Raw genomic sequence first — 144,179 nt, 5'->3', positions numbered from 1 at the left:
GGCACATGGTCAGAGATGGCAATGGAATCATAATTACAGTCAGTAACAGAGGGAATTAGACAAGAGTCAATAAAAACAGTAGTCAATTCTGGAATAACTATGATAAACATGAGAAAAGAATGAAAACTCTTTTTCCTTTGGATGTAGAAACCTCCAGATTTCTGAAATTCCAAACTCAAGCATAAAGGAATTAATAAAGGTAGTGAATTTATTCGGAAGTGTCTGATTAGACTTAGATCTATCCATTGAAGCATTTAAACAGCAATTAAAATCTCCTCCCATTATCAACATATAGTCATTTAAATTGGGAAAGGATGTGAATAAGTGTTTAAAAAATTCAGGATAATCAATATTCGGAGCATAAACATTAACCATAACTACATTTTTATTACAGAGTAGGCCAGTGATTACCAAAAATCTACCATTCGAATCCAAAATTGTTTCATAATGAACAAATGAAATAGACGAGTCTATAAAAATAGAAACACTTTAGCCTAGGAATTTTACTTTAGTCTTTCACTTTAGCCTGGGAATTTGAATGGTATTTCTGGCCTTTTCAAAACCTGAAAAATCACTGATTATCCTCTTTCCTCACATGATTTTCTTGCACAAAAATAATATGGGCATTCATTCTTCGGAATACCTTGAAAATTTTTTTTCCGTTTAATCGGATTATTTAAACTGTTTGTATTCCATGCAACAAAATTAATAATCTTATCCAAAATTAATAATCTTATCCATCATAATAAGATCAGTAAGGTATTTAAAGGATTAACCAGAATACAAACTCATGAACTCGTAAGAGGAAAAATGGTTCAAAGAGGAACCGGAAATTACAACATACCAGACATTTTAGTAGTTTCAAAATAGCCCAGGTGAAAAAAAATCTAATCTAAAAGGAAAGAAACCCCCTCCCCCCACCCAAAAAGACCTGGAAAAAAGCCAGAGATTGGTCACGAGATAAGCTGACTAAATCTACCCTCATTTCTCCTGATGGCAGCCCAACAGATAAAAGTTTGTAAAGAAAAGCTACCCATAGTTCAAAAAATATATGACAAAAATCATCCAAAAAAATTGCAAGAAAAAAAACTACCGCTATTTTTTAGAAAAGGTTTAGATCATGGAACAGAGTACTAAGATACTGGTATTTCAGAAAAAAGAGAAAGCAAGCACCAGGTCATGGTGTTATTTATTACTTTCACGCATGAACAATTTAAAATGACACAGCAGTATAATAAGGTCTTATGGGAAGAACAAAGCAGGACGACATCTTAAAATGTAAAAAAGGAGAGCAAGTGTAACTCCATTCAAGAAAAAAAAAACTCGAACACCAAAACATCTACTAAATAATTTCAAAAAATAAAAAAAGCAGAATCCCAAAGGTGAACAGCAAAGTTAATCCAGAAATACTAAAAATACCTACAGTACAAACCAAAAAAGAGAACCTACACATAAACAATTGAAAATGATGCAGCAAGAAGGCAAGGTCTTATGGGAAGAAGAAAGCAAAATGACATCTTGAAATGTAAAAAAAAGGGAGCGAATGTATCTCTGTTCCAAAAAAAAAGAAATCAATCACGAAAACATCTACCAAATAGTTCCAAAAAAAAAGAATCCCAAAAGGGAACAGAAAAGTTAATCTAAAAATACTAAAAAATACCTACAGTACAAACCAGAAAAGAGAACCCTCACATTCTAACTGGTAAATAAATAAGCTGGTAAATAGCTTAGAAATTTAAGTAAAAACCAAAAAAAAAATGGAACCCAAGTCAGGCCGTAGTAGAGGAAGTTTGCTGGTCAAAAAAATTTTGAGCTTCATTTAATGTCTTGAAGAGACAACGGGAATAATCAGAGAGAATGATCCTCAATTGAGCAGGAAAAAGCAGTGCTGATTTGAGACCCATATGAAAATATTACAACATTTGAGTTTTAAATGCCATTCGTTCCTTCAGAAACTCAGCGCTGAAATCTTCAACGAAGCGGAATTTGAAATTTTAAAATTCAAACATGCCTTTCCGCTGAGCAAAGCGAATTAGACTTTACTTGATATGAACATCATGGAGATGAATAATTACTGGCCGTGGATAATTAGATTTTGGATGTAATGAGCAATGGACGCGGTTGATTAATGGAGGGTCATCCAGGACTTCTGTGCCAAACACATCGAATAAAAATTGAGAACTTAATAGGATCACCCTCCTCAACATCTTCAGGGAGCCTAATTATCCGTAGATTCTGTCTTCGAGATCGATTTTCAAGGTCGGTAACTTTAGATTTATAATGATCCAGTTGTTGAGACATTGAAGCTAAATTTTGTTCCAAAGTTGCGATTTTTCGGTCTCTTTGCCGAGCGCCTTCGTCAAGTTCTGAAATTGTTGCTTGCTGCAGTTCAACTTCACGTCTGAACGATCTAAAATTATTCTTGATCGTCTTTAAAACTCCTTCAAACACGGCAAATTTTTGAGTAAGTTTATCATCTAGAAGTTTCCACATTGCTTCAATAGTTAACGGAGCCTGCTTAGATTGTTTAGAATCACCTTCTCTTTTTCCATTAGGATCCGAATCTTTCCCATTTTTTGCTTCTCGTGATCTGGTATTCACTTCCAGCAAATTAAAGTCAAAGTCCAAAAGTATATCTGTAACATAAATCTTTTGGTGTAGGTATAAAAGAGAGTAAATAAGGGTGGCTACAGGTAATAAAAGTAAAGGGAATGGAGCGAAGCCAGATTAAACCTCACTCCATGAGCACCACCAGGAGAAATCAGCAGGAGTGCTTAGAACCAAAGCTATTGTTGATTGCAAAATGCTTTAAGTTTCATAAGCAGAATCAAAAAGAAGGGGAATCCATTTCAGTGTACATTGCTGAATTGAAGAGATTGTCTAAGCATTGTCAGTTTGATAATGGTGAACAATACACTAAGAAATTGTTCAGTTGGTGGAATGTTACAAGGAAGTATTCAAAAAATGACTCCTAACTGAAGCAGAATTTTCATTTAAGAGCTGTTGAAATTGCTGTTTCAATGGAAACAGCAGAGAAAGACACAATTGAGTTGCAGTCAGAAATGAAAGTGAGAATGAACAAAATTACAGCATCTAGACAGAGGCCTAGCTGAACAAATTGTGTTACCATTGTGGCAAGGAATCACATACATCAGACTATTGCAGATTTAAAGGCAAAATTTACAGAAAATAAAACAAAGTAAGGCACATATAAGGAGCACATCGGTCAGACAAGATTTTTTATCTTTTCCTCTTCCCTGTGCAAGCCATTTATTTTTGTCTGACCGATGTTCCCCAAGCCGGGTAACCTGACAGGGTGAACGGACCCAGGCTCCCCAGGCTGGGGGACCTAAGACACTGTAGTCATGGGAGGACGGGGAACATGGCTGAGGCCACTGATACCAGTGGAGCAAGAGGAAAACCAATGACCCTCAGCAATTAGTGCCAGCAGGTCCACCCTGAAGCTGCCCAGATACAATGGTACCAGCTCCCCGGAGCCTTACCTGGCACAAGTCAAACTTCTCACATGACACAACGGAAGGAGCCCCACCGAGATGGCAGTGAACCTTGCCCTGACGCTGGAGGGGAATGCCCCGTGGGCCCTCCATGACCTAGGACTGGCTGAGCAGTGTGACTGCAGGGCCCCGCTAGCATCACTGGAGCAGTGTTTTGAGCAGAGGTCTGTGGAAGAAATAATGAGGAAAGATCTGTGGAGCAGACAGCACCATGTGGGAGAAATTCTAGTGGTGTTCATAGCAGATCTCTGCCACTGTGCTCGACATGGCTACCCCCAGTTCCCTCCTTTGGCTCGGGAAGAGCATGACCTCCATGCCTATGTAAGGGTGCTGACGCCAGAGTGCCTTCGGCAGTCTGTTCGCCTGACATCTCCATCATCACTGTGGGGAAAAACACAGTGGAGCACGAGGTGCGGCTTGTCAATGTCCGGGAGTCCTGCTTCATTGGCCTGGACCAACTGTCCTGCTGGGAAGCCCGCGTGGATGTGCTAGGGGCAAGACTCTACTTCGGGGCTGAAGCCCTGGCTCTCTGGCAGGGCAGCTCCAGGAAGAGGACCAGGCAGGTGCAGTCCCTCGCATTGTGGGCATACCAGGGTGGTTCAGGTGTACACTGGCTGTGCTCATGTTCAGGCCGGAGATGCGCAAGCCAGTGGATCTGGTGCTTGGCCCCCACCTCTTGAGCCACAAGTTCCTTGGAGGACTGGTTGGACTACCTGCAGCACTCAGGGGGCACCTACGGGTTGTTCAGAATGTGGCTCTGCTGAACTAAAGCATCGCCAGCGGCCGCTGGAAACAGGCCCACAGCGCGGGACAGGACTTCACTGGGGGGGTGGGTACACCGAGTATGGGTCTAACGCCCCTTCCAGAAGGACTATCTCCCAAGCTGGGAAACCAGGAGGAAGGGGCCAGGAGAGGTCATCAACAGCATCTCTGATGTGGTATACTGGGGGCAGCTCCATGAGTGTGGGAGGCAGTTGTGCTGCACCAGGATCACTGGCACCATATCAGCCCTTGGCCACCACCGACCCAGTGAGGCTGATGGAAGGAAGTGATGCCCTCTCTTTTGCCTCACCAAGTAGTGCCTTCCCTGAGGGGGCTCCAGAAACACCCCCATTGCCCCTGGCGGCAGTGTCGACCACCGCAGGGAATTTTGGACTCTGGGGTTGCTGGGAGCAGCTGACCCCCTCAGGTGGGGGTAATGTGGCATTCTGGGGAGGGGCATTGTTTACAGCCCACCCCAACATTCCTAATGACCAGCACTATTTATTATTCTAGTGTTAAAATTATTTTGTAAGATTATAGTGGGATGTGCAAATTCATTTATTGTTACTTTTTAGCTTGGCTTATACAGTTGTTTGCTTGTGTGATTGTTGGTCAGTATGGGCTACTGGATGATGGTCATTGAGGTAGGTTACCAATTTCTTCTTGGGCACCAGTATAAATAAAGCCTGTTTGAAGCAGAATGCTGAAGTGAGAGGTTAAAGATGTCAGCAAACACTCCAGTTTGCACAATAACCTGCTCATCGGGGGCTGTGGGAGTTTGTGAAGATGCCTCCATGTTTGATTGGTCAAAGTGAGCATTAAAGTCACTGAGCTCATCTGCAGGCCAAGCCCTGTTGTACCAGTATCGGTTGGTTTCACTTTCTAAGAGGTGACAGCTTTCAAACCCTTCCACAGCCGTCGAGCAACCTTCATTGATTCAAGTTTAGCCCGGAATTGACACTTCGCCCATGGGATGGCTTTCTGGAGATCGTACCTGGTTCACCCTCCTGAACGATGCTCTCACGTCAGCCTCAACGACTGAAATCACAGGGTCATTGAGGGCTGTGAGAGTTTGTGAAGTTGCCCCCATGTTTTATTGTTCAAAGTGAACATAAAAGGCATTGAACTCATCTGGGAGTGAAACCTTATTGTCATTTATGTCGCTTCATTCCAACAATGCTGAAACTTCCAATTCCTGTCATTGTATATAGGCTGAACACCATCTTCCCCACAACTACTCCAGAGCTCTGGCACTTGGATTTTGAGCCCCCCCCCCCCCCACCATCCTGCAACTAATGATAAATGTCAGCATATCATCTTCTACCAAGGCCAGGCTACTGATCAATTTCTTTCTTTGTTCTTCAATAGTGGGGTTACATTTGCTACTCTCATCTCTGTGGAAGACATCGTAGAATCTATGGCATTTTGGAGATTACAACTAGTGTAACCACTTCCTCTGCTGACAGCACCTTCAAAAACCTATGATGACAACCAACATATCATTAGATTTAATTCAATTAATTTCTTCAATACTGATTTATTACTGATGTAAGTTGATTTCAGCTCATCATTCCTCTAGAATTATAGCCCACCATCATTTTAGTGAGGATTTCAATGCTTCCCTCCTTGAAAGCAGGCATAAAATTATTTCTCAATTTATCTCTGATTTCCCTGTTCCTCAATGTAATTTATTTCCCAATTTATATATCTAATGAAGCCTATTTTTATGTTTCTCAATAGCCCCTCCTGAATTTTGACCTGCCCCTGTCAATTCTTTGTCCTTGTTCTCTGTTGCTAAATTCTGAAGATTTTACAGACTCTGGAATTTGGAAGTTTAATTAGCAATTTAGTTGATGTTTCTGAAATATTAAACTGATGGAGATAGATAGGGAGACCCATTTCTGTTAGATGTGGATTTGGGGGCAAGGTCTAAAAATTAAAAGTGAACATTTCAGCAGTGGGTTTAGATAAAAATTCTAATTGATGAAGTTGATAGACAGCAATTAATGCTAGGTTAATTTTTAATCTGAGATTGATATAGTGCTCCTAATCAGTCGTAAGATACAGAAACTGACAGGCAAATAAAGATGGGTCACAAATCGCTGATGTGTTAGGATGTATTCTATATAGCAAATATTAATTTCAACAGCAGACTGAATGTGGATTGTAGATTGAGTTTAAAATTGGAGCTGTAGACTGGGTTCTACTGCAAACCCGGAAACACTCACTGGCCTGAGATTAAAAAGCAAACACAATGAAATCTGCAGATGCTGGAAATTTGAGCAACACACACAAAATGCTGGTGGAACACAGCAGGCCAGGCAGAATCTATAAGAGAAGTGCTGTCGACGTTTTGGACTGAGACCCTTCGTTAGGACTAACTGAAAGAAAGATAGTAAGAGGTTTGAAAGTAGGATGAGGAGGGGGAAATTTGAAATGATAGGAAAAGACTGGAGGGGGTGGGGTCTCACCAGTCCTTCCAGGTGAGGCAACACTTCACCTGTGAGTCGGTTGGTGTGGTATACTGCGTCCGGTGCTCCTGGTGCGGCCTTTTATATATTGGTGAGACCTGACGCAGACTGGGAGACCGTTTCGCTGAACACTTACGCTCTGTCCGCCAGAGAAAGCAGGATCTCCCAATGGCCACACATTTTAATTCCATGTCCCATTCCCATTCTGATATGTCTATCCATGGCCTCTTCTACTGTCAAGATGAAGCCACACTCAGGTTGGAGGAACAACACCTTATATACCGTCTGGGTAGCCTCCAACCTGATGGCATGAAAATTGACTTCTCTAACTTCCTTTAATGCCCCTCCTCCCCTCCTTACCCCATCTCTGATTTATTTATGTTCCCCCCTTCCCCTTTTTGTTCTCTCTCTGCCCATCACTCTGCCTGTTCTCCATCTCTCTCTGGTGCTCCCCTCCCCCTTTCTTTCTCCTTAGGCCTCCCATCCCAAGATCCATTCCCCTCTCCAGCTCTGTATCACTTTTGCCAATTATCTTTCCAGCTATCAGCTTCACCTCACCCCCTCCAGTCTTCTCCTATCATTTCCTATTTCCCCCTCCTACTTTCAAATCTCTTACTACCTTTCCATTCAGTTAATCCTGACGAAGGGTCTCAGCCCAAAACGTCGACAGTGCTTCTCCCTATAGATGTTGCCTGGCCTGCTATGTTCCACCAGCATCTTGTGTTTGTTGGCCTGAGATGTCTGCATATGCATGAATGCAACTTAGAGACAATGGTGATTAGCATCCATTTTTGGAGTGTTGGTGTGAAGATCTGGGTGTTCGAAACTTGTAGGTAATTCAAAGGAAGCAAATCAAATCAAATTCAAAAGTTTAATTATCCATCTATAGAGAAAATTGAGAAAGCATACTTGCTTTATCAATTGTATCAACTGTTAAATTGCATGAACTTGTACCATGCTGTGAGTGAAGGGGAACTGTTGGGCACCTGGTTACTAATTTATGCATCCCCAATAATTCCTGTTTGGTTGGTAAGATCCAGTTTGATTGCCAAGTTTCAGATGCACTGTGACGAGTGCTCGCTCACTGCCTGCAGAGCTATGGTTCTTCCTGTGATTCATCCTTTTATTTTGGAAGTACTTGCTATATGAATGATCGGTCAGGTTTTGTACCTCAAGTTAGGGTGCCACTTGCTGCCCCTCCCCAAAGAATCTTGAACTCCTGCCAATAACTTCCATTTTCCCTAGTACCCCCTTGTATCACCCCACTGGGAATCACTGAGGTAAAGAAACCTCAGTGATCATAATATGATAGAATTCACCCTGCAGTTTTAGAAGGAAAGGTTAAAGCCAGATGTGTCAGTATTACAGTATTAAAGGGAATTAGAGACATTTGAGAGAAGCTGGCCGGAGTTGATTGGAAGCGGACTGTAGCAGGGATGACAGCAGAGCAGTAATGGCTGGAGTTCCTGGGCAGAATATGGAAGGTGCAGGATAGCTACATCCCTCCGAAGAAGTAATATGCTAAAGGCAGGATGACACAACTGTGGGTGACAAGCCAAACCTACATAAAAACAAAAGAGAGGGCATATAATAGAGCAAAATTAGTGGGAAATTATTGATTGAGAAACTTTTAAAAAACCAACAGAAGGCAACTCAAAAAGTCATTAAAAGGAAAAGATAGAATATGAAAGTAGGCTAGCCAATTATATTAAAGAGGATACCAAAACATTTTTCAGATGTGTTCAGAGCAAAAGAGAGATGAGAGTAGATATTGGACCACTGGAAAACGAAACTGGTGAAGTAGTAATGTGGGATAAGGAAATGGCAGACAAAGTAAATAAATATTTTGTCTTCACCATGGAAGAAACTTGCAGCATGCCGGATGTTCAGAAGTGTTAAGGGGCAGGAGTGAGTTAAATTGCTACTACTAGGGAGAAAGTGCCTGGGAAGCTGAAAGGTCTGAAGGAAGATAAGTCACCTGGATTAGATGGACTATACCCCAGGGTTCTGCAAGGCATTAGCAATGATCTTTCAAGAAACACTAAATTATGGCATGGTTCCAGAGAACTGGAAAATTGCAAATGTCACTCCACTCTCTAAGAAGGGAGGGAGACAAAAGAAAGGAAATTATGAGCCACAAACAAGAGGCCCAGAAGGGTATGCTAACACTGGAGTAGGTTCAAAGGAAGTTCACGTACTTGTTTCCAGGATTGAACAGTTTGTCATATGGAGAACATTTGATGGCACTGGGCCTGTATTCTCAAGAATTCAGAAGAATGAGGAGTGACCTCATTGAAACCTATCGAATGGTGAAAGGCAGAATGGATGTGCAGAGGATGTTTCCTCTGGCAGGAGAGTCTAGGACCAGAGGACACACCTCAGAATAGAGAGGCATCCTTTTAGAATGGAGCCAAGTAGGAATTTCTTTAGCCAGAGAGTGATCAATCTGTGGAATTTGTCGCCACAATCAGCTATGGAGGCCAAATTCTTATGTATACTTAAGGCAGAGATTGATAGATACTTGATTAGTAAGGGTATCAAGGATTACAGGGAGAAGGTGGGAGAATGGGGCTGAGAGGAAAAATGGATCAGCCATGATGAAATGGCAGAGCAGACTTGATGGGTCAAATGGCCTAATCCTGCTCCTATATCCTATGGTCTTATGGTCCTTGTGCAGGATTCCCCAAAGGTTAACTTAACTTGCAGGTTGAGTCGGTGGTGAGGAAGGCACGTACAACGTTAGCATTCATTTTGAGGACCAGAATATAAAAATAAGGATGTAAAGTTGAGGCTTTATAAGGCATTGGTGAGGCCTTAGAGTAAAATGAGCAGTTTTAGGCCCCTTAGTAAGAAATTATGTGCTGACACTGGAGAGGGTTCAAATAAGGTTCACGGAAATGATTCCAGGAATGGAAGGCTTATTATATTAGGAGCGTTTGATGGTTCTGGGCCTGTACTGGAATTTAGAAGAATGGGGGGGGGGGCACTGAGATCCCATTGAAACCTATTAAATGCAGAAAAGCCTAGATAGTGTGGATATGGAGAGGATGTTTCCAATAGTGGGGGGGGGGGGGAGGGGGGGTCAAGGGTAGGACCAGAGGGCACAACCGCAGAATGGAGATGAGGAGGAATTTCTTTAGTTAGAGGGTAGTGAATTTGTGGAATTTATTGCCACAGCTGGCACCAGAGGCCAAGTAACTGGGTGTATTTAAGACCATAAAATATAGGAGCAGAATTAGGTTGCTTGGCCCTTCAAGTCTGCTCTGCTATTTCATCATGACTCAACCCTAATCATTTTCCCTCTCAGCCCTAATCTCCTGCCTTCTCCCCGTTTCCTTTCACACCATGACTAATCAAGAATCTATCAGCCTCTGCCTTAAATATACATAATGACTTGGCCTCCACAGCCACTTGTGGCAACAAATTCCAGATTCACTACTCTCTGGCCAAAGAAATTTTTCGCCTCTCTATTCTGAGGCTGTGCACTCAGGTCCAATCCTCCCCCACAATAACAGGGTAATGAACAATGCAGCATCCACAGAAACAGAGAGTTTTGGGGTGGGCTTGCACCTAAATCTCTCACATTTGGTGGGACTGCAGATAGTGTTTCCTATAGCCAATGGAACCAGAGTGTTTCATTGTAGGGGTAGCGTCCGGGATCGATGCCATTGGATGCTGTGTGATTGCCCTGAGCACTGATCCAATGGGTTGTGTGTTTAAGTCTGTGCTAAACTATTGTCCGGTAAAGTGATTACAGTACATGGTTATGGATGCTGCTGGGTGTTGAGCGGTGGTGCGAATCCACAGGGTTACTAGTGACTGATGCGTGTGTGTTGAGTGGGGTAGACATTTGTATCCCTGATGAATTGTTAATTCAAATTTTAAGTACTTTTAAAGCTGTAGGAAAAGTTATGATTGTGGGTGGAGGTGTAATAAAATGGCAAGCAAAGACTTTGTTTTAGTACAGACTAGCATTGACGTAATGGCAGTGGAACTGCCTGGAACTACTGGGGCCATGGCTGTCCATCCTTTCCGGGAGGAGGAGAGTGTAGGGGAGCGGGCTGAATTGGAAGTCGAGGCTCCCATACTGGGGGGTGGAGACTTCAAAGACAGGGTGCTCTCGTTTCTGCAGAGCAAGGGGAAGGAGTGGTCTGATTTAGAATTTCTAATGAGTCCAACACCGAGGAGTGAGAATTCTGAGTTGATAGCAGCCCTTACCTCTCTGGCGAATAAATGGAAAAGTGCCCAGGTTCAAAGTCCCAGCTATCGTAGGCTCCACCTGTTCTCAGGAATGGAGCCCATCCCTAAAGGGGAAGAGGAGTATGAGAGTTGGGCGTAGCAGACCTCTCTGTTAGATGAGTGGCAGTGCTCTGACGTAAAACAGCAGCGATTGGTTGAAAGTTTGAGAGAGCAGGCTGCGACGCAGTGAGAGCCATAAAGGCACAGGACCCCCTTGCCAATTCTGTGGCTTACGTGCAAGCACTAGAAAAGGTGTTTGGCGCAACGGGAAGCTCAATGGAGCTCATGACGGGGTGTCAGAACATGCGTCAGGAGGAGGGGGAGAAGCTTCCTGCCTACATCTTTCGGCTGGAGAGGCAGCTAAATTGCTTGTGGTGTAGAGGGGCCATTCAGATGGCTGAGGTGGATCAGTTAAGAATGGACCAAATAGGGAAAGGCACCCAGTCCCAGAACCTGATTGCTTGGGGTCTCTGACTATCTTGTAAGATGCACCCTCTCCCTGATCAGAGAAGTACAAGAGGAGGAGAAGGCATCGGAGGCATGGGAGGCCTCTGCCAGTAGGGTACAGTCCTTGGTGGCGATCCCCTGCATTACATTGATCACAGGTAGCCTGACCCGGGGAGTGGTAGAGGAGATCATGGCAGAGTTGAGAACTGAGATGTCCCGCTTGTTAACAGGGGGTGTGCCCCCCCCCCCCGTATGATGGAGCTGATAGGGGATGGACTCTGCAGAGGGCTGCTAGCAGTCGGGGTCCCCTGAGAAGGGGAGCACCGGTATTGTCTGTTCCAACTGTGGTGAAGTGAGACACGTCAGGCAGGTGTGTGAATGACAGGAAACCCCTCAGAGAGTGAGCCCCCGGGTACCTATGCAGAGACAGACATTGGGAAAATTTAAAAGAGACCCAGTGAGGGGACGGCCTGGCGTCTCAAGGGGAACACATTCCCAGCAATGTATCAAGGAACACCCTAAAGCAAAAAAATCATATTCCTGAAGGCTTAGTGGGGCCAAGCTCCAGTGCATCGCTACAGATGGAGGATATTTATGCTAGAGCCATACTTCACAGGTCACTTTGCTGTACCGTTCATTTTACAACCGATGTTTCACACATTTACCATTGATGCCACTTAGTGCACCAGAGATCTGGGGTCTTAGTGCAGGTGATTATCTGTATGATGGTTATTTGTTAGTGAAGCTGGAGTTTTCGGAGGGAGATGTAGGAGTGGCTGAGGTCCTTGATACATTAGCACTGGTTTGTCCAGAACCTGTTGAGAACATAGAACAATACAGCATAGTACAGGCCATTTGGCCCACAATGTTGGGCCGACCCTTAAACTCTGCCCCCCATATAACCCTCCACCTTAAATTCCTCCATATGTCTGTCTAGTAGTCTCTTAAATTTCACTAGTGTATCTGCCTCCACCACTGACTCAGGCACTGCGTTCCACACACCAACCACTCTCTGAGTGAAAAACCTTCCTCTAATATGCCCCTTGAACTTTCCTCCCCTTACCTTAAAGCCATATCCTCTTATATTGAGCAGTGGTGCCCTGGGGAAGAGGCGCTGGCTGTCCACTCTATCTATTCCTCTCAATATCTTGTATACCTCTATCATGTCTCCTCTCATCCTCCTTCTCTCCAGAGAGTAAAGCCCTAGTTCCCTTAATCTCTGATCATAATGCATACTCTCTAAACCAGGCAGCATCCTGGTAAATCTCCTCTGTACCCTTTCCAGTGCTTCCACAACCTTCCTATAGTGAGGTGACCAGAGCTGGACACAGCACTCCAAGTGTGGCCTAACCAGAGTTTTATACAGCTGCATCATTGCCCTGCAACTCTTAAACTCTATCCCTTGATTTACGAAAGCTAACACCCCATAAGCTTTCTTAACTACCCTATCTACCCGTGAGGTAACTTTCAGGGATTTGTGGACATGTACCCCAAGATCCCTCTGCTCCTCCACACTCCCAAGTATCCTGCCATTTACTTTGTACTCTGCCTTGGAGTTTGTCCTTCCAAAGTGTACCACCTCACACTTCTCCAGGTTGAACTCCATCTGCCACTTCTCAGCCCACTTCTGCATCCTATCAATGTCTCTCTGCAATCTTTGACAATCCTCAACACTATCTACAACACCACCAACCTTTGTGTCATCTGCAAACTTGCCAACCCACCTTTCTACCCCCACATCCAGGTCGTTAATAAAAATCACGAAAAGTAGAAGTCCCAGAACAGATCCTTGTGGGACACCACTAGTCACAACCCTCCAATCTGAATGTACTCCCTCCACCATGGCCCTCTGCTTTCTGCAGGCAAGCCAATTCTGAATCCACCTGGCCAAACTTCCCTGGATCCCATGCCTTTGGCCTTCTGAGAGGGACGGAGTTTTGATTTTTGTAGGGATAATTACTCCTATTATTAACTATTGGGAGCCTGCAAGAAGAGAGCTGGAGAGAGCTTTCTGAAGACATTGTCCGTTAACCTGGTGTTTCGAGCTGTTTTCGGGGAAGTGCTTGGCTACATTGGGCTAGATAATGAGCTTAGACAAAGGACTGTGTGGTTCACCCAGTCAAAGCCAGTCATGTTACGGCTGGGAGAAGTAACAAGAGTGATGGAAAACCCCAAATTTCCCCAGAATGCCCAAGGCCAAGGCCCTCTTGGTGGATGTTCCAAAGAGGAGCCGGGTGTGCCTGCTGGGGTACCGGTGAGGCCCAAAATGCAGAAGACCTCGGTCGTTCAGATGAACAGGATGGCAGCAATTGTCAGGAACACTACAAAGAGGGAGGTCACCTTCAAGTGGGTGATACTCCTATTGCATCTCTTCCTGGTGACGGTAATGCCTAGTGAACCTGTGAGACAAGCCAGGGAGAAACTATCTGCGAAAGGGAGAAAATTAACCACTGAGTCATTCAACTTTGGGCACTCCCCAGTACCTGCAGGTTGGGAGGGGAGGTTGATAGAGAAGCTATTGAAACTGGAAGGTGTCTTTCCTACTGATGAATTTGATGTAGGTTGTTCCAAGAGCAATCACCACACTATACAGATGACGGAGGACACCCCATTCAGAGAAAAGTTGTGGCGACTGGACCCTGCAGAGCTGGAAGACATTCAGCAGCATTTATGTAAGTTGAAGGAAGCTGGGATCATCACCGAGTCCAGAAGCCCCTATGTGTCCCCAATTGTAGTGGCCTGAAAGAAGAATGGGAAGATATGGGTGTGTGTGGACTATAGGACTCTGAACAGGCGTACCGTCCCTGACCAGTATACGGCCCCGAGGACTGAAGGTGTGCTGGGCTGTCTGAGTGGTGCAAAGTGATTCAGTGTGCTGGACTTGAGGAGTGGATATTACCAGATCCCCACGAATGAGGCTGACAAAGAGGAAACAGAATTTATATGTCCACTGGGATTATTCCAGTTCGAAAGGATGCCCCAGAGCATATTGGGAGCTCCTGCCACCTTCCTGCATGCCAGGGAGAAAATGGTGGGGAATATGAATTTACTTAAGATATTGGTGTATCTGGATGACCTCAGGTTTTGGGTCCACCTTGGAGGAACATGAAGCAAGGCTACTGAAAGTGCTGGATCACCTGAAAGCTGAAGGGTTAAAACTTTCCCTGGATAAGTGCCAGTTCTACAATAAGTTTGTCAGTTATGTTGAGCACATAGTCTCACAGGATGGGGTTGCTATGGATCCGTCTAAGAGACGATGACCATATGGCCAAGGCCCCGGACAGTGAGCGCTTTGCGCTCGTTACATGGGTGCTGTGGAGGTTCATGAAGGGTACATAAAAGTGAGTCACACATTGAATCAGCTTCTGTCTGGTTACCCTCCCTTGGGGAAGAAATGGAGGAGGAGAAAAGGACAAGAGGGTGGAGAGTATCTTAGCCTTTTGGAGCAAGGTGGGGCATGAAATGTGAAGAGGCCTTTCAGTCGCTGAAAGAGCAGCTGACCTAGGTGCCGGTGCTGGCTTTTAAAGACTCCCGATTGCCGCATGTACTGCACACGGATGCCAGCTGAGAGGGCTTAGGGGGTGTCCTGTATCAGGATCAGGGCACTGGGTTGAGACCTGTTGCATTTGTCAGCCAGAGTCAGTTGCCCTCTGAGAAAAACTATCCTATGCACAAGTTGGCATTGAAACGGGCTGTGATAGATAAGCTATGGTGCCAAGTTTGATGTTAGGATGGACAAATATCCCCTAGCTTATATCCTGACCTCAGCAAAACTGGATGCCGCAGGCCACTGGTGGTTGGCAGCATTGCCTGTCTATGATTTCAGCCTGAAGTACCGGCCAGGAAGCAGGAACATTGATGCTGAAGGTTTGTCCTGACGTGCATGAGAGGCTGGACAGGGAAAATGAGTTGGAGAGCATTCCTGTCCCGGGGGTGAAGGCCATGTGTCAGTTTGCCATCAAAGGGAAGGCAGACAGAAAGCAGGGGCAGAATCAAGTGGGAGCTTCTGATGACACCATTCCACCAGTTTACTGTAACTTGACTGCTCCAAAGACAAATCTACTGCCGGAATTGTGTTCTGAGGAAATGGCAGCTGTTCAGCGAGATGACCCAGGCATCGGTACCATTTGGTCAGCAGTCAAAAAGAGGGACATGGCCCAAGTGCAGAAAACTAAACACATTGAAATGCCTCCAGTACTAAGAGAATAGCCCAGATTGGAGTTGAGGAGCCAGATTCTATACTGGATCATGTCACCTATAGACCAGCCTTGGCGTTCCCGGCTGGTTCTGCCTGATAACTATCAGAGCATTGTGTTGAAGTCACTTCAAGATGATTCTGGACACTTGGGGGCTGAAAAGACTATGGATTGCTTGGAGATCAACTCTACTGGCCCCGAATGAAGCTGGAGGTTGAAGAATACTACAGGTCATGCATTCAATGTATACGGAGGAAGACACTGCCTACAAGGACAGCTCCATTGTTCCGCTTGCAGAGTGCGGGGTCCTTTGACCTGGTGTGTATGGATTTCCTATCAATAGAGCCAGATGCCAGCAACATGGCAAATGTCTTAGTCAACATGGATCACTACACCAGATATGCTCAAGCTTTCCCTACCAAGGATCGAGTGTGTCCACAGTGGCCAAAGTGTTATGGGAGAAGTATTTCATATATTATGGTCTTCCCAGATGGATACATAGTCATCAGGGAGGGGATTTCAAGAGTAGGCTCATACATGAGTTAATGAGAATGCTTGGAGTCGAGAAGTCAAAGACCATGCCTTACCACCTGCAGGGTGATCCCCAGCCTGAGAGGTATAATCGCACCTTGCAAGACATGCTCAGAACCTTGGAAATCAGCAAGAAGAACAAGTGGAGTTGACATATTGGACATCTCGTCCACTGCTACAACTGTACACAAAATGAAGCTACCGGGTACTCGCCATATTATCTGATGTTTGGGCACTAGGCAAGATTGTCCATCGACCTTTGTTTTGGGACTGGCAAGGAAGACCTACCACTGAAGAATTATCTAAGTATGGGTCTGATATAAGAAGGGAGCTGAAAAAGGCTTATGAATTAGTTGAGGTCATGGCTGCCAAGCAGAAACAAGGAAGTAACAAGAGGTATGATCAAAAGGTTAGGTTCTCCCAACTCATGCCAGAAGACCGGGTCCTCGTAAGGAATTTGGAGCTACCCGAGAAGCACAAGTTAGCTGACCGCAGGGTGGCTACGCCCTATGTAGTGTAGAGTCAGATACCAAACATACCAGTTTTCTAGGTGAAATCAGAGTATGGGAATGAGCCTGTCAAGATCCTCCATCGGAACCACCTTCTGCCTCTGGGGCAAGAGGTGCGGGTTGACCCAGAGCCCGACCTGGAGCCTACACCTAGAAAGAGGACTCTGGTGATGAACAGCGACTGAAGGACCAACAGCAGGTGAGATTTGATTGGACCTTGCCCCTGAATGGGACACAGAATTGGATGATGAGAAAATAGGTGTGCAGTATATGCTGCCTTTTACTAACTCCCCACTGATTGAGGAAGAGAGTCCCAACCTTTCTCATGCTGTCAGGTGAAATTTGGGGGGGGGGGGGGGGAGTGTGGCTATTTGTGGATAGACTGGATTTCAGCAGGACCATGAAGGGGATGAAGTGGGGTTTAGCCAACTGGCAGAGGGATTCAAGTTACAGGACAGCATGAGTGATAGACCGGGGGAGGCCTCGCCATGTAGACCAGCAATATCCCAAGGAGTGTTTGAACCTGAAGAAGTAGATGACAGGGTAAGGTCTCAAAGAATCAGGAGAGTCCCAAATAGGCTGGCCTATGTAGCATGAGGTGGGGGAACAGAGTGTGGCACCTATTGCCTTGGTGAGATATGTCACTGCCATTTATACCTGTGTTGGACTTTGCTTTGTATGAAGGGGTGGCAAATTATCTCAATGTCATGAGGACATGACTAACTTTGATGGTGGGGGGGGGGGGGGGGGGAAGAGTAATATCCTGGGAAAGGTTTCACTGATAATGTAATGGTCTTTCTGTAGAAGCAGTGGTTGTGTTATGGTTAGAGATAACGGGTGCTTTGGAATGTGAGCCGTCCAATTAAGGGAGTGTGTTTTCACATTGTGTGCTGGACACCAGTGTGAGCTGGGGCTTTTGTTCTGTGGAGGAGGAAGGGAAAAGACACTGGAGAGAAGAGGTCATAGGACTTGATCCAGAGCGGGGCCATGATTTGATGAAGACCGGGGTGAAGGGGAAACAGTGAGCTCCAACTTGTGCAACATTAGACCGTTTCATTAAAATTGGCCTTTTTCTTTTTTTTCCCGCTTTTTCTTTACTAACCCTTTAGATGAATTAAGAATTATAAAGCTAAATCATTTAATTGTATGTGGTGTTCTGTCTATTACTTTGTGGTACTTATTTGTAACGGGGTAACAAATCATGTAGCATCCACACCAACGGGGGTTTCAGGGTGGGCTTGCACCTAAACCTCACACGTTTGACAGGGCTGGAGATGGTCTTCCCTAGACTTACGCATTAAATATATATCAAAATAAACTTTATTCATAATAAAAATATTTATAAGAATAAACCATGCAATATTCTTGCATCCCTATATTTATAGTCAAGCTTTAAGTACTGCTCTATTGCATTCCTTAAAACCAATAAAACTACTGCCACTCATGAGGCCCCCCCAAGGTAATACACTTCTACCATAATTGAGGGACTTCCTTGCCTAACCCACAACTCAAAAAGCTGTGTGATCTTACAGTGAGTACCATGACCATCACCACTGGAGACAAGAACAGGAAGGTATGGATGAAGCACCATGTCCAAGTTCCACACTAATCGGAAAATACATTATTGCTCCTTTACTGTTACAGTATTGCATTTAATAATGGAATGCTTTATTAAGCAAAGTATGGTTAATTTATCATCTGAATAACCCACAATCCCATCATTACTGTTGCAACATTTAAGGTAAACATTAATTTGTAATGGTGTTAGGGAAGTTACTGGAATATACTGTTAAACATAAAACAATTGGATGTATCTAACAGGTTCACTCATTCCCTTCAGGATGTGTTTTCTTGGTGCAGTCAATATGCAACTCCATATTCAATGAGGTGGTAGTGCTAACTGCTCTCTGCAATGGCCACTCAGTTCCAGGGTAATCAGGAATGCAGAAGAAACTAGATTAAAAATAAGAGTGCACAGTACCTTCATCACGTAGATATCTGCTTCCACAAGCAATTAAGGATCGGCAATCACAGGCAATAAAAAAATGATTGCTGCACAAGATTATGAGTTTGACCATAATCCAGATGTTGTTAAGATGGAAGGCTCTATAAACTTGCAAGATGAATGTTGGCAGGGATCTTAACTGGCTAGCAAATCACATAAACGTGATGGTTCTCTGTTCTTGCCTGAGCACAAGAGACATGATCCAAAAATCAGGCACTGTATGTAGAAGGGAGGCAAGAGAGGGTAGAACTGTCTGGTATCTGAGCACAGCTGACACGTCCACACCAGATTTGTCTTTCCAAGGCAGAGAAAATCCTTCTGAAATCCCGACAATCTGAAGACAGTCGTGCTTCTGTTGGAATCAGATAATCTAGAGAAGGCTGGTGAACATCTTCTGTGTTGAAAGCCAAGTTCTGGAAAATTACTCACCCCCTTCTAGAGACTGAAGGCTTCTCATCAGTGGAAACTATATAAAGGAAATTACAAACCCCATTTCCAGAAAAGTTGGGATATTTTCCAAAATGCAATAAAAATCTGTGATATGTTAATTCACGTCAAACTTTATTTAACTGACAAAAGTACAAAGAAAAGATTTTCAATAGTTTTACTGACCAACTTAATTGTATTTTGTAAATATACACAAATTTAGAATTTGATGGCTGCAACACACTCAACAAAAGTTGGGACAGAGTTAAGTTTTGAAAAGTGCACAGAATATTCAAGTAACACCGGTTTGGAAGACTCCACATTAAGCAGACTAATTGGTAGCAGGTGAGGCATCATGACTGGGTATAAAAGTAGCGTCCATCAAAGGCTCAGTCTTTGCAAGTAAGGATGGGTCGTGGCTCACCCCTTTGTGCCAAAATTCATGAGAGAATTGTTAGTCAGTTCAAAGGGAACATTTCCCAACGCAAGATTGCAGAGAATTTGGGTCTTTCAACATCTACAGTACATAATATTGTGAAAAGATTCAGAGAATTCAGAGACATCTCAGTGTGTAAAGGGCAAGGTCGGAAACCACTGTTGAATGCTTGTGATCTTTGAGCCCTCAGGCGGCACTGCCTGAGAAACAGTCATGCTACTGTGACAATTATAGCCACCTGGGCTCGGGAGTACTTCGGAAAACCATTTGTCACTTAACAGTCCATCGCTGCATCCAGAAATGCCACTTGAAACTGTATTATGCAAGGAGGAAGCCATACATCAAATCTATGCAGAAACACCGGCGAGTTCTCTGGGCCCAAGCTCATCTCAGATGGACCGAAAGACTGTGGAACCATGTGCTGTGGTCAGATGAGTCCACATTTCAGCTAGTTTTTGGAAAAATGGGCATCTAGTTCTCCATGCCAAGGATGAAAACGACCATCCTGATTGTTATCAGCGAAAGGTGCAAAAGCCAGCATCTGTGATGGTATGGGGATGCATCAGTGCCCACAGCATGGGTGAGTTGCATGTATGTGAAGGTATCATTGCTCTGAGGCGTATATTAGGATTTTAGAGAGATATGTTGCAATCAAGATGACGTCTCTTCTTATTTCATGCTTATTTCAGCAGGACAATGCCAGACCACATTCTGCACGAGCTACAACAGCGTGGCTTTGTGGCTTTGAGTGCGTGTGCTTGACTGGCCTGCTGTCAGTCCAGATCTATCCTATTGAAAATGTATGGCGCATCATGAAGAGGAGAATCAGACAACAGCGACCACGGACTGTTGAGCAGCTGAAGTCTTATATTAAGCAAGAATGGACAAAATTTCCAATTACAAATCTACTACATTTAGTATCCTCAGTTCCAAAACGATTAAAAAGTGTTATTAAAAGGAAAGGTGATGTAACACAATGCCTCTGTCCCAACTTTTGTTGAGTTTGTTGCAGCCATCAAATTCTAAATTTGTGTATATTTACAAAATAAAATTAAGTTGGTCAGTAAAACTATTGAAAATCTTTTCTTTGTTACTTTTGTCAGTTAAATAAAGGTTCACATGAATTAGCATATCACAGATTTTTATTTTTATTGCATTTTTGAAAATAACCCAACTTTTCTGGAAATGGGGTTTGTAGATCAGAATATCCAGGGAAACAGTGGAAACTATTTCCATTATACTGTGCTTCTTGCAATAGGATGACCAAGAAGATGCTTTGGTCCTCAGTCTTGTCCACTAACCGGATTCTAAGACCAGGCTGAGAAGTGGTAGAAATCTGCCAGTCTTCAACACATCGCCACCCCCTACACACCTCCCTTCCTAAGAGTCAATTATGTTTGTCTGCTTTCCAAACCTAGGGGCTTTAGGCTCATCTCTGTTCCATCAGGTTTCTTTTTCTGACCTCCTTGCCTCCATATGATGTCAACTAATGTCATAGATTAAAAAGACATGACTAGTTTACTATGAATATGCAAAACACTTAAAAGTATAAAGATGTTCAATTAATACCTGGAACTCTTATTTGATTTTGCTATTATATGACAAAACTCACTGTGGACTTTCATACAATGCAAGATGAAATGCAGCCCCCACCCTAGTGGCTTGTTGAACTCATAGACATTGGGGACTCTTGGGTTGTTGCCATCCATCTGCTTGCTGTGCCTTCTTTTATGTTTTCTCTTGAAAGTTTGGGACATTTGTCATTTGTATCTCAATTAAGGTAACTGAAAGGACTATGTTGCAGTGACTTCATGTAGGGAGTTGTTCTGTCAAATTGCCAACTGTTTTCTAATTGTCCTCTCCCCTCAGGCTGACTTGCAGAGTGATTCGCTCATCAGTTTCCCTTTGTCTAAAGTCCCAATGTAGGGTCTAAACCCAAAATGTCAAATACTATTTATTTTGGTAGAAAATCTGTTACTTGCTGAACTCCTCCAACATTCTGTGATGCATCTGCAGTCTCTTGTATCTCTCACTTCGTCTGAAGTTGTGATGTAGTCTTCAAGTTTTACATATGGTAACCCTATTTCCCCCACACCAGTCAAGTCTTCAGGACTGATATCAGACACAAGGTCACATTTGCTCCATTTTCTTATCTGCTTTCATTTAGTCCCTTTCTGACCACAAAGGACCCTGATGACCAGGTGGCTGCTTATTCAGCTGCCTGGATTCACTTTTTGCACTACTTATTTAAAATATTTCTTGTAGCATGTTTCCATCTCTGTCCCCCTCCCCTTATTACACCCCCCAAAAGGTTTTCACCTCATTTTTAGCTGAATTAAACATGAGAGATGATAGGAGAGAGCGACTGAATGCTGCAAAGACATAATACATGCTAGATGTCAATGCTGAATGAACCAACACACACTGTACACAGCAGCAGAGCAGAAAGCATAAGAAATTTCACTAGGAAGCTGTAGAGAAATACAGACCAGAAATGGAAAGGAAATAATGACAGAGTGATGATGCTGGCAAGAGATGGGCAATGGAAAAGGCTTATTTCAAGGAGAGACTGGCGAAATATACATCAAAACAGTGTCACTTACATTAACAGCTAACACATCCAAGGATCTTCTGGGGATTGCCCACAACAGTCTCTGCACATTCTGGCGCCAACACAGCATGCCCACATTCATTCACAAAATCAGCAACAAATATGGAACAGACACAAGTGGTATGGACCTGGTGACAGAAGGAATCAAGAGATTGGAAGAAATATTGAAGAGACCAAATAGTAAAGAGCTTAGGGTCAAGGTAGATTAAGGGTTTGACTGTAAACACTCACACTTCAATTTACAGACCGACACTTACGTGCAATTAAGTGATCCCAAGCATTGAGCAGTACAAGGTACAGAGAGGAACACCTTAGCCCTGCATGGCTATGAAAGAAATAAATGGCCATCCAGGTTTTGCAGATTCTCCAGTCCTCAGGCATTTGATTACAGGAGTGGTAAGAGTACCAAGAGAGATGTTAGAAGCTTGTTTATCAGAAGCAAAGCGAAAGATGGTAGTGCATGGAAACATGTCCTGAACCAAATCCTTGCTAACACAGAGCCAGGGGCAGTGAGATAAAGACGCTTCAAATTTGTAATAGAATATTGCAGGAACATGCCTGAAATATGGAACCACACACAAAAAAAAGCTGGAGGAATTCTGGTAGTGAGGTCCAGATGAAGAGCTGAAGGCCCAGATGAAAGGTCTCAACTGAAACTGTTGACTGTCCATTTCCCTTCACAGATGCTGTGACTCAATGAATTTCTCCAGATTTTGATTTCATTTGCAGTCTCGTGTCTCCAAATATTAACTCACAAAATCAATAGACAATTGGAGAGAACACAGTAAAATAAGTTATTTATTTCAAACATTTCAAAGCAAACTACATTCATTTGAAGATTGCAATATTTACATTGCTAATCAAAGATAATGTACACAGTAAATTATTCTTAATAAATAGAAGGCTGGGGGTGGAAGTAATAGGAAAAAAAAGGGAAAGAGGCAGTGTGGGAGATTCAAGTATTTCATTCTCAAATATTGAAAATATATTGCTACATTTGTAGCAACTCTGAGCTGGTCTGTGCATACACTATGTATACCCCAATAGCTGTGCACACACAAACTTGAAGATTCCCAAGATCACACAAATGAAAAACCCAGAAATAGGTCCTATGATCCATAGCTGTAAAGCCATCAGAGACAAACTAATTCTTCCCACATTTCCATCAACTCCCCTACCACTTAATATTACATCAGGTGAATTAACAAGTTCATATAGGCTTGTACTGTAGAAATACTTATGAATATCTATTAAAAATTTACACCAAACTGATTAAATCTTCATGCTATTTTGTATACTTCACAAAAATGTTTATAAGCATTAGACAGCTTTGCCAGTTTTGGCCATTTCAGAAGTGTCACAATGTCATTTAACCTGTTACAACACAGAACAGTCCATTCAACCCACTGTCTCTATGTCAACAGTAAATAGTGTCATCCCATTCTCCCTCTTACCTTCTTGTATTTAAAATATCCTTTAATCTCTCCTTTCTAGGCACTCTTGCAATTTGTCAACACTAGTGACTGATTAACCTATCAGAAATGCAAGAGGAAGCAGTTTTGATGTGCAAGGAAATCAGAACACCCAGGGGACCCTTCATGGGCAGAGTATGTCAAAACTCAGACAGCACCAGAAATCAATCAAAACCAGGTCCCTGCAGCTGGGAGACAGCACCAACTACAACCTCACAGTGCTGCTACCAACCCTACCCTGATGTAGTGCTTGTGTGCAAAGCTTCTTTAAATTGGCCTGTGCAATTCTATTATGACATAGGAGGTTCTCATGCTACGTACAGCCCAACTCTGCCTTGGATGCAGTAGCTGTTTGCGGACTTCAGCCAAGACCTCTCCCAGGTCCTAACACCACTATGTGGCTTAAGGGGAGCATAAATACCAGCTTCGATTGTCTGGGCCCAATGGCCTCTGTCTTTGTCATGTATTCTATTAGTGGAAGGTATACAGATATGCCAGATACTGAAGTAAAGGTGCCTGTGGAACCTCTGCCAACATAGACATCCCTTGCTCCATCTCCCAAAGACCAAATGGATCCAAAGGTTGAGGTATCTGTTTGAGGAAATCTCCAGCTGGACAGCTATGGTGAGGAAGTGAGATGATGTCCTCTATGTTAAACCAAGAGGACTGGATTTCCACAATTCTAAGTGCCTAATTACCTTAGCCTATTGTGATAAAAATGACTGAAGTGGGGGAGAAAGGTGAAGGGAAATAGAGGACTTTCACCTACAAATTTAAATACTATTTAGATTAAGGCTCAAGTGTCACAAAAGGTGAAAAAGAGTGGGATTAGTAATTTACATTTGATGGCTGACATGGACAGGATTTACCAATGGATCTGCTTCACTGCTGTAGGACTCTGTTTATCAAACTACACTATTTATCTCCCACCCTTCACCTCCTCTCTACCCCTCCTTCACCCCATACCTCTTTTCCTGCCACTTTGAGGATCACGGCTCTAAATTGTTCATTTCAAAATACGTTAACATTGGGCGTGATCACGCTTTCTGTTGCTTTGCTCCTGCTTACATTCTTCATTCCGTCATTTCTCCATCAGCAGTGCCACATGGTCAAGAAATTCCTCCATGTCACTAATTTTACCACTGTTGTTGCAGATGTAGTCTGCCACTTGCTGAACTTGGGACGGTGCATCACCAGAAGCACATCCAACGCAAGCTTTCTTCAGGAACTCAACATCAGAGTCATTGTTTCCTGTTGTGGGAGAATAAAGGTTTGCTGGTATTAGTTTCTACTATGCATGTTGTCCTATGAATGACTGCTGGCACATGAAATGAATGTTGTAATCATAGTCTTTGTTCCAGAGAAAATTATCCTAGCCTGCATCATCTCACTTTCTCACCATAGCTGTCAAGCTGGAGATTTCCTCGAACAGACACCTCAATCTTTGGATCCATTTGGTCTTTGGGAGATGGAGCAAGGGATGTCTATGTTGGCAGAGGTTCCACAGGCACAAGCTTTACTTCAGTATCTGGCATATTTGTATACCTTCCACTAACAGAATACATGTCAAAGACACAGGCCATTGGGCCCAGACAATCGAAGCTGGTAATTATGCTCCCCTTAAGCCACTCCCAACTATATTCATCAGCATGACTCTTGATTATTCCTCATTTATCCAACCAGCCCTCTAATATATCTTCACTCTTCACTTCAATCAGTGGCTTCAGAGTCCTTCAAACATGAAGGTTATTCATTCACCACCCAATAGTTATAATTGAGCACATTTCTAGTGAGGAAACATTTAAGTCTATAGACTCACTTCCTGTGTGTATTGTGACAGAGGCTGAAGCCCCAGCAACAATCTAGCACACCGCACAACTTACAATTTTACTGCTTGATTGTTTTGGACACATTGAGTTCAGCCATAGAGAATAAAGTCATAGTGTACGGTAAATAAATTGTCCTAAACTACATAGGCTACAATAGCAGGAAAATGTTAACATCTATAAAACAGTATGTGGTTTTCGAGCAAACAATATTGATGGGATTCAACAAAGCCAGAAGAGACTTATGAAAGGGACAAAGTTCTTGACAAACCTGTTGTTTAATTTAACTGATACAACTGGTAGAACAGATAAGGGAGAAGCAATTAAGGTATATTTGGAAGGACGAACAGAAGTGGTATATTGCTTACCATTGAGAGACTGGGAAATGCTAATGAAAAAAGGGGCCAAGGCTGCCCTTATAGACACCGTCCACTGAAAGCACACAGTCAGGTGTGCCAAGGAGTTAAGAGAGCAAATGGTATGTTGGCTTTAATTGCAAATGATTTTCAAAGATTCAAGGACATTTTGCTTCAATTACACAGGGTCTTGGTGAGAACACACCTGCAGTACTGGGTCTAGTTTTCATCTCCTTACCCAAAGGGGATTTACCTGTCAGGGAAGGGGTTCAGTAAACAATCACAAGACTGATACCAGGAATGGCAGAAATTTATCCTTAAGAGTGGTCTGGTCTTCACGAATTTTATTCACTGGAGTTCTGAAGAATTAAGAAAATCTTAAGCACAACATTCTGACAGGGCAAGATGAACTAGCTGTAGCAAGGATGATTTTACTGGGTGAAGGGTACAGGACAGTGGTTGGAAAGAAGGGACCATGGTCTCAACAACAAGGCATTTCTTCACTCAGGATGCTCAACCCGTGTAATTCACTGCTATAGAAGATGCTGAAAGCAAGATGGTGAATATTTCTAGTGAAAGATTTCTAGACACAAGGCGTCAAGGAATTACAGGGAGAGGAAATAAATCATGATTGAGACAGAATCAGCTATGATTCCACTGAACGGTCAAGTAGACTGAAAGTGCCAATTGTCATTGTCCTTCAAGGCCATTTAACCCACTTGCATAGGATGTAAACACAAACACTCACCAAAATAAGCCACATTTTCCCAACCGATGCCCATTTCTTTCATCCATGCTTCCGTGGTCTTTTTCTTCCATTGTTCAAAGTCAGGAATAAATTCTACCTGTAGCCCACAAAACAAACCACCACAGATTTACTTCATTAAACAAGATAAATTGCCTAGTGCGTGGTGGAATCTGAGTGTGAATCTGAGAATAAAATGGAATTGACATAGGTGGTTGTTTGATGGTTAAAGATCCTGTTCTCAAACTTCATGACTAATCATTAACAGCTCAATCAGCACAGCAATACGTAGCCAAGTATTTCTTGTTAGTGCACAAAATCCCTCAAGTTCCAGCAGCATCTTGGTAAATATGGGGCAGCATAGTAGTGTAGTGCTTAGCACACCATTCACAGTACCAGTGACCTGGGTTCAATTCCTACCGCTGTCTGTAAGGAGCTGGTGCGTTCTCATGACTGCACAAGTTTCCTCCAGGGCTCCAGTCTCCTACCACAGTCCAAAGACACAACAATTGATAGGTTGACTGATCATTGTAAATTGTCCCATGGTTAAACTAGAATTGAATAGGTGGGTTGCTGGGTGGCATGGCTCGAAAGACCAGTAGGGCCTATTCTGTGCTACATCTCAGATAATAGTAAATTAATTTTCTCTGAACTCTTTCAATCTTATTGATGCATTTCCTGTAGGCAGGTGACCAGAACTGCATTCAATACTTCAAATAAGGCTTCACCATCTTATACAACTTTAACATAACATCCTAACTTCAGTACTTAGTACTTCGATTTATGAAGACCAATGTGCCAAAAGCCCCCTTTACAGCTCTATCTACCTGCGATGCCACTTTCAAGGAATTATGAAGCTGTACTCCCAGATTCCATGTTGGGACACAGCTCGCGTACTGTGTGCACCTGGTCAGCAGACCACAAGGAGTGTATGATGACAATAAAGGAGGTTTTCAACATTAAGCGGAACAGAAGAATTACCAAGAGTGAGTGCCCTGGCTGGGCTCATTTCAGCCAAAACTAAGAAGATTTAATTGGGATTTATAATGTCTACTACAGGATGTATTGAAACAGTGAGTGAAATGCCTGCTTTCTCTACTGGCACCAAAATGATTCAGTTTCTGCCTTGCCACTTGACAAGGCCATGGCTGACAAAGATTTTGTCGAGTGCTTGTAAGAGACCTTGGAGATGATGCCCACTGCAGCAGTGGAAGGAATGAATGTTCCCAGGCATTGGGGCTATTTCAAAGGATGAACGCAACAGCTGTATAGCAAATCCTGTCAAAGCCTGATTTTACTGTTATCCTTCAGACAAAAATATGCATTAACTTCAAACACAAGAGATTCTGCAGATTCTGGAAATCCAGAGCAATGCACAAAAATGCTGAACACAACAGGTCAAGAGGCATCTCGGAAGATGAATAAACAATCAACTTTACGGGCCAAGATCCTGCAGCATTGGAAATGATGGGGAAGAAACCAGAATAAGGTGGTGGAAGTTGGAGGGGAGAGAGGTGGAGAGGGGGTGGGAAGGAGAAGAAACCAGATGAGGGGAAAGGTGGGTGGGTGGGTGGAGGGATGGAGTGCGAATCTGAGAGGGGATAAGTTGTGCCTGACCTGCTGAGCTCCTCCAGCAGTTTCTGTACAGTCTGTAAGGAGTCTCAATTTCAAAGCTATAGCTAGAAAAACACAATAAAATTAAAACATACCCGAAAGCTGCTATTCTTCATTTTTTTAATTTCAGACATAATTGACAATCTGTACTCTTCATTTTTGCTTTCCTGTTCAAACTGTGATCTCAGGGAACAAACCACAAGGTTTACTTCTTTCTTTTTGGTTGTCCGATGTTTGTTAGTGTTTGTGGTTTCAGGCGTAGTGCTCTCTCCCATGTTCTCAGCTTTGCATTTTGCCATTAGCCCAGCCACATGGTTAACAAATTCCTTCACATCATTGGCTCTATCTTTGCTACTGCAAATGTAGTCTGCCACCTCCTGAACTTGGGGTGTGGCACCACCAGAGACACCTCCAAAGTAAGCTTTCTGCAGGCACTCGAGATCAGAGAAATTGTTTCCTTTTGGGGAAGAACAAAGATTTGTCAAGTGTCAGTATCTACTCTACATGTTGTCCAAGTATGAGTGTTGATGCATGAACATGGTAATCATAGAGCAGTCTCCTTTGTTCCAAAGGAAATAATACCAACCTGGATCATCTCTCACTCTCCCTCACCATGGTTATCCAGCTGGAAAATTGCAGCCACAAGTACCACAACCTCTGGTTCCATTACTCCTCTGGGAGCAGGAGGGAGAAATGTCTGTTGTTATCTAGCAGTTAAGAAAGCAATGGCATGTTGCCTTTCATTGAAATTATTCATGGTGTTGCAGAGACCACACCAGAAGAATTTGTGCAATCTTGAATTCCTTACTCAAGAGGATTTAGTGGTCATGAAGGTAGCAGTAAAGGTACTCTACTTCGATTCTTGGAATGGCCACACTACTTTGAGAGATTATGTCCAATCGACCCTATATCACCTGAGTTTTATTTAATTTAGAGATCATGCATAGAATGTCCCTTCCAACTCAATGAACCGCACCACACCTATTGAACCTTAGCCTAATCACGGGACTATTTCCAATGATCAATTAACCTACTGACTGGTAAATGGCTGTGGGTTAGGGGAGAGCTGTCTAGTAGGAGTTATAGTCTCAAATTACAGAGGACTATTAAAATCAAAATGCAGCAGAACTTTCTCCTCATTTTCCCCCCACCCCTTCCCCAGGATACTGAGACTTTCAAAATTTACTACCATAAAAGATGGAGACCAAGATGCTGAATATATTTATGAGGCAGAAACATTTCTTTTTTTAATTGACTTTTTTTAAAAATGCATTTTCTACAACACTACAAACAAAAAAAAAACCCCAAAACAGTAGAAAATTAGTACAGTGCAAGATAAACATACAATAGTAATATAATACAAAATAAGATAATTGAGAAAGCACGCAAGTTGGTCATGTAAAATTAGTGTCCTCCCCAAGCCCCACAACAAAAAGAACTCCAGATCAACCAAAACAAAATATAGAAAATATAAATCAGAACATTCAAACCCCCAAAACTGTAAATACACTTGAAAACAGAAGATAATAATGCCTACTACCAAAAAAAAAGAGCTGAAAGCAAGGGACTGAGAAAAAAACTTAATTGAGAAGAAAATTGTGAAAATACTCAATAAAAGGTCCCCCGACCTTATGAAACTTTATATCCGAATTAAGAATTGAATAATGGATTTTTTCAAGGTCTAAACAGGACATGATATCATTAAGCCATTGAGCATGCGTGGGTGGGGCAACATCTCTCCATCTAAGGAGGATTAGACATCTAGCCAGGAGAGAAGCAAAAGATAATATTCGACATTTAGTCGAACTCAAGCGTATATCTGTCTCACCCAAGAAACCAAACAGAGCAATTAAAGGGTTAGGTTCTAAGTGGCGATTCAGAATACAGGATAAGGTTATAAAAACATCTTCCCAAAATTTCTCTAAGCTAGGACAGGTCCAGTACATATGAATAAGAGAGGCCTCGCCACTTTTGCATTTATCACAAAGAGGTCTAATATTAGGGTAAAATCGAGATAATTTAGATTTGGACATATGGGCTCTATGAACAATCTTAAACTGTAAAAGACAGTGGTGAACACAGAGAGAAGTTGAATTAACCGATTTGAGAATCCAATTCAAAACCTCATCAGATAAAGGGATATTTAAGTCATGCTCCCAAGCCATTCTGATTTTATCCACAGGGGCATGCCGTAAGGATATTAATTTATCACGGATAAAGGATATTAAGCCTTTACCCAGTGGATTAATAGAAATAAATAAATCCATAGCATTTTTCTCGGGCATTTCGGGGAAGTTGGGAGTTAAAGGATTGATAAAGACTCTGATTTGGAGATATCTAAAGAAATGGGCATTAGGCAGATTGAACTTAGCAGAGAGCTGTTGAAAGGATGCGAAGCGATTATCGATACAAAGATCTTCAAAGCGCCTAATGCCCTTTCTATACCAATCATAGAATGTTGAATCATACACAGTAGGTAGAAAAAGATGATTATGTAAGATAGGACTAGAAAGGGAAAAACCATAAAATTTCCTAAACTGGGCCCATATTCGCAAAGTATGTCTAACAAGAGGATTAACAATTAGTCTAGACAAACTACTAGGGAGTGCAGAACCAAGAAGTGCAGAAATAGATAGATCTTTAGTGGAATTCATCTCCATTGCTACCCAATTAGGGCACTCAGATTGGCTATGAAAAAAAGACCAGAAGATAGTGCAACGAATGTTAGCTGCCCAGTAGTATAAACAAAAATTAGGTAAGGCCATGTCACCCTCTTTTTTAGATTTTTGAAGATAAACTTTATTAATTCTAGAATGCTTATTCTTCCACAGAAAGGACAAAATAATAGAGTCTAAGGAATCAAAAAAGGTTTTAGAAATAAAAATTGGAATAGATTGAAATAAATATAAAAATTTAGGGAGAACATACATTTTAATAACATTAATACGACCTACCAAGGACATAGACAGAGGTGATCATTGTGACAGACTCTGTCTTGTAGTGTATAAAAGATTGGCAAAATTTTCACGAAAAAGATCTTTGAACTTCCTTGTAACTGTAATACCAAGGTAAGTAAATTGATTATGAACTACTTTAAAAGGGAGGTCATGAAATGCTAATACTTGTGCTTCTTTATTAATTGGGAAAAGTTCACTCTTATGTAAATTAAGTTTATAGCCAGAAAACTGGCTAAATTGATCAAGAAGTGAAAACATTGGAGGTAAGGATGTGGATGGATTCGAAAGAAAAAGTAATAGATCATCAGCATAAAGAGAAACTTTATGCTCAACACTCCCCCTCCAAATCCCAGTCAATTCAGGACAGCTTCCGAGTACTATCACCAGAGGTTCTATAGCCAAATCAAAAAGAAAGGGACTCAAAGGACATCCTTGACGAGTGCCACGTTTAAAGTTAAATAACTGGGATTTCTGAGAATTAGTCAAAAAAGAGGTGGTAGGACATAGATATAGCAATTTGATCCAAGAGATAAAACTTTGACCAAGGTCAAATTTTTCTAAAACTGCAAAGAGGTAGTTCCACACTATATGATCAAAATGCTTTCTCTGCATTGAGAGAAATAACGCATTCAGGAATCCCAGTTGAAGGCGAATATAAAATATTAAACAAATGCCGTATGTTTAAAAAAAGGAAGACGGTTTTTAATAAAACCAGTTTGATCATCAGAAATAGAGGGTATAACAATTTCTTATCTATGAGCCAAAACTTTGGCCAAGATTTTAACATCAACATTAAGCAAAGAGATCGGCCTGTACGAGGAACACTCTGTTGGGTCTTTACCCTTTTTTAAAAAAAGAATAATACATGCCTCATTAAATGAGGGTGGTAATTTACCATAGTTAAGCGAGTCAGATAGTACCGAGAGTAACCGAGGTGAAAGAAGTGAAGAGAATGATTTATAAAATTCTATGGGGAACCCATCAGGTCCGGGAGATTTGCCTGAAGATGGTGCAGAAATTGCAAAAGATATTTCTTCTAATGATATAGGCTCATTAGGTTTTGCTTTAAAATCAGATGAAAGTGAAGGGATATTCAGAGTATTTAAAAAAAGATCAACAGAAATATTCTCATTCAGAGGAATAAAGCCGAGTGTAAAAATTTTTAAATACGTCATTGATTTCTGAGCGATTCAATGTAATATCCCCGTTCTCCTTCCGGATCTTTGTGATATATTGTTTAGCTTTAGAAGAAACATTTCTTGACACAAAAAATGTCAAGGAGCTACAGGGTGAACAGGAATATGGACACTGAAAAATCAGCTGCAATTACATTGAATGATTGAGGATCAAGGTGCCAAACTGCTTTTCTTGCTCCTAGTTTCTAATGTCTGATCATGACAAACCTACCCATTTTCCATTGTACTGGTTGTACAATGCCCTATGATAGAAACACTCACCAAAGTAAGCCACATTCTCCCAACCGATGCCCATTTCCTTCAGCCATATTTCCACAGTATTTTTCTTCCATTGTTTAGAGTCAGGAATCAATTCTACCTGCAGTCCACAGAACAAACTACAATCAAATTTATTTTATTAACCTAGGTAGATTACACCGAATGTAAGTGAGTGGTGGCATCCATGGGCATGCGAATGGAAGGCGGAGAGAATAAAATGGGATAGTGTGGAAGACTGCTTGAGCCATGATAATCAATAACAGTCCAATTTGCACAGATGTGTAACAATGCATCCATTTCTTTGTTAGTACTACTGCACACTTTAACACAACCATTTTCTTAGCAATTCCCCGGGGAACGTGCGTGGGACACTGCCCTGATTAACAGCAGTGGTCAACTCCTGGGCTAGGTATGAATGACCCAACCACCTCCTTTGTACCATCCCACCCACTAAACTGTTTTTAATTTCCACACTGACCTGAGACTTACACCTTTATTCAAGTGGCTCTTGGACATGACTCTACTATCATCAGTGTCTATTACTGCTCAGTATGGAAATGATAACCCAAATGTCTGATACTTGTGCTAATGCTGTGATCATTCTATTTGTGCCTTGCTCTTGAAGAGGCCCAAGATCAGCTTTCCAAGATGCTGTAGGGCACCTTGCAGACGTGTATTAGTAGTGGAGTCCCCATCTCAAGTCAAAAGCTTGGATTATTTTGCAATAGTCCCTCATACAAAAGTAATTCAATTTTAAAGTCATATTCAGATAAATGCAAGATAAAAATAAAACATACTTACCCGAATGCTATTTTTCTTCATTTTTTCAACCTCAGGCATCACTAACAACCTGTAGCCATGATTTTGGCATTGACGTTCAAGAGTAGAGTCTGAGGAACAAACGACAAGATTTATTTTGTTCATTTTGGTTTTTAGATCCTTTTTTGCATTTGTGCTTCCAGGTGCCTTGCTCTCCGCAGGGTTCTCAGCTCTATATTTTACCATCAGCTGTACCACGTAGTTAATAAATTCCTCCACATCACAGATTCTATCTTTGCTGCTGCAGATGTAGTCTGCTACTTCTTGAACATGGGGTGCGGCTCCACCACAGACACCTCTGAAGTGAGCTTTCTTCAGGCATTCGAGATCAGAGTCATTGTTTCCTTTTGTGGGAGAACAAAGATTTGTTATTATTGGCATCTACTCTGCATGCTGTTGTATCAGTGACTGTCGATTAATATGAACTGACATTTAATCATAGTGCAGCCAGCTTTACTTCAAATAAACCAATTATAGCCTGGATGATCTCCATTTCAAGATAAAATACTCCAGCTGGACAATTCCTCCAAGAGGTACTTCAACCATGGGACACATTCCAAAGTGGTTTTGAACACTTCAGAATTGAGTTATTTATTGAGTACCCCTATAATTCTTATTCAAGAACAATTCCATTACAGTATGCAACACTTTCTCTGTGCACACACTTCCTACAGGCACTAGGACACGTACAAGCTGAAGCCCAGGGACAATCCAACATGGCTTAGGCAGTTTTACCACGTTTGCTGATTTTGGATACAAAAACATTAAGCTCGGCCACATGGTAAAATATAGAACATTTAGAACTGAGATGTGCAAATATTTCTTCACACATGTTCAGCCTGTGAAATCCACTGCCACAGGAGATTGTGAAGACCTACCCGCTGAATATATTTACAAAAGGAGGTAGAACAATTTCAGCATACAAAAGGCATCAAGACAGGACAACAGTTGAGATGAGAATCAGGCACAATCACATTTAATGGTCGGGCAAGCTCAAGGCACCAAATGCCCCTATTTCCTAATGTTCAGTCATTGCACTGGCTGTACCAAGTTTTAGGGTAGAGACACTCACCAAAGTAAGCCACATTCTCCCAACCGATGCCCATTTCCTTCAGCCACGTTTCCATGGTACTCCTCTTCCTTTCTCTATTAGAGTCAGGGATGAATTCAGCCTGCAGTTCACAAAACAACAAATTTGTTCTATTAAACCAGGTAAATTGTCCCTAGTACGTAGATGAATGTTAGAATCTGTGGGGGAGTGAATATGAGGAGAATAAAATGGAATTGATGTCACCGGTCAGCAGGGACCAAAGAGCCTGTTTCCAAGCTCCATGATTTGTCACCAACAGTTTACTGAACACAACAACTTGAAGCATTTGCTCCTTTGTTAGATGGGGAAGGTGGGCAATAATGACCTGTAGATGACTTAAGCAATTAATACACACAGGGGAGTGGTTATTGCAGCTTTGAGTTGAAATGGAGAGCAATCACATTTACCCACACCTTTTCTGATTTGAGTAGATTATGCGTCCAACACTGACATTTCAATGTCTCGGATACAAATAGAGAAACCAAACATTCCTTCTATTCTGATACTCTTGCATTATTTATGGCCTCTCTTTGTTAAATATTTGACAATATCACAATGAAACATCTGAAGGTAGTTCTGGTGGTCAAGTCCCAGGCCAGGCATAAATGACCACAACCCACTTTCTTATGAGTAATTCTAACCACTGAATTATTTTCCTTTGGTTTCCACTGACTTGAGACTTAATATCATCTTCAATCATATGGTTCCTTCACATAACACTCACATCATCTTTAGAATTCAGGTCTTTGGTCCTTGTTTGGAGAAAGGCAGTGGCCCAGGCAAAACAAGTCTCTAATAAGTAGGTTACTGTGGAATAAATTCTGCTAGTCTATCGATAAAACCTCTCATTCATTTTTGATGACGACAGTGAACCGCTTCATTGAAAGATAATTAACCAGGTTAGAATTGACATCCTCCTTGTGCATAGGACACACCACACCAGTATTCCTACAAAGGATGGTATTGCAATTGTATTAAAATAGCTTGACGAGTTTTGGAGCTCTAACAAATGTAGAGGAACTGTGGCATGCACCATCCATCATTGTAGTTACACGAACAGGAAGCAATAGAATGTAACAGCAGGTGATGCTTCCTAAAAATAAACAACTAGAGAGCAGTTAACACTTGGTCATCACACCACAAGGAGGATGTGATTACATTATGGTGGGTTAACAGGATTTTAACCAGGGTGTAGAATTAGGAAGAGCAAATGCCTTGGCTGGGCTTGCTTCTTTTGAAAAAAGAAGAAATTTAATTGAAATTTATAAGGTGCATTACTGACTAGTGTGGAACAATAAGCCAAAAGTCTGCTTTTGTGATTACAATGATTCTGCGTGTGCCCTGTTCTTTGAAGAGGACACAGTCATGTTTGTAAGATGTTGTATCCCTGTAGTTACTGTAGTGTATCAGATAGATGATACCCACTGCAGCATGTGTACCAGCACCAGAGGGAATAAGTTTCGGCAGGCCTCAACTCATGCTATGAAAACATGTGGCAAATTCAGCTAAAATTCCAATTATTTTGCAACTGTTCCACAGAAAAAAAAAAATCAAACTTTAATTTCAAAGTCAAACTTAGAAAATTGTACTAATTCAAAAAAATGTACTTACCCGAATGTTATTGCCCTTCATTTTTTTAATTCTTGGCATATCTGACAACTCATACCCTCGATTTTTGCATTCACATTGGAGTTGCGAGTCCAGGGAACAAACAACAAGGTTTACGTTGTTCATTTTGCCAAAATAACCATACCTAACCAAAAGAAATTGTGGTCAACTTAACAATAAACACAAAGCAGCAATATTTAATGCACATCAACAGAATAAAGTTGTTTTGATTGAATCTCTACCACACAGAAATTTACTTCTTCAGCAAAACAAGGCTAAGATAATCTCACTTCAGGCCTGTTATTTTCTCAGTGTTAAAATAATTTAACTCCTTTAGGAGAAGAGCTCCAAGATTAGCTCATCTCATTTATTTAATGTACCATCTTTATGACATAAAAGTACAAAGTAAGTATTTTACTATATACAGCCCTCAGATTAGTTTTCTGGTGGACGTACTGAGTAAAATCCATGATATAATCAATGAAAGATGGCACCCAACAGGGCAGACAAGCAACCAATGTGCAAAAAGCAACAAATGCCAGAAAGTGTTGTACAACAATGAAGCTGAGAAAATATCTGCTCAATTTTAAGTAACAAAAAAAAAATTATCAATACTAAAAATAAACCAAAGTGTCAAGAGATATTCAAAAGGTTAGAAGCCTCAGAGAGAAGCATTTAGTTTTCAGTGCTTGACCTTTGCTCGGAGTTGCTTGACACAATGTATTCCAGCATTATTCTTTTTTATTATTAAGCTTCTATGTAGGCAACATCAAATCTGGAAATAAAAAATTACCAGAGAACACAGTGTTTCCTCATCTTTTATGGTGCATATTGAAACTACTTGAGCACTAACTTCATGTCAATACTCTCTAGTGAAGAATGACAAGTACTGGAAGAAAGGTTACAAATGTAGCTGAACAACTCTGTTGCTTTAAAAATATAGTTGAAAGAGGAAAAAACAACAAGATAGGAACTGGGCAACATGTTTTAGATAACAGACTGTTCTACTTCTCTCTGCTAAAGTGCGAGGTTATGGAACAAGGGAAAGTTGGGCATTTATCAAGTTAGTGATGAGGAATAAAAGATCAGAAAATGGAATTAGATAACATTTCAGAGGAGTTACACGGCCGTTAATAGAAATGTAAAACTAAATGAAATTAAAAGAAAATTTTGTTTTGAACCCAGAACAAGGGAGTAAAGCAAACTGAAGTCAACAAGATCAAAGATGAACACCTGCTTCAGTGCAAAACCAGACATGATGCACTATACTTAGAGCTACTGGAATTTAAGTAAATTGCACAACATTTTGGGGAAGTATTTTTTGACTGTAATGTACTTAACACAAGGTGAACTCTGAAACAAAATTTTGATGTGGTTGTTCCAGGACACATATTAGGTAGAAAAGTGAAGGTATTCTTGGCTTTAACCAATAATATTCCAGGAGTCACAATCAGTCCAATATCAATATTTTTAAACCGTGAGAAACATTGAACCAGACAAATTTTAATCATTTCAAATATGCACTGGGTGGAAGAACAGAAGTACTTCTGTTGGAAAATTCATGCTCAACATTGCAAAAATCTAATGTTACACCATTGCCTAACAATTTATTCAAAATATATTCCATACTTACAATTGCGCTATCTGTGAAATTTACCTTTTAACTCTTTGTTCAGCAATGGGCCAGTCAAGTTCTTCATCAATATCTACACTATACTCTGGCTGCATCTCATAATAAGCCATTTTACCACCCTGATTAGAATGATAGAATAAATGGTTAAAACCTCAATTAATCAAAATACCACTGCCACTTCCCAAAACATTTCAGTGGTTGTTTTGCCCAAAAGAAGACCCTCCTCACAACAAACAAAAGCATATTTTAATTGGATTAAAGCCAAATCCAAACACTGATGCAGTTTTCCTCTGGTTATATTGAAAAGAATATCTGTTTCATTTTAATCGATTAGGAAAAGTAAAACTGCAATAACTGCCTCCTTTCTCCAGCCCTCTGACAATCTGAAATCTTGCCCTTCCTTCAGCCCTGTGCTTTCCTCTACCTCTCCATCCCAAGTCTGAAACTACCTTTGCCACACTCTTCACATCTCAATAAAGTTAATCTTAAAAATTCCATGTAGTTCAATCACCTGCCTCATTATTGGGAATACCAATATTCACATCTGCAAACTTTCTCATTATACCATCTAGGTGTTAAGTATTTGACACAGCCATTTTAATAAATATTTATGTTATAATGCATCTTATATAAGGGATAGATGTGCAGCTATTGATGCATCTTTGTTAAGGATAGGGCAATGAATTTGAATTACATATGGTCTTGCCAAGCACATACGTACACATCTCAGAAAGTTCTGAAAAACAGCTACGTGTTCACCCAACCCACTGATGAACATAACTGAGATATCTCCATGCCTCAACTTCCATATAATGTACACTTCATCTCAAGTTGTGTCCTGTAGCACTTTGGCATTTCCTGCCATTCTCAACCATTTTTTATCTGAAATATTGCTTGAGGTCATTAATGTGCAACTCATTGCTCAAGATTTGTCAGGAGGCTATCAAAAGAAACCCGAAAGATAATCAATCCTCTTCAAGGTGGCAGTTCAAAAGGGTCACTACCACCGAGCAGGCACGATATCAAGGCAAATAAGCAGCTTATCATATTAAGGAATTCATATGGAAGAAATTTTTACTTCACTCCAAAAGGCTTGCGATATAAATTATGAAAAATTTAAGCAATTAAAGTGTGCAAAATGTAAATGCTCTTTTCAAGATACAAAATAATTTAAAAACTTTTAGTTTGTAATCTAACTAATTTTACAACACATTTTTGCCATATGGATAACTACATAGCAAATAAAAAATGCCATGCTTCATTGGATATTGCACCGTTCAGGTTACTCGGAGAGGGATAGGACAACAAGACATGGTATTAAATAGCAATACCAATAAATTCCCAGCTTGTATACCAAAGAAAACTAGGCCTGTCTATTTAAATGTTAGTAATTTATGACTGTACAACATCTTTTCCCCCTCTATTGCTAAACAACTCCTCCAGCCTAGAAAATTTACAAGAACAGAGACATAAAACTTTGATGTCTAAAAGCTATGATCACTTGCCAACAGTCATGCTTCAAGGCCAATAGATGGTAGCCTCTCTTGTTGGAAAAGGTTTGTCTACCCTCAAATACTTAGTATTTACTACTTGGAAATGTATTTGTACTTGAACCTTTTTTTTAAATAAACTGTTTCTCTACAAACATATTTTCAGAAGGAGTCAAACTTTGACTCTCACAAACATAAAGCAATTTGGGTAAAGGTAAACAGGACAGAGAAATTCCTAATCTCAGCTGTTAAATCAGACCTGCCAGATCTAGGAAACCATTAAACCAATTCTGGGATTCTTGTCTACAAAAGGGATTGAGCACAGATTGATTGCATACATTTTTAATTTCAGACCACTTGTTTGAGTACTGTTTTATCAGAGGAAATAAAAATATATTGAAAATGCATTTAACACCCATTCTAGGGGCATGTGCTGCCACATCAAGAGGAAGCTCTCAGGCTCTGTCCAGTGCCTAGAAAATTTGCCATGAAGTAGGAGTACAAGTTCCATCCTATTATGGATTACTAAACAAAACATGCACATGACGTATACCTGGACATATCCGTTCTTAAGCAATTCTGTAGTAGCAAAATAGAATGATCCATTTTCACAGAGCTCTCCTTTCCAATCTTGTCTCCTTGGTCTCTTAGCTGGATTTAAATTCAGTGGCTCTGTCGCTTTATCTGCTGACAGGTAAAAAAAATAAATTAATTTCTTGCACCTTCAAAGTTTAAAAAAAAATCACAGCAGGCACCCATGATTTCCTTCTCCATCTACTTGTCGATATGATTCATGGACATTATTTATACCAGCCTCCCACCCTTCCCACACTGGTGCTGCAGTGTTTTCCTTTGTTCTCCACTGAGGATTCTCTACCCCTGAAGCTGAATGGGCTTTTATAGTCACAGAGTCAAAGAACAGCACAGAAACAGGCCCTTTTGCCCATCTAGTCCATGCCAAAACCATTTAAACTGCCTACACCCAGCTACCAACACCAGGACCACAGCCCTCCATTTTCCTGTGGAATATTCAATGAATGCATCATAGAATCAATGAAAGACTGCACTTTGCAGCTTTATAGACATCCAAACCCCTGTAGTAACTCAGTCCATTCTTAAATCGTCTCCAGCAAATCAACCTTCACATGATCATGAAACAAAACATGCCATTTTTAGAGCCATTCTTTCTATTGTCTCTCACTCCCAACATTGTTCCAAGTGAAAAGGATTTATTTCTTTATTTCCTTTAATATAGGTTATAGTCTTCAGAATGTGTTCTCCTCTACACAAACTAGTCACAAAAAGGAAGACTTTACATTCTATACCATTTTTACTCACTGGGCAAAAATGGGTAATTGGGGCAACAGAGTTAACTTTAGGATTATGGGGGTGGAATTAAGAACAGACAAGCCAACAACAGTTGGAAGAATCAGAACAAGGAAGTGTATCAGTAACAGTAAATGTTAGATGTGGAGGGCAGCATAGTTCCAGCAATGCAATGATGGAAAGATAATCACTGTTTGCCTTGGAATAGATAAACAACCTGAAGCTCAAAGATCACATTTGCAGTCAGGTTTAGTTTCTAGGTCTCAGAATCAGCCCAGTGCCTTCCTGCATCCTATTTGATTGCATTTGGCAGATCTCCTCTAATTCAGGGGATCCCTTTATTTTTTTATGCCATGAACCAATACCATTAAGAAACGGGTCCATGGACCCCAGGCTGGGAATCCATGCTTTAACCATTCCTATCCAGGAACTTGTACAAGTATCCTTTAAGCATTGTATTATACCTGCATTAACCATTTCTATGGCCAACTCACAGTCCCCTTTGCTGCAGGGATAAATGTCCAACATAGCAGGTCTCTCCTCACAACTCACACCTCCAGTGCTGGCAACATCCTTCTGAATCTTTTCTGCACCTTGTCTAGCTTAATCACACCCTTGTAATACCACATTATTCAAATTCCTTATGACAACAGCCATTAGGCTTATCAAATCAATATCAGCTCTTACAATACTTGCATTCTTCCACTCACTTTTCCTGCAACCCATTTCCCCCACACCCTCTATAGCTTTCCCTTTCTCCACATAGACAAAATCTAATCACTCACCCATTAACACTACCTTGCAAGTCACAGAACCTTGGTAAAAGCCATCGAGTCACAAGAGGCACGTGTAAACACCACACAGACAACTTTCCAGGTCAAAGTCAAACCCAGGGTGCTGTCACTCTAAAACACAGATGACTTCTAACTGCACCACTGTGCCTCACATTACAACTTTCTGAAACAGTGCAGTAAGAAACTACCTGGTAACATTGAAACAATGGTACTGAGGCCAAGAGTTTGAAGGAGAGGTAGAAATGTAATAAAGAATGTAGAAAATAAGGCTCTGCCAGGGCTTAGAGAGGATATTTGAGGGGGGGGGGGGCTTCAGCATTAAGGAAAGGAATTAGTGAATGCTCCTTTAACAAACATAGGCCACAAAGGGAATATGCAAAAGCTACTGAAGAAACAGGGACAGAGGTGTGAGGGTGGTCAAAACAGAGGCTTCGCAAAATGTACACTTCAAGAAAACTTGGAAAAACACTTAGTCAGAACCTTAGAAATAAATTTCATACCTTATCAAGAAACTCATTAATTTTAACCAACAAACTAATAATTTCACCCTTGGCTTTAAAAAAAATTCAATAGGCAATAGGTGCAGGAGTAGGCTATTCGGCCCTTCTAGCCAGCACCGCCATTCACTGTGATCATGGCTGATCATACACCATCAGTACCCCGTTCCTGCCCTCTCCCCATATCCCTTGACCCCGCTATCTATAAGAGCTCCATTTAACTCTCTCTTGAATGCATCCAGAGACTTGGCCTCTACTGCCTTCTGGGGCAGAGCAATCCACATATCCACCATTCTCCATCTCAGTTCTAAATGGCCTAGCCCTTATTCTTAAACTGTTGTCTCTAGTTCTGGACTCACCCATCAGCGGAAACATGCTTCCTGCCTCCAGCGTGTCCAATCCCTTAATAATCTTATATGTTTCAATCAGATCCCCTCTCATACTTCTAAATTCCAGTGTTTACAATTCCAGTCACTCCAATCTTTCAACATATGACAGTCACGCCATTCCAGGAATTAACCTTGTGAACCTACGCTGCACTCCTTCAATAGCAAGAATGTCCTTCCTCAAATTTGGAGACCAAAACTGCACACAATATTCCAGGTGGGGTCTCACCAGGGCCCTGTACAGCTGCAGAAGGACCTCTTTACTCCTATACTCAATTCCTCTTGTTATAAAGGCCAGCATGCCATTAGCTTTCTTCACTGCCTGTTGTACTTGCATGCTTGCTTTCATTGACTGCTGTACAAGAACACCTAGATCTCATTGTACTTCCCCTTTTCCTAACTCCAGGAATTAAGTAGATTTAAAAAAAGCATTATAAGAGCAAGCACTTTAAAAATAATAATAAACTGCAGATACAGTATACCTGCTTGTACCTCCAACCACCGAAATTGATGACGTCTTACAACAGAAAATACAGAATCGTACTCCTTTTCTTTCATCATCTTTACCACTTCAGTCAAATGACAAGGGAGCAGACAAGGCGAAGTGCACTGTATATTACCAATCACGTCAATGTGCATCTCAGGATCTAACACAAGAAAAGTTCATTATTTATAAATACAAGTAGGAATGGAGACTGCAAACTGTCATTCAATTAAGCACATGCAATTTGCTAGCCATTTAATCTCTGGGTGAACATTGTTACTGCAAGATTAACACATCTAAACAGGACAAATGAAGACCATAATTAACTAATAGGCATCTTCCCAAAATGAGGATATTAAGCTCAGATTCCAATCAACTTATTTATAACAAGAACATTGAAATGTACAGTGGAATGCGTTGTTTGCATCGGAAACAGTTTGTCAGTTCAAAATGTTGTCCAGTAGCCAATAATTGCACCTACATTATAACACAGAAATATTTCAGCTGAACAAAATGAAATTAACGTTAATATACATTAGCACACAAAGTGCAAGAAAACTATGTTATTGATATCCTTATAATATCTTGGGAGGCAGTGGATGGGAGTTGGTGGAGGGGGAAGAAGCTAAATAAGGATCTTCAGCTTTTGTTATCTAATGTCTAACATTTATTGAACATGTTTGCTACAGGGGCTGTCAGATTACTTCGTTCATAGTCAATACATTACTTTTGAGACCTTCAATCTATGTTCAAGATCTTCAAAGTAATAATAATGACATGACATGTCAGAGTGGTTGCTTTCATCAGAACTGTCAGCAAAATGAATGAGACCAATATATCTCTATCACATCAATGCTTTAAATAATCAGCATGCTGCATTGAGAGTACATTAATAGCTTCTTCATTTACTTTTAAGCTACTTACAGATCAGCTCGTGCATCGTTCCTAGGATACTTCTTTTCTCCTCAGTATATAAGAAAAAGAGGTATGCCTAAAGAGATTTCCAGTGGTGAGCAAACCGAATCTAGGTCAGCATAATAGGAAATTCAGTAGAAGCACCTTTACAATGCAAGGGAGAACGCGGAACTCAGATGTAGGGTCACAATCCTGTTCATTTCCCTCCAGAGACACTGCCTGACCGGATTTCCTACAGCTTTATATGTGATGCAACAAAACAGTATTGGAGGCTTCAAAGAAAATGGGAGGTAAACCCTTGGTGAACAAATATTATTTGTAAGGTTTGTTATTTGCTATTCTGCAAGGTTCAGCTGACAGGAGACCGGAGGTAGTTTGCGATGTGGAGTGAAAAGATGGGATGAATCTGGAGTAAACAGCCCATTCTGCGCTGTTCATTTCTTGCAACTCATCTCTCTGGCTTCAGATCCGCAATGGACACGTCACACCTCAGCCTGCCTTGAAGTTACATATTAGGCAACTGATTGTACCTTCAGAGCCATCCTTTTGACTTCCATAATCATTAGATGATAATAACAATTACTGTACCTTTGTGGTTTCTAAGGAATTCGCAGATACTGTCTAAAGAACTTGCAGTATCAGTTGATACTTCTGCACTTCTACGGTGCACTTGAGCTCCATACTTTCTTGCCACTTTTTCAATCTCATCATGGTCTGTGGAAACCCAGATGCTATTGGACAAAAATGAGTTTTCTTAGCACACTTTGTAATCTACAATACCATAGCTGTATCTTGGTTGCTATTTAATTTTTTGTAATATACATTTCACACTTTTCTTTTATACACAGTAAATAAATTTTCTTAAATTACAGAGGTGCAATGAGAAAGATTAGTACCACAAGAAAATAGAAGCCCAAGACAGAAAATTAAAAGTTCCACATTTTAAAATAAAATGTTAATTCTGGCAATAGATTGCTTTCCAATGCACTGAATTTGGCAATGTGACAATGTTTTTGATAATGCTTGTGACAAATCTGATGTTCTGCGATTCCAATTCAAAGCCAATTTAACAAATCTTTGATTTTCTGCATATTCATTTTTTTATTAAGAAAGAACATCTTCTCTCCTCTCAACTGCTGCATGTGGTTCTCTTACCGTATGCTAAATTAATCCCCCCATCCACGCCCAAAACAGTGCCTAACGGCAGGAATAACAGCCAACATTGTGTGGGCTTATGCATGCGTGTTTCTCACATACACACACACCTATCTATCTCACTTACCTGCATTCTGCACTCACTAATAAAGGGTATCAAATTACAGGAAACGCTAATTTGTCACCACTTCTAATGCAATAAGGCAAGATAATAGGATTCATAATTAAATGCAAAGAGTTCTAACACTAAAAATTGATTTTTGCCTGTGTAAGATTTATCTACTCTAGACTGGAAAGTTAAATCTATGTATAAACAATTATTTCATACATCTGGATTCTGGGTAGGGAAGCCCAATCACTGGCTTCACTCCCAAGTGACATGTCTATTTTCATGCATGTATATATTTTTCAGCCATTGGTTACAAGCACCCAATTGAACAATTTTCTCTTTAAGCAAGTCCATTTGCCACCTAAAATCAGAATGCAACTGAATGTGACACCCTCTATTACTGAAAAATCAACACACCTTTGAAAGTTTAATCTGATGAAGTCAGCAACATTTCCCTTCTTCCTGGTAGCAGCAATCAAATTAAAAAACCTACTCAAATGCCACGTCACTTTGCTGTGAGAGACTGGACTGGTAATACTTGAATAGATTTATTCAAGCTTGCTATCAGATGAGACTGAGCAAATTGAGTGTTTTCTGGCGTTTAGAGCAATGAAGAGCTTCTATTGGAACCTCCGGAATTCTTACAGAAGTTATGACAAATCAGAGTCCAGCCCTCAATGTTTTAGAAATATCATCTTCGCCTCTACCATCAGATTTCTGAATTAACTATGAACACTTCTTTTTTGCACAACTCATTCAATTCTTTCTACATAAAAAAATTATGAATTACAGTAAGTCATTTATGTCTGACATTGTACTGCTGCTGCAAAACATAAAATTTCACAAAACGTGAATGATTATGAACCCAATCTGGAACCTTTTAAAACTGAGAAAACAAATGATTTCTTTGGTGGTGCAACTTTCCAACTCAGTACTGGGTATACGTTCAAGAAACCTTCCCTGGGTCAAAGGACTCTTGATTTCAATCTACCTGTTATAATCTTGCACTTTATTGCCTAACTATACTTTCTCTGCAGCTGTTAGACTTCATTCTGCATTGCTGTTTTACCTTGTTCTGCCTCAATTCACTGTGCAATGATCTGATCTGTGTGAATGGTATGCAAAAAAAGCTTTTCACTCAATCTCAGTAGTAACAATAATAAACCAATTCCACTCTAGACATTAAAGAAATCAGGAACATGGAGCTAAGCAGGGAGGAAATATTCAGTACTGACTGGTGCAGTAAAAATCATAGCTGTTTTTTCCTCATGTAAACACACTCAGCAGCTACTTTATTATGTACAACTGCTCGTAAATGCACAGAGTCTTGCCATCTTCAGGTTTTCTGATGACTCTGACATAGCTGGATGCATCAGCAAGGGAGATGAGGTAGAGTACAGGGCTACAGTGGGAAACTTTGTCACATGGTGTGAGCAGAATCATCTGCAGCTTAATGTGAAAAAGACTAAGGAGCTGGTGGTGGACCTGAGGAGGGCTAAGGCACCAGTGATACCTGTTTCCATCCAAGGGGTCAGTGTGAACATGGTGGAGGATTACAGATACCTGGGGATATGAATTGACAATAAACTGGACTGGTCAAAGAACACCGAGGCTGTCTACAAGAAGGGTCAGAGCCGTCTCTATTTCCTGAGGAGACTGAGGTCCTTTAACATCTGCCGGGCGATGCTGAGGATGTTCTATGAGTCTGTGGTGGCCAGTGCTATCATGTTTGCTGTTGCGTGCTGGGGCAGCAGGCTGAGGGTAGCAGACACCAACAGAATTAACAAACTCATTCGTAAGGCCAGTGATGTTGTGGGGGTGGAACTGGACTCTCTGACTGTGGTGTCTGAAAAGAGGATGCTGTCCAAGTTGCATGCCATCTTGGACAATGTCTCACATCCACTCCATAATGTACTGGTTAGATACAGGAGTACATTCAGCCAGAGACTCATTCCACCGAGATGCAACACTGAGCGTCATAGGAAGTCATTCCTGCCTGTGGCCATCAAACTTTACAACTCCTCCCTCGGAGTGTCAGACACCCTGAGCCAATAGGCTGGTCCTGGGCTTATTTCCACTTGGCATAATTTACTCAATATTATTTAATTATTTATGGTTTTATATTGCTATATTTCTACATTATTCTTGGTCGGTGTGACTGTAACAAAACCCAATTTCCCCCAGGATCAATAAAGTATGTCTGTCTGTCTAATACAAATATCTAATCAGTCAATCAAGTGGCAACAACCCAAAGTATAAAAGCATGCAGACATGGTCAAGAGGTTCAGTTGTTGTTCAGACCCATTATCAGAACGGGGAAGAAATGTAATCTAAATGATTTTAACCATGGAAGGATAGTTGGTGCCAGAAACTGCTGATTGCCTGACGCTTTTTTTTAAAAAACACACACATAAAATAGTCAGGAGCTTACAGAGAATGCTGCAAAACATTAAAAAACACCCAGTGAGCAGCAAAAAAGCAAAAGCACTTTGTTAATGAGAGGCCATGATAGCAAATCAAATATCCACTATTACAACAGTGGTGTACAGAAGGGCATCCCACAACACATCGAACCTCGAAGTAGCACAGGGCCACAAATCTATCATAGAGACTATTGAACAGTGAAAACACTCAATGGGGTTTCACCCTTAGCATAACACAACTGCCCCAAGCAAAAGTAAAATAATCCACTGAAACAACTGTGGGTCAAACAGCACTTGCAGAGGCAAAGGGATTGTCAATGTTTTGGCAGGGACCCTACAACTGGAAAGAATGTAGTGGGAAGGTATCTAGTAGGTAGAAGTGGGGGGGGGAGGGTGTGATAGAAACCGATCGGTACAGCTCAAAACCGATGAGCAAAAATATGAAGGGTATATGGACTGGGAATGGGGTTCTGCTGGAGAAAGAAAAGGAGAGGGGAGTGTTGAGAGTTTTCTGGGAAAGGAACACAAGAGGATGTGGGGTTGCTTGAAACTGCAAATTGTTACGTAGCTCTCCTAAAAAATTAACCACCTTCAAATAAATGTGTTCTCAGGCTGGAAATGGACGACTCCTTATGCTCAAACTCCACAGTTCCGGATATCCCTAACTAACGAAACATCTCTCGAATCCACCCTGACAATCCACAATAAAAGCTCATGCTCAGTTAATACAATCTCCCAAACACAGCTCCGTTAATAGTCTTTCAGTCTCTCAAAAGTAAAAGTCTAAACTTAATAGCGAGCCGCCCCCCTTCAGCATCCTTCCCTGCCGAGGTTTACGCACCCACCCCTGCTGTTCTCCCGGTCTCGCTCACCTGTCGAACTGCCCTGAATGCTCGGCTGCCTTCAGCACCCAAGCCAGGAGCGGCCGACCGGCCAGCAGCCTGATGTTCTTCAGCCGGATCCCCCTGCTACCTCCCCGGGCCAGCACCAGGGCGGCGAAGTGTCGCTTCCCAGCCGCTGCCGGTTCGATCAGTGGCCTCTTGCGGGGCGGCGACTGGCTCATCTGCAGGCCGTGAACGTGAGGTGGCTGAGAGCGGGAGGTCGGCGGGTAGCGACTGCCCGGCGAGTGAGAGACGATATCAAACTAGACACCGGCAAACATATACAACCCTGTCTTGCAGCGCCGCAGTATGACGCCAGCACGTGGTGCAGGGACGCTGCTATTGGTCGCCGTCCCCGAGAGTCAAGACGTTTCTACACGTCAGCCAGACTCACGACTACACGTCCCCCGGCGCCCGAACTCACGACTGCGCGACCCCCGGCACCCGAACTCACGACTGCACGACCCCCGGCGCCCGAACTCACGACTGCACGACCCCCGGCACCCGAACTCACGACTGCACGTCCCGCAGCACCCCCTTTCCCCCACGGCCCATCCTTCTGTTCCCCCTTCTGCACTGTGGGACCGAGGCTAAACATAAACTTGGGGAACATCCACTGACATTCGGCCCGGTAGACCACCAGCCCGAGGAACTCATTGAGTCGAACAGCACTGGAGGGAGGAAATAAATGTTTCGGGTGGAAACCCTCCATCAGGACTCTGCATGAGTTCCTCCGGTAGATTGTTAGTTGCGTGTGTCCTGTAGGTATAAACACTCTGTTTTCCATTTTCAGCTGACTTTTACCATGTGTAACCCTGTTTCTCCGTCACCAAACGAAACAACGTTCTTCTGGGGCAAAGGTGAAAACACAATACATATATCACATACAGCACATGAAATAATATTAACAAATAATAAATACAATATTAACACAATTATCTTAACAGATAATAAAATATTCTGTTGATGTACAAGTTCACATAAAATGCATATGCAGCATGTTCAATACTGTGTAAACGCCTTGGGTATATCTACAGTGACTAAGACTTTTGCAAAGTACTTAAGTTATTTTATGTATTGGAGCCGCGAAAAAAAATTTCGTGACACATGTGAGTGATGATAAAGCTGATTCTGAAATGGGTCTCTGTGTACGGGGAGTGGGAGAGGGGATTAGGGAATCGTGGTTGGGATAAGAGAGGGAGGGAGCGGGAAGCACCAGAGAAACAACAATCGTTTGCAATCAAATGACTTTGCCTGGTGCCCGAGGGCAGGGCGTGTCTACGCCTGTGGAATCTCCCGCCCCGGCACTCTTTCTCTGCAACGTGTCCTACATAGCTCCACCCCCTCTCTCTCTCTCTGCTCCACTTTGACAAGTACAGTACTGTGCAAAAATCTTAGGCAACCTAGCTACAGTATATAAATGTGCGTAAGATCTTTACACAGTACTGCAGATAAATATTCAACTGTTTTACTGCTACCGATGCTGCCATGAATAATTGTACTGGCTGGTAGGAGGTGTACAGTAGTCTCAAAACGTGGGGGAAGAAGCTGTTATTTTGCCTACCATTCCTTGTTCTTATACTGTGTTACCTTGTGCTGAGGGTAGGCCCCTTTGCTTCTGGTCCTCCCACTTTTGTTCCCTTTCTGATAGCTTCCCCCCATCACGAAATTTCATTTCTCTTCCTCTCCTGGTGCTTTCCACCTATTACCTCCATACTTCACCAACCAAATCCTTTTCACCACCTTCTTTCATCTGCCCTTTATTTCTCTCCTAAAGTTTCTCATTATTACCTTCCTTACCTATCAGCACCTGTAGCCACTTACAAACGTTCAGTCTCTGTCGCCACCTCCCCATCCCCTCTCCACTCTCTCCCTGATTTCACCTGCATTTCCCCCCTTATCTGTTTCCTGCCATCACCTATCTGCCTGTCTCCCAATTCTACCCCTCCCTAACCACAGCCTGGCTCCTTCTGCCGTAACCCTCTTTCCACCTTCAACCTACTGCCCACCCACCTCACCCTTCAATGGCCCCTATTTATTCCTGTGATATATTCCCCCTCCACTCTCAGACCTGAAGCAGGATCTTGATCCAAATAGTCAACAACTGGAGGAGCAGACTCGATGGGTCAATTGGCCTATTTCTACTCGTATGTCTTATGAACTAATTCCTTTCCACAACAGCTATTGCTCAGCTCCTTGAGTTCCTTGAGTTTTACATGGATATCTGTCTATATTAACGCCATTGTTTCTTATTCTTCACACGTCCCTCAATTCCTGTGAGGTTCTAACACTCCTCCATCTTCTCCAGGATTCTACTGCTCTCTTACACACTTCAATCAACTGATGCCCGAGAAGAATGTGTTAACCTGTTTCAATGACTATCATACAGAGGCACTTACACCCACTGTGTTAGAGTGCTTTGTGAGGTTGGTGCTGAAACATATTAACTCGTGCCTGAGAACTGACTTGGATCCACTCCAAATGCCTACTGTCACAACAGACCAACTGCAGATGCCATTTCATTGACTCTTCATTCAACCCTGGACTGCAAAGATGCGTACATCAGGACGATCTTCATCGTCAACAGCTCTGCATTCAACACTAACTCCCACTTAAAGCTAATCGTCTAAGACCTAGGCTTCAATTCCTCCTTGTTGAATAGGATCATCAATTTCCTCACCTGCGGATCCTAGTCAGTTCGGATTGGCAACATCTCCCCCACAATCACAGTGAGCACAGGTGAACCACAAGGCTGTGTGCTCAGCCACATTCTCTACTCACGTGATATTTATGACTGTGAGGCTAAGCACAGCTCCAATGCAATAGTTAAGTTTGCTAGTGACACCAGTGTTGCTGGCTGAATAAAAGGTGGTGGTGAGCAATCAGCATATAGGAGGGAGATTGAAAATCTGGCTGAGTGATGCAACATCAACAAAAACAAAGAACCAAATTGACTACAAGAAGAGGAAACCAAAGGCAACCTATGGACTCACTTTCAAGGACTTTACAACTCATGTTCTCAGTATTTATTACTTATTTATTATTAGAATCATAATAATTACTTCTTTTTATTTGTACAATTTGTTGTCTTTTGCACACTGGTTGTTTCTCCATCTTTGTGTGCAGTTTTCATTGATTCTATTGTGTCCCTTTGTATTTACTCTGATGCCCGCATGTGAATGAAGCTCAGTGTGGTATATGGTGACATATAGGGACTTGATAATAAAACTCATTTGAGCTTTGAACTTTGAATAGAATTTCTCTTGCAACATAGGGCAATTTTATTTACCTTTCTAGTGATATGCTGCACCCAAGTTTTAAGGTATTGCTTAACATACAATAGCTTAGCTTGTATTACAGATTTTTGTTGAGTCATTCAGTTCAAATAATATTTTGCTGTTTTCTTCTTTCTTCCACAGTTCTTCCCTTTAATACTTCAACTGTTAGCTTCGTAGCATAACGCTATTACCATGCCAGCAACCTGGCTTCAATTCTCACCATTGTCTGTAAGGTGTTTGTACATTCTCCTTGGGTCTCCTGCAAGTGCTCCATTTTCCTCCCACGTTCCGAAGATGTACACGTTAGTAGGTTAATTGGTCACATGCGTGTAATTGGGCTGTGCTGTACCTCTAAGTAAACAAATTCATGTACCCATTTCTCTCTTGCAGGCTCTCTGTATCCTTGTCAAAATTTGCTCACCCATCTATCAACATCATCAGCTAATCCGACTTTTGTGCACTCAGTCACTTCATTCAGATCATTTATGTAAATATTAAATACTTGAGGCAGAGGCACAATTCCTGTGGCACTCCACTAGTTTATTGAGTTACAGTGTGGATTAGGCCTAGCAACCCTAGCCTAAGCATGGGACAATTTACAATGACCAATTATCCTACCAACCTGTACGTCTTTGGACTGTGGGGGAAAACCAGAGCACCCAGAGGAAACCCACGCAGTCACTGGGAGAACATACAAAATCCTTACAGGCAGCAGAGGGAAATGAACCCAGGTTGCTGCTACTGTAAAGCTTTGTGCTAACCTATTGATTTCCAGTGGAGAAAATATCCCTATTGATCTTGATTCTGTTGTTAGTATGCCACCCACCTCTCTATCCCACTATTTCCCATTACTCTAGACCATTTACCTATTACGTGACACCTTATTCAAAGCCTCAAAACAATTAACTGATTTCTTTTAAACAACACACACAAAATGCTGGTGGAACACAGCAGGCCAGGAGAAGCACTGTCAACGTTTCGGGCCGAGACCCTTCGTCAGGACTAACTGAAAGGAAAGATAGTAAGAGATTTGAAAGTAGTGGGGGGAGGGGGAAATAACTCTCCATTCTTCTTTCATTCATGGGTTTAAGAATCTCATTAGTGTGTCTAATGTATCTGCCTCTACCACAACCCTGTCAGCATATTCCATGCACCCACCACTCTCTGTGTAAAGGCCCTGCCTCTGACATCCCCTCTATAGTTTCCTCCAATCACATTAAAATTATGCCCCTTTCTATTAGCCACTTCTGCCCTGGGTAAAAGTCTCTGACTGTGGACACTATCTATGCCTCTTATCAGTGAATTCCATAGATTCAACACCCTTTGGTTATAGAAATTCCTCCTCGTTACAGTTCTAAAGGAACACCCTTCTATTCTGAGCTGTGCCCTCTGGTCCTAGACTCCCCCACTATAGGAAACATCCTCTCCACATCCACTCTGTCTGGACCTTTCAATATTCGATAGGTTTCAATGAGATCTCACCCTCATTCTTCAAAACTCCAGCAAGTACAGACCCAGAGGCATGAAATGTTCCTCATATGTTAACTCTTTCATTCCAGGCATCATTCTCCTCTGGAGCCTCTCCAATGCCAGTATATTCTTTGTTAGATGAGGGGCCCAAAACTGCTCACACTACTCCACATGTGGTCTGACCAATGCCTTTTAAAGCCTCAGCATAACATCCTTGGAGATGACATACAAACTCTTACAGACAGCAACAGGAATTAACCCTGATTGTTGATTGCTGGCTGGCACTGTTGTACTCTTGTAAATACCAAACCCTGTCTCCATTCAATATCCGCTCTTCATTAACATAGGCATGGAGAAACAGGATATAATAGCTTTTCCTGGTTGGTTACATGAAGCTTACCTTACCCTAGACTGCACAAAGGAACTGTGCTCAAACTGAACTGCAAAAATGCTCACAAAAATTCTCCAGAGGAGCCTTTTATATTTAAAGCTATTATTGTCAGAAATTGCTTTTTGTTTCAACAATACCACAGTTGTTATATTATTGGACTATTAAACTGATGGCCTTGGCTGCTGCTCCCGAGGCTGCTGTCAGGAACTGAAGCGAGACAAATCAAAGTCACCCCCAGTCCAACCAACCTTTCAATCACCACATACAACCATGAGATTCTTCTTCCTGTGGGCAAACCTATAGAACAGTATCTGTAAACGGGATCAACGAACGACAAGCTGCGCAAATGCAAATAAAAAAATAAACAAATAATGAGAGCATGAAATAACAAGATGAAGAATCCTTAAAGTAAGGACATCAGTTGTGGGAACACATTAAGTAGAATGAGTATAGTTATCCCCTTCCATTCAAGAGCCGGATGGTTGAGGGGTAGTAACTTAGTAACTGTTCTTGAACCTGGTGGTGCAAATCCTGAGGCACTTGTATCATCTACTTTATGGCAGCAGCGAGAACAAAGCATGACCTGGGTGGTAAGGATCTTTGATGATGGATACTGCTATTCTATGGAAACATCTCATGCAGATGTGCTCAATGTTTGGGAGAGATTTACCCATGATGTACTGGGCCAAATCCACTATCTTTGTAAGATTTTAACAGGATGCCTGCTAAAGCACATTTCTTGATACATGAATACAAAAGTCTTCATTTCATTGACGGGCAACAGCTCTGCCTTCACCACTATAATTCCAAAAAAACTTATGTCCAACCTCTGAAGAGTTGGACTCACCATTATCATTGCCGATAAACTGGACTGTGAAAATCAGAGTTATTCTTCCTTCATACTTTATATTACTTGTGTACAAGGAGAACAGCAGGGCCCCTGTCATCACACTTTTCAGAAGTCAGAACAAAAAAAGAGCTATTTTTATATGGCATTGTCTATTAGTTATGGATATTGAGAGGGAGAGGTCCCTCTCCACATTGGGTGTTTGTAGGACTTCATTTTAATGGATTCTTTCGGGTTTCTTGTTTTGTGGCTACCTGTAAGGAGATGAATCGTAAGGTTGTAAATTCTATACAGACATTGATAATAAATGAAATTTGAACTTTGAACTTTAATATAGTGTGCTTTAGTCCATAAATTCTTTTCAGCCACTGATTCATCATGCTGTTATTGTAATAGTTCATCAATGCAATTTGGGAAGTATTGGTAGCCTGATCATACTGAAGTGTGATGTGGTCATAAATATCAGCTGCTGCTGCTTTAACAAAGAAGTCAACTCATTTGTTGCCTCTAGTTATTCCGTCATTCTAGTATGAGCCGCAATTTATAACAGCAATTGCAGTAAGTAATTTAGAAGCAGGGAAGTTGGTTTTATCAGAGTTCCCAAAAAGGTAAGAAACACACATAGTTTCCATAATTGTCCATTGTCATGTGCTACTCCTAAGGTGTAACAAGAGTCAGTGCAATATTTACAGTAATAGTAGTAGTAGGCCTCTGTTAGTCTCAATAGACCATGGCCAAGTTTCCAGGGCGCAAGCCTGGGCAAGGATTTTTTTTTATGGAAGACCAGCAGTTGCCCAAGCTGCAAGTCTCCCCTCTCCATGCCACCGATGTTGTCTAAGGGAGGGGCATTAGGACCCATACAGCTTGGCACCAGGGTGTTGTCGCAGAGCGATGTGTGGTTAAGTGCCTTGCTCAAGGACAGACACACAAGCCTCAGCCAAGGCTCGAACTAGCCACCTTCAGATAATTAGATGGACGCCTTAACCACTTGGCCACGTGCCGACATTACAGCAGTACCGACTAAAAGGATTCAGGCTTTGGTTAAACCAAAAAAGTTCAGCTACTTGAGTAGAATAAGGGAGAATGTAGCTGTTCTGTCTCAGCTGGTAGATGAGGTGCACTCATTGCATATCCATTAAAAATTTTCCCAGCATCGTGTCAGGAGGAAAACCCAAAGAAACATGATATACGGGCTTACATCAATTGACGTTTTACAACAGACAGAATTAAAATTGTAGAAGTTCTTAAGCACAGTTCGGGAAAGAATTATGTAAAATAAACTATGTAGTCTGTGGCTCTGGAGGCAGGAATTGTTATTAAAGTTGCCTTGGGTCTCATGGTCATGCTGTCTACAAACAAAACATAATCCCATGTGGACATCTCCATCTTTTATCCCTTCTGTGCCCCCGTCTCTTTTCTACGTTTGTTGAATCAAGAAACTATGAAATATTACATAGAGAATAACATTATTTAGATATATATACAACGTTCAAAACAACAATAATACCAGTCACAAATGGGTTATGTGAGCCAAATGTGTAATAAAGCAGGTAATGTTAAAACAAATTTTAGAGTGAAATTGCAAGCAGTTAATGTGGGAATAATGAAACAAAATTTTGTTACTGCATTTTAGTTAAATAAAAAACAAAACTTAAAGTTAAAATAACCTAATTATTTAGGACAGTTATCACAATACTGAGTAGGGTGTACAACAGGGTTTGGTGCTGGGTCCGTTGTTTATCATCAATATTAAGTTTGCAGATGACACCAAGATTGGGGGTGTAGTTGATAGCAAGGAGGACTATTGAAGCTTGGAGTAGGATGTGGACCAACTAGAAAATGGCCTGAAAAATAGCAGGTGGAATTTAATGCAGACAAGTTTGAGGCATTGCACTTTGGGAGGACCACCAGAGTTGGTCTTACATGGCGAGCGTTAGGGATAGAACTGCAGCATCTGGGAATACAGGTCCATAGCTCATTGAAAGTGGCAGCACAGGTAGATAGAGTCATAAAGATAGCTTTTGGCACATTGGCCTTCATAAATCAAAAATATTGTGTACAGGAGTTGAGATGTTAACTTGAAATTGTACAAGACATTGGCGAGGTCTTATTTGGAGAACTGTGTGTAGTGTTAGTCACCCTCCTACAGGAAGGATGTAAGTAAGATTGAAAGCATGTAGGGACAACTTATAAGGATGTTGCTGGGGCTATAGATAGGGTAAATGCAAGCAAGGATGGCTGGGTGGAGAAGCACCTCTAGCAAAGGAGGTGTAAGGCACTACTTCCCTCCACTAGCCTGCAGGGCACTCTTGGACAAAGTGTCACACCTGCTTAGATGCCCGATCAGGTTATGGTTAGTTGTATGATCAACTGGTGCATAGCACAAGTCCTGGTTATGTGACCACTGATGCCAGGCAGGTATTGATAATGGCTGGGGTCATCCACTTTGAAAGATGCTGCTCAGAAGAAGGCAATGGCAAACCACTCCTGTAGAAAAACTTGCCTGCAACAATCATGGTCATGGAAAGACCATGATCATCTAAACTTATGACATGGCACAAAATGAACAAAATGCAAGCAGGCTTTTTCTACTGAGTTTGGGTGAGACTTCAAGTAGAGGTCATGTGTCAAGGGTGAAAGAGGAAATACTTAAGGTGAACATGAGGAGGAACTTCTTCACAGAGGGTGGTGAGAGTGCCTGCTCATGTGGTGTAAACAGTGCCAATTTCCACATTTAGGAGAAATTTAAATATGTACATGGATGGGAGGGTTATGGAGTTCTGTGGTCCAGGTGCAGGTCGACGGGACTAGACGTATTAATAGTTCAGCACAGCACAGACTGGATGGGATGAAGGGCCTGTTTCTGTGCTATAGTGTAGTGTAGTGGTTAGTGCAACACGATTATAGCCTAGTGCATTCTGGGGTTTAGAATTCAACTCTGGCATAGTTCTGTAAGGAGCCTCTGTACATCCTCCCTACAGAATGCATGCGTTTTCCCCAGGTGCTCCAGTGTTGTTTCACAGTCCAAAAACATGCAGGATACGTTAATTGGTCATTGTAACTTGTCCTGTGATTAGGTTAGGCTTAATTTGGGGTTATGGGGTTGCTGGGGCAGTGTGGCTTGAAGAGTGTAAGGGTACAGTCTGTGCTGTATCAAAAAATAAATAAGCAAATGTTGTAGCCCAGGGAAAAGTACACACTCAGGACAACAACTACTTTTTCGGATTTTAATTCCTTTATCTGTTTTAGAAGTTTAAATGCCAGAAGTTGGTCTTAAAACAAAACAAACGACTTTACAATCAGGTTCCGCCATTACAATCTCCGTTCAACCTTCGATCGACACACTTGTGTCTCAACCAATTGCGTATACAGTCTAAAAATACAAAGAAAATCGCACAAAACTAACACAGTACTAATACGGTAGTGGCAATTCTGAAGGAACACAATACAAACAACATTAGAATCCCCCCAACCCTGGACCTTATACATCGCAGTGAAAAATGTAAGTGAACACTTCTCATCTAAGATGCCTACTACTTGTTAGTACACACATGCTGAACCCCCAAACGGAGACTAAACATTCACGTTAGGCAGTTACATGCAATAACCATGTGATGATACAATAAAGTTAGACAAAAGGTACACTTCAGCACAACTTTTACAAGATATTGCCTGGTAGTTTAATTACAGGAAGACTGACCTACTTGGCTGGTGAGGAACTTTGCAAGCCACGCTATCCAGTGTCGAGATCTTTACTCGTGAAAATCTAAAGCGTCCACATGTAAAACATGTCAAATTACTGATATTCTCGATTCGCCAACAAGCATAAACGAGTTCACATGGATATTGTAAATTAATGCTCACCTTTCCTCACTAAGCCCAGTACCTCTGGGGGGGGAGGGACTTGATTCCAAAGCCCCACCAGCTCCTGCAGCAGAAAACAAAATGGTCTCCCCACTATCCTGCGTGTGCGTAATGACGTCACCATCTCCTCTTAAAGGCACAGGCAATTATTCTAGCATTACCTGGATGAATGCCTGAGTACATTTTTTAAATGATAATGAATAGCATTTAATGGTCACCCGGTTACATTCTCCCCTGCATTCAAGTAATTGTCCTCGATTACTCGCTCACTACAAGGGTACTTTTAAACTCCTTAACTGCTTCTCTAAAGAGAACTGAACTGAGACTAGCCAGTATCTCAGACACTGCTGCCGGACCTATGGAGGCCTCAGCAAGGACTGACCTTGGTTTGCGATGTGGGTTAGGGTGCAGTCCAGCATTTACTCGTTTACTCCTGCGGGGTGCTGCCTCAGGAGGGCTACCAACCTCCACCCCTGCGTTAGCAGTTGTCGGCTCCCCAGTCTCAGTCCCAGAAGGTGTCACGGTTTCGGAAGATATGCTGTCTAGGCTAGGGTCAAGGCTCTGTACACCCTGTTCTGACATATCTTCTACCACTATCCTCAGAATCTGATTCCTGCCCCAGGGGTGAGCTGGCCTTAGTCACTGGAGTTTGCAGTCTCCTTTGGGGAGCTGGAGTGGAATGGTTCTCACAGGGCCTGATGTCTACCTGTTCACCCTCTTGCTAGGCCCACCCTCCCAAGGTTCCACAGTGTATGTACCTCTACCCACTCTGGAGATGGTTGGATTCCAAGCATCCTGGATCTTATTACGGCCTAATGGTCTGTTCCCCAGGTAAACCAGCGCATTCACATCAACTTTGGGACAGTAAACTTTGTCCTCCTGCCAGGCAATGCATTCTGCTGCCTTCTGTTCAGAGTACTCTTTTGCTCTGGCATGTGCATCCCTCAGTCGGCTCTGCTGTTCAGCTAGCCAGTCATGTTTCTGGTCCACAGTCTGTTCTTGTCCCAGCAGAGCATCCATGGGCAAGTGGGGATCCACCCCAAGCAACAGGTAGTAAGGTGAATACCCAGTGGTGGCGTGAGGTGTCGCATTATTTGCACACTCTAACTCAGGTAGATGTTCTGGCCACCTGCGCTGCTTTCCTGGAGGCAACGTACGCAACAAATCATGCATCGTCCGGTTGAAACGCTCACACTGCGCGTTGCCAGTAGGATGATGAGGTGTGGTACGGCTCTTCTTTACTCCGTATAGCTTGCAAAGCTCAGCTATGACCTCACTTTCAAAGTTACGGCCCTGGTCAGAATGCAATCTCTCAGGAAAACGTTACCTCATGAACCATTCCCTCAAGAGCAGCCCTGCTGTGGTATCCGCCTTTTGATCCCGAGTCGGAAATGCTTGGGTGAATTTAGTGAAAAGGTCCATGACCACTAAGACATTCTCGCGCCCGTCAGTCGCCAGCTCCGATACAGTGAAATCTAAAGCCTCAACTTCAACAGCCTAGAAGCCAGAAATGACTTCATGGAGGAACGGATCCTAGGCTGTGGCATCTTAGTTAGCACACAACATGGACAATTTTCGATCCACCGTGCCACATCCTCGTGTATGCCCCCTCAAAACCATCAGCTTCTCAACAACTGCAGAGTACGCTCCATGCCTTGGTGGCCCATAGAGTCATGTACGTACTCTAACACTTTGATCCTCAAGATGATAGCTATCAGAAGCTGGTAACACTCCCCAAGCTTCTCATCCTCAACTACCCTATACAGGAACCCTTTATGCTCCCTGTTAACAGAGACAAGACAGGTTTAGGCAGTGTTTTACGCTTCTGGCCACTTGGCTTTCTTTTCTGATCCCGTAAGTCTCTTAGGACACTTAACACAGGGTCTTGCTGCTGAAAAGTATGCAAGTCCCCATTAGAATAACCCGGGAGGGTTGGAGTGCATTGGACCACTTACATCACTAGTACCAGCTTCCCAAGTTCGAATCTGCTTTACCCTACAGCTGTTAAAACCAGCGCTAACCAATGCCTGGTCAAGGATAGTGCCGCGATTGATCAAACTCCAGATCGCCACAGACCCTTCAAACTCTGTATCTTCTGAGACAGGCTCAGGCTCCCCTGCAAATGGCTGCCTTATTATGGTCCAGTCCGTGGACTCCAGACTCCGGGTCTTGTAGCCGTCCCTCCTTTTGCCCTTGAGCCCAATTAGTCACACCTGTGGATCATCGTGGCTTGTTGGGGCTAAAGGAGGCGACCCTGATGCCCATCGGCTGGCGGTGTATATAGGGGGCTCTGGGGCTGAGTGGAGTTGGTGGGGGGGGTTGTCCTGTTCCTCTGGTTGCCCTGGCTTGGAGTTCCCTTTGTTAAAGACAAGTTCTTTGATTAAGTCTGGCAGGCACCCTGGATCTAGTTCCCTTCCTGTCCCTTGCCTCTGTTGGGCAAGCCTGGCTAGACTGCCATTGCCTGGTGGGGGACTCTACCCCTTTCCATCCCTTGCTGCACATGGGTTGTGCCCTGCAACCTACCCAGGTGCCCTGTGACCTGCTCAGGCCCCTGTGTTCCTGCCTGGGAGGTCTGGGCCCTGCCTAGGAGATATGTGGCCTGCCCAGTGAACTCCTAGACCCTGCCTTGCCTGAGCTCTAAGACTCTCTCGGAACCCCAGAATCACCTTGAACGTCAAGTCCCTCGCGCACACCACAGTCACCACATCTTGTCTATCATTTAGTTGTTCCCGTCCTGCCCCTAGTACTTCATTGCCTATGTCCTGTACTTGGGTTCAGCCTCCTGTCCCTGTATGACATGCCTAGAGAGTGCATCAGTCAAGGTATTGCTCCGACCCTGATGATACTGGACATCAAAGTCAAACACTGACAGCTGTGAGATCCATCTCTGCTCCACTGCTTCCAACTTGGCAGCTTTCAAGTGGGATAAGGGGTTATTGTCAGAGATTACAGTGAATTTGGAGCCCAACAAGTATCAACGAAACTTCTCTACTACAGCCCACTTAAGCACAAGCAGCTCCAATTTCCTGTCATTCCTGGCAATAACCCTCTTTGCCTCTCCCTGCTGTTGGTATAACACAGCTCCTAGCCCATGATTGCTGGCATTGGTCTTCACTACAAAGGGCTGGGAGAAATCGGCAAAGCCAAGGATGGGGGAGCTGGTCAGTTTCTGTTTGAGCAAGTCAAAGGCAGTTTGACATTCTTCCGTCCAAGACTGTCGTAACAGCCGGATTGTTTTACTTAGACTCCCTACATTAGTACACAAATTCACTACATCATACAGTGGACCTGCAATCTTTGAGAATCCCTGAATGATTCGTCGATAACAACTGCAAAAGCCAAGAAACGATCTTAATTCCTTAACTGTAGATGGTACTGGCCACTGCTGGACAGCTGAGACCTTCTCAGGATCTGTGCCTATCCCCTGGGCTGATATCTGGTGTCCTAAGAACTTGACCTCTGACTGCAGAAAATGACACTTCTCCAATTTTACCTTCAGATCATCCTCCTTGAGTGCTTAAGCACAGTGTTGAGCCTCACCAAGTGTTCCTGGAAAGTCTCTGAATACACCAAATATCATCCAGACACACAAGCATGATTTGGAAAACTAGGTCATTCATGGTTGCCTGCATGAGTCTTTGAAAAGTCGCCGGTCCAATGCAGACCCCAAATGGCATGCGAAGATATTCGTACAGACCAAACGGGGTTGAAAAAACAGTCTTATGCCAATCACGCTCCTCTACCGCCACTTGGTGGTAACCACTCGTGAGGTCTATTGTCAAGAAAAATTGCGCTCCCCGCAGGGCATCAGAACTCTCATCAATACTCGGGAGTGGGAACACGTCCTTTCTGGTCTTATACACACAGTCTTATGCTACCATCAGCCTGCCGGACCAACACCTCCGGTGAGGCAAACGCATTATTGCTCTCCTGAATCACACCCTTCTTCGACAACTTTGAGATGTGCTCTTTCACTTCATTGTACTGATTCAGCGGAACGTGACAGAATGGCTTGTCATCAATTAACTGAATTTCATGCTTGGCCATGTCAGTGTACCCAAGGTCTTCCTCTTCAGCTGCAAAGATATCCAGGTACTTAACCAGTAAAGCTCCTAGCTGTTGTCCTTCACTGCTTCCAATGCCGAGCTTGTCTGGAATTGACTTCAACTTGTGATTACTACATTGCTCCTTTACACCCACTGTCACATGATCAATGCCAGCTGAGATCCGCTGAAACCTTACTGTACGTTGTAGATCACTATCCACACGCACTCCACCTTTAATAGGATACCAAGCCAGGTCCTAGGTGTGAGCCATACATCTTCTTGAGAGAGGTTTAAAATCTGTACTGGCACTATCCGATCACCAGAGTCAATGAGCATCGGAATGACTACAATACCTCCTGGTAAAGGGGTTTTAAGGGGCTCGAGTAACATTTTATGGTCACTACCAGCATTGCCAATGGCCTTGCTAGCTGCAATGGTGACTACCGATCCAGAGGGTATGTGCTCAGTATCTTTTCCCAATACTCAGACTACTGCTTTTCTTTCAGTAGTGTGCACCTGCACTTTCTGAAAAACATCTCTCCAATCAGAATCCAGCTTCCCTTCTAGGGCGGTGTCAAACTCTGTGGAGACAAGTTGCCTACAATACATGGGATAGGTGGTTTGGTGCCAACAGGATCCCTGACTACTAGAAAGCCACAATTTGGTATATTCACGCCCATTGCTCTAACCTCTAGTTCTAGATATCCAAGGTAAGGAACATCAAGACCGTTTGCAGCTGTTAGCCTAAGCCAGCCAGCAGTGGACAACATATCCTCATCCTCTTCATTCAAGTGTTCTCAAAAGAACTGCTCTGTCAGGGTGCTTAACTGTGTCCAACAGACAACGGACAGGGACAGCTGATATTTCAAGCTCAACAACTGGACATATTCCTATCGCGCATTGCAGCAACTGGTCATGGGATAGCGGTACATCCTCCGAATCTATGAGGTTCCGCCGAATTGCCCGACTCCCAACCTCTTGAGAGCAGGAGGATGCAGACTCCACTTCTCTTGAACTCCGCTTCTGTGGGCAATTCTTGGCCAAATGCCCTCCCACCCGACACTTGAAACATATTGGTTGCCCACCTTCTGTGAACCTAGGCTGTAAATTTTGTCTGCTGCTAGTAGCGCGTATAAACTCCCTCTGTACGGTGAGATCTTTCACTGCTCGAGTCAATTCACAAAGGGCTTTGCCCTGCTCTGTGACTACTTTAAGGACGTCATCTAGTGTGATAGACTCAGATTCCCGAGCTTTAACAATCGAGAACTGTGCCTGGCTACTGCTACACTCTGACTTTCCAGACTTTGTATTTCCCAGGGGCCCTTCTGTGAGCCACAGACGAGCCTCCTCTCACACCTCTACCATCGAGGACGCAGGGTGGTTCCGCACGAATCGGTGGAGCTCTCTTCTAAGGGAAGGATCCCTGATCCCCTCTATAAATTGATCTTTTAGTACTACCCTCTTATTGGTCACGGCATCAGGGGAGTGCTTCAGTATCAAGTGAAGAGCTTGGGCTAGGGCATGTGAAAACTCTCTTACATCTTCACCCTCAAGTTGTTTGCGACTGTAGAAGCTATGCCACAGCTGGGGTGTGCGACGCTTGTCTCTAAAAACTTCCCCGAGATGGGTGAACAAGTCATCTGCCCAGTCTTGCCCATCGTCACTGCGCATACGTGCTTCTTCTAAGGCTGCACCCCTGAGCAGAGACATGACAAAGTCATACTGATCCCTGTCAGACTGATCTCTACTATGAAGTGCACGTTGTACTTCTTCAACAAAGTCATCAATAGACCTCCCATCTTTCTCAGCATCCCCTGTAAGTGGAACAATGTGCCTTTGTCTTGGGATATATACATAGGACCTTTTGCTTAATTTATGTATGGTTGCCATGGCTTCATCATACCTACAATGCAATTCCGGAATTTGTTCATTCAAATCAAGTTCAACTGGCTTGTCCTCTGAGCGGGACATAGTAAAAGCTCAAGTCTTTAAAGTTTTCACAGCCTGCAAAAGGAGTTGCTGCCATCCTTTGCTGAAAACGTGGTCGCTTTCAGGCCTGTTGTGGTGTGTTTTGCATTCTTTTGTTATAATCTTATCTCATTTCCAGTAAGTGCAGATGCCTCTGGTGATCTGCTGTGTGAAGAGAAACTAAGCTTTCCAAAAACTCCAAAGTTCTTGCCTGGGCTGTCTGCACTCTATTTGCAATCTATCCTTGCCTGGATGTTACCTTCCCTTACCTTAATGCAACTTCCAAACCACCTCCCTTTTCAACTGGGTCCTCGACTTCCTGACCGACAGACCACGATTAGTAATGACAGGCTGCAACACCTCTGCAATGATTATACTCAACACTGATGCCCTACATGATTGCAATGCCAGACCCCTGCTTTACTCCCTATACACACATGTCCGTGTGGCTAGATTCCACTCTAGTTCCATCTACAAGGTCATAAATGACTCCATAATGGACAAGATCTCAAATAATGGTGAAATTGAGTGTAGGAAGGAGACAGAGAGCCTAATAACCTGGTGTCATGACAACAATCTTTCCCTCAATGTCTGCAGAAGAAAAGAACTGGTTGTTGACTGCAGGAAAAAGAATGGGACACACGGGTCTATGTCAATGGTGCTGAGGTGAAGATGGTTGAGAACTTCAAGTTCCTGATTATTTGATCTCCCAAAGTGCAAAACTTCATACTTGGCTAGGCTAAACTCCATCTGGCATTTCTCTGGTCAGCTTCTTCCACTGTGTCCTTGACAGCCTGCAGACTGCCCACAGCCCTTCCAAACTCTATCATCTGCAAACTTCCTAACCCAGCTTTCCACATTTTCATTCAAATAATTTATAGACAGTCACCAACAACAGAGGCCCCAACACTGATCACGGAGGAACACCACTGGTAATGGATCTCTGGCCAGAATGACATCCTTCCACCACAGCCCTCTTCTTCTATGGGCAATCCAGTTCTGAATGCAAAATATCAAGCCACCAACAATTCCATATACCATAAAATCCTAGAAACTGCAATGAGCTAAGGCAAACTTCGGCCTACCTGAATTTTTAGTGCTTATCAATCCATATTAACATCATCAAAGGCAAGCAAATTGAGCTTAACAGGGTCTCAATCTGATTACTCTGCTGACTTGAGAGTGTAGAACATTATGGCACAGTACAGGTCCTTTACCAGCCTTTTAACCTACTCTAAGACTATCTAACACTTCATTCTCACATCGCCCTCCATTATACAAAAGTAGGCCTTCCAGAAGTTTGTGTGATATGGATCCTTCAGCCCTTAATTCTGTGCCAACCTTTTAACCTTCTGTGAAGATCTATCCAGCTCTTCCTTCCCACAAAGCCCTCCATATTTCTTTCATCCATGTGCCTGTCTAAGACCATCTCAAATATCCCTAATGTACCATCCCTGGCAGTGCATTATATGCACCCATCATTTCTCAGTGTAAAAAATCTACCCCCTACATACCCCCTGTACTTTCCTCCAATCACCTTAATATTATGCCCCCTCGTATTAGTAGCTTCCACCCTGAGAAAAAGTCTCTGACTGCTGACTCTAGCTATGCCTCTTATCATTGTAGTGTTGCTTTTTAGAAGTGATGATTCAACAATCAGCCAGCTGACGGTGTTTTATAGCCCGGACCATCACCACTGCCATTTGAAAGGAATAGCAAGCTTAATTACTGGTTTACTTCTACCTACTATGACGGCTCAAAGTTTTGGAATCATTTGTGTTATGTATACAATATTTCAGTAATTTCTAAGTAATATTGTAAATATGTTGTTTGCTTAAGCATTCCTGGTTTGTTCACATTTTTAATTATGGTTATATATGAAAGTATGTGAATGACTTAAGTCATTACCACATCATAAGTGCTCGCCTCACTAAAAATAAGGAAATAAGGAACCTGGTAAGATGTTTTCCTTTTGATTAGTTTTATGTTTTGGAGTTACAAAACGTGACTGTGGTAATGAGTAAGTTTTAAAACAAATCTGAGACAACTATTTACCTATTGAAGTGCAGCATGTTTTTTTCTTTGCAAGAGGGAGAGAAAGAAATAACTGAGTTTTAAAAATGTGCAGCACGTTTTTTTCTTCAGGAGTGCACTGAGACATTTGAGTTAAAAAGGCAGGAAGTGGAATAAATTCATGGTTTCATATACAGTGAGTACTGGATGATAATAATAAATAAATAAAGCAGAAATGGCTGGCTACATTGGAATGATAGACCTGTTCAAATGCACAATGGTGCATTGGTTATCATATACTGAATGAATTGAGCACCATTTTGAAACAAATGAAATAGCCAATACAAATTGAGAGCCAATTTTGCCGAGTACAATTGCCGGAAGAGCATACAATTTGCTTAGAAGTTTAATTGCTCCAACCAAACCAGATGAAACGATTTTTGCTGTATCACAAAAGCAATGCAGGAACATTTAGAATCAAGACCATTGTTGATTGTAGAACAATTTAAGTTTTATAAATGGAATCAAAAGGAAGGGGAATCCATTTCAGCTTACATGGCTAAACTGAAGAGATTGTCCATGTATTGTCAAATCAGTAATGGGCTTAATGATGCATTGGTAGATCAGTTAGTTTGTGGAAACTTACAAGAAAGCATACAAAAATGGCTCCTAACTGAAGAACAACTCATATTTCAAAAAGCGGCTGAAATTGCTGTGTCAATGCAAACAGCCAGAGATGCAACTGAGTTGCAGTCAAGAATGAAAATAAGTGCAAACAAAATTGCAACATCACAATAGAAACCTGCCTGGCAAAACAAACTGTGATTCCATTGTGGCAGGCGCTCACAGACACTGGACCAATGCAGGATTAAAGGTGAAACTTGCAGAAAATGCAGCAAAGTAGGACATGTCAAAGAGCAGGTCTGACAGACTAAAATAAATGGACTGTGCAGGGAAGAGAAAAATATAAAAATTCAAGTTGCAGTTTCAAAAAGAGCACTAATGTACATGCTGTTGATAAAATATCTGATAATAATGAAAGTGTCACAGGACTGGGTAGCCTTGATATTTAAAATATGAAAACAAACAAGAGACAGGCAATATGACTTCCAGCAGAAGTGAATGGCAAATTAATTGAAATTCAATTGGACACTGGCTTGGCTGTTCCAGTCATTCGACAAAAATGAGTTTGAATGGCATTTTAAAAATACTTAAGTGAAGACTGCAGATGCCCAGCTAAGAACCTATACTGGAGGAAAGCTAATTCCTGTGGGAATGATACTTTAGCAGTGAAATGCAATAACCAACTAGCCAAAGTAGGCTTGTATGTTGTAAAAACAGGAGGGCCAGCATTGTAAGGCCCGAGTGGCTGAGACAACTACAATTTAAATGGAGATCCATCCAAATTTGCATGCCATATCCCCTGCAAAGTGGACTTAGCTGACACCTGTTTACAGATGGAGATGGAAGAAGAGTCGGAAGTGTTTCTCAGCCTAATCACTCACAAACAGCTTTATTGCTATAATATATTTATTTTGAAGTGCCATTTTCTCCTGCACTCTGGCCGAAAGCTATGAACCAGGTGTTGTACAGCTGTCCAAGCCCTCTATGTTATCTGGCTAACATTGTTACCAGTGACGATGATGAGGAACACCTCCAAAATGTCAAAACAATGTGAAATCAATTAGAATATTATGGGCACAGAGCACGAAGCAACAAGTGTGAATTCTTTAAAGTGTGAATTCTGTGCTCACACCATTGATGCTCAAGCATTACTCAAGTGCGTTGAGAAAATTCTTGAAGCACACAATTACAAGATCAAATTGAAGAAGGCAACAAATCATGAAAATTAAGAGTGATTGCCCCATTTACCCTTGGAAAAGGAAATATTTGAAAAATTTACAAAAGAGAAGACTCCTCTTGATGTACTCTCCCTATTGCAAATCAAAAGTCTCCCTATTATGGCCAAGATGATGTAAAGAGAATCTAGAAAAGATTCCACACTATCTAAGGTCTAAATAGTCACTGAAAATGGTTGGAATTTGCAGTAGGAATTCCAATTCACCCATTTTTTTCAGTGCCAGGATGAACTTGCCCTTGTTGGAAGTTGCCTGATGTGGGGCCTGAGAGTGGTAGTACCATCCAAGCTGAGATAAAGTGTTGGTCAGCTAGCTGTGGTCAAAATGACATCATTGATTCGAGGCTTTATCTGGTGTCCTGGGATAGAGCAGCAGATTGAACAGTTTGCTGTGCACTGTTTTGGATGGCAACACATCAAGAAGATGCCAAAAGCAGCACCTCTCCATCCTTGGGAATGGCCTGCATTGCCTGGCTGAGGATTCATGAGGATTTTGCCGTACCTTCCCTGGGCACAAATTTCTTGGTAGTAGTGGATGAAGCTACAAAGTCGCCAGAAGTCTTCCCAATAGCCTCCACCGTGTCCTCACACTCTGTTAGTATGTTGAGAAACCTCTTCTCTGAACTGGGGTTCCAGAACACTTAATCAGCGACAATGCACCACAATTTGTTGTGGAACAGTTTCAGCCACTCCTGAAAACAAATGGATTAAGACATATTACAACTGCACAGTACCACCCAGCTACAAGTTATTTGGCAAAAAGGTTTGTCCAGATTCCAAATAATACACTGCAAGTAATGTCAGAAGAACACACTACACTGATGCTGAATCATCAGGCCACCAATTTCCTCTTTGCATGTCGCAATGCAGCACATTCCACAACTACAACTCAGCAAGCAGCTATGCTGTTCCTGGCTTGCTCCTTGAGTTCGTGCCTGGATCTCCTCAAACCCAATCTCAGCACAAGTATGTAGGACAAACAACTGAGACAGACTGAGGGCTCCTCAAATAAGGAGGGACTACAGAGGTGGTCAAAAGTGGGTATTTGGAAAAACTAAGGTCAGAACTGGACCACTCTCCTACACAGTGGAGATTGAGTCTGATGTAGAGTTTGAGTGAAGCACCAACACTGAGGCTGTGTACAAGATGGGCCAGAGTCACCTCTACTTCCTGAGCAGACTGAGGTCCTTTAGAGTATGCAGGTCTCTCCTTTACATTTCTACCAGTCTGATTAGAAAGGCTGGCTCTATTATAGAAGTCTAACTGGACACACCAGAGTCTGTGGTAGAACAAAGGACCCTATGGAAAATCCTGGCAATTCTGGACAATGTTTCTCACATTTTGCATGCCACCTTGGCTGAACAGAGGAGCACTTTTAGTAATAGACTTAGACAACTGCACTGCTCCAAAGAGCACTACACGAGGTAATTCTTCCCCTGAGCCATTAGGGTCTATAATGAGTCAACCTATAACTGGGGAAGAGATAACCCCCGCCTCCCCTCCTGTTAGACCTTTTGTGGTAACTTATTTTTTATTCTTTCTACTTCTCTTTTAATATTTATATCTGTGCACTTGTAATGCTACTATGACTCTGTAATTTCTTTTCGGATCAATAAAGTACCTATCCGTGTCATCTAGAGACAACACATCAGTCCGCTGAGGAGAGTGGAGTCCATTGTTAGAGAAGAAAAGTGTCCAGTACTGTCAGAACCACTCCCTGCAGTCTCAGAGTCAACTTCAACAAGCACCACGGAGGAGGGACCAGTGCCTGAGGTAGTTTCACAACCAAATTTCTTACCTGCCAAGCAGAGTAACCACACGTGCCAGGAAAGATATTATCACTCAGGAGTAATTCTTTAGGTCTGAATGGAACAACTTAAAATGCACTATGCTGTGGTTGCATCTTACAGCGCCGATAAAAAGTATTCACCCCCCCTTGGAAATTTCCATGTTTTATTGCTTTACAACATTGAGTTACACTGGATCTAATATGGCTGTTTTTTACACTGATCAACAGAAAACAGATTTGTGTTTTTGTGTCAAAGTGAAAACAGATCTTTACAAAGTGATCTAAATTAATTACAAATATAAAACACAAAATAATTAATTGTGTTACGTATTCACCCCCCTTTAGTATGACACACCAAATCATCACTGATGCACCCAATTGGTTTTAGAAGTCACATAATTAGGTAAATGGAGATCTGTTTTTGAAGACCTGTGTGCAGTCAAGGTGTTTCAATTGATTGTGGTAATAACACAACTGTATCTGAAAGGTCCAACAGCTGGTGAATCAGTATCCTGGCAAAAACTGCACCATGAAGACAAAAGAATGCTTCAAGCAACTCTGTGAAAAAGTTAATGAAAAGCACAAGTCAGGAGATGGATATCAGGAAATTTCCACATCACTGAATATCCTTTGGCGTACAAGAAATGGAAAGAATATGGCACAGCTGTAAATCTGCCTAGAGCAGACTGACCTCAAAAACTGAGTGCCTGTTCAAGAAGGGGACTAGTGAGCGAGGCAACCAAAAGACCTGTGACAACTCTGGAGGAGTTACAAGCTTCAGTGGCTGAGATGGGAGAGACTGTACACACAACAACTATTGCCCGGGTGCTTCACCAGTCACATCTTTAAGGGAGAGTGGCAAAGAGGAAGCCACTGTTGAAAAAACTCAGATGAAATCTTGGCTAGAATTTGCCAGAAGGCAAGGTGGGGGGTGGGGGGACTCTGAAGTCAGCTGGAATGTTTTATGGTCTGATGAAACAAAAATTGAGCTTTTTGGCCATCAGACTAAACGTTATGTTTGGCATAAACCAGACACTGTACATCACCAAAAACGCACCAACCCTACCATGAAGCATGGTGGTGGTTGCATCATGCTGTGGGGATGTTTCACTGCATCAGGCCCTGGAAGGCTTGTGAAGGTAGAGGGTAAAATGAATGCAGCAAAATACAGGGAAATCCTGGAGGAAAACCTGATGCAAGACTGTGACTTGGGAGAAGATTTGTTTTCCGGCAGGACAATGACACCAAGCATAAAGCCAAAGCTACACAGAAGTGGCTTAAGAACACCAAATCAATGTCTTGGAGTGGCCAAGTCAGAGTCCTGACCTCAATCCAATTGAGAATTTGTGGCTGGACTTGAAAAGGGTTGTTTACTCACAGTCCCCCTGCAATCTGACAGAGCTTGAGCAGTTTTGTAAAGAATAATGGTGAAAATTGAAGTGTCCAGATGTGCAAAGCTGATAGAGACCTATCCACACAGACTCAAGGCTGTAACTTCTTGCCAAAGGTGCACCTACTACGTACTAACTTGAAGAGGGTGAGTAATTTTAACCTTTGACAAGGTTCTGTACAGAAGGTTAGTTAGGAAGGTTCAATCTTTAGGTATTAATATTGAAGTAGTAAAATGGATTCAACAGTGGCTGGATGGGAGATGCCAGAGAGTAGTGGTGGATAACTGTTTGTCAGTTTGGAGGCCGGTGACTAGTGGTGTGCCTCAGGGATACTGGGTCCAATGTTGTTTGTCATTTACATTAATGATCTGGATGATGGAGTGGTAAATTGGATTAGTGAATATGCAGATGATACTAAGATAGGTGGCGTTGTGGATAATGAAGTAGGTTTTCAAAGCTTGGAGAGAGATTTAGGCCAGTTAGAAGAGTGGGCTGAAAGATGGCAGATGGAGTTTAATGCTGATAAGTGTGAGATTCTACATTTTGGTAGGACTAATCAAAAAAGGACATACATGGTAAATGGTAGGGCATTGAGGAATGCAGTAGAACAGAGAGATCTAGGCATGATGGTGCATAGTTCCCTGAAGGTGGAATCTCATGTGGATAGGGTGGTGAAGAAAGCTTTTGGTATGCTGGCCTTTATAAATCAGAGCATTGAGTATAGGAGTTGGGATGTAATGTTAAAATTGTACAAGGCATTGGTAAGGCCAAATTTGGAGTATTGTGTACCGTTCTGGTCACCGAATTATAGGAAAGATGTCAACAAAATAGAGAGAGTACAGAGAAGATTTACCAGAATATTACCTGGGTTTCGGCATCTAAGTTACAGAGAAAGGTTGAATAAGTTAGGTCTTTATTCTTTGGAGCGTAGAAGGTTGAAGGGGGACTAGATACAGCTATTTAAAATTATGAGGGGAAGTTGACATGGATAGGCTTTTTCCATTGAGAGTAGGGGAAATTCAAACAAGTTGAGAGTTAAGGGGCAAAAGTTTACGGGTAACACGAGTGGAATTTCTTTACTCAGAGAGTGGTAGCTGTGTGGAACGAGCTTCCAGTAGAAGTGGTAGAGGCAGGTTCGCTATTGTCAATTAAAGTAAAGTTGGATAGGTATATGGACAGGAAAGGAATGGAGGGCTATGGGCTGAGTGCAGGTAGGTGGGATTAGGTGAGAGTAAGTGTTCGGCACAGACTAGAAGGGCTGAGATGGCCTGTCTCCATGCTGTAATTGTTATATGGTTATATAATTATGCAATCAATTATTTTGTGTTTAATAATTGTAAAAAATTTAGACCAATTTGTTGAAATTTGTTTTTACTTTGAGACAAAAGAATCTTTTCTGTTGATATATGTCAAAGAAGCCAAATTAAGTCCATTGTGATTCAACGTTGTAAAACAATAAAACATGAAAACACCGGGGGGGGGGGGGGCGGGGTGAATGCTTTTTATAGGCACTGAGTATAATGAATAAACTCTTCTCGGTCTTCTAGCCGGGTACAGGTATCGATTATGACTGACATTTCAATGACAAACTCTGCTATCTTCTTGAGGGATGAAGATGGTAGAGTTTGTCATGAAAATGTCGGTTATATTGATGCCCGTCCCTGGCTAGAAGCCTGAAGAGGATTTATTTGTCATATTCACTGGAAAAGCACTAGATGCTTTTGCATCTTATGTAAATTCATAGCTTAGCAAGGAGGTGTGTTGTGCATTTAATATTGCAGTAATAATTAAGTAATATTGTATGTATCTTGTTTGATTTAACATCCTTTGTTTACATATTCCATTTTGCATTTTGTATATGCAAATGTACGTGAATGGCATATGTCATTACGGCGTCAAATCATAAGTGTGTTCTCATAAAAAGTAAGAATTAAGTAGATCCATTATCTCTGGCTCCGAGTTTTCTTTTGTTTCATTTTTTGTTTTGATGTTACGAAACACAACACTCCGCATTTGGCCTCAGAGCCAATAATCCATAGAGGTTGGCCTGTTGGATTCTGCACTAATATACAGTGGAATTAAAGATATGTCCAGATTACATACTACTAGCAGGCATGCCCCTTGAGGATGAGAGCAAAAATAATTAGAGATGATGTAGATAAAGCAGGCTGTTCCAGCAAAGGGGAATGGTGGAGATGGAGAAATACAAGGGTTCTTAGATTTCTCTAGTCTCCTGGAGTGATATGTTGGAAAGATGATTGCTAGGATCCTGCACACTAAAGTTTAGTTGCTGTTGTATCTGATGATGACATTTTTTCAAACACTATGGGGGAGAGTTTTCAAGTGGATAAGATGGTGCATTGGGGCAGTTCCACTCTCTTGACCTTGGAAATCCAGGTCCAGTGGTGCAAGTGATCATTTCAGTTAGGGTCTTCCTTGTTTCTAGTGGATGACATCAGCTTCTTCTGTGTCTTGTCATCAATGTTCCCTCATTTTTTTTTACAATTACAGAACCAACCATTTTTCTGAGCAGGAAACCTTCATTGGCCTGAAAATAAAGTGGGCACTATAAATATATTCTTATAATATACATACTATGAATATTAAAGAAATGGCATCAGCATTCAGTGGGCTAGCAGCTTATTTACAATAAGCGACTGACTTCCATTCTGTGTTTATTGTTTCAATTTGTAACAGTGTTGTAACTTGAAAACCTGACAAAGTAAATGCATTGAGGCTCTAAAGTATTTCAAAATAAACCTTTGGGATGTTTATTATTTTGAAAATTTATGGATTATATTCATGAACACATAATTAATTACATGGTATTTCACAACTATATTCACAAAGATTATGTGCACGGGAGTGTTTCAGTTACTGTGCAGCTGCATTCCCAAGCAACTTAGAGGGAACAGCTGCTTGTCATACCCTTCACTCTCCATGAAGCATTGCAGAATCGCCTTCCTGGCTGTTAGATCTCACTGATGATTTCTTCCTCCCAGAGTGTGGCCAACGTAGCATGCGAACTGCTACTTGGAGCCAGCAGAGTGTGCTGAGGGCCAGTAGCTACCAACTATGAGTGAGCTGCCCCAGAATGAACATGACAAGCCGCTTTGCCAGAGGTGCTGCCTCTGCTTGGGTACCCCATAGATCCCAAGGATACTAGTATCTAGAGCTTAGATTGCATTAGTTGGCATGTTCATTTCCGATAAGCTGATAATCTTGCCCTCTATTGCAAAGTTTAGACAGTGGACAAGGAACAGATAGAAATTGGCATGTACAAAGATGGTGGGACTGTGAGCAGAATCAGGAATAAACGATTATTCAAATAGCTTTGTCTGGCATAAACACATCCATTATTTATCCATGTACTATCCCAGAGAACTCAGAATAAGACAGCTATACTATATGTTGGCATAATGAGGGTTTCCGTATTCCATTAGAAGGAAAATTGATTATATTGATTATAAAATAGTAGAGTCTGGACTGTTGTTCCTTGGAGAAGGGTGAAAACAGGCTTAATAATAATTTTCATAATTAACTTGATTTGAAAAGAGAAACTTTACAAGTATGCCAGAAAGGCCAGGGAGAGGTATGTTATTATACCTGTACATAATAAAGAATGCCCGTTCCCAGTGTGCAATACAGATGGTTCACTGGGAACTGCGAGCAATGTTGGTGAATTGGGAGTATACACTGAAGTGAGGAGCTAGAAGCCATAATTGTTAATAAATGTGGTAGCGTTTGAAAACCCAGGCAAAGTTTATCTTTGATCAAGAACAGACATAGCAAATGCAACTCATTTGACAGCTATTTCAAAGACGTAGTAGAGGGAATTTTATGCTCTAAACATAGTCCATCAACCAGACAAGCCAGTATGTTGTTACACTATAGAAGTGGGTGTAGACTGGTCTCTAACTATTCCCAAGGGCTCCAGCATGATGATTAGTTTTGGTTTCATACTTACACATGAAACAGGTGTAGTTTCCAATATTCCTTTTGTTAATTCTAGATGAGGATTATGAACACATTACACATTGTTGTCAAGGTGATGAACTTGTCATGCCTGAGTAAGCACTGCATTTCCAAATCAGAAATTTCCTGGTACTAAAGACCTAAAATGTAGAGCCCTCGCAAGAGCTGTTGCTTTTATAATGGGACTCTGAACAGACCAGAATCATCTTCTTTTCAAAATAACAAAGCAATGCTGGAGAATCTACCACCAGAGAAGGTTCATACTCTCTAGATTCAGATAAAAATAAAGATAGTTTTTTATTTGTCACATTGAACCATAGAAACTTAAAGATTAGTTTATTTGTCCTATGTACATCAGAACATTCAACCATACAGTAAAATGTGTAATTTGCATAAAATAAACTCAACAAGGATTGTGCTGTGAAACCCACAAGCATCAACATGTTTCCGGAGCCGACCACTACACTCACAATTTACTAAACCTAACCATATGTCTTTTTCTTATGTAAGAGGAACCTGAGCACCTGGTGACAACAATTAATGACAATATTTCCCTCAATGTTAGCAAAACAATAGAGCTGGTCATTAACTTCAAGAACTAGGGTGAAACACATGCTTCTGTATCAATGACACTGCAGTGAAAGTGATTGAGAACTTCAAGTTCTTAGATGTAAACATCACCAATAGCCTATCCTGGTTCAGCTACATAGACAGCACAACCGATAGAGCACACCAACACATCTACTTCCTCAGGAAATTTGGTACACCCCCTTTGACCCTCATTATTTTTTATCAATGTCCCATAGAAAGCATCCTCTCCGGATGCAGCAAAGCTTGGTATAGCAATTGCTTTGTCCAAGACAATCAGAAATTTCAGTGTTTTCTGGATAGAGCTAAGTCCATCGCAAAAATCAGCTACCCCTTTAAGGGAGCCTAGCAACACTTCTCACTGCCTTAGTAAAGTAGCCAGTATACTGTAATCTAAGATATCCACCCTGGATATTTCCTCTCCTATCAGGAAAAAGACAAAATCCTGAAAGCACATAAAAGGAAGTTGAAGGACAGCTTTTATCCTGTCATTATAAGACTATTGAACAGTCCCCAGTACAATAAGATGAAGTCTTGACCTCACAATCTACCTCGGTATGTTGTGTTGTTCCTTTCCACGCCTTGTGGCTCTTTCTTTAGCATTTGTTTTTTATGAGGAGGAGTTGCTAGTTTGATGCTCAACCCAGCACGGATGGAAAATGTGCAAGGAACAGTTCAGATTCGAACTCTGGACCACTCGCCTCAAAGTCTGGTGCAGATGCCATGCCAGCACCAGTGGGCATACCTTGTTAGGAGCTTACACCTTATTGATTCCCTGCACTGAAACTTCTCTGTATCTGTAACACTTCAAATTCTGCATTCTGTTGGTGTTTTCCCTTGTTCTACCTCAATGTTGTATGTTTGCCATGCTGAACCAAGTTTTCCATTGTACCTTGCTAAATGTTGCAATCTTAGGCCAAATTTCCTATAACTGAGCCACCAGAACTGCACACAATACTCCCAAGTCCAGTCTCTCAAATAAAGTGTGCAACTGTCACATGATGTCTTAATTACTCAGTGCCCTCTCTGAGCAGGCAAGTATATCAGAAATTTTCACCACCCTGTCTATCTGCATAACTACTTCAGGGAACCATGTACCTGTTCTCTAGGCCACTCTGTTCTACAATATTCCCCAGGCCCTTCAATTTACTCTATAAATACTGCCTTGGTTTAACTTACCAAAATTTTACACCTTGCACTTGTTTGAGTTAAATTCTACCTGCCATTCCTTGGCCTACTTTAGCAATTCATTTAAATCCCATTGTAATTTTAGATAATCCTCTTCACTGACCACTATACCAACAATTTTGTTGCCATCCATAAACTTTGCCATCCAAGTCATTCATATAGATGACAAACTGTACACTAAGTAGATCTCTGTGGCACACACTAGCCACAGTCCGCCAATCTATAAAACAGCCTTCCACAACCCCCTTTCTAACATCTTCCACTAAACCAAAGATGTGTCCAGTTGGCTAGCTCACCATGGTGATCTAACCTTCCAGACCAGCATATGATATAGGCAACATGTAGAGAACATCTACTATTCTTCCCTCATTTATCCATTTGGTCACCCCTTTAAAAAACCATTCAGTCAAATTTGTTAGATACAATCACCTGTCACAATCTCATGCTGATTATTCTTAATCAGTCCTTGTATCTTCAAGAGTTGGAAGATCCCATCCTTCAGAATCCCCTCTAGTGATTTACCCACCACTTACTGTCCTCATGTTCCCTAGCTCATCCTAGCAGACCTTCTTAATTAAAGTTACAACATTAGCCATCATCCAGTCTTCCAATACTTCAACTGGGGCTAAAGATAATGCAAATATCTGCCAGGACCTTTTTTGCCTTTCTCCCTATCCACATTCCACCTACCTTGTTCTCTCCCTATTCAACCCACACCTGCTTCCGAGTGCATGTGTGATAAAGATGGACCTTTCACTTTTCCCTTCACATTCCACAAGCATAATCTTATCTACTTGTAATAGAAATTATAGATGAAATGCAAATAGGCCAGACAGAGAGGAATAAGAAGGAATCAGTGATGATAAGGACCCACTATCACTTCATTTCAAACTTACAGGCGTAAGCACAGTTACCAGCACTGCTCATTATTTAGGAGATAGAGGCAGGATCCACACCTGGTGTAGCACTGAGGGCAAGTAGCCTGTAAGATAATATAGAAGGCATTTCCCCTGAGGTTAAGGCTGCACACAAGCTCAGAAATGGACAGCTTTGCAGACATTGCCTTCAGAGTGGTGCATCTCATTGTCAAGGAGCAAGGAGGAGTCCAGCACCTTGCAGTGAACTGAGCTTTTTGGCTCTGCAGACTGGATAAAAATGACACAAGCTCATTGCGCACTTTCTCCAACGCAAGGCCTTTGCTCAGCCAGCAAACATCATTATGCAGCAAAAGATCTTTGTGTTCCACTGACATTTCCTCCAGCAATGCTCTGAAAAGGTGATGTTGCAGACTAGAACTCTCACAAACATAATTTACCAGTCTCGTCACAGTATCCATCATCTCTTTCATTTCCCCACACAGTTTAGCGCACAACACTGATCTGTGAATAATGCAATGAAATGTCAAGAGTGCTGGGTTAACAGTGGCAAACCTGCTTGCCAAACCCTTGTGTTGTCCCGCCATCGAACCGAGCCCCATCGGTGACAACAGACACAATTTTGTTGCCATCCATAAACTTTGCTATCCAAGTCATTCATATAGATGACAAATTGTACACTAAGATCTCTGTGGCACACACTAGCCACAGTCCGCCAATCTGTAAAACAGCCTTCCACAATCCCCTTTCTAACATCTTCCACCAAACCAAAGATGTGTCCAGTTGGCTAGCTGTTACACTTTATTCTGCATTGTTGCAGTTTTACCATGTTCGACCTCGATGCATTGAGAAATGATTTGATCTGTATAAACAGAATGTGAGACAAGCTTTCTCCGTATCTTGGTACACATGACGATAACAAACTAATTCCATTCCAATGTGGATTAAGAACTTTGTCATTGTTTCCCAGAGATGTATCTTGTGCATCGTTCACATCTTGAGGTTGTCGCATTTACACAACTCTGTTTTGTAGAAGAAATATTAAGGGGGTGTACACCCCCAGTAGCAATGTCAATATCTGTCTGTTATTTATTCTTGCCCCATGCACCAGAATTGTACAATTCAGTTCAGTACACAGTGAGAAAAACAGTACAAGAACAGAAGAAAATAAGTGGAGAAATAAGTTTATTATGATTGTGGCTGGTTTGCCCCAGACTATTCTTGAGTGCTAGTTCCCCACAACCCTTAATTCCCCAAACTTTCAAAAATATAGTATCCACCTCCACTTTAAAGACCTACAATGATTTGCCTCCATAGCCCTCTGGGGCAGAAAATTATCGAGATTCACCATCCGCTGCTCATATTTAAATAACCACTTCCTTGACCCTGTTTGTGACCCTGTTTGAGATTCTCCTACTAGTAGAAACACTTCCATATGTACCTGTCATGACCCCCTTGGATTTTACTTGTTTCAATAAGATGACCACCTCAGTCTGCTAAACTCCATCTTTAGCGTCTCATGATAGGACAACCCTCTCAACCCAGAAAGTAGCATAGAGCATCACTTTTAGATTGCCTTTAATCCTTTCTTAAATAAGGAACCCACAATTGTGCATTGTGCTCCAGACCTGGTGTTACCAATTGTAATTGTAATTGTAATTGTAGCTATACTCCCCTATTTCTAAACAAGAGTTCCTTTGTAATAAAAGCTGATAAACTGTTTGTCTTCCTCACTACTAATAACCTTTTATGTTATGCACAATAACACCTAAATCCCTCTCTACTTCGCTCAATTGCAATTTCTCCTCATTTATATAATACCCTGCCTTTTGATTCCACGTTAAACTCCACAGCCTAATCTTTTTATGTCCCACTGCAGAGACATGATATCCCTATTTCAACATGACCTCCCATTTATATTCATCATTGGCAAACTGGGACACATTCCCTTGTCCACTTCTCAAGAACATTAATATAAATCATAAATACTTGAAGGTCAAGAACTGATTCCTAGTGTTACTAGTGTAAGGGAAGAGTTAAATGTGACTCTCCTCCATATGTGCTCAAATAAAATGGAAGTTCGAAAGACAAAATGGTGTCAGTTTGGAATGCGGTAATGGCTTGTTATTTCCCTTATTGACCAACATTTTGTCTCTATTTTGAACACACATCATTAAGATTAGATACTGGTGAAGAATGTTTTCGGCCTTACACACCTGTTGTTTCTATTTATGTGTGCCTAGGCCAAAGGTTGCCAAAGTTAACAGAGAGACAGACAGACAGACATACTTTATTGATCCCGAGGGAAATTATGCCAGGGGGTCTTAAAGTGCATAAAAGGGGGGAATTTCTTTGTGCAAGAGGGGAAACTTCTCTTGGGCCAGGTCAGTTCTAGTGCTAGTGCTAGGAATTTGAGATAGGTAAAGAATGTTAAGAGAATTTGAAGGAGAGAGAGAGAGAGAGAGCAGCTCATTAGTGAATACCGTAAGTTTTTATCATGAGCTACAGCCTTTTATGTGGCGTAGCTTTTTGGAATTCCAAACAGACCATATTTACTGATTGCTCTCTATTGACTCTACTTGTCACATTATTGAAGAATTCAAGGAATTCTATTATGTTTCTTAAAACTTTGATGACCAAAGTGGAACTTGCAGGTCTGCCCTGCAACTGGTTGCTCTGATTTCCACCAACACCCCAACGGTGTGCAGATTGGTAGATTAATTGGCCACTGTATATTACCCCGAGTGTGTAGCTCAGTGGCAGAACCTGGGGAGCGGTGTGGGTGTCAGTGAGGAAGTGGAAGAAAAAGTGGATTAATGTAGGATTGGTGTAAAAGGGAACCTGACGGTCATTGCAGTGCCGGTGGCTGGGCAGCACCTCTCTACGACTTAATTTTATTATCTTTTATTTGATTATTGTCTGATTTCAATAATACATGCTCAACTAACTGGCCCACAATAAAATCAAAGAGTCATAGAGCACAGAAGTGGCCCTTCAACCCACAATGACCATGGCAACCTTTTGTCCCATCTACACTAATCCCATTTGCCCACATTAGGACCATATCTTTCAGTTCCTTGCCTATTTAGATGTCTAAGCAAATGCCTGTTAAATACAGTAATCGTTCTAATGGAAGGTGGTGCTACTATCAGGGAGGAGGTACAGGAACCTGAGGACACACTTTGAACATTTTAGCAACAGCTTCTTCTCCTCTGCCATCAGATTTCAGAACAGCCCATGGAACCATGAACACTACCTCACCATTTTGCTCTAATTTATCTTTATATATTTCTTCTCGTAACTTACAGTGAACTTTTATGTATTGTACTGTACTGCTACCACAAATCCGCACGTTTCATGACATATGTTGATGATAATAAACCTGATTCTGAGCTACAGACTTGCACTGGAGGAAGCATGAGACGGGCTTGAAGGCTGGATCTTGAGCAGCTCTACAAATAGAATGCTCGCCAGGCGTGGAAGTGGTGCAGATTGATCATTTCTAGGCAAGAGCATAGAGAAACAGAGTTAAACTTCTGCTGCAGCAGCGTGGCTTTTTCACATGATATCATGGAAACTAGTTACATGTGTGCACAGGTAAAATGGAAAGCTTGCTTGCAGCAGCATTACAGGCACATAGTAACATTTAAGCAGCATTTTCAAAATAAATATAAAACAATTAGGGGCAAAAATAAACATAAATCAAACGTAAAATTAAATATAACATTTAAACAGAAATAAGTTAGGGGTATTTAACAAACTCTTAGAGAATGATAAGCTATGGAAGAGGGAAGGGTTAGGTTGATCTTACAGTAGATGAAAAGCTCTGCACAACATTATGGCCTAATGGGCCTGTACTGTGCTGTATTTTTCTGTGTTCTTCAAACATAAATTATCCATAATCTTTACAAGAAAACACACTCAGAACAAAACAAAGGACAAAGCCCACCATGATGCAAAGTGGAGGAGGGAAATGTGGACAAAAAGAGAAAAATGCTCAGTGAAGAGGCAAGTGTGTGTGGGGAACACAGGGTTTATGAGTCACCCTGAAATTGGAAACTCATTGTGTGATAAATTGAACATGTCTTTTTAATTTTACTTGTTGTTTTGGGATACAGGTATTGCTGGCCAGACCAATATTTGTTACCCCATCCTAATTACTCCTCAGTGGAATAGCTCATGAGGCTACTTCAGAATCAATTACATTGCTGTGTCTCTAAAGACACAAAGGGGCTACATAAGTTAAGCACAGCTATTTTCTTCACTGAACTGGATTGCCTTAGTATGGCAAACCTAGCATAGTTTGATCTCTAAAATGCAATACCTCACACTTAACAGGACTGAAAGCCATTTGCCAATCCCTAGTTGATCAAAGACCAGCTGTAAATTTTCATAACGTCCTACATGGTCTGCAGCACTTCCTATGTTAGTATCATCCACAAACTTACTAACCACGCTTTGTACCTTCACTTCAAAATTGTTTATGGGAATTACAAACAATGAAAGTCCTATAGTGATTCCTGTGGCAAACCACTAGACACAGGTCTCCAGTTTGAGAAATAACCCTTGACCATCACCCTCTGATTCCTGCCACTAAGCCAATTATGAATCCAACCCACAATTTCCCCTCCCAGATTCCATACAATCAAAAATTCCAGACTAGCCTGCCATGAGGACCTTGACAAAAGCCTCGCTAAAGTCTTTATTTTCAATGCCTTTCCGCCCATACCTGTGCAAGCATATTAAGATCATAGTTCTACAGGACTGATGCACCATCAATAACTCACATTGAGACGTAAGGTGAGATATCGGCTTTTATTGACTGGAAGAAGGAACCAGGAGTGAGTGTCTATCATACAATGTCTTGGAGACTGAGGCCGAGCGTCAGGCCGCAGATCTCCTTTATACAGGGGCCTGTGGGAGGAGCCACAGGAGCAGTCAGCAGGGGCGTGTCCCGACAGGCACATAGTTCACCACAAGGACACTAGCTTGTCCCTGGGACTTCACTCAGTAAGTGTCCCAGTGCACACAGTAAGTGATTGCACAATGCATGTTCACCTCACTGAAATGGGATTCTCCTTAAGTATTATTAATCACATAATATCTAATCATATTCACAGTGCTACAAAGCTACTTTGCCTTTGTACAATATGTTGGATAGGAGTTTGAGACTTATAAGGAAGATGGAATTAAAGTCCAAGCCTTTCAAATAATTTTTAAGTGGGTCAGGGTTCTCTCTTACTTTGGGTCGATGGGGCTCATCAGCCATAGTTGGCAGCTCACTTAGGAGAAGGAAAGCTCAGATCTCAAACCTCCACTGCCCTGCGTCTGTACCCTCTCATGGGGAATGTTTCAGGGGTAAACCCTAAGGAAATATCCGGAGCTGGAGTCCCTAAGGTTACCTGGAGTTTAACTCTGACTGGCAACTCCAGTGATGCTGATGCTGCCAAGCTGTATCAGTCCCTGCTGTTCCTCTAGATTCATCAGCCTTGTGGAGAGGGGAGCCTGCTGCACAGTCAGCACCTTTCTCTCCATATCATACTTCCCAGGCTTGCAAGATCCATGGTCGACCCCAATCAACAAAGGGCCGACAAAAAGGGTTCTCTCTCTCACCTTCTTGTTGTGGTTGCTCATGCAATGGTTCTGGTGAACCAGCAGGGGGAACAGTCAGATGGAGGATGGTGATCTGACGGAGGCAATTAGTAATTGATTTATTATTGTCACATGTAGAATCAAAATCAGACTTATTTTCATTAATTTCTATGAAATGAGTTTTCTCGTTTTGCAGCAGCAGCACAGTACAAAGACATAAGATCACCATACATCATGAAAATAAATAAATAATGTAAACCTAAGGAATAATGAGGTGGTGTTCAACGGTTCATGGACTGTTCAGAAATCTGATGCTGGTGGGGAAGAAGCTGTTTCTGAATCATTGTGTGTGAGTTTACAGACTCCTGTACCTCCTCCCGAATGGCAGTAATGAGATGAAGGCATGCCCTGGATAGTGAGGGTCCTTAGCGATGGATGCCACTTTCCTGAAGCACCTCGTCTTAAAGATGTCCTCGATGATGGGAAAGATTATGGCCGTGATGGAGCAGGCTGAGCTTACAACCCTGTTGTGATCTTGTGCATTGGAGGTTCCATTCCAGCCTCTGATGCAACCAGTTAGAGTGCCCTCTATCTTATATCTGTAGAAATTTGCCAGTCTTCAGTGACATACCAGATCTCCTCAAACTCCTCAAAATTCATCATTCAAAGGAGTCCTTGACGATGGATGCAAATTCCAAACAAAGCAGAGCTGCTGACGTGCCATCGGTAGAGCACTGAAGATTGATACAAACTTCACGAATGTTGTTGGTCCCAAGTTAGACCTTCTAAGATGTTGACATCCAGAAACTTGAAGCTGCTCTCCCTTTCTATCACTGATCCCTCACTGAAGATTGGTGTCTCTTCTCTCAACTTCTCCTTTGTGAAATAATCCAAAGTGCATGCAGTGTGCAGCACAGGGAAATAATATACATTAAAGAACTTGATGTCCTAGTGAAGAGATCTGGGTGGAGATAGGGTATTGATTAGTCTCACCTGTGGGAAGAAACCGATACCCAGTCTGGCAGTCCGAGTCCTGACACTCTTGTATCTGTCACCTGACCAACATTCTTTCTAATTTTATTTTACAGTTGTGTGGACCAATCATTGCTAAGAGCAGGAAATTTTTACGCAGCCTGAAAACTGTGCAGCACTTTAAATGTTTTGGTTTGTAATTTACATATCAAACAAACACAAACCACAACTCACAAGCCTGTTGTCAACTATCGTAGCTAGCAGCCTCCCTCTGTACACTCCAGTCCATACTTTCAACACAGTCCTTCAGCGCTGATGTGGCACTTTCTGGACAAGTCCAGATCCCCCTGTAAACTGGTTTGATTCATTTAACCTGTGGTCTCTATGCAGGGTATGTGGTCTGAGTATATAATGAGAATTCGGGGAGGGCAGTCTTGTAGGCTCCACAAATGTTGGTATAAACCATGTCTAATACATTCTCTATTCTGGTTGTGAATTTGACATGCTGGTAGAGCTTTGGCAGACCTGTTTTTTAAGTTGGCACGATTCAAGTCACCAACAGCAATGAAGAAACTATCAGGGTGAGTGGCTTTGATGTTACAGATTGCCATAGAGCTCCTGCAGTGTTTCTCCCAGCACTAGCACAGGGAGGGATTTAAACAGTAACAATCATAATCAGAGCCGGATTAAGCTAATGCGGGGCCTGTAGCATATGTCATAAAGGGGCCCTGGATTTAAAAAATGCACATAAATGTTAAAACATAAATTACTTACTTGCATAATAAAGTAATTGAATTTTTTCATTTGCTATACAGCCAGATAATACGACAAATTTCTGACACTTCAGTAATAATATTACTTACATGTAAGTACCAAATTCAAATGTCAGAAGTAACAAAACTACAACTTAAAAGTTAGATTTTCTAGATTTAGCATGAGCAAATTTGTTGATGATACTGGAAATGTCTATTTCACGCAGAAGCTCATGCTTAATAGTAAACACAAAGTACACTGTAGATTCTGTGGTCCAATCAAGACGTACAAAAAAGCTGGATGAACTCAGCAGGTCGGGCAGCATCCGTGGAAAGAAGCAGTCAATGTTTCGGGTTGAGACCCTTCATCAGGAATTCATCAGGAACCCTTCGTCTCGACCCGAAACATTGACTGCTTCTTTCAACGGATGCTGCCTGATCTGCTAAGTTCATCCAGCTATTTTGTAGTTCATGCTCAATGCTCATTAGAGTGAGATTGTTCAATCTGTTTTGACCCATGGTTCTCCTTAGTTCATTTTTTAATCCTTTTCAGTTTTGAAAATGAGCATTCTCCACTGCAGTTGGTAAGCATGAGTGACAAATAGATGCGCAAGGCATTTTCTACATTCGGAAAACAAGACACCAAAGAATTGTCAGTTATCAAATGGTACAACTGTAACTGTACAAGGTCTTGTTTGGTACCAATATGAGAAGCAAGATCAGTTTTCAACAGTTCAGTAAACTGCACAAATTCTTCACCAAGACTTTCTTCCAGATCTTCCAGATATGATTTGATGACCTCTTTACGATCTCTTCAGGTGTAAACAACTGTAACTGATGAAGGAATCCAAAAACACCATTCACCTTTAGATAAGCTTTCTGCCTTTTTGACAGGGCAGAAAGCAAGCTGTCAATAATGGCAAGAAATGTTCGGCTTTTAAACTTATGAGAAGGTGTTTGAGATTCAACAAGTGGATCAAGAGTGCTGGAACCACTGAAATCATTATATGCGCAATTTTGCTTGAAGTAGACTGCATAGCTTGAATATATCCATGCAAGGATTCCTAGAGTGCACAAGCTGTGTTCAAGTCTTGGCCAGAAGATTGCAAAGAAGCACTGGTCATTTGAAAACGTTGTAATACTTGATCCCACAATATGACCATTATTCCTGTTTCCAACTTCGCCATGGTTGAAAGTACTCCACAAGCCTGTTGTCGACACTCTGCCTTCTGATCATTGTTATTTGAAATGTCATCCAGGACTGGTTTTATTGCAGAAAAACTGTGTAAAAGTGCTTTAGTTGCATCTGCATGAGCTGACCACCTGGTATCTGACATTCTTTTCACAATGGGCAAATGAGCACCACCATCAGATAATGCAGCAGAAAGGAGATCCCACCGATAGCAGAAGCAGAAAAAAATGTGTACAGGCTTTCTACAAATTGAAAGAAAATTAATGCTTCTTGACAACATTCAGCAGCACATTTTCCAACCAAACTTAGTGAATGTGCAAAACATGGAATGTAATCCGCAAACTCTTTCAGCTCTTTAATTTGTGCTTGTAAGCCACTATACTTGCCACTCATGTTGCTGGCATTGTCATAACTTTGACCACAGTAGTCTTTTATATCAATGTCATTTTCCTTTAAAAAGTCAAGTAAACTTTGAGCGAGCTGTTCAGCTCTATGACCTTCCATATTCAAAAGCTTCACAGATCTTTCAACTGGTCCAGACGGCAGTACATAGCGCACAGTCAAAGTCAGCTGGTCCACATTAGATATATCTGGAGTAGAATCCAATGAAACAGAATAATCCTTGTATTTCTTCACTTCACCGATAATGTGATCCAGTATGCTGGATCCAATCAGATTGATGAATTCCTCACCTGTTGTTTTAGATAGGTATGATTTATGCCCCCTTCCTTTGTTTGCGTGAGCATTTATATGCTCTGCCAGAAAAGGGTCAAACTTGGCCAGTAATTCTAACAACCCCAAGTAATTTCCACTATGAGGAGAGCCAACAGTTTCATCACTACCATGAAATGAAAGGCCTCATTTTGCTAAAAACTTTACAACTTCAATTATTTGCTCTAGAAGTGAGTACCAATACTTTTGTTCTGTCTCCATCTCTTTCACAGGGTGGGAATCGACACGCTTAGCTTTGTTTTTGCACATCGACAGTGAAATTGAAGCTTGTCTATGTGAGGAACTTTCTTCATGTTGATGTAATAGATTGCTTGCATTCTTCCAGTCATTAAACCCTCTTCACTAAACTTTGATGAACATCTTGAAGTCATAACCTTGAATGGGAAACAGAATAGGCTTCCTTTGCTTTCTGAATAGCATAACCAATTTCTTGCATGTTGCTTGTTTGTAGGTTTATGAACATAGGTGAAGTAAGACTTCTGACAGTGCCGAGGTTTCTTTTCATTGTCATACAATCAAATGGATGGAGAGAAGTCACTCTCAGCATGTGGACATTCATCACTTCCCTGGGCTATCTGTATGGCCGAATCAAATGGAGTCCTGGAGCCATGTTTCTGAAAAGATGAGTGAGTTGCAGTCCCCCATCTCTTGTTGCTTCAAACGCGGACGCAAGAAATCCATCAAATTTTTTTTTAGCGATCAGACATTAGCGAGTAGAAATGTTGGGAGCGTGGTCGTGCAGGCATCTGTTTTAAGGCTCACTCCGGGAAATGGTACCGCAGCATTAAAGCCAGGACAAGCAGGCTCCGGGACAGCTGCTTCCACCAGGCCATCAGACTGATTAATTCACGCTGACACAATAGTATTTCTAAGCTATATTGACTGTTCTGTTGTGCACACTATTTATTGCAAATTACTATAAATTGCACATTCAGACGGAGATGAAACGTAAATATGTTTACTCCTCACGGATGTGAAGGATGTAAGAAATAAATCAATTCAGTACAATTCAATTCTTTTACTGGCATGCCTACTGCGCTGCTGCATCCTCGCATAACACTTTCAAAGTCTGCTTCTTCGAGATCTGTAGTGTCCTGCGGCGAGGAGAGAGGACGTTCGGTCATAACTGCAGAATAGCGTCATTATCCCGATCACTATTGAGATAGACCTGCAGATTTTAGTGGTCTTAGTGATCAGCAGTGATTTTCGGATCATAGAAAAGATGAACGAGAGAAGAAATCTCACTGTTGATTAAAGCCGGGGAGGCTGCCTGTGCTACCTGTGTGATTGAATATGTGGCCATTGCAACTGGATGCTTCTCCAGGTATGTCTCCACTCATCTGAAGATCCATCAACAGCAGAACTGTGAAAACTGCAAAGCTAAATAAATACATAAAAACCTCCGAGCGAGTCTCTTCAACATGATTACAAACTAACACTCAAGGAAATCCTGAATTTCAAGGACGTGCGCCAAACAGCCTATTTAACTGCATTGCTGCTCAGAATTTTTGGAAAATAATGGAACCGATTTTTGGAAACATCGGTAATCATATATGATTATAATTAATTCAGTACCTAAACATCTCGCATGGGCTTTAGAAGGTCAAGGTTATTGGAGTATAAAATATTATGGAGTATAAAACTTGTATTATTTGCTGTGTAACCAAAACTATGTAGTCAGTTTGCTATGCATGTACCCAAGATGAAATGCTAGGAATGTAGAAGACAATGGTGTGTTAATATATGTCAATGAGAGGTAGCTAAGAGATGTTTTGCTTTGAACTTGTTTGCTGTGTAACCAAAACTATGTAGTCAGCCTTGATGCAGATTATGTAGTTTGAACTTGCTATTTGCTATGCATGTACCCAATTCAGTAGGAGAATGAAATCTTAAGAATGTAGGTGTGTTGGTGAGAGACAGCTGGGAGATGTGGATTGGAACATGATTAAGTCAATGGGACATACCTGTGGTACGTGTGAAACTGGACCAGGATTTTGCTGTAAAAAATGCCGTGTCCGAGGATCGGTGGGCAATCAGCAACTAGCTCACTGACTGTCTTAGCTTTGATTTGCAAATTAAAGTTTAACCCTTCTTGAAGAATCTTCTGCGTCTCCTGGTCATTTGTGAGGCACAAAAAAACCACGACAAGGTTTGGCCCTAATAGCTTCTGTAAACATTTAGAGGAAATGGCAGCTTAAGTAGATAGCATGGTTATATCTGATTTAGCTAAAACTAGTAAGTTTGTGAATACTTTTGAGAGATGGTAGTCTGGATAAGACAACTTTACGTGAGCCCCTGTGTATTGTAAGAACTCAATGAAACTAGTAAGCTTAATAAACAGGCGGTAGTTTCATTAGACTTCCGTAGCCACAAAGATGAGTAAGATAACAGACAAGAAAACAGTGGAGCAAGCGTCCTGTTTCTCTGTCATCTCATGCTCCTTTTACCAGATCATACGTTGTAAGATCGCAAAATTTGCAAATGTCTACAGATGTGGAGTGCATTCAAACTGGCTCAGGTATGGGGAGGCCGCTGCACAGGATCGGAAAAAGCTGTAGCAAGTTATAAATTCAGCCAGCTCCATCATGGGCACTAGCCTCCCCAGCATCTTATACACACGCCTTGTAAAGGCGATGGGGCGGCACCCTTCACCCAGGACAACCCCTCTCATTGCTACCATCAGGGGGAAGCGGGGAGTCAGGCACTCAAAATTTCAGGAACGGCTTCTTCCTCTCCACGATATTTCTGTATGGACAACAGACCCATGTTCACTACCTCAGTTTCATTTTTCCTCTCTTTTCGAATTTTTATATATATAGATATATATATACACATAATAAAACACTATAATATATTTCTTATTATAATTTACCGTGTTATATTATGTATTGCAATGCACTTCTGCCGCAAAATAATATTTTCTCGACAGATGTCAGTGAAATTAAACCTGACTTGATCCTGATTCTTATAAGGAATTTCATGTGATGTACATCTTTCTATATTAGTGCATTGTACTGCTGTCACATTAAAAAAAACTATTTTACCACGTATAAGGAAATGGAAGCCGATTCTGCTTCTGAATGAAAACTTGGGACAGCTGAGAGGGCGGATTCATTGACGGTGTTCAAGGAGGATACCGATGACGTAGGAGCGGGGAGGGAGGGACTGGGACAGGGCTGAGGCCAGGATTGGACTAAGTACGAGTCAGTTATTTGGCCGTTCAGCTAATGGGCAGTGGAGGAGGCTCGGACCTCCTCCTCCCATCAACTCTGAAGGGGAATGTGTGCCTGCGGGCACTCGGCTTACCCTATCCTGTTATGTGCTCCTGCTGCTTCCGGCGGGCGTTGCTCCCCGCTGCGCAGTGCCGAGGGAGGCGGCAGAGTGATCGTTGCTGGCCGTGGAGCTCCGGCCTTTCCTGGCTCACGATTGCCTCTTGTCCTGGCGAGAGGAGTAAAACCTCGTCCCGAGGATGAGCTCAGAGAGTCTGCAGGAGGAAGCACGGCCGTGGCAACCCCGCCAGGGTCCGGACTGGCGGGTCTTCCAGCCGAGACAGTTACGGCCCCGCAGGAGACTGCCGGAGCCGGTCGGTCCGGTGACACCGGCTGGGAAGCGACATTTCGCCGCCCTGGTTCTGGCCCGGGGAGGGAGCAAGGGGATCCGGCTGAAGAACATCAAGCTGCTTCTCGGCCGGCCGCTCCTGGCTTGGGTGCTGATGGCCGCTGTGGATTGCGGGCATTTCGACAGGTGAGCAAAGCCGGGAAGACCAGAAGAAAGTAAACTAGCCAATAACACTAAAGAGGATACCAAAAGTTTCTTCAAGTACACAAGGTGTAAAAGCGAGGCAAGAGTGGATATCGGACCGCTGGATATCATGCCCAGCAGGGATCGCAGAACGAATTGGTTCCAGCACAGTTACTTTTATTACCACTCGTTGCTTCCTGACAATCAACCACTGCTTTATCCATGCTGGAATCTTTCCTGGAATACCACGGGCTCGCAGCTTGCACTAGTCTGCCGGAACCATTCCAGAATCTAGTGATTCTTGAAAGATCATTACTAATTCTCTCCTGGTTGGCTGCCGGTGACTAGTGTTCCACAGGGGTCGGTGTTGGGACTGATTCTTTTTACGTTACATGTCATGATTTGGATGATGGAATTGAAGGCTTTGTTGCCAAGTTTGCAGACGATATGGAGATAGGTATAGGAGGAAGTACTTTTCAGGAAGTAGTGAGGCGACAGAAGGACTGAGACATGTTAGGAGAACCAGTGTTGGGAAATGTACAGTCATGCACTTTAGTCGAAGAAATGAACGGAAGGACTATTTTCTAAATGGAAAGAAATTACAGAAAAATGAGGTGCAAAGGGATTTGGGAGTCCTTGTGTAGGATTCCCTAAAGGTTAATTTGCAAGTTGAGTCTGTGGTGAGGAAGACAAATGAAATGTTAGCATTCATTGCAAGAGGACTAGAACATAAGAGCAAGATGTAATGTTGATATTTTATAAAGCATTGACAAGGATTCACTTAGAGCATCGTCAGCCGATTTGGGCCCTTTATCTTCGAAAGGATGTGCTGAAACCAGAGAGGGTTCAAAGGATTGAATGGCTTGTCATATGAAGAGTGTTTGATGGTTCTGGCCTGTACTCACTGGAATTCAGAAGAATGAGGGGGGACCTCATTGAAACCGATTGAATGGTGAAAGGCTTTGATGCAATGGACATGGAGAGGATGTTTCCTATGGTGGGAGAGTCTAAGACCAGAGGGCACAGTCTAAGAATAGAGGGGTGTTTTTTTAGAACAGAGTTAAGGAGGAATTTTTCTAACTAAAGAGTGGTGAATCTGTGGAATCCTTTGCCACAAGCAGCCGTGGAGGCCAAGTCATTGGATATATTTAAGGCAGAGGTGGATATATTCTTGGTTGGTCAGGGTGTGAATGGATCCAGGGAGAAGGGAGGAAGTTGGAGCTGAGGGGAAAATTGGATCAGTCATGATGAAATGGCAGAGCAGACTCGATGGGCCAAATAGGCTAATTCTGTTTCTCTATCTTATGGGCTAATACAGCAGGATACAGGTCCTTTGGCCCAACCTGTCCATACTAACCCCTGTGCTCACCCAGCTAGTCCCCAGTTTCCTGCAGTCTGCTCATATTATTCTCAGGTCCATCCCTCTGTGTAACCTATTAAAATAAATGATACTATCGTATCACTCTCAATTTTCACTTCTGGTAGCTCATTTCATACACTCACTGCCCGCTGCATGAAGAAATTGCCCTATTGCATCCTTTCCAAAACTTTTTCCTTTTATTGTAAATCTATGTGTTACAAGGGGGCATTGGGGATCAGACCCAAGTGCAAGACACAGACACTGAAGTAGTATAAACAGAACAGTGTTTATTGATCATGCTAGGGAAGCCAAGGAACGATGACAAAATGCCAACCTGGACATGAACGTAGGCTAGCAAACCGGAAAAGCCTGAACTCAGTCTTGGGAGTTGGACTTGACTGGGAACTCAGATCGTGACTCAGAACTCGTGTCTTGGCAGGGACTCGGTACCTGGGTCTTGGCTTGGCTCTTGACTTAGAACTTGGACTCGGCTTGACCTGGAACTCAGACTTGGCTTCGCTTGGACATGGACTTGACTAGGAACTCGGTTCTCGACTCGGAACTCCGGTCTTGGCAGGGACTCAGTTTCTGCGTCTTGGCTTGGCTCTTGACTTAGAACTTGGACTTGGGCTCAGACTGGACTTGGAACTCGGACACAGGCACAGAGCCAGGACTCCAACTTGGACACGGAGCCGGGACTCAGACCGCCAGCGATTCTCAGCTGGCCACGAAAACAACAGAATTCGTACCTTACTCAGAGCAGTGGCAAACAGCCGGCAACTCAGCTGGACACAAAAACGACTGGATTTGCTAAGCAGCCATAGGCACTGAAGCAACCTGGAGTCCACAATTCTCAGCAGCACCGATAGTGGTCCGGACTTCCCGCACTGGCTGAGAGCATGTGTTTATGGTAACAAGCTTCTTGGTGTGGGTTTCAGATGCCGAGCTTCTTGGAATGAGTTTCTGACAGGACGGTCCAGTGATGGAATAGATGAACCCCGGAGCTATTTATGTTGCAGGTCCGAAATGAGAATCAGGTGACTCAATTAAGGCATTCAACAGAACACAGGAAAACAGAAACAACCGGAATGCAGAATCCACGGACCGGACCATGATACTGTGTCCCTTAGTTTTGAAAGTGCTTACCCTGGGGAAAAGACTTGCCATACACTTTATCAATGCCTGCCATAATTTCAAACACTTTTATAAGATATCCCCTCATTGTCCTGTGTTTCAAGGTATAAAGACCTAACCTAGCCAGCTTCTCTCCATAACTCAGGCCCTTTAGTCATGGCAGCATCCTTAAAATACGTTTCTGCAATCTTTCAGGATAACCATGTCCTTTGTATAACAGGGTAACCAAAACCGTACAGAGTGCACCAATGACTTGTACAATGGCAATGTAATGTTCCAACTTCTCTACTCAGTGCCCAGATCGGTGTACTACATTTTTCTCACCAACCTGTCTACCTCTGATACTGTTTTCATATTATGTCCTAGTTCTTTTACTCACCCTACATCCTTAGATAATGAATCACAAGTGTCCCAAGGGGAGTTTTAAGAATCAGTGTCTAAGGTTTAGGGGTGACTGGGGGTAGGGGTGCAACTTTTTTTTGTGTGCTCTACTTAATTTTGGGTAGTTTTGCATGGACCTGAGATGCAGTACAAATCTCTGAATCTGTAGCATCATGGTAATTGATAATGAAACGTTCTTAAACTAATCTCTTGTTTCTTTTTGCTAAATAGTGTATGGGTTTCCACAGACCATGATGAGATTGAAAAAGTAGCAAAAAAGTATGGAGCTCAAGTGCACCGTAGAAGTGCAGAAGTATCAACTGATACTGCAAGTTCTTTAGTCACTATCTGTGAATTCCTTCAACACCACAAAGGTAAGGTAATTGATAATATTGCCTATTATAATATTTAGCTAATGTAACACTTACCCAACAGGCTGGTATATGTCTAGGGGAAAAGGAGATCCAGCCACTCACCAACCCCACCTCCCGTACACGTAGGTGCTGTGCGAATCAAGTTTATGCCGCGCGTACCACGCAGTATCAAAGTCACACCAGATACCATTACAGAATACACTTTAAAGGTTTTACTAAAACTAAAAGAGTACTATGCAATACAGTATATATGAAGGAAAAGAAAATAAAGCAAAAGGCGCCAACTTATCAAAGTTCAGTCAGTTTAGTGCACATCGTTGGAGCTCAACCATCGAACCATTCGACCCCTCGTCACTTGCCTCCGACCTCCACGTCCTCGCACCTGGGACCACCCCCGGTGGTCGACCGAGCAGTGCAGCGCACGTCCATCTTCCTCAGCATCTCCTTCCCGCCTCCCCTCAAAAGACCGCGAAACCCCCAAGCTCCCAGCCCCACAAGACAAAATAACATTCCCCATTGGTTAACAAATGAACACAATCCCCATATCAGCAAGTCCAAAGCTAAACAACTGCGAGAAAAAAACACTTATTAGACATAAAAGCATTCCTACTCTAGCAAACCAAAGAAGCCATTTTGATTACATACACAGTACATTGTACATTCTCCCCCCACCAGCAAATGTCATGCCCTCATGACATTAGCAGAGTTCCCCAAGGCTTCTTGCAACACACAAAACCCAACCCAGGTGCAGAAAGCAGTGACATAACTACCCAGAGCAGTAGAAATCACACTCGGTTCTCCTGGCACCACATATGTCAACTGCTCTGGGGGGGCGTCTACTCCTCTGAGATCTCCGTACCCCTTCTGCTGACCCTTCCGCCTCACTGGGCTCCTTCTTCACCTGCGGACCCTCTGCCTTGGACACCCCAGGTCTACCTGTCAGATCCTCACTCCTTCCCTCACGGGGTTCCCCCCTCACCTGATATCTCTCCGGCTCACGTTCGGGTTCCACCCTCTCTCCCACCAATGCTGGCTGCCTCTCCATCTGACCCTCAACACCTTCCCTCCTCTCGCCCAACTCAGTAGGGGAAGGGCCAGGAGCCTCCTCTTCTGGTACTGAAGCGCCAGTGAATGGGAGCAGGGGCCACTCATCTGAGTCATCATCTTCAGAATTGGTATCCAATCCTGGGTTAGGGACCCGTCTCGTCTCTTCAGCAGCGGGCTCTTCCCTCGCTCCGCGCCCTTGCAGAGTCCTTGTACTAGGCACAGCCTCCCACTCTGGCTCCTTGTCCACCCACACCGCTTGACCCAGGGGCAGCAGGTGATTCCGATGGAGTACCTTGATAGGCCCATTCTCATCCTCAGGTTTCACCCGGTAGATTTGGCATCTGGCTTTCTATTACATAGGGGCTGGCCACCCATCGATCTGCCAACTTGTGCTTACCAGGGAGTCCCAAGTTCCGTAAAAGGACCCAGTCGCCTGGCAATAATTGGGCAAACTTCACCTTTTGATCATATCTCATCTTATTCCTCTGATTTTGTTTGGTAGCCGCCATCTCGGCCAACTCGTATGCCCGCTGTAACTCCCTCTTCATGTCGGACACGTACTTTAGATAGGGCTTCCCGGGTAATTCACCCACTTCACCCCCAAAACACAAGTCAATGGGCAACCTCGCTTCCCGCCCGAACACCAGATAATAAGGCGAGTACCCTGTAGCATCATTGCGAGTACAATTGTAACAGTGGACCAAATGTCCAATATGACGACTCCGCTTATTTTTCTGCCCAATCTCCAGCGTCCCGAGCATATCCAACAGGGTCCTGTTGAACCTCAGGCTGAGGATCACCCTATCGGTGATAAGGGGTAGTCCTCAATTTCTCAAACCCCAAGCATAGTCAGTAATTCATGGATAAGGCGGCTCTCAAAGTCCTGTCCCTGATCACTATGGATTCGCCTGGGAAGGCCATAATGAACAAAATACTTCTCCCATAACACCTTCGCCACTGTCGTCGCCTTCTGATTCTTAGTGGGAAATGCCTGAAACTAGCGAGTGTAATGATCGGTGATGACTAAGACATTCGCGGTGTTGCTGGTGTCAGGCTCAATCGACAGAAAATCCATACACACCAAGTCCAGAGGTCCCGCACTCTGCAAGTGTGACAGTGGAGTCACTGACTCTGGCAGGGTCTTCCTCCGGATGCAACAACTGCATTTCCTACAGTATTCTTCGACTTCCCCCCTCATCCGGGGCCAGTAGAACCGGTCTTTGAGTAATCCATAGGTCTTTTCCACCCCCAAGTGTCCAGAATCATCATGCAAGGCCTGGAGTACAGTCTGCTGTTACGTCTCCGGCAGGACCAGTTGCCAACAGCGGGGTTGGTCCGGAGGCGTCGTGACCCTGTACAAGACTTGGTTCTTTAATTTTAACCGAGACCACTCCTTCAATAACAGAGGCACGGATGGGTGTTTCTCCTTCTCGGCCAACGCCCCATCCCCCTTCTCGACCGCTCTCCACACAGTACCAAGACCCAGGTCATTTTGCTGAGCAGCTGCCACTTCCCCCGGACTCAGTTCCGGCAACTGTTTAGTCCGCAGTGCGGTCAGGTTACTGTTAGCTAGGGGTATGGCGTCGTCAAAAACCCCCAAATGGTCCACGGCTCATTCCAACCTCCCTCTTCCCTCGGCCTTCACTGTGATAGCAAACTGACACATTGCATTCACTCCACGGGCAGGGACACTCTCCCACTCCTCATCCTTCTCCTATTCCCCCGGCTCCCGACGTGACAAAGCATCTGAATTGACATTCCTGCTTCCTGGGCGGTACCTCAGGCTGAAATCATATACCGACAAGGCCGCCAGCCACCGATGTCCTGTGGCATCCAGCTTAGCCGAAGTCAGAATATAAGTGACAGGATTGTTATCCGTTCTCACCTCAAACTTGGCTCCATACAGGTAATCGCCCAGCTTGTCCACCACAGCCCACTTCAGCGCCAGGCACTCCAACTTGTGAGTGGGATAGTTTCTCTCAGAGGGCGACAAGCTTCGGCTGACAAAGGCTACCGGCCTCAATGCTTTGCAATGCTCCTGGTACAGAACTGCCCCGAGACCCTCTCGGCTGGCATCCGTGTGCAGCACATATGGCTTCTGGGGATTGGCAAAAGTTAACACCGGGGCCTGGGTCAGCGCCCTTTTCAAAGATCGGAGCGCCTCTTCACATCGATCATCCCATCTTGAACCAAAAGGTTCCGCCGCGTTCCAGTATCCTCAAGCGTCCTGCCTCTGGTCCCCCTTCCTTTTCTTTCCTGCTGGGGGATAGCCACACAACAGCTGAGTCAACGGGTGACACACTTTGGCGTATCCTTTCATGACTCACCGGTAATACCCACAGAACCCCAAAAATGAGCGCAGAGCGCTCCCTTTCTGTGGTCTCGGCCAGGTGGTCACGGCCTCTATCTTGGTTGGATCAGTAGCCACACTCTCTCGCGAAATGATATGACCAACGTAGCTGACCGACGACTTGCAGAACTGGCATTTGTCCAAGGAAAGCTTCAGCCCTTCCTCCTTAAGCCGGCCTAATACCTTTAACAACCGCTCTTCATGTTCCTCCAAACACTATCAAATCGTCCAGGTACACCAGCACCTCCAACAGATTCATATCCCCCACAGTCCTCTCCATGAGCCTCTGGAAGGTGGCTGGGGCCCCCGATATGCCCTGGGGCATTCGTTCAAACTGGAAGAACCCCAGCGGGCAGATAAAGGCTGTCTTTATCACCCTCACTCATTGGGATCTGGTAATACCCACTCCTTAAGTCCAGCACACTGAACCATTTCGCTTCACTCAGGCAGGCCAACGTGTCCTCGACCCTCGGGACAGTATATTGATCAGGGACAGTTCGCCGATTCAAAGTCCTGTAGTCAGCACACGTGCGCACCCTCCCATTCTTCTTCCGTGCCACCACTATTGGGGACGCATAAGGACTTCGAGACTCAGCTATGATTCCGGCCTCCTTCAACTGGCACAAGTGCTGCTGCAGATCCTCAACATCTGCCGGAGCCAGCCGCCGGGATCTCTCTCGGAACGGGGTGTCCTCCGTCACCCGGATGGTGTGGCGAGTGCTTTTGGAGCAGCCAACATCAAACTCACCCCGAGAAAAAACAGCTTCCATCTTCAGCATCTTCTCCACTAGCCGGTGTTTCCACTCCAGCGACACAGAGAATCCCCGAAGTTAAAGGCTTCAGCGGTCAGCTCCCTTTGATGCTCCAATCCCCCACCATTAGGGGTCCTCACTGATGTGCTAGACATTATCGTCACCGGGAACAGATGTGCCAGCGGCATTCCCCTCTTAAAGGTGATTTCTCTTGCCGTAGTGTTCCTGACACTTACGGCTATACGCCTCGCATGTACCACCCCCGGTCTCTGCACTTCAGGCCTCACCAGCACCCCCGCCGGAAATCGTGTCTCCCCTTCAAGGTCGTCCGGGGCATCTACTAACAGGGCTTCGCCCGTCGGCACTCCTGGGAATCTGGGGGTCCCCATCACTAGTGCTACCTCCCCTGGTCAGATCACCTTGGGCCTCGCCTGCGTACTCCACACCGTCCCTCGTTTACACTCCGGGTCCAGCCTTTGGGGGGCAACCCCTTCTTCGAATACCACTGGAAACACTGGATGCACCGAGGGTCTCCAGAAAGTGTTCCCCCACCTTTCTCCTTACAAGCTTCCAGGAGCAGTCGCACAACGGGGGAGTTAGTCCCCATCAGGAGGGCAGTACCACCGGTTTCCACCGGGTCCGTACGCACCAACACCAATGTCTCAATAGCTTCGGACACTCCCACATCGCCCTCCGAGAACTCCAATCTCACCAATAGGTACCCATCCTACGGGTAGTCACCCTCGCTCACACCCCAAATCTGCAGGGCGTCAAATGGGGTTATGGGCAAATGCTTTAGATATTGGTTGTAGAACGACTGGTACAATAAGGTCACCTGCAATCCCGTATCAAGAACGGCTTTCACATAAACTCCCTCTATACGTAGACACACACTGGCACGGGCTCCTACCAGCCCATCTGGAATAAAGGCGTGGGCACCCGGTGGTCCCCTGGCTGATCTCTGGGAACGTGCTCCTCCAGAGGCTCCAGTCTGTTCCTTCACTGAGCCTCTCCTAAGTTTCCTGACACCTCTCCCTTCTTAGTCGCGGGGGGGCTTGCCCTCCGCAGGGCTTCTTGTCTCTCACAATCCCACCAAAAGTGTCCCTCTTCTCCACAGCTATAGCACACCCTTGGCCGCCCACAGTCCCACCTGAAATGCCCCTTTTTCCCACAGTTAAAGCACACGCTGCCCGCCACCCCTCCTCCTCCAGGATGGCCCCCGCTCTCAACCCACTGCACGGGCCACCCCTGGGAGTGAGTAACTTCCCTGTTCTTCCCCTCCAGAGGGGGGGGGTCCCTACTCCCCTGGGGGTTTTCAGTCCTCCACCCAGCCACCACTTCCTGTATCGCTGAGGATCGCTCCCGGTGGCCCAAGACCCTTTTCCGCCCCAACGCTATCTCTTCCTCCCTCACCTCTCTGATCAGTTGCCTGAACGATGGAGGGGGACCTTTCCTATAAGCCTGCCGGATAGTCCACGCCACCTTGTCCTCCTCCAGAGAGCCACTGAATATCTGACTCATCCTCACGCTAGCCACGTCAGGTGCCTTCACTCCTCCCCGGCGCCGCAGCCCCGAGAGCATCCCCTCCATCTTAAGTATGTACTCGGAGAGCTTTTCCCCTCTCTCTTGTTCCAGACGTTGAAACTCTGCTAAAAGTAGCCAGGGTTCCCCTGACAACCCAAACGCTGCTCCAAAACTTCTATACATTCCTCCACTGATGCCCCGGGCTTTTCAGCTTTCAACTCCTGGATTGTTTTGGCTGCCAAACCCCTCAAACTTCCCACCAATCGCTGCCTCTTCTCCTCCTCCGAGCCTGGCCACTCCTCTAACATCAAAGACGTATGCTCGATCCAGGTCTCATAGTCCACCTCCCTGTCCGGAGTAGGCTTGGCTCCAGAGAACACCCCCAACTTCAGCCGTGGCCTCTCGGCCACTCCCACCAGGGAGTTAAGTGTGGCTGCCAGCTCTGAGGCTTCCACCCTACCTGGGGGTGGGGCCTAGTCATGCCTTCCCCCTCCGACCTCCCTTTACTAGTGCCGGGCACCTTTCTGGGGTCCACCTCTAGCTCTAGCTCCTCCTCCGGTGTCTCGTCATCCTCCCCCTCGGAGAGAGTGTGGAGTCCCCCCGGAACACTGACCATCGCTGGCAGTTCCAACGTCATGACGTCAGCACTTGTATGAACCAACACCCAACTAGACTTTACCACCGTCTAGCTACCAATTCTACCTGCCCAATACCCTTCACCAAACTTAACCCCCGCACTAACGCGTCTCCCGAAACTCGAAAATCCACTCCGCTCACTACACAGGCATACTGCACCGGTACATCTTCCAACTCGCACCAGTTAACAATCTTACCTCTGTCCATCTCCACTCTGCTGCCTGCGCGATTCCACAGCCCCTGACAATCCAATCCGGGACGAGCACCCCACAAAAATAACACTTACCCAACAGGCTGGTATACGTCTAGGGGAAAAGGAGATCCAGCCACTCTCCAACCCACCTCCCGTACACGTAGGTGCTGTGAGAATCAAGTTTATGCCGCGCGTACCACACAGTATCAAACTCACACCAGATACTGTTACAGAATACACTTCAAAGATTTTACTAAAACTAAAAGAGTACTATGAAATACAGTATATATGAAGGAATAGAAAATAAAGCAAAACGCGCCAACTTATCAAAGTTCAGTCAGTTTAGTGCACATCGTTGGAGCTCAACCATCGAACCATTCGACCCCTCGTCACTTGCCTCCGACCTCCACATCCTCGCACCTGGGACCACCACTGGTGGTCGACCGAGCAGTGCAGCGCGCGTCCACCTTCCTCGGCGTCTCCTTCCTGCCTCCCCTCAAAAGACCGCGAAACCCCCAAGCTCCCAGCCCCACAAGACAAAATAACATTCCCCATTGGTTAACAAATGAATACAATCCCCATATCAGCAAGTCTAAAGCTAAACAACTGCGAGAAAAAAACTTATTAGACATAAAAGCATTCCTATTCTAGCAAACCAAAGAAGCCATTTTGATTACATACACAGTACATTGTACACTAATAATACTTGGCAGTTCCACATTTGAAGTTCTATTGTAAAGATGGCTTGAGTGACCTTCCTGTTGGATTTGTTGTTTGTATTATGTATGGGTCTTAGGTTTGATTTCTGCACAGCACAAAATCTCTCTCTGTATTTCTCTTGGTGCAATTGGTAAGTTGTGCCCTGTATGCTGAATTACTGTGTTACTCATTCAGCAATACTGTTCACTCAAAGCTCCAGTGCAATGTGACCTGCAAGTTTCACGTGCTATACTGATGATCAGCTTGCAGCCCTTATTGCTCCTTGCACTTTACAAAGAATAACCATTCTTGTCTTAATTTCTATGACAGAGGTTGATGTGGTTGCTCATATACAGTGCACTTCTCCCTGTCTCCATCCACGCCATCTAAGGGAAGTGATAAAGATGATGAAGGAAGAGGGATACGATTCGGTGTTTTCTGTTATGAGACGTCCTCTTTTTCTGTGGCAGGAGGTACCAGAAGGTAGAATAGTTTATTATTAGCTCAACAGTAAAGTATAGATTTTGTAATCTAGAGTTTGTTTAAATCTGTTTAAAAGTATTTAAGGCTGTACTTTCTTAAAATGACATTAAAACAAAAAAAATTAAGTTTGAGTTTGCTAATTAAAATTGCAAATGAACTTCCTGATAATTATGATGATTATGTATGCTGAGAAATTTGATTCCATGATTCAGCGTGTTTTCCTGATTCTGTGGAAGAACCCCAGCACCTCAGTTGAGTAACTTCTGTGTTCCCTCTTTGCCCTAAACTCACAGAGGAAGCATTCGTCAATCCATCCATTGCTGCCCTGCCTCATTTGTAATCTCAAAATGCTAGCAGATCAAGCATTCCTGCTTATTTGTAGAACTTTTGAAAACTAGCACTACAAAGTCAGGCAACATGTCCCTGGCCCTGTGATCATTCTTTCATTGTTACCAAACATTCTTTTCACAACTAGCCTGTGTTCTCTCATTTCAGAAAGTTGTAATGGATATAATGTAAGGGTTTAAAAACATGTTTGCAGTTAAAATGGAATTGTCAGCAAAGAACATCTAGGCTGAACAAGCAAGCTCATTTTAAAAAAAAGAGTAAATCATGTGGCTTTCAAGCAACACATGCACAAAATGCAGGCCAGGAAGCATCGATGTAAAAAAAGTACCAGAAGGGTGGGGGGGAGAAGCGCCAGAGGGAGGCAACAGGCGGGGAAGGAGATAACATGGTGGGGGGGACAAGGGGATGGGAAGTGGAAGGGGGGGTGGCTAGAGGCATTACTGGAAGTTTGAGAAATCGATGTTCATGTTGTGGAACGGGCTTCCAGTAGAAGTGGTAGAGGCAGGTTCGGTATTGTCATTTAAAGTAAAATTGGATAGATATATGGACAGGAAAGGAATGGAGGGTTATGGGCTGAGTGCTGGCCACTGGGACTAGGTGAGAGTACATGTTTGGCACGGACTAGAAGGGCAGAGATGGCCTGTTTCTGTGCTGTAATTGTTATATGGTTATACGGTTCATGCCATTAGGTTAGAAGCTACCCAAATGGAATATAAGGTGTTGTTCCTCCGACATAAGAGTGGCATCCTGACAGTGGAGGAGGCCATGGATGGACATATCGGAATGGGAATGGGAAGTGGAATTAAAATGGATGGCCACTGGGAGATCCCACTGGCGGATGGAATCTGTTGGGGTCATATACTGTGTTCAGTGCTCCCGGTGTGGCCTCTTATATATCGGTGAGACCCAAAGTACATTGGGAGACCACTTCACCAAGCGTCTACAATCAGTCCACCAGAACAAGCGGGATCTCCCAGTGGCCACCCATCTTGATTCCACTTCCCATTCCAATATGTCCGTCCATGGCCTCCTCCACTGTCAGGATAAAGCCGCACTTAGATTGGAGGAACAATACCTTATATTCCCTTTGGGCAGCCTCCAACCTGATGGCATGAATGTCAATTTCTCAAACTTCCAGTAATGCCTCCACCCAACCTACCATTTCCCATCCCCTAGTCCCTTTCTCATGTTACCTCCTTGCCGGCCCATCGCCTCCCTCTGGTGTTCCTCCCCCACTTTCTACTTTCTTCCATGGCCTTCTGTGTCTCACCAATCAACTTCCTAGCTCTTTGCTTCATTGCCCCCACTCCAAGTTTCAACTATCGCCTGGCGTTTCTCTCTCCCCTCCCCCTACCTTTCAAATCTGCTCTTCAGCTTTTTTTCTCCACTCCTGCCGAAGAGTTTCGGCCCAAAATGTTGACTGTACTTAATTCTATTAATGCTGCCTGGCCTGCTGAGTTCCAGCATCTTGTGTGTGTGTTGCTCGGATTTCCAGCATCTGCAGATTCTCTTGTAAAGTCTTTGAAGTATGCAACTGCAAGGCCTCAAACCAGGAACATATAATAGTGGGATAAGAAAATTGTCACCAGGGCTAGCTCTGTCATCCTAGGGTAATTAATAAAGCTGATTTTCTGTTTTAAGCACACTGCTGTCTTAGTGCAGTGGCGCTATGTGGGAGATCCCAAATGCAGGAGCCTCTTTTTTTGGGGAAGTTGTCTCCAAGTAATTAACAATTGAGTATGGTAACCTTTCTGCCTTAGCTTTCATCTCTCAATCCCAACACTGAAGTGGTCCTCATCTTGCAACATGCCAATTCTTCTGAGTTGCCTGTCCACCCTGGGACCAGAAGGGTCTTGGATTCTGGCCCTTTAGTCTTTCCCAACTCTTTTACCAAATCCTTCTGAATGCACAACTTAACAGGATGTATCTAAGCAGGTTTCAAAGATTTAGCTGGAAAAACAGCACTAACGGTATGAGGTTACAAATACTTAAATTTGTTAAATATTTTCTGCTACATTTAGTTGTGTCTTTTTTTTGGTTCAATCATTTGATACATTTGCTGGAATAGAACAAACAGGAACATTATCAACAAATTTTTGCAGATGATACAAAGATTGGCATTGTGGATAGTGTGGAAGATTGCCAAAGAACACAGGAGGATATAGATCAGTGGTAGATATGGACAGAGATGAATTGTTCAGCCATGTGTGAGGTATTGCATTTTGGGAGATCACATCCAAAAGGGCGGTGTATAGTTAATGTTAGGATCCTTAATAATATTGATGTACAGAAGAATCTTGGGGGCCCAGGCCCATAGCTCTTTGAAAGTGGCTGCACAGGCTGATAGGGTGGTAAAGAAAGCCAGTGGCAAGCTTGATTTTATTAGTTAGCGAGGTCCACTCCTTTCCTAATGCCCTTCCTTGTATCCGGTTGAGCCTGTCGTTTATTGGCCTTTGCCTGTGAGGCATTGCCAAGTTGTTTCCAACGAGCATACATGGTCTCAGTCAGAATGCCTTCAAATTTTTGTCAACTTCTGGCCTTCAACAGAGCATGAAACATTTTCTCATGGTAATTTTATTTGTATTCAAGTTCTTTCCTTCGCTTTGGTCTTGCTTTGTCAGGGATTTATTGTAGCTACTTTATCTTTAACCTATTCTCCTTCTACCTCTTCTAGCTGCCTGTCCTAACAGGTGCTGTTTTTGCAAAAAGGGTACGCATGCAGTTGGTGAATCTTGGCTTTGGAATCCGCAGAATACTGTCCTTGCATCTTGCTGTATACAGCAAAATGTAGTGTGATCTTTCTCAGTAGATTTCAGGGATTCAGATCAATGATGGACATGACAAATATTAAAATGGTTACAAAGTATTAAAGTAACAAGTCACTGGAGTGACTTTCCACCTAGTGATTATCTTGGATGTTTTTATTGGGATTGCAAGACCCTGTTAGACATTGGTAGCGTAGAATATTTCAAGTCCATTCATTGGTGAGACTGATGATGGGGGAGCTGTTTCCTCACAATGGAAAGGACTTGGTCTTGACCAAGGGGTTGCTTTGAACGCATCAGTCTGTCACAGATCCCCAGGGGAGAGAGAGCAGAGGCCTCGTGCTGGGTCAGGGCCTGGCCCCTGTTGTTGGCTATATTCATGTATGCTTAAATGATAATTCAACTTGAACATGGAATGTTAACTAAGTAGTAAGTCTGACACCATTTTGCCTGCTGGTGATTCCAATGGCTGACTCAGAGATCTTAGATATTGGTGATCCCAGTCCAGGGAAAAGTCCAATGAGCTCATTTATAAGCTTGTCCTTATATACAGTAGTCAATGAACAAACTCTTAACTATAATTATCAGCTGCATTTTAAACTGCATATCAAATGATCAGTTTCATTACAATGGGATGAGAAAGTTAGTTTCTCTGTGGGGAAAAAACAAGTACTGCATGTACTATTTCCACACTGCATGTGCCCACAGCTCCATGGTTTGAGGACCGATGATGTCCTCGCAGTTGTATGCTTCAGGGCCGATTTCATTATTTTTTTGACAACTGGCAACTCCATTTTACCCGCAGGCATATTTTTAACCCTTATTCTACAGAGTGAGCTTTCAATTAACTTTCTGCCAAAATGCATTAGTTAGTATAAACTGAACTTGCCAATATTAATGAATTCTAAATTAGGTAAATGTGGTCAAGAAATGCTGAGTATTTGGCATTGGGTTGGAATGCACTGAAACATACTCGGTGGACCCTCTGGCATTTTTCACCAATGGTACTAGCAGATTTCGGTCTCCTGTGTGAAAATGGATGGCCAGTATTTTCTGCCTATCTCAGCAGTGGCCCTGCTGTGTTGCGTGGCTGAACTCTGTAAGGTTTCCAGAGTTGCAACTCAAACCAGTACGACTTTGGAATCTGCTGGGTCCTGCCTCAGCTGTCTCATAATAACGGTAACTTATTTCTAGATTACTTTTCATATGAACACTCTAATTCAAAGTGCTTTACAGTGGGCTAAAGTATGAAAATAAAAGATAAAATAGTTTTAGTTAAGTTGGCTTTGAGCTGGTGTTTAAAAGTGTCAACTGAGTCTGCATTCCTTGTAGTTTCAGATATTGAGTTCCACAGTTTAGGAGCATTACTCAAAAAAAGCTGACTGCTAATACCTTTTGAGGAGGTTTGTTTAAATTTTGGGTGTTGTGGGTGTTGTGGATAGTGTGGAGTGCTGTCAGAGGTTACAGCGGGACATCGATAGGATGAAGAACTGGGCTGAGAAGTGGCAGATGGAATTCTACCTAGATAAGTGTGAAGTGGTTCATTTTGGTAGGTCCAACTTGAGAGCAGAATATAATATAAGTGGTAAGCCAGAGAGATCTTGGGGTCCATGTCAATAGGACTCTCAAAGCTGCTGTGCTGATGTGTTGGCATTCATCAACCGTAGGATTGAGTTCAAGAGCCGTGAGGTAATGTTACAGCTCTATAAGACCTTGGTCAGATCCCCCATGGGAGTACTGTGTTCATTTCTGGTCACCTCACTACAGGATGTGGATACCAAAGAGAGAGTGCAGAGGAGATTTACAAGGATGTTGCCTGGATTGGAGGGCATACATGAAGAGAATAGATTGAATGTACTTGACCTTTTCTCCTTGGAGCGATGGAGGATGAGAAATGACCTGATAGAGGTGTGTAAGATGATGAGGGGCATTGATTGTGTGGATAGTCAGAGGCTTTTTCCCAGGGCTGAAATGGCTAACACAAGGGGTAACAGTTTTAAAGTGCTTGGAAATAGGTACTGAGGGGATGTTAGGTGTTTTTCACACGGAGAATGATGGGTGTGTGGAATGCACTGCCAGTGGCAGCGATTGAAGTGGATACAATAGGGACTCTTAAGAGACTCTTAGATAGATACATGGAGCTTAGAATAATAAAGGGCTATGCACTAGGGAAATTCTAGGCAGTTTCTAGATAAGTTACATGGTCGGCACAACATTGTGGGCCAAAGGACCTATAATGTGCTGTAAATTTCTTTGTTCTCTGTATGTAAATTTAAGAGACTGGGAGAAGGAATCCTGAGAGTTGTTATTCTTGATCATTCACTCACCTGATATGACCATCCCTACCAGCTAGCAGGGTCCTGCCAAACAGGTTGTGCTTCCTCTTGATTGGTATGTTCGTGCTTATGGTTACAGATAGAAACGTGGAGGTTAATTGCTTCTTTAACATTTTGGGTGGTGGTTGGATAAAAAAAAATGTCCCTCTAGAAAGTGCCACTCAGTCCCTTACACTTTAGGGAATAAAGTCTGTGAGTGTCCAAACTCTCGCTATAACTCAGGCCTGACAACACTTGTAAACCTTTGCCTTTTTTTCCAGCTTTGTAATGTCTTTTCTATAACGAGGTAATGAAAATGGTACAGTATATGTCAGGTGCAGCCTCACCAATGTCTGGAGTAACTGGAACATGACATCCCATCTCTTGTTCTCTGCCCTCACTGATTAAGTCCAACGTGTAATAGCTCACTTCACCACTGTCCACCCATGATGCCACTTACAGGGGATTTTGTACTTGTACACCTGGGTGCCATTATTTTCAAATTCCCCAGAGTCCTGTTGTCCACTGTGAAAGTCCTACCCTGGATTGCCTGCCCAAAATGAAACACCTCACACTAGTCTGAATGGAATGCCATTTGCCCACTTACCTAGCTGATCAAACCAGGTAGCAATTTGATAACATGGTCACCCTCATCCACAGGCTTAATAGGTAATTTTATTCTTAGTGCTTCATGGGACACAAATATCACTGGCAAAGTTACAATTTTAGTAATCTCTAAGTGGGCTGTCTTGAGGGACATTTAAACACCTTGTCATCTTGCTACAGTGTGCTTGTAGAATGGAAGGGCAAATTAGCGGATGAAGTTCTGTAAGCAACTGGGTGCATAAATTATGTTTTTGTCAGAAGTGAATTGGGTAATTAAGTGTTTTGTGTTGAACAGAAATCACAAAATCACTGCAATTAGTGATCTAAAACAATAAAACTGTTCAAATACATTAAAAAACTGTTCAAATACATTAAAATGTTGTTTTCCCGGGGGCGGGGTGGTGTTAAACCAAAAATGTACCTCAGGATGTTTTTTATTGGCCTAAATTTTACCTTGCTGACGGTGTTTACAGATTTGGGTGTGCTATCTGTGATGAAAATATTCTAAAATTCATCCTTTGTTCTTCTTTCTGATTCAGCAGCAAGAGGTGACCACAAGCAAAGTTAGAAGCAATGACCCTGTTAGAGTAACATAAAGAATAAAATACAGAAAGAAAAATGCTTAATGAGGTAGTTAAAAAAAAAACAAAGTAATACTTATAAATCAGTCACTGGGCCAAGCTATACACCCTCCCTTCTTGATCTCTTTTTATCTGTCTCTTAGCAACTTAAGAGAAGGTTCTCCCTTGCACAAAGAAATTGTCCCTTTTTTTAATACCCTTCAAAAACCCCTTCTCATACTTCCCCATGGAGCGATAACTGGTAGTACTGCACAATAATTTTTCCTTCCCAGACAAACATTTTTTTATCATCATTAACTCTGAGCTCCAGACTAGGCACTTATGTTAGTTCTCAAAGCATTTGCTGTGGTCTTTTACTTTACAAAACATTCCCACATTCCCTTACACCATTTTGTCTTACAAACTTCTATTTTGTGTTACACATTTTTGCACGTATGAAGGAGGAATCAAGTTTTTATTTTTTTCTTTACATCACCTGAGTAGAATAGGCAATTACTTGCAGTGCACTTTCAAGAAGATTATGCTTGAAAACCATAGACCATCAGTGGTAGAAAGGGGCATTGATGAGTGGGATACCACTTAAATGAACTGCTACATCCAAGGTAGAGTCTGGTCTCCTGCAGTTTACTGGAGCTGCACTCATGCCCCTTGTGTCCAAACGTAAGAGTCAATAGGTAGAGCTGGGGTGAATCTTCTTTTTCTCTGGTTTCTCATTTATTATCATCAACTTGTCTGTGACATTTATACCTTGCTTGCTTGAACACATTCCCACTGGAGATGCCATTTCACTTCTAGGACTTCATCTTAATGTCCATTTGAAGATTTCTGAAAGTGAGAGCAGACGTGAATGAAATGATATGGTGTCAGTTAAAGATCCGTCCGGCTTCAGGGGTACAGAATCCTTGGTGAAGAATAATGGAAAACAACAGGAGCACCGGTGTGGAAACAGTTATTGTGGAGAAGAAGGTGGTGACGTTGAGGAAGTGAAATTGAATCTTTTCTGAGAACTAAAAGGAAGAATGTTGAACTAAGGTAGTTGCAACTCTAGGAGCTGCAGAGCTAACCCCTGCATGTATTTGTCCTCAGGATATTAGTAGGAAAATGATGAATTTGGGAAGCAAAGTACTTGTGGAGGAATGCATGAAGAAAATTGATGGAAGATTTCAGTCAAGAACAATTGATTTATCATTGTCAGATGTACTGAGATACAGTGGCAAACCTTTTGCATGCCATCCAGATAGACCATTCCAAAATAATGTAGGACCTTTCCCACTCCAGACATTCTCCTTTGTCTCCTCTTCTATCAGACAGAAGATACAAAGAAAAGCCTGAAATCACATTCCACTAGACTTCATCCCACTATTATTTGACTATAGACACATAATGCAAAGAATGGTGCAATTGGAGGAAGGGCAGTGCAGGTGGGCAAAAAAGAGTTCACCAAGAGTTCATCTTTATAGATGTAAAAGTACCAGGGAGTTGTGTGTCTCCTGAACAGTATTAGAAGAGAGAATGTCTTGTGTTTCACACTAGTAGTTAAATAGTGTAAGGATGTGTGCATGTATGCCTGTGGTAATTACTTTGTTTTTTTTTCCCTAATGAAATACAGTCAAAGGAGAAGTTCCTTCAAATTGCTAACTTGGTTATCTTGCAGGAAATGAGATGACAAGACCTTTGAACTTTGATCCAGATAAGAAACCACAAAGAAGAGACTGGCTTGGAGAGCTCATTGAAAATGGATCGTTTTATTTTACTACTACAGAATTACTTAGGAAAGGATTGCACCAGGTTTGTGGCATGTATAAAATATCCATGAATGAACCTTAACAGGAACATTTTGACCTTTGAACTATTTCATGGCAACTGCTTTTCATTCGGCACAAGACAAAGGATTTTGAAGTATAGCTTTCTTATCCTCCATTGCTTAAAGGTTTGAGTGCTTCCTGTTTGTGATATAGTTGGATGTGCACTTGAAAAAGTGCAACTCCGGTGTAAGGTGCAGTCTGGACTCTCCTCTTCTTTTCCTTAAAATTGGAAGTGAAGATGTTAAGGGAAAAAACAGCTTGTGTCCAAGACTTCGAGTGAGTTATGTAAATATAAAAGAGTGTTATTCAGCACAACCTGCAGATATGCTGATTTATGGTAAAGCTTTAAACTCAATGGGCATAATGTTTTATGCTCATTAAACACACCAATAACATACTTTATTTCAATATTTTTGGAGGTGTTTCTCTTGTACTGTGTATTTACATGAGGAGCATATCTCAATTGACCATCTCTGAAATATTTCAGTTGAGAATTCAGATACCGAATAGAGCTTTCCTTTACTATATTGTAGATGGATGGCTCTGTAGGTGACAGGCATTGATTGACAAAACAAGTATGCCTACAACAGTCTGTTAAATGGCAAGATGGAGGGTGATGACCCTCTCCTGAACATGTGCTGGGGCTTTCAATGTAGCCTAGTTAAAAGATATTTGTCTGTTTCTCGGTGTGGTTTATAATGGCGCAAAAGTCAGGGATGTTCTAGGGCTATTGGCTGATTACAGTATTGTTGGTGTCATATTATTTAACCCAGTACCTTTATCGAAATGCCAACAAAAGTCTCAAAAATTACAGATTGCAGTTCAGGCTCCAGCTCCAGCCTGCTATTTGGAGAGAATTGTGTGGTTTACTCAACTTTTCTTGTAGTTTCAAAGTGGAGTATTGTGTGTTCCTTACTGCTAAAGATGATTTGAAAGTGATTCTTAATATTACTGGCTGCTACTTCTGTAATCTCTGATCTTAAAGTTGCTTTCCCTCCAACAGTTTGGTCACTTTCACATTTCAACTTGCGGAAGCTTGATGTGTAGAAATGAGCTGCTACATTTTGCCTTTGCAAAGGAAAATTTCATCCCCGCTACAGGATTAATTGTTCAAAGTTCTGAGTCGTGCAGGGTCTGGAGCAGGGGTTCCCAGCCTTTCTTATGCCATGGACCAATGCCATTAAGCAAGGGATCTGTGAACGCCAGGTTGCGAACCCTCGGTCTGAAGGGATGTGGATAGCTGAGACAAAGACTATTGGAAAGCAGCATAAAACTAGGTTGCAGAAAGTGCAGAAAGCTGAATGAAAGGCACAAGATCACTAAAAAGTCCCTTTCACGAATCAAAGGATATTTACTTCTCAAGATGGATTTTGAAGGGATTTTCTTTTTAAGGGAAGAAGTGAAGAAACACACACAAAAAATGCTGGTGAACGCAGCAGGCCAGGCAGCATCTATAGGAAGAAGTACAGTTGACGCTTCGGGCCGAGACCCTTTGTCAGGATGGTCTCGGCCTGACACATCGACTGTACTTCTTCCTATAGATGCTGCCTGGCCTGCTGCGTTCACCAGCATTTTTTGTGTGTGTTGCTTGAATTTCAGCATCCGCAGATTTCCTCGTGTTTGCTGTGAATGTTGTTTTAGCACAACAAGTTGTTGTTCCTTTTTGTGCGTTGTGGCTTACCAGGCGGCATTTTTGCCATTCCCGTAGCAATTGTCTTTTTTACTAGACCGCTTGATTCTCAACCCAGCACAGATAGAAAGTGTGCAAGGAGCTGGCTGTATTCAAACTCTGGACGATTTGCCTTAAGGTCCAGTGCTGATGCCACTAGACCAGTGGTTGGCTAAGTGTAACAAGTAAAAGATTGTTACTTTAGGAAAAGGCTTTACAACATTGATTTTGTGATTAAGTTTTTGAACATTTCTCTCTTTTTTCCACCCAGGGTGGTAAAATGACTTACTACGTGATGAAGCCAGAGCACTGTGTGGATATTGATGTAGACATTGACTGGCCCGTTGCTGAGCAAAGAATGAGAAGGTAAATTTAACACATACAGCGGCAGTAAACTGCATCTGTGTGAATATTTAAAGTAGCTTAGTGAAGTACGTAATTCCTGTTATTGATGTTACTGAACTGCTTTGAGATGCCTTCGGGAAAGGAGCAAAATTCTGATTGTTGATAGAGAAGTTCCACATTGTATCGGATTGATAAGAAGTTAGGCAGGGCGTGGTGTGCCTCTGCTGATAAATCAGTAGAAAGATGTGACATAGGATTGGAAGGTGTTGAATCCTTGTGGGTTGAATTAAGAAAATGTAAGGGTAAAAGGACCCTGATGGCAGTTATATACAGGCCTCCCAACAGTAGCTGAGATGTGGACCACAGATTACAACAGAAAATAGAAAAAGCATGTTAAAAGGGCAACGTTATGATTATCGTGGGAGATTTAAACATGCAGGTTGGTATCAGATTTCAAGAGAGTGTGTTTGATGAATGCTTACGTGATAGTTTTTTCGAGCAGTTTGCCGTTGAGCCTACTAGGGGATCAGCTACTGTATACTGGACTGGGTATTATGAAATGAACCAGGGTAATTAGGGAGCTTAAGGTAAAAGAACCCTTAGGAGGCAGTGATCATAATATTAGAGCTCAACTTGAAATTTGTTAGGGATAAAGTAAAGTCTGACATAGCAGTATTTCAGCGGAGTAAAGGAAATTACAGTGGTATGAGAGAGGAGTTGGCTAAAGTAAATTGGAAGAAGATGCTGGCAGGGATGACAGCAGAGCAGCAATGGTGTGATTTCCTGGAAAAATGAGGAAGATGCAGGACAGGTGTATTCCAAAAATGAAGAAATACTCAAATGGTGAAATAGTACAACCATGACTGGCAAAGAAATTCAAAGCTAATGGAAAAGCAAAAGAGATGGCATACAACAAAGAAAAAAATAGTAGGAAGATAGAGAATTGGGAAGCTTTTAAAAACCTACAGAGAGCAACTAAAAGAATCATTAGGAGGGAATATATGAAACATTAAAGCAAGCTAGCAAACAATATTGAAGTGGAAAGTAAAAGCTTTTACAAGTATGTAAATGAAAGAGAGCTGAGAGTTGATGTAGGACCGCCAGAAAATGAGGCCGGAGAAGTAATAACGGGGGACAAGGAGATGGCAGATGAACTGAATGAATATCTTACATCAGTTTTCACTATAGAAGACACTAGCAGTGTGCCAGATGTTGAAGGGTGTGAGGGAAGAAAAGTGAGTGCAGTTACTATTACAAGGGAGAAGCTGCTCAAAAAGCTGGAAAACCTATGCGTACATAAGTCACCCGGATCAGATGAACTGCACCCTAGGATTCTGAAAGAGGTAGATTTAGAGATTGTTTAGGCATTAGTAAGGATATTTCAAAAAGCATTGGACTCAGGCATGGTGCCAGAGGACTTGAAAATTGCAAACATCACTGCACTCTTTAAGAAAGGAGGAAGGTAGTAGAAATGAAATTATAGACCAGTTAGCCTGGCCTCAGTGATTGGGAAAATATTGGAGTCAATTTTTAAGGATGAGGTGATGGAGTACTTGGTGACACAGGACAAGATGGGACAAAGTCAGCATGGTTTCCTTAAGGGAAAATCTTGCCTGACGAACCTGATGGAATTCTTTGAAGAGATTACATATAGGATAGATAAAAGGGATGTGGTAGGTGTTGCATATTTGGACTTTAAGAAGGCCTTTGACAAGGTGCCGCACACGAGGCTGCTTACCAACTTAAGAGCCCATGGTATTACAGGAAAATACTGGCATGGTAAGATAATTGACTGATTGGTAGGAGGCAGCAAGTGGGAATAAAAAGATCTGATTAGCTGCCAGTGACTAGTGGTGTTCCTCAGGGGTCAGTGTTGGGACCACTTATTTTTACTTGTGTTGTATATCACTGACTTAGCTGATGAAATATGTGGCTTTGTTGCCAAGGTGCAGATGATGTGAAGTGTTACGAACCCCGTAACTGGGTCACTTACCAGCAAAGATAGAGAGGCCCGTTGAAGTCTGATGGTACTATTTTTAAAAGTATTTATTGAAAAAGGGGCACAAAAGTAAGATTAATGCAAACATACAGATAATATACGTCGTCAATACTAAATCTAAAAGCGCGGGTATAATAATATCCAATAAGAAATAGCTCTATCGTTGTCTGGGGGGATAATGTATTGTCCGATGGAAATATAAAAGTCACTGTTAGTTCGTTCAAGCTGCAGCATTTTGGGTTTAAGAGAGAGACGGTTTAAACTTGCCCAGGTCTTTTACGATGCCAATCCTTTGAGTCGGGGAGTTGGTTTCCCCGTTGTTAGCTAAAAGCCGTTTTCCATGGTACCAGCCACCAGTCCCAGGCAACGGAACTGAACGCACGTGGCCTCCTTCAAATGCCTTCCCGCTATTACGGGATCGCTAGGTTTCTTCTGGTGCGTCTGAGGGGCTGTTCCCACAGACCCTCTTTTATCCTGACTCGCAGGGTTGCAGATGTCAATCAGGTTGGGGGTGATGCAATCCCTCCCTCAACTAGCCCACTTTGCCTGAGGGCGTCCACGTAGCACAGCATCTTCAATCCACAAATTCGTCTTCCAGAGACAATGGCCATGTCCCGTAGCTTTATATCGCCGGGGGAACGAGACATTCCGCACATCTCTCTCTCATTTCCTGGGTCTCCTGACCCAACTCAATAGTGATCTTGCGATTCTCACAAAGGAGGGGGCTGCAGGCATAACAGAAGCTTGGTGGAGGGGCAGGTAGTGTTGAGGAAACAGGTAGGATACAGAAAGACTTAGACAGAATAGGAAAATGGGCAAGAAGATGGTAAATGAAATACAATGTTGGGAAATGCTGGTCATGCACTTTGTGAATAGAAATAAGTGTGCAGACTATTTTCTGAATGGAAAGAAAATCCAGCAATCTGAGATGCAAAGGGACTTGGGAGTCCTTATGCAGACACACTAAAGGTTAACTTGCCAGTGGAGCTGGTGGTGAGGAAGGCAAATGCAATGTTAGCATTCAGTTCAAGAGGTCTAGAGCAGCGATGTGATGCTGAGGCTTTGAAAAGCACTGATGAGGTCTCATCTTAAGTATTGTGATCAATTTTGGGCTCCTCATTTAAGAAAAGATGTGCTGGTATTGGAGAGGGTTCAGACGAGGTTCACAAGGATGATTCTGGAATGAAAGGGTTGTCATATGAGGAATGTTTGATGGCTCTGGGTCTGTACACACTCAAATTTAGAAGGACGAGGGGGGATCTCATTGAAACCTTTCGACTGTTGAAAGGCCTGGACAGAGTAGATGTGGAAAGGATGTTTCCCATGGTGGGGGAATCTAGTACAAGAGGGCACAGCCTTGAGATAGAGGGGTGTCTATTTAAAACAGAGGTGAGGAGAAATTTCTTTAGCCGGAGGGTGGTGTGTTTGTGGAATTTGTTTCCACAGGGACCTGTGGAAGTCAGGTCATTTGATGCATATAAGGCAGAGCTTGATAGGTTCTTGATGGGACACAGTATGAAAGGTTGTGGGGAGAAGGCAGGGGAGTGGGCCTAAAGAGGGGAAAAAGCATCAACTATGACTGAATGGCAGAGCAGACTCGATGGACCAGATGCCCTAATTCTGCTCCTATGTCTTATAAATTAGGAATGATGTTCTCTTAATATTATTTAATATTTCTGCTGGTTGTCTACCCAAGTTTTCATTAGTAAACTGAATGTTATTTTTCTTTTCTGGATAGGCATGGTTACTTTGGCAAAGTAAATGAAATAAAACTTGTAGTTTGTTCTCTGGACTCACAGCTCAAGCGTGAATGCCAAGGTCGTGGATATGAGTTGAAAAATATGCCACAAATCAAAAAAATGAAGCAAAGCGGCATATGTGTAAGTTTTTTTTATTGGACTGTTCTATGAAAAACTCAGATGCTTAATGGATAAGATTCCAGATGACATTTGACCACAAATAGAAACATGTACACAATCTGAAGTATTTATCTTGTGATAAGAGGAATCTGTGGATAAAGCAGTTGTAACCAATTGAGTGGAAGAGTTAGAATACTTGGGGGATCTTTTTACTTTGTACATTTGACAAATTAAAATTTTGATTATGGACTCAACATGTAATCCAGTAGAATGAAAGAAAAAGGATAAAGGGATTTGGTAAAGATTGGTTCCCACATGAACAAAAAGCAGTAATGCTGAATCAAAATTGGGTTTATTTTCACTGCATGTAGTGAAATTTGTTGTTTTGTGGAAACAGTACAGTGCAATCTATTAAAAAATTACTATAATTTGCAATAATGTATAAAAAATAAACAGTGCAAAATGAGAGCAATATAGTGTCCAGAATTTTGATAGTGTAAGGTCCTCTGGCTCCTCTACCTCCTTTCTGATGGTAGTAATGAGGAGGAGGGTATGTCCCAAATTGTAAGTGTGCTTCATGATGGATGCTGCCATAAGGCATTGCCTTTCCAAGATGTCCTCAGTGGTGGTGAGGCTAGTGCTCATGTTGGAGCTGGCAGTGTTTCCAATCCTTTGCATCTTTTTCTGACCCTGTGCACTGGTGCTTCCATACGAGGTGGTGATGCAGCCAGTCACAATGCTCTCCACAATACATCTGTATAAATCTGCTGGAGTCCTTGGTGACATCTCCAAAATCCCCAAACTTCTGAAGGAGCTTAGCAGCTGGCATACCTTTGTAATTACATCAATATGTTGGGTCCAGGATAGATGTTGACAGGAACTTGAATCTGCTCACCCTTTCCATTGCTGATCCCGCAATGAAGACTGCTATGTGTTCTCCCAATTTCCCCTTTCTCAAATCCGTAATCAATTCCTTGGTCTTACTGATATCGAGTACAAGGTTGTTGTTGTGAGACAACTCAACCAGCTGATCTATCTCTCTCCTGTATGTCTCCTCATCATCTGTGATTCTGCCAACAACAGTTGTGTCATTAGGAAATTTATAATGGCACTTGAGCTGTGTCTAGCCACACAGCCATGAGTGTAGAGAGGGTAGAGCAATGGGCTAAGTACACGTCATCATGGTGTACCTGTGTTGATTGTCAGTAAGGCGATGTTAATTCCTACCTGCACCGACTGTGGTCTCCCAATGACAATGACAACTTTGTATTTGTGTGTTCTACAGGTCTTTAAAGTTCACTCCCCCAATTTGTAACTCTATGCAAATTCAGGGTGTCAATTCAAAACATGCTCAGTTTTAATGTTCACCTGGAATTAGGTGAGATATTGCAAGAAAACTGGCCATGTTTAAAATGTTTGGCTACACTAACAAATGAACGCACTGCTTCAAGTTGCAGTGCCCATCGAACTGTTGGTTTTCCTCATTGAAAACAGATTCCTTGGTCCAGGGTGACAACCATTTATACAAGTTTTGTTTTATTTTCCCCACATTTCCTTTCATTCCCCCACATATTCACCACTTCCCTACACATTAGGAGCAATTTACCTTGTTTCATGAGATGTGATGTAGTTCTTTGTTCTGTGGATGCCAGGTAGAATTGATCGCTGATTCGAAACAATTGAAGGAAAAGATAGTGGCAGAATGGATAAAGAAAATGGGCATTGGTTGGGAGAATGTGGCTTACTTCGGTAAGTGTTTCTTTCCTAAGATATTGTAAAGCCTGTGTAAATGGTTTCTATATCTTGATTAAATGTTACAAAATAGCAGGAGATTGTCATTTAGCACCTAGAGCCTGCTCTGCCATTCAGTGTAATTAGAGCTGTTTCACAGTCTCGATGATACATATTCAGTCCTTTCCTTTTTCTGTTCAGAAACTGTTCCACCTACTTTTGTAAATATATTTAGTACCTTACTGTTCACTGTCTTCTGTAACGTGAATTCATTCAATTCAGCATCAGAGTGAAGAAATTTCTGTTCCATCTTGGTTCTAAACTTCTTACTCTGTTTCTTAGGACTGTGGCCCCCAGTTTTTCAGACCACCCTACTAAAACCCCCAGCCAGTTAGTGCATCTTTCATTGAGTTCCTCTCTCTTTCTTCTGAACTTCAGGGATTACAAATCAAATAGACATGATCTCTCTCATAAAATTCTACTGCCTTTCCTGGAATCAGTGCAGTGAATCTTCAGTGCATTTCTTCCCTGGCAGGTTAATCCTTTCTTGGATAAAGCGATCAAGACTCACAAAGCCACTTCATAATTGGGGTAAAACATCCCTGTTAGTCTGCTCAAAACCATTTGCTTTCCTAAGTGCTTGATTAAGTCAAATTGAGTTTATTATCATATGAATGCACAGATGCATAGAGGAACTTGCTTGCAAAAGCACCATGGGCACATAGCATGAGATACACAACATTCAGAAGAAAGACCTCAAGTTGAACATAAATTATTCTATAAATTATGTAAAGCAATCACATTCAGAACAAAAATCCATAATGGTGCAATGGTGTTAATATACAGAGGTCGTGTTGTGATAAGGATGTGCCAGTTGGTTCAAGAGCCAAATGATTGAAGGGAATTCTTGAACTTGGTGGTATGGAATTTCAGGTTACTGAACCTCTGGCCCGAGGGGAGCTGCTAACAGATGGATTTGCCCAGATCACGGGATTCTCTGATAGATGCTGTCTGTTTGAGGCAGTGCTGCTTAGATTGGTGAGTAGTGATATGCCTGTGATTGGGGCTGAGTCCACTGCCCTCTGCAGCTTTCTGCATCACTGCATATTCATATTGCTGTAATAGGCCATGATGGAGCCAGTCAGAATACTTTCAACTCTATATCTAATGAAATTTGGGCTTTTTGGTGATGTGCCTAACTTACTTAATCCTAGAAAGAAAAGATCAGCAGTCCTTCCTTGTGATTGTATCAATGTGCTGGACCCAGGACAGGTTTGTTAGTGCCCAGGGTTTAAAGCTGCTGATATACCAATGAAACCTGGTGCAAGCAGACCTTCCTCTTCCTTCCTGTAACCAACAATCGATTCTTTAGTTTTACTGATGTTGAGTGGCAGTTTACTATGGCCCTGCTCAACCAAATGTACTATGTCGCTCCTGTGTGTCTGCTTTTAGTAGATGTTGTCCATAAAGGCCGCTTAATTAACATTTTGTAGTCTCTTAGCCATCAATAAAATGTCACACTAGTTTTTTTCTACAAATATACCGCCTTCACTTGTTCTCTTATTTATCTTGTGAAGTTTTATCCTCAAAAGAAAAGCTAATGGGTTTGTTGAAAGGTTTTTGTCTTCGTATAAATACCAATTGGTTTATCAATGTCCTAGTATCACAGGTTATATTACAGGCTCTAACATTTTCCAAGCTATTGATGTATTAAAAGTCTACTGAGGTTATTTGGAGCATGTTTGAACAGAGCAGATTTTACCACATGACTGAGCTCACTGTCTTTAGTAACAGTTGTGCAAGTGTGCTAGATTGTCACTGGAAATTATGCTTGAGTAATAACTATTGGGAAGTTGGATGAACCACGTTCACACTTGAAGTACTGCAAAGCCATGTTGTATTTGTATTAGACAGAAGCTTGATCCTTCCTGGGGAGACAGCAATGAAGCCCCAATAGTTAATAAGTTTGGAAGTGGAGAGAGAACCTTGCACAATTTCCAAACCGACTTTAACTACAGGAAATGGTGTGGGGAGAGGGTGTTGGTGACCAGACTGAAGCTTTGGAAATCACAAAGAATTTTGATAGCATAGAAATTCCTTTACCCAAAGTGAAGCATGGGTAAAGTGGAACGCTCTGCCACAAGTATTGGTTTATCAAAGAGTGCAACATATTTCATGGGAGGCTGGGCAAGAAGGTGCAGGAGGAATGCTGATGGAAATTGAGGAAGGGTAGGAGAGGGATTGAGTAGAGCATTCGTATCGACGAGCTGGGTGCCATGGTAGAGTAGCAGTTGGTATGACACTATGACAGCTTGGGGCATTCTGGAGTTTGGATTTCAATTCTGGAATAAGGAATCTCTGTACATCCTCCCTGTGGAATGCATGAGTTTTCTTTGGGTCTTCCAGTTTCTTCCCACAGTCTAAAGACGTACCTGGTAAGTTAATTTGTCATTGTAAATCGTTCCACGATTAGATTTGTTGGGTTTAGTTGGGTTTGTCAGGGGTTGTTGGGGCGTTGTGGCTGGATGGGCCCATGTAAAATAAATTACCGGTGTCTGCATCACATACCCCGTTAGAAGGCATTGCCAATATACCCAGTGACCTTGAAGTTGGGGCATGGGGTGCAGAGGATATGGGAGGAGGAAAGAAAGCTCATGTTGGTGGAATCTCAACCAAAAATTGACATACGGTAACAAGAGAACATCTGCAGATGCTGGAAATCTGAGCAACAGACACAAAATGCTGGAGAAGCTCTGCAGGACTGGAGAAGGGTTTTGGCCCGAAACATCGACTGTACTTTTTTCTATAGATGCTGCCTGGCTTTCTGAGTTCCTCCAGCATTTTGTGTGTGTTGCATAGACATATAGTATGTTCCTCAGCTCCCAGAGAAATGTATCCGGAGGCTAGAAACATGTAAAGAGAAAGATGATCCATGCTGAGAATGTTTCCTGTCAAAGGAGACTATGCCATGATTAAAATGTTCAATTCACAGGACAACTCGATACAGTTACCAACACTGACAAATCTTTGGTTTCCCACAAAAGGAAATAATGTCTCTGATCGCGTGTGCCTGAAGAATGCCTTCACTGGAGGAGTTTCAAATAATGCAGCATCGCAAGTTCGGGAAGTGGCAGACTACATCTGCAGCAGCTCGGATGGAATCCGTGACGTGGAGGAATTTGTTGACTACGTGACAGTGTTGATGGAAAAATACAGAGCCGAGATCCTGGAAGAGAGCACAGCATCTAAAAACACTGACATTCAACGTACTGAAGAACATCCGAAAGCCAAAAAATTTAAGAATGTGATCAATAAGGGTCAGAGGAAGAGGAGAAGGGTGTAGGAGGGGAGATGCTGAGACAATAGCAGAGGCAGGGTGGGATAGATCTATGGCCATCATTCTAGATGCAGTAACTAGCAATTTAACTCAGTGTCCATACTGGCCATGAAGTACTTGTCCAATTAATCCCATCTTTTTATTATACACACCTCTGTGACAGCATTTCGTGTTCATTTAAATTTGTTACCTCTTCTCTCACCCTTGCATATGTTGGGTTTCTTCTCTTATCCCTAGTTTACTTCCCCCCTCCCAGACTTCAATCATTTTCATCAAGACAAGTCAAGAGATTAGGCAGTTAGAATAGTGGAAATCCAGGCCCCTTAGAAATTTCTCCGCTTCCACTTCTCTTCTTCAATTCTCATTCTGCTCCCCCTTTCCTCCTCCTACTCACCTGCCCATCGCCTCCCTCTGGTGCCCTCCTTCCTTTTTCTTCCACATCCACTTTTCTCTCACCAGATTAGTTTTTCTGCCCTTTACCATTGCAACCTATCACCTCCCAGCTTCATATTTCATACCCACCTCCCTCACTCTCTCACCTTCCCCTCATCTGGTTTCACCTATCACCTGCCACCACCTCCCCCACTCTCTCACCTTCCCCTCATCTGGTTTCACCTATCACCTGCCACCACCTCCCCCACTCTCTCACCTTCCCCTCATCTGGTTTCACCTATCACCTGCCACCACCTCCCCCACTCTCTCACCTTCCCCTCATCTGGTTTCACCTATCACCTGCCACCACCTCCCCCACTCTCTCACCTTCCCCTCATCTGGTTTCACCTATCACCTGCCACCACCTCCCCCACTCTCTCACCTTCCCCTCATCTGGTTTCACCTATCACCTGCCACCACCTCCCCCACTCTGTCACCTTCCCCTCATCTGGTTTCACCTATCACCTGCCACCACCTCCCCCACTCTGTCACCTTCCCCTCATCTGGTTTCACTTATCACCTGCCACCACCTCCCCCACTCTCTCACCTTCCCCTCATCTGGTTTCACTTATCACCTGCCACCACCTCCCCCACTCTCTCACCTTTCCCTCATCTGGTTTCACCTATCACCTGCCATCACCTCCCCCACTCTGTCACTTTCCCCTCATCAGCTTGTCTCCTTCCCCTCCCCACACCTTTTTACTCTGGCTTCTTCCCCCCCTTCCATGCCAGTTCCGATGAAGGGCCTCAGCCAAAGACCAGCAGTTTGTTCCTCTCTATCGATGCCAGAGTTCCTGCAGCATTTAGTGTGTGCTGCTTTGAATTTCTAGCATCTTGTAGAATCTATGTAGTTCCACATAATGTCTTTAATGACCTAAGCTCAGCCATTTAGCCGATGTTGTTGGCATTCAAGATGGATTCAAGTTGTGACCAGGATCTTTTATGCGCATGTGTAGAAGCATGCAAAACTGTTCATGAATGCAGGACTGGACATTGCAAGGTGATGCCATAGTCAGTACTGCTGCCTTGCCATCCAGGACCTGGTTTCTGGTGCTTTCTGCTTTCTCTATTGTGTCTTTTGATTCCCTCCCACATCACAAAAATGTGCTGGTCAGTTATTGACCACTAAATTTGCCTTAACTGAATCTTATAAAATGTTTTTATATACAGGAATATATGTGGGAGGATGTGGTAAGTTTTGGGAGCTGGCGTAGGCCTTTTTCTGATGACTAGTTATGCTCCCTGAATTCGCTGAGGCTTTTATCTCAATGATGGTTTTTAATCTTTATGAAAAAATGTTTTCCATTTACAATAACTGTTAAAAGGTGTGGATGAGTATTTTTATACTAAATGCATTTGAATGTATTTTGCTAAAAGGTTGATTATATAAATCGTTCCTGGTGCATGGGTATGTGGTGGAATTAATGGGCATGTGGAGAGGAGGTTAAAAATTGCTGCTTGAGAGTTGGTATGGACTGGGTGCCTGAAAGATCTGTTTCCATTGTCTACCTATAATAAAAGCAAATGTCTGGTGCTCCCAAAGCAGGTCTCCTTTGATGTGTGGCTTCAGTGAGCTTGACATGCAGAGTAAAATGTGGAAATAGCTGACGCTTCCACAAGGTTTTCCAGAATTCTGACTGCCGTCCAATGCTACAATTTATGAAGATTCCTTAAAATTGAGAATGTGAAGAAAATAACTTGACTAAACATAGTCAGATCTTGCCACCTTCTTCCCCTCACTATTAATATGGAATACATCATTGATCAAACAAAATTAATTTCATACGAGAATTGCCAGAAGTATGTAGATTTGTTGTAGTATGTAGTATGTAGATTATCCATCTGAAGTTGGATAAATGTCTGACTTGTTTCAATTTGGTGATGTCATAATTTCATACTTAGGGAATGATCATATATTTAATTTCACTACAAATGTATATCCCATGGTCCTAGTCTCTGTCGTCATATTCCCACTGCTGCTGACCCACAATATCTCCAGAGCCCATCCTCTGCCAAGTTTGTAAGCATCTCCTGAAACAGTCGCTGTCCATGACATCAAATACCTGAAGAACAGAGATCTGGGACACATCTGATCTTCTCTTTTAAATAGTGTTACCATCCATACTGCAAACCTATACCTATGTGTTCAAGATCACTTTATATGAAAATCTGTAACTTGAAATGTAAGGAATTAGGCTCTTGGCCCACAGTTTCCACAACACTAAGCTTTTCATCATTCTGTACCATCCTTTATAACGCTTTCTGTCACCAAGTTCCTTAACATTTGGCTGTCTCCTTCATGTGCTGCCGACATTGAAATTGGTTTCTCTACGAAAAGCTCCACTCTTCCACTTGTTGCCCCTCCTTGTCTGTCCTTCATTGTACTGTGGTTTTTCAACTAGATTTGTTTTTCTGCAACACCCCAGTCAAATTTCCTCCACCTTCTACTGCTCTGGCACATTATTGTTGGCTCATTCATAAGTGATATCTGCTCTTGGTTTTCCTGTAATGCGAATCTATTTTGCAGCATTTGATCTTCCTGTACCTATACCAATCTGTTTACTCTTGCCTGTCACAAGTTTATTCAGCACAGCCTCATCACCTTTCTTGTGCACATATTAACGTTTTTAGTACACCTCACTGTCTTAACTCTTCATTTCAAAGCTGGAGGAACTGAGCAATTTAGGCACAATCTATGGAGGAGAATAAACAGTCGATGTTTCCAGCCCAAAATGTTGTATGTTTATTCTTCTCCATAGATTCTTTATGGCTTGTTGATTTCCTCTAGTATTTTACTTGTTGCTCAAGATTTTCAGCATCTATAGAATTCTTCCCCTCCCCTCAACCCCTTACTTTGGCTTCTTTCCCCTTCCTCTCCAGCCCCAATGGTGAGTCTCAGTTTAAAATGTCAACTGTTTATTCCCCGCCAGAAACACTGCCAGGCCTGCTGAGTTCCTCCAGCATTTTGTGTGTGTGTGTGTGTTGCTCTGGATTTACAATATTTGCAGAATCTTGTTAATGATTTACCTCATTTCACCTTGTTCCTGTCTGAAGGTTGCCCCCTTGACAATAGGTTTTATCTTAAAGCTTCATATTCCACCTGCTGATAGTATCTACCATTTGTACCATTACTCACAGGTTGTGGTGTACTGCAGCTTCTAGAGTGGCAATCAGTGAGTGCTGGAGGAAGGCGAGGACTGCCCTTTCTTCAGTTTGGTTTGTATGGCTGGGCAGAGGTCGCTTACTTCTGTTCGTTTGGTCTGAGGAGCGAGCAGTGTTTCTCTGGACACTCGGCCCTTCTTGCTGTTTCCATCGGGTGTTTCTACCCACCCCGCCCCGTTGAGGGAGGCGGCGAGAGGGAATATTGATGCAGCTCTGCCTTTTGCTGGCTTGTACGGGCTCTGCTCTGCCTGTGTGGGCGGGAGGAGGAATTCTCGGCTCGGGAGCGAGCTCAGAGTGTATGCAGGAGGCAGCGCAGCAATGGCGACTGCACCAAGACGTTTGCAGCCCCTCAAGAGGTGGGCAGTAGGTCCGCGGCCACTGACTGGTCTGTGCTTGTGGGCCAGGCTGTTGCCTCAGTGGTCAACCCACTGGCGTCAGATGGGAAGTGACACTATGCAGTTCTGCTGCTGGCCCTGGAGGGAGGGTAGCTTTGGCATCTGACTGAAGAACAAAGAGATACTGGAAGGCCAGCCACTCCTGGCCTGGTTGCTGAAGGCTGCCACTGGCTCTGGGCAGATCAACAGGTGAGCAATGCCGGGAGAGTAGTATTGGGGTGGTGACTGAAGCTCTGCGGGTGAAGACATTGAGCTCATCCAGAGTCGTTGACATGTATGTTACCCAATATCACCTTGTAGGAAGTCCAGCCATAGTTGTCAGGCACCCATCCTTAATTCCATTTTCATCTGAAATTGCCACTTTGTGCTCAAAATAGACTTCCAGAGGTCTCACCCTGCTTTCTTACATGACTCTGAGTCACCAGTCCTAAACACCAAGAGTTTTAGCCTTCAGTAGATTACAGATCTTCTGATTCACCCACGGCTACTGGTTGGAGAAGACTCGGAAAGTTTTTATGAGTACGTACTTACACATGCATGCTTTTAGGAAGCTTGAAATGACTTTGGTCTGCAATTCATTTAGGTCCACTGACAAATCTGTGAACATGGTACTGTCCACCAGTTTGAAGCAATCTCAAATTGATTCCTCTACCTCTCTCATCCAGCTTCTTGTAGTGCTATGCTCCTTAATCTCTATCTGTATGCGTGAAGAACAGCCAGCTGGTTGGATTTACCAAAAGTGCAGGAGAGGGGTGAAGTAGTAGGCATTCCTGATGGATGTAGAGCAATGGACAAATGTGCTAGGTCCTCTAGTATTGTAGTTGATGTGTCATTAGTGGTTAGGCAGAAACTTCTTCAAGCTAGCTTGATTAAACACTCCAGTGACAATGTGAGAGTTGCTGTTCTTAATGATCTTGGCACCTAGTACCTCAGGTGCTAGCTTGATGTCTACCGAAATGGAGATGTTTACTACAGTCAGGATACGGTGGTGATCGCCTGTTGAACAAAGGATGGTCAGCACTTCACTGCCAGATGTTCCAGGTTGGGGAAACATGAATGGGATGGGAACTCCTTATCCATGAACCACAGTGAGTATATCATAAAGCAGATGCTGCCACATTTTGTCTGAACTGTAGCTGCTGCCCAGTCCATGCAGTGGATCAGAAATCCTCAGGCTGCAGGGTCATCAGGGCAGTTGGAAGTGTAACAACGTACACAACAGTCCCTTATATCCCTCTAATAGAGCCATCTTGCTCTCAGATCTTCTATCTTGTTCTCCAGTGATTGCCCATTGGCCAACAGGATGCAGGGAGGGAGTAGGTTTTTAAGCCCCTATGCTTCAGTTTCACCGGAAGTCATCCCCAATGACCATATTTTCTGGCTCAAGAAGGTCTTACTGATGTTTCCAGGTGCTGTACTCATTTTCAGAGTGGCTTGTTCTGCTGAGCCTGTCAGGTCCTGTCATGATTTAAACAATCATCAATTCATTTTAGTGGTTTAAGAGCAAGTTATTTACCGCAGTAGGTTCCAATGTAGTTTTTAGGTTTTAAAGCTCACATTGAGTATGCAACTATGTTGCTGTTAGCTGCCAGGAAAGTGTCGCCTCTCTCCAGCACCAATTTGTGTTCAGAATTAGAATCACTTTATTGCCAGGATTGATTGTGGTTCGGTGCCAAGCACTAAATGCAGGACCATACTGTAACCGCAACACAATAGCAACCAACAATTTCAGAGACAGTAGAGCAAACAGCCATAAGCAGTCCTCTGTTTTTGCCACGAGTTTGCTTTATATCGGTTTCAGCAGCCTTACTCTCACCTGTGCACACCCCTCCAGACCCTGCCCGTACCTGCTGGCATTGTTAATAATGTACTTGAAAAGCAATCACCTTTGAAAGGTAAAAGCACTGGAGTGTTTTATTCCATGAGCAGCAATGTGAGAATGGGCAAGTTGTTAGAAAGTAATTTAAATTCACAAGCTAAGGGGGTAACAGTCTGTAATACAGATAAGAACCAGTTTTAAGCTGTCTTCAAGTGTAAAGTACCAGTGCAACTGATTAAACCACAGGAAGTTAGTGGAGGATCTGTGCTTGAAGTAAACTACGTAATGGTGACTACTGGAAATACTTAATCACCTGCTGTTACTTTTTGCATAACAAACATGAAATCATGATGCAAGTTGAGTTCAGCATATCTGCTCGTGCCAGTTCAAAGGTTCCCCTGCACACAAAAAATAATAAGAAAGATCGGGCAAAACACAAAATATATAAAGCTATAAGAATGGGAAAAAATCTATAGCACCAAGTCCATGTCCATAATACAGAAAACCTGGGTAACATTCTCCGGGCCTGGGGCAGGCCTTTCCCACTCTGTAGCAGAGCGATCCCAGCAGCGATCAAAAGGCACACAGCCTGTGCTCACCGTGCACATCTAACTCGATGCTTCAGTCTTCCTCATCGCTTCAATTGGTGAACAATGGAAGCTTTAATCATCGAAATGGAATCAAACATCCGCTTGCGGGACACAACCTTCCCACCTCAAGGCTCGCGTGCACTGCCTCTGCCTCCCGGAATCCTCTTGGAGACTGCAGAGTGCCCGAAACACCCAACTGATGTCCAAATTGCAAATCACAAGCTCCAACCGTTCCAGAATCACATTCAGGACCAAAAGTAAATGTAAAAGACATTAAAAAAAGTGAATACCATTTTTTTTATGACCACAGCTCTGGTCTCTGATGTCTCATTCAAAGTCATAACACAGATAACCTGAGTTTTTTGACATCATTTTGACCAATTTCAAGGCAAAGGGGAAGCCCATCCAGAAAATCTTGTTCCAGCTTCTTACAATGATGCCACTGAAACTGCAACTTTTTCAGGTTCATAGCCAGCTGTGTCACAAATAGGAATGCCTCAAACCTCTGGGCAAAGAATAAATAACTTAAATCTTGCTCTATTATCCTCCACCCTATGCCCAGTAGAAGACAGTTGTCATGAAAGAGAATAACAGCAAGCCCTCTCTGTTAAGATTCATTTAATGCATTGGCACACTAACAGCTCTACAGCATGGTAACAGACCCTTTCAAAGGTACGATTTAATGTCAGAGAAATGTATACAGTACACATACTGAAATTCTTTTTCTTCGCAATCATCCATGAAAACAGAGGAGTGCCCCAAAGAATGAATGGCAGTCAAATGTTCGAACCCCAAAGCCCCCCCAGCTCACCCCTCCCACGCGTAAGCAGCGGCAAAAGCAATGAATCCCCCCCCACCAGCGAAAAAAGCATCGGCGCACCGCACCAAGCTCTGAAGCGTGCAGCAAAGCATCAATAAGGGCACAGACTTGCAGTATCTCAAAGACTGCTCATTCACCCGGTAACTCGACATACCACAGGCTCTCTCTGTCCCTAATAAGGGTAAAAGAGGAGTCTCACTTTCAGCCCAATGTTACCAAAGGCTTGCAACTTTCTATACATATTCAGCAGAGAGCATTCTGACTGGCTGCACCTCAGCCTCATATGGAGGTTCCAATGCACAACTTTGCAAGGGGCTGCAGAAGACTCTAGACTTTACCAACTTCACCATGGGCACAACCTCCCCACAACTCTAAGAGGTGGTGCCTCAAGAAGGTGGCATCCATCAATGAAAGGTCCTTGCCATCCAGGTCATACCTATCGAAGTACAAGTTGGCAATCTGAAGCATTTTCTCCTGTGACTCCCAGCTGGAGTCAAACAAAACAAATACAAGTACTTACCAATGTCCTTGTACCAGATATTGGATACATTGGACATTCTTTATTCAAATCCCCACCCACAAACCACCGGTATTTTTTAAAAATATAACTTTTACAATCTTGATGGACTGAAAATTTTTGTAACTTTCTTTTCAGGTTTCTCCACAAGTCCTCACATTCCCTCCCAATAGCTCAAAAATAAATAGCAGGAGTTGTCTCTGCATTATAAAGTTAGTAATGATTTTATGACCTCAAAAGATTCAGATTTATTTATTACATGCACATTGAAACATACAGTGAAATGTGTCCAACACACCCAAGGATGTACTGGGAACAACCCAGAAGTGTCATCACACATGCTGGCACCAGCATAGCATGCCCACAATGCTGAGCAGAACAACACAAACCACAAGAAGTAACAAAATTACAATGGCAAAGCAAGCCCCTATCCTCCCTCCCACATTCACACATGGACAGGTTTCTGGGTCTCCAGTCCTCAGTCATCAACCTCCAGACCTCTGATCAACTCCAGGAACAGCTGTTGATGGTACCAAAAACTCAATGAGCGGATATACTTATGACCCTCATGAACCCTCACATCTCTCGGTGACACTGTAATCCGTTTCTGAAGCTGACCTCTGCACATTCCTCAGAGCCTGAACCCAAGAAAGGTATCTGGTTTAGACAGCATACCTGGCCAATCTATGTCGTTCAGCCGGCTGGAGTATTTACAGACATATTCATCTTCTTGCTTCTGTGATCTGAGGTTCCTCCTGCTTCGAATAGGCATCTGTGCACTGGTGCCCAAGGGGAACGTGGTGACCTGTCTCAAGACCAGGGATGATGTGAGAGTCATATCAAAGAACCATTTGACTGAAGGCGATATTAAGACTCAAGCTGGTGGAAATTAAAGGAAAAATACTTGTGGTTGGTATTGCACAAAGGAAGGTGGTTGTGCTTATTCATATCTGGCCCACTGAAGATACTCTGCACAGTGTCCCAAGGCCCAAACACTGTTAGTTGCTTTATCGTGACATTGTGATAAGAAGGTTCTGTGGATACAGCTATTGTTACCAAATACTGAATTAAGAATGAAGAGCAAGAAATAAAGATTAAAAGGAGATAGGGAGTTATACTGTGAGGGGTTATATTTTCCATATAAAATGAAACTCTGAAATGTTAATGGCAGGTGCATCTTCCACGTTGATCAGAGGGAATGAAGAAACAGAATAAAAAAGGGTACAGTAATATGATTGCCCTTCAAATAAAAAAAGCTATCGTTACTGATAATGGCTTTATCCCATATTCTAACTGTTTTTTCTACAGGACTTTACAGCCAACGTTTTGCAGCTTGTTATCCTCCGCAGATTCAGGGTGTCATTTGAGAAACAATCAGTTTTAAACTAAGGAAGTCATTAGGAAAGAAAAGATGAATTATGAAAGGAAGTTGGCAGTTAACATAAAAGAGGATACCTAAGAGTTTTTTTTAAATATATGAAGAGTTAAAAAGTGACACAGGTAGACATAGAACTGATTGAAAGTGATGCTGGAGAAATTATAATGGGTAACAAAAAGCTGGCAGAGGAATTAAATGAGTATTTTGCATCAGTCTTCACAGTGGAAGACATTAGCAACATAGCTGATAGCCAGAGGTCTCAGGGAATAGAATTAGGTACAGTCAAGATTACTAGAGAGAAAGTGCTTGGGAAGCTAAATGGACAAAGGATAGATAAGTCTCCTGGACCAGATGAGGTGCACCCACGGGTTCTAAAGAAGGTGGCTTTGGAGATTGTGGAGGCATTGGAAATGATCTTCCAGGAATCAATAGACTCTGGCATGGTTCCGGAGGACTGGAAGGTTGCAAATGTAGTTCCACCGTTTAAGAAAGGAGGGAGGCAGCAAAAAGAAAATTACAGACCTATTAGTCTGACATCGGTAGTTGGAAAGTTATTGGAGTCGATCCTCAAGGACGAGGTTATGAAATACCTTGAGGTGCATGACAAGATAGGTCCAAGCCAGGATGGTTTCATGGAGGGAAAATCCTGCCTCACCAACCTATTGGAATCTTTTGAGGTAATCACTAATAAGATTGACAAGGGAGAGGGTGTGGATGTTGTGTATTTGGATTTCCAAAAGGCCTTCGATAAGGTGCCGCATAAGAGGCTGCTTAATAAATGAGAGCCCATGGAGTTACAGGAAAGATATTGGAATGGGTGGAGCATTGCCTGATAGGCAGAAAGCAAAGGGTGGGAATAAAGGGATCCTATTCTGGTTGGTTGCCGGTTACTAGTGGCGTTCCACAGGGGTCGGTGTTGGGGCTGCTTCTTTTTATACTGTATATGGATGATTTAGATTATTGATTAAATAGTTTGTGGATGACAGCAAGATAGGTGGAGGATCTGGAAGCGTTGAAGAAATGGAAAGGTTGCAGAGAGACTTGGTCAGTTTAGGAGAGTGGGCAAAGAAATGGCAGATGAGATACAATGTTGAGAAATGTACAGTTATACATTTTGGAAGAAGAAATAATTGGGCATATTATTATTTAGATGGGGGGAAAATTCAAAAATCGGAAGTGCAAAGGGACTTGGGGGTCCTCGTGCAGGATACCCTAAAGGTTAACCACCAGGTTGGATCGGCAGTAAGGAAAGCGAATGCTATGTTGGCATTCATTTTGAGAGGAATGTTAGATAGAGCTCTTAAAGACAGCAGAGTCAAGGGATATGGGGAGAAGGCAGGAACGGGGTACTGATTGTTGATGATCAGCCATCATTACAGTTAATGGTGGTGCTGGCTCAAAGGGCCAAATGGCCTACTCCTGCACCTATTGTCTATTGAATAGTGTATAAGAATAAGGAGGTGTTGATGAGGCTCTATGGGGTGCTGGTGAGACCTCATTTGGAAAATTGTGTGCAGTTTTGGGCCCCCATCTGAGAAAGGATGTACTGATGTTGGAGAGAGTTCAGAGAAGATTTACGAGGATGATTCCTGGAATGCAGGGGCTAACATATGAGGAACGTTTGTCAGCTCTTGGATTGTATTCATTAGAGTATAGGAGAATGAGAGGGGATCTCATAGAAACATTTGGAATGTTGAAAGGGTTGGACAGAGTAGATGTGGAAAGGCTGTTTCCCTTGGTGGGTGAGTCCAGGACAAGTGGTCACAATCTTAGAATTAGACGGTACCCATTTAAAACAGAGATGAGGAGAAATTTTTTTAGCCAGATGGTTGTGGTTTTATGGAATTCATTGCCACATATAACTGTGGAGGCCCAATTATTGAGGGTGTTTAAGGAGGAAATTGATAGATATCTAATTAGTCAGGGTATCAAGGGATATGGGGAAAAAGCCGGAAATTGGAACTACAAACCCCATTTCCAGAAAAGTTGGGATATTTTCCAAAATGCAATAAAAACAAAAATCTGTGATATGTTAATTCACGTGAACCTTTATTTAATTGATAAAAGATTTTCAATAGTTTTACTGACCAACTTAATTGTATTTTGTAAATATACACAAATTTAGAATTTGATGGCTGCAACACACTCAACAAAAGTTGGGACAGAGGCATGTTTACCATTGTGTTACATCATCTTTCCTTTTAATAATACTTTTTAATCGTTTTGGAATTGAGGATACTAATTGTAGTAGATGTGCAATTGGAAACTTTGTCCATTCTTGCTTGACATAAAACTTCAGCTGCTCAACAGTCCGTGGTCTCCGTTGTCTGATTCTCCTCTTCATGATGTACCATACATTTTCAATAGGAGATAGATCTGGACTGGCAGCAGGCCAGTCAAGCACACGCACTCTGTGTCTACAAAGCCACGTTGTTGTAGCCCATGCAGAATGTGGTTTGGTATTGTCCTGCTGAAATAAGCATGGATGTCCCAGGAAGAGACGTCGCCTTGATGGCAACATATGTCTCTCTAAAATCCTAATATATGCTTCAGAGTCAATGGTACCTTCACATACATGCAACTCATCTGATGCACCACCAATAACTCTTGGAGACGTGAGGTGAGATATAGGCTTTTATTGGCTGGAAGAAACATGCCGTGGGCACTGATGCATCCCCATACCATCACAGATGCTGGCTTTTGCACCTTTCGCTGATAACAATCAGGATGGTCGTTTTCATCATGGCACGGAGAACTCGACGCCCGTTTTTTCCAAAAACTAGCTGAAATGTGGACTCATCTGACCACAGCACATGGTTCCACAGTCTTTCGGTCCATCTGAGATGAGCTCGGGCCCAGAGAACTCGCCGGTGTTTCTGCATAGTGTTGATGTATGGCTTCCTCCTTGCGTAATACAGTTTCAAGTTGCATTTCTGGATGCAGCGACGGACTGTATTAAGTGACAATGGTTTTCTGAAGTACTCCCGAGCCCAGGTGGCTATAATTGTCACAGTAGCATGACGGTTTCTTAGGCAGTGCCGCCTGAGGGCTCGAAGATCACACACATTCAACAGTGGTTTCCGACCTTGCCCTTTACACACTGAGAGGTCTCTGAATTCTCTGAATCTTTTCACAATATTATATACTGTAGATGTTGAAAGACCCAAATTCTCTGCAATCTTGCATTGGGAAATGTTCCTTTTGAACTGACTAACAATTATCTCACGCATTTTGGCACAAAAGGGTGAGCCACGACCCATCCTTGCTTGCAAAGACTGAGCCTTTGATGGATTCTACTTTTATACTCAGTCATGATATCTCACCTGCTACCAATTAGCCTGCTTAATGTGGAGTCTTCCAAACTGGTGTTGCTTGAATATTCTGTGCACTTTTCAATCTTATTTTAACTCTGTCCCAACTTTTGTTGAGTGTGTTGCAGCCATCAAATTCTAAATTTGTGTATATTTACAAAATACAATTAAGTTGATCAGTAAAAATATTGAAGATCTTTTCTTTGTACTTTTGTCAGCTAAATAAAGGTTCACGTGAATTAACATATCACAGATTTTTGCTTCTATTGCATTTTGGAAAATATTCCAACTTTTCTGGAAATGGGGTTTGTAGATGGGAGAATAGTTTAGCTCATGGTGGAGTGGCGAAGCAGACTCAATGGGCCGAATGGCCTACTTCTGCTCCTTTGTCTCCTGATCTTGTGAATGCTGTACCTGGAATTCAGAAATGGCTAAGAATATGCATGAAGAATGGCCAAGTTTAAAATGCACAATAATACCAGCGAAGAACGAGTGAATACACTGCTTCAAATTGTTCATAAAAATGTTGGAAATGAGTCATCCATATCTAATGATCTCTGAAATGAAGGGGTTAATGTGAAGAGTGCTTGATGGCTCTGGGTCTGTACTCACTGGAGTTTGGAAGAATGAGTGGGGATCTCATTGAAGCTTACCAAATACTGAAAGGCCTCGAACAAGTAGATGTGCAGAGGATGTTTTCAATAGTGGGAGAGTCTAGGACCAGACAGCACAGTCTCAGAATAGAAGGATGTTCCTTTAGAACAGAAATGAAGAGGACTTTCTTAAGCCAGAGGGTGATGAATCTGTGGAATTCATTGCTATAGACAGCTGTGGAGGCTGAGTTTTTGGGTATATTTAAAGCAGAAGTTGAAAGCATACTTAATTAGCAAAAGTGTCAAATGTTATGGGGAGAAGGGAGGAGAATGGGGTTGAGAGGGAATATAAATCAGAGCAGACTCAACAGGCCAAATGGTCTAAGTCTGCTCCTATGTCTTAAAGGTCTTACGATTGTGGAGCCTGGTGCATCTTAACCATCAAGCTACCATCTACACTCATTCCATTTTATTCTCCCTATATTTCCATTCACTCCCTCAGATTCCACCATTCACAAATGTATCTGGAACAAATTTTTCTTGCTTAAACAGTTGTTTTCGTTGTACTATGGACTGCAGGTAGAAATTGTTCCTGGTTCTGATGAAGAATACAAGAAAGAGATCATGAAAATCTGGATAGAGAGAAGGGGCATCAGTTGGAAGTCTTGTGTATTTAATATTTCAGTAATATTTGAGTAATTTTGTAAATATATTGTTTGATTAAGCATTCTTCGTTTAAAAAACTCATTCCAGGTTATATGTAAGAAGTATGTGAATGGCATAGTTCATTACACAACCACATCATAAATGAGCATTTTACTAAAGTGAAAACAAAGTACACATGTTATCCTCCAGCTCTGTGTATTTCTTTCAGTTAGTTTTCTGTTTTGGAGTTGCAATACATAATAGTGGTGATGAGTAAGTTTTAAAAAGAACTTGAGGTGACTATCCATCTGAAGCACATCAAGACATCAGAGTACAAAAGAATGTGCAGCACATTTCTTCACAAGGAGAGGGAAATGGCCAAGAATATATTTTCCTCTAGATCTGTAGTGATTTTCATGTCACCATCAACCAGTACTGAAAGTAGATCACTATCTTCTGTTATGATCCAGCAAGAATGAATATATAATTGAGACAGGTTTTTTAATAACAAATAAAACATTTACTAAACACTGCTTAAAAAAACTCAAAAGTAAACAAACGATTAACTTAACTGGAAGTTGGCTGCTATTATTGGAGTATAAAAATATTATGGAGTATAAAAGTTGTATTATTTGCTGTGTAACCAAAACTATGTAGTCAGCTTGCTATGCATGTAACCGGAAGGAAATCTTAGGAATGTAAAAGACAATGGTGTGTTAATGAGAGGTAGCTAAAAAGATGTAGATTAGAACATTGGTCAGTTCTGAGTTTGCTATTATTTTGCTCAGTTCTGAGTTTGCTATTTGCTATGCATGTACCCAATTTAGTAGGAGAATGAAATCTTAAGAATGTAGAAGACAATGGTGTGTTAATGAGAGGCAGCTAAGAGATGCAGATTAGAACATGATTAAGTCAATGGGACATACCTGTGGTACGTGTGAAACTGGACCAGGATTTTGCTATAAAAAATGCTGTGTCCAAAGGATTGGTGGGCAATCAGCGACTAGCTCAATGACTGTCTCAGCTTTGATTTGCAAATTAAAGTTTAACCCTTCTTGAAGAATCTTCTGCGTCTCTTGGTCATTTCTGGGGCACGAGAAACCACGACACTATGCGGCAGCTTGAACAGCTCTTAAAGCAATAATGCAATAACAGTTCTTAGAAGTAGTAATGCGAAAGTCCAAATGTTTACATGGTCACTTAGGAGAGGCTTTCCTTGGGATAATAAATTCTCTTTCATGGCGTTACTGCTGATCCCAGCTGAAGTATGCTTTGCTGAGGGATTTACGATGAAGTAAATAAAACGGCTTAAAGGCACACCTTTCCTTGGCGAAACTCTGCATCCAACTCTTTCTGCTCTTTTGGCAAAGCAGGAGTTAACACAGACATAAGTTACTAATTCCTCGTGCGAAGATTAAATAAAGGTTGAACGGGCTTCACAGCTGACATCAACTTTCTTCGATCTTTCAGCTTCCCGAACTTCAACGAATCTTCACTCTCCGACTGGGTTTTAACTGGCAGTATTGTAGCAAAACTGCCGGCAATAACCTTTGACTTAAGGTAGAAAGTAAAACTCCACTTTAAAATAAAACTGCGTCATAACATCAAATACGCAGCAACATGGAGTCACTATCGAATTCAACCACGACTGCCCCACCTCACAGGGCGGGGTTCTCCTTTTATACTGTGTTGAAAAAAACTATCACATGACCTCTCACTGGCAGGAAAATGACGTCACTCCACCATCACAAGACCATTACATCATGCCCAGCATAGCCTCAATTACATCATGGGCATGTGACAGGTACAAGATACCCACGGGTACGTAACACTTCTGCCTAGGATAGAGGATGTCTTTGCAATCCTTTCTAGAGGAAAACACATCAGCAAAGTGGACCTACTTACAGATGAAGATGGAAGAAGACTCCACAAAGTGTGTCTCACCATAAACTATTATCCCTATCATAGACTTATTTCTGGAGAAGCAGCTGAACCTACACTCTGGCAGAAAGCAGTGGACCAGGCTCTCAGTATTACCTGGATGATGTCATTGTTACTGGTAACGATGACAAGGAACATGTCGAAAATCTCAAGACGGTGTTAAAAATATCAGAAGATTATGGCCTCAGATGATTATGCAAGAAGTGTGAATTCTTTCAGCCAAGCATCACTTACTGTGGGCAAACTATTGCAGTCCAAGCATTACACGAGTATGCTGAGAAAATTCCAGCCATGGTGGGTATCACAGTTGTTGTCCTTTTTAGGATCTGTCAATTTCTACAGCAGGTTCCTGCAAAACCTGGCAACTGTACTGTACCCCTTTGACCCATTACTCCAGATCAGGAATGGGCAGAGCAGTGTGAGGTGGCTTTCCAAAAGGCAAAGGAAATGGTGTTATCAGGCACTCATTATGATCCAGTGAAGCTCGTCTGTGACATCTCGCCTTATTGTATAGGTCCAATCATGTCACATGTTATAAATGACGGAGGTGAACATCCCATAGCCTTTGAATCACGTTCCCTTACTGCTGCAAGGAAAAGTTATGCAGAGCTTGACAGGGAGGCCTTGAGTCTGCTTTGGGGTGTAAAATGTTTCAATCAGTACTTTTCTAGGAGAGAGTTTACCCTCATTGCCAATAATCAACCATCAGTGTCCATCTTCACTCCACAGAATGGTGTACCACTAACAGCAGCAGATTGAAAGCAGAGATGAGCTGAGTTTCTTGGAGGACACCCTTGGAAAAGGAAGTACCTGACAAATTTACAACAGCCTCTAGATGTGATCTCCCTAATGCAAATCGAAACTCTCCCTGTTATGGCAGAGAAGATCCAAAGGGAAACCAAAAAAAAAGGACTTCACACTGTCTCAAGTCTACTTGATAACCCAAAATGTCTGGAATACAGAACAGAAATCCCAGCTCTGCCACTTCTACTAGCATCAGGATGAACTTGCTCTTAATGGGGGTTGCCTTATGTGGGGATTTGGAGTTGTGTACTATCCAAGCTGAGAGCAAATGTGTTTGAGGAGCTACATGCCAATCATCTAGGCATGGTCATAATAGAAGAGCCGGCTTGAAGCTTTGTCTGGTGGCCCGCTACAAATCAACAGATCGAACATCTTGCTATGCACTCTTCAAGATGCCAAAAAGATGTCAGGAAAAATGTTATCCCACAAGAGGAAGGAATCCTCCTACAGTGATTAATTCTTAAGGCCTGAATGGGACAAATTTAAAATTTACTATGCTCTAGATGTCTATATAGTAGTGGTATTATTGACTATATATACTAAACAGATTTATCGATGACTAGAAAGCAATATGTTACATATTTGAGTTGAAATGCATTCCATGCTGAGTGGGACATTATAGCTAAGCAGGGAGGAGTGCTGTGTGTTTAAAATTTCAGTAATATTTGAGTAATATTGTAAATATATTGTTAGATTAAGCATTCTTTGTTCATTTAAATAATTCATTGTGTATTATATATAAAAGTACGTGATTATGTCATCACATCATAAGTGAGCACCTCACTCAAGTTAAAAACTCACGTTATCCCCTGGCTCTGTGTTTTTGTTTTGATTAGTTTAGTTTTGTGTTTTGGAGTTACAAAATAAGAGAAAGAACGTTTACATTGATGGATGTTTCTGTTATGGGATGTTGTACAACCAGTGTGAGCAACTTAATTTGTCAAGATTAAACATTAGAAAATTGAACCTCCTAGACCATTCAAAGCAATCATAGCTGTTTCTTTGCCTCAGCCGTTTTCTTATACTTTCCTATAATCTTTTGAATGTGACCCCCTGCTTCTAAACCATTCTCCTGTAACCCTGGATCAGGAAAAGTTTCCTCTCTGCATCCAGTCTACCAAGTTCTGTCAGAATCTTGTATGTTTCGTTGAGATCCTCATGCATCCTTCTATACTTCTATGAAATACCTCTGTCTGGTGAACTTTTATTGCATTCCTCCATGACCAGTAAATTGTCCCTTGTGGAAGGAGAGCAAAATTGTATACAATACTTGTGGTGTGGTCTCACTAAGGTTCTGTATAATCGGAGCAAAAAAAGAACAAAATTTAAAATGGATTGAATGTATATTCATCATTCAAAACCATTTGCAATGAAAGTAAATGCCCCTTTTGCTCTCTTGACTCCTGCCTGTTTGCTTTCAGTGGATGCTTTTCTCCAGAGCGGCCATGTCCCCTTTTATATTAACATATCCCAATCACCTTTGTTTGCCTTACTATGATGGTTAATTGGCTGATTGGCAGGAGGCAAAGAGTGAGAATACAGGGAGCCTTTTCTGATTGGGGGCTGGTGACTAATGGTGTTCCACTGTGGTCAGTATGGGGACCGGTTCTTTTTAAGTTGTATGTCCATTATTTGAAAGATGGAATTGATAGCTTTGTGGCCAAGTTTGCAGATGATACAAAGATAGGTGGAGGGGCAGGTAGAGTTGAGGAAGCAGGGAGGCTGCAGATGGATTTAGACAGAATAGAGAATGGGCAAAGAAGTGGCAGATGGAATACAGTGCCAGAAAGTGTATGGCACTGCACTAATGCACTTTGGTAGAAGGAATAAAAACATAGACGATTTTCTAAAGGGGAGAAATTCTAAAATATGAGGTGCAATAGGACTTGTGAGTCAGTGGCAAGGAAAGCAAATACAGTGTTAGCATTCATTTTGAAAGGACTACAATATAAAAACAAATATGTAATGCTGAGGCTTTTTAAGGCACTGGTAAGACCATAAGACATAGGAGCAGAATTAGGCCATTTGGCTCATCGAGTCTGCTCCACCATTCAGTTATGGCTGATCTTTCTCTTCCCGTCCTCAGCCGCACTTCTCGGCCTTCTCTGCATTACCTTTTAATGCCGTGTTCAATCAAGAGCCTTTCAAGCTCTGCCTTAAATACACCCAACAATCAGGCCTGTGGTAATAAATTCCATAAGTTCACCACCCTCTGGCTAAAAAAATTTCTCCACATCTTTGTTTTAAATGGACACCCCTCTATCCTGAAGCTGTGCTCTCTTGTCCTAGACTCCCACACCATGGAAAACATCCTTTCCACATCTACCATGTCTACGCTTTTCAACATTCGAAAGGTTTCAGAGATCCCCCTTCATTCTTCTAAATTCCATTGAGTACAGACCCAGAGCCATCAAACATTCCTTAGATGATAACCTTTTCATTCCCAGAATCATCCTTGTTTACCTCCTCTGGACCTTCTCCAATGCCAGCACATCTTTTCTTAGATGAGGGGTCAAAATCTGTTCACAATGCTCAAGGTGAGGCCTCACCAGTGCCCTCCACCAAGCTTCGTATCATTTGCACCTTGGCAAAACAGCCAGCTATTTCATCATCTAAATCATTGATTTATAGCTTAAAAAGTAGTGGTCCCAAAACCATTTCCTGAGGAACGCCATCCCACTCATTGCCTCCTACCAATCAGCCAATTCTCTAACCATGCCAGTAACTTTCCTGTACTAACATGGGTTCTTAACTTGTCAAAGGCCACCTGAAATTCCAAATGTACAACATCCACTTTATCTTTACTACTTGCAATCTCCTCAAAGAATTCCAACAGTTTCGTCAGGCAAGAATCTTGTACGTGTCTTGTATGTGTCACCAACTACTCCAAAACCTCACTCTTAACAATTGACTCCAACCTCTTCCCAGCCACTGAGGTCAAGCTAACTGGTCTATAATTTCCTTTCTGCTGCCTTCCTCCTTTCTTTAGGAGCAGAATGACATATGCAATTTTCCAGTCCTCTAGCACCATGCCTGAGTCCATTGATTTTTGAAAGATCATTACTAATGCCTCCACAATTTCTACCGCTATTTCTTTCAGAACCCTAGGGTGTAGTTCATCTGATCCGTTTGACTTATGTACCCTTAGGTCTTTTCAGCTTTTGGAGTACTTTCTCCCTTGTAGTAGTAACTGCACTCACTTCTCTTCCCTCACACCCTTCAACATCTGACACTCTGCTAATGTCTTCCACAGTGAAGACTGATGGAAAGTACTCATTTAGTTCATCTGCCATCTCCTTGGTCCCTTGTTATTATTTCTCTGGCCTCATTTTCTAGCATTCCTATAACCACTCTCGTCTCTCTTTTATTTTTTTACATACTTGTAAAAGTTCTTACGATCCATTTTGATATTGTTTGCTAGCTTGCTTTCATATTTCATCTTGTCCTTTCTAATGACTCTTTTAGTTACTCTCTGTTGGTTTTTAAAAGCTTTCCAATCTTCTGAATTCCCACAAATTTTTGTTTTGTTGTATGCCCCCTCCCTTGCTTTTACATTAGCTTTGACTTCCCTTGTTAGTCACGTTTGTACTCTTCCGCCGTTTGAGTATATCTCAAATGAATTTGTGGAGTACCTTGTTCAACTCGTGGCACAGCTGATGGTAAAATACAGAGTGAGAACACGAGAGCAAAGTGTCTGAAAGCATGAGCACTCCCAATCTTTAAAAAGTATGTGACAATAAAAAAATTAAAAATGAGGATTTAAAGAAACAGAGAAAGGAGGAAAAGTTATTTGGCATCTATATTTGTTCTCTAGATGTTGGTGTGTGGGTGAATTTGGCTGGAATTGATGTGGATGTACGGAAAATAAAAATGGGTTGAGGTAGCATTAGTGTAGAATAGGAGCTTGATAATTGGTGTGGACATACAGGATGGAAGAATGTGTTTCCATGCTCTGACTATAAATAGAAGCTTGGAGCTCTCCCAGATCATTCTTTCTGTGTTTTTTCTCTCATTCATTTGTACACTCTTGTGTGCAGGAGTTGTCATGTAAGTGTTGAGTGCACTCAACAAGGAAGAGGAAGATGCCAACAGTCCAGAAGATAATAGACTTTGATAATGGCTGCGGTACAATGCTACCATTCAGGACAATATGGTGAATGCTCTAGAACTGAAAAATCTAATGGACTATGCAACAAGTACTTAAATCTCATGACCCTACCGCCTTCCCTCTCTCTTGATGTTTAGTTTGAGGTGTAATAATGTATCTGAAAGATGTTGATTTCTTGTGTCATTTTTTTACATTTGGAGAAAGATAAATATATTTTTGACATAATGTATTTTCTGCCCCCTTCAAATTTTATTGTGTATTAATATAATTAGTTAATAATTTAGACATGATAATTTAATTTTAATTCAATAACATATCTGTCTTCATCTTCTGGGATGTTTTTAGGTTTTTGTTCCCCACTCTTGTATGGCCACAGTCTCTCATCAGTGTCTCCAGTTTGGTGCAATAAACACTTCCACTTTTTGTTCACCCTGCTCACCAATGCCCATGCTCCAACTCCATTCTCCTGGTAAAGCCATTACACTTGTAATAAATTACTTAAGGAATGAATATGCCATTATTGGGTACATTGATTCATTGCTTCTTCTATCAAGCAAAGGTGCTGCTACCTGTACCTTGTTCCACCAACTGTTCAAGATCACTTTATGATGTCAGTCTGTAACTTAAATGATGGTTTATAGTCTGGGTCCTTTTATTTTCCCCCAGCGCTAAACCCTCACCTCATCAACAGAATGGTGCAAAGAATAACAGATTGGGGCTGCAGTGTAGTGTAGCGGTTGGCACAACGTTTTACAGTACTAGAGACCCAGGTTCAATTTCCGCCACTGTCTGGAAGGAGCTTGACTGCATGAGTTTTCTCCGGGTGCTCAGGTTTCCTCCCACAGTCCAAAGACGTACTGGTTGGTAGGTTAATTGGTCATGGTAAATTCTCCCATGATTGAGCTAGGGTTAAATAGGGGATTGCTGGGCAGTGCAGTTCAAAGGGACAGAAAGGCCTATTCAATAAATAAATAATTATAATAGTCCAAAATGAGATCGCAAAATTGCTTAAGTGACAATGATGGAAGAGGTAGAATTAAAGGTTTGAGATTGCAGTACCACTAGGAACTGGACAGCAAAGGGGTGGAAGGTTTGGAAGTCTGATGGCAGTGGGAAAGAAGCTGTTCTTGAGTCTGAATATGCAGGCATTCAAATGCTTGTATCTTCCTCTAGAGGTAGAAGAGAGAAAAGCAAATAGCCAGGGTGGCAGAATCTTTGATGATACTATTACCCTTCCTGATGAAATCATTCATGTACCCCTGAAATTTATGGAAATAAGGTAGTGTGGGTAATGAATGAAAAGTATCGAGAACAACTTCCCTTCAGATTTGAATCTCTGTTCACGTGAAGCCAATGCCAATGAAACAACAGAGATCCCACTTGAAAGAAACCCTGAAGCACAGTGATTGTAGAGGACCCAAAAAACTGGAAAACTTCTACAGATATGCTATGGAGAGCATTCTGACTGGCTGCATCACTATCTGGTATAGTGGGGGGGCGGGAGAGGGGCTACTGAACAGGATCGAAGGAAGCTGCAGAGGGTTATAAAATTAGTCAGCTCCATCATGGGTACTAGGCTCCGTAGTATCCAAGACATCTTCAAGGAGCAGTGCCTCAGAAAAGTGGATTCCATCCTCAAGGGTCCCCACCACCCTGGACATGCCCTACAGTACCCCAAAGGCACATACTCAGCGATTCAGTAACAGCTTCTTCTCCTCTGCCATCTGATTCCTAAGTGGACATTGAACCCATGGATATGTACACATATATACTTAATGTACTTCAGTTTTTTCTGTACTTATCATGTATAGCAAAGTTAATCAACTTCACAACATACAGTCTGCTGGTGATATTAAACTTAACTCTGGTTCTTATTCTCACCAAGGCTGAAGAAGTAATGGTGCTACTTCTGAGGAAAAAACACAGAAGACGAGTGTAGAAAAATTTACTCGAAGGTACTTCCCGCTGAAAAGCAATGTTCCATGAGAGGAGATGGTAGTGAACCCTGGATCTTGGCAATGAGGACAAGTACCAACTTGGCCCATTTCCCCAGCAGAGTGAGCCACAGCCCAGCATACCCTTCTCACTCCAGCCTTTTTCACTTTCTTTCCCACTGCTGCTCTGATGTGGTTGAAAGTTCATTTCTATAAGCTTGCATCATATTTTGTATCCAATTTCCTTGCATGTTCAGTAGGAAATAAATGATACCTGATGTTTATCTTCCATTAAGTCCTCTTTTATCACTCTTCGGTGGAAAATAATGCTGCCTATACATTAGTCTCAGCCTGAAGGAAGAAACTGTTACCTAGTCTGTCAGTCCTTATCTTGATGCTCCTGTACCTCCTTTCTGATGGTAGTGGGTCAAAGAGATTGTGGGATAGGTGGTGGGAATTGTCAACAATGCTTGGGCCCTTCATCTAACACAGTCCTGGTAAGTGTCAGACGATAGGGAGGGATCTGCTTGGTGAATTTTACTGTCCCTTGTAGGGTCTTGCAGCTTCCTTGCCACACAATGATGCTGCCAGACAGGATACTCTCTGTGATGGTCCTGCAGAAAGTTGTTAGAATGGGGACAGGGAGACATGCACGCCTCAATCTCCAGAAAGTGTAGATGTCGCTGTGCCTTCTTGATTAATGAGAAAGTGTTGTGGATACAAGTTAGATGGT

At 42.6% G+C, this 144,179-nt stretch overlaps 2 protein-coding genes across 5 annotated transcripts; one reads left to right on the top strand and one right to left on the bottom strand.

Annotated features, from left to right (window-relative positions):
• Positions 1-22,928: 22,928 nt before the first annotated feature.
• On the bottom strand, positions 22,929-48,481 carry LOC132403884 (N-acylneuraminate cytidylyltransferase-like). Of its 2 annotated transcripts, none has more exons than XM_059987662.1 (12): positions 48,174-48,481; positions 44,203-44,345; positions 42,698-42,862; positions 39,766-39,899; positions 37,747-37,841; positions 36,093-36,234; positions 34,464-34,563; positions 33,374-33,735; positions 32,576-32,672; positions 28,257-28,618; positions 26,551-26,647; positions 22,929-24,871 (listed from the first exon to the last, which is right to left on the bottom strand). In XM_059987662.1, exons 1-12 carry the CDS (start codon positions 48,362-48,364, stop codon positions 24,702-24,704), a joined length of 2,058 nt encoding a protein of 685 aa, XP_059843645.1. In that variant the 5' UTR covers positions 48,365-48,481; the 3' UTR covers positions 22,929-24,701. The 2 variants fall into 2 exon arrangements, with proteins under 2 accessions (XP_059843645.1, XP_059843646.1); XM_059987663.1 differs by having other exon boundaries at positions 39,766-39,896.
• Positions 48,482-90,249: 41,768 nt separating this feature from the next.
• LOC132403883 (N-acylneuraminate cytidylyltransferase-like) lies at positions 90,250-143,637 on the top strand. 3 transcript variants are annotated; one of them, XM_059987661.1, is made up of 8 exons: positions 90,250-90,707; positions 93,811-93,953; positions 101,485-101,637; positions 109,907-110,040; positions 111,998-112,092; positions 115,809-115,950; positions 117,582-117,678; positions 143,398-143,637. In XM_059987661.1, exons 1-8 carry the CDS (start codon positions 90,433-90,435, stop codon positions 143,400-143,402), a joined length of 1,044 nt encoding a protein of 347 aa, XP_059843644.1. In that variant the 5' UTR covers positions 90,250-90,432; the 3' UTR covers positions 143,403-143,637. The 3 variants fall into 3 exon arrangements, with proteins under 3 accessions (XP_059843644.1, XP_059843643.1, XP_059843642.1); XM_059987660.1 differs by lacking the exon at positions 143,398-143,637 and adding an exon at positions 118,594-120,696; XM_059987659.1 differs by lacking the exon at positions 143,398-143,637 and adding an exon at positions 120,705-122,125 and having other exon boundaries at positions 90,256-90,707.
• Positions 143,638-144,179: the final 542 nt, after the last annotated feature.

Source organism: Hypanus sabinus, chromosome 13 (assembly GCF_030144855.1).
Source record: "Hypanus sabinus isolate sHypSab1 chromosome 13, sHypSab1.hap1, whole genome shotgun sequence".
NCBI lineage: Eukaryota > Metazoa > Chordata > Chondrichthyes > Myliobatiformes > Dasyatidae > Hypanus > Hypanus sabinus.
Note: the sequence above shows the minus strand (reverse complement) of the source record. Positions and strands in the feature narration are given on the sequence as shown.

What these genes read in the sequence shown, in the direction of transcription:
- LOC132403884 (XM_059987662.1), bottom strand. Translation starts at nt 48,364, where the DNA reads ATGAGCCAGTCGCCGCCCCGCAAGAGGCCACTGATCGAACCGGCAGCG. An exon ending in GCTGAACAAAGAGTTAAAAG is followed by an intron (nt 36,235 to 37,746) that starts GTAAATTTCACA and finishes TCTTTTGGTTAG; the next exon opens with GTATGGTTATTTTGGCAAAA. An exon ending in GGAGAATGTGGCTTACTTTG is followed by an intron (nt 28,619 to 32,575) that starts GTGAGTGTTTCT and finishes CTTCCCCAAAAG; the next exon opens with GAAACAATTTCTCTGATCTC.
- LOC132403883 (XM_059987659.1), top strand. Translation starts at nt 90,433, where the DNA reads ATGAGCTCAGAGAGTCTGCAGGAGGAAGCACGGCCGTGGCAACCCCGC. An exon ending in ATTCCTTCAACACCACAAAG is followed by an intron (nt 93,954 to 101,484) that starts GTAAGGTAATTG and finishes TTTCTATGACAG; the next exon opens with AGGTTGATGTGGTTGCTCAT. An exon ending in GTGGCAGGAGGTACCAGAAG is followed by an intron (nt 101,638 to 109,906) that starts GTAGAATAGTTT and finishes GTTATCTTGCAG; the next exon opens with GAAATGAGATGACAAGACCT.